Here is a 144,179-nt window from a genome sequence, read left to right as displayed (position 1 = left end):
GATTACAGCTTGGAGTCTTTTGGGTATGACGCTACTAGCTACTGTATTTGGGGAGTTTCTCCAATTCTTCTCTGCAGATCCTCTCAAGCTCTGTCACGTTGGATGGGGAGCATCACTGCACAGCTATGTTCAGGTCTCTCCAGAGATGATCGATCGGGTTCAAGTCCGGGCTCTGGCTGGGCCACTCAAGGACATTCAGAGACTTGTCCTGAAGCCAAGCCTGCGTTGTCTTGGCTGTGTGCTTAGGGTCATTGTCCTGCTGGTAGGTGAACCTTCACCCCAGTCTAAGGTTCTGAGCTCTCTGTAGCAGGTTTTCGTGCAAGGATCCCTCTGTACTTTACTCTATTCATCGTTCCCTCGATCCTGACTAGTCTTCCAGTCCCTGCTGCAACCACCATGCTTCAACGTAGGGAGGTTGCCAGGTTTCCTCCAGACGTGAGGCTTGGCATTCAGGCCAAATAGTTTAATCTCTTGTTTCTCATGGAGAGTCCTTTAGGGGTCCTTTGGTCACTCTAACAAAAATACCTGATAGGTGGAATGCTGCAGAGATGGTTGTCCTTCTGGAAGATTCTCCCATCTCCTCAGAGGAACTCTGGTGCTCTGACAGAGTGAGCATCAGGGTTCTTTGTCACCTCTCTGACCAAGGCCCTTCTACCCCGATTGCTCAGTTTGGCCGGGCGGCCAGCTCTTGGTGGTTCCAAACTTCTTCCATTTAAGAATGATAGAGGCCACTGTGTTTTTGGGGGCCATCAATGCTGCAGAAATGTTTTGTACCCTTCCCCAGATCTTTGCCTTGACACAATCCTGTCTCGGCGCTCTACGGACAATTCCTTTGACCTCATGGCTTGGTTTTTGCTCTGACATGCACTGTGGACTGTGGGACCTTATATAGACAGGTAGCCAGGTAGCTGGCCAGTCCCTGGTAGTTCATGAACATCTTGCTGGGGTTGGTGGGGTTAGGCACAGTGTACTGGGCAGCCATGTCAGCGCACACAACACAGAACCTGTCAACACAACAACACACACTCATTTGCACAGAACATTTCAACACATTCAAACTCATATTAGCTCTCACAACTTAAAACCAGAGGTCAAACACATATGCACGATCATTGTGATCCATCACTTACAGTGTAAAATGTTGTCTATATTTCCTGTCCACCAATTAACATTTGATTGGTTTGTGCCATAATTCTGTGGTCTATTAGACCACATTCTTCCTTACAACTAGACAATTATTTTAGCATCTGTGTATGCTTTATATGCTAGTTCTTCCAAGTTGATGCAGATCTACTCTCCCGAAGAGAGTGACACGTCCCTTGGAGGAGGCGGTCATGGTGCCGTCATCATCGACGGTGTACTCAGCAGAGATGTTGTCCTGGATGGAACAGGCCCACAGGGTCCTTCTTCTGCAGAGCGTATCACTTCCCAGAATACTTTAACAGAGAAAACCAGAGATAGAGAAGATTGAGAAAAACTCCGTAGACGATGAGGATTGAAATCCAGAGGAGATTCAAAACTTTATTTGGCAGACCATTGTAGTCGTCTCTTATGCATTTGCATTACACATGATCATAGCCATGTTTATCCAATCATGTTTAAAACTGACATTGTTCACTTGTTTTTATCTGTCTAGGGATGTGACCCCTAATGTGTGGACTGTAGCAAAGCTCACCCTCTTGGGGTGGAAGTCCGCCTTGACTGTGAAGCTGTCTACCACGCAGGAGGCAGACCAGGCGTGTTCCTCGCAGGCCATCAGGACAATGAGGAGAGCCAGCTTTGAGGATTTCAAGCTGCACAGAAGACAGAGGGAGAGAGACAATGAGGATGAACTGACCACACCAGATAAGATGCACATCAGATCAGGCGAGAGAACCTCAAATGATCTGCTTCTAAGTTAGTAAACATTCAGTGCGTTCCTAGAGACACTGTAGTAGTGTATCCTCGTTGTATTAAAATGAGGACACATTACTACAGTTCCTAAAGTGCAATGGTCTTTCCGTTACATATTCATAGGGTTGTGAGGTAGAAATGAATGCCATATTTCACATGAAGGTAAGACCCAGATGGAGACACGTAATTAACAATGGTTTAATAATCCAAAAGGGGCAGGCAATAGACAGGTCAAGGCAGGCAGGGGTCAGTAAACCAGAGGTGGGGAAACAGTACCGGACGGCAGGTAGGCTCAGGGTCAGGGTAGGCAGAGGTCAATAATACAGAGGTTGGGCAAAGGTACAGGTCGGCAGGCAGGCTCAGGGTCAGGCAGAGTGGTCAGGCAGGCGGGGGACAAAATCAGGAGGGCGAGAAAAATAGAGACTGGGAAAAGCAGGAGCTGAGAACAAAAATGCTGGTTGACTTGACAAACAAGACGAACTGGCAACAGACAAACAGAGAACACAGGTATAAATACACAGGAAATAATGGGTAGATGGGCGACAGCTGGAGGGGGGTGGAGACAATCACAAAGACAGGTGAAACAGATCAGCGTGTGACACATGCACATGTTTTTAAGAACAAAAACAGGTGACAGGTTTGAATCCTGAGCAGAAGGCCTCAGACATACAAAAGCAAAACTCATTCTTAGCTTGCTAGTATCTTCCAAAAACAATTCATACTGTATTTAAGAACAATATTTACATTTTCAGTGAGATAATCAAGTCCTATAATAGCATGAAATATATTAATGGGTCCTCTCCATCAAGACGCTGGACCTTACCTGTTTTAGTGAGGATGAGCAGTGTGTAGAATTCAGTGTTTTGTGGTTGTCCGTTAAGGTTTTGGAATCTCTTGTGTTTGGGGCCCTTTATGCACAGTGAACACAGACAAGGGTACTGATTATTTTTCACTTCTTGTAAGTAAATAAGGTGCTTAAATCACGGGTTAATCCGGTTGGTGATGTTCTGACTATAATCTGGCTTCGCTTCTGAATCCGCCCATGCCTCCCATAAAAACAATTAGGGCTTTATGTAACTGTGAAGACAAACACACACTTACGATGGGAAAATACATTGTCCAAACACTAAGAATCATTAGGATTAGAGAAATCATACCCCAGCACATGCTGGAACACAACAACTAATGAGCATTAGTTATTGTGTTCCAGCACGTAAATCCTTACTGCTGATGATAGAATACTACCAACAGCACTGCTTTGTAGGCTAAAATAGTGTTTTGGAAATGAAATGTAGGGTTATGTGAAGCGCCACTTGAGAGGCATCCCTAACCATCAATATTGTAGTGTCATCTACCAGCCGGATCGCTCTCTGTCAAAACTATTGCTTTCAAATGTTTTGACCCTTGGTGCTCTATGTGTTGTTCTAATCAGTCCTGATAATTGACTTGCTAAAGGCCTGAAGCTGTATTGTGTGAGCTAGTGTTATGCTAGGCTTTGTTTGGCTCTGATGTACATGACTGGCATGGTGAAACAGCTTTAAGGTTATTTACTGTATGTGTTGTGCTCCATGGAGTCCGTGTACAAACTCAGCGGGAACAAACGTGATGCAGTAAACACTAGTGTTTCTGTTGTGTCACACACACACACACACACACACACACACATAAGCAGTGCCATGTGAGTCACCATGATCTTAGTTATTTAAGAACCTGTTTTTACATAACATGTTTATTTTTACCACCAGCATTTACTGTCTGAATGGAGTTCCTGCTGAGGCTATTCTTATCCCCCTGTTACCTGTAAAAGACAATGTGCACTCTAAGGTGAAATCCCACTACTGGGTGCTTCTTGCCAGCTGTCTGGAACTTTCTGTAGTTCTCTAGAGACACCTGGCTCTGAGGAGTGGCTACGTGTGGCTGTAGACACAGGGGATGATGGCAAGAGGCTGAACATGAGGCTTGGGCCTGAATGATTGGCTATTGGGCCCAGCAGAGAAGTACCACCACTACTCAGCCCCTCTTCATTCACTCTCCATGCATTTAATTAAAGGCACTTCTGGGTAGTTAGAGCATTGTGTACTGTACTCCTGGCACTACTCTGAGGCATTACACACAATATTATGGTCTGTTTCCTGAATAGTTCTTTAGGCATTAGTAGTTGTTGAGAGCTCTTTAGTTGTTCTGTAGTTCTTTAGTTGTTCTGTAGTTCTTTAGTTATTCTGTGGTTCTTTAGTTATTCTGTGGTTCTTTAGTTATTCTGTGGTTCTTTAGTTATTCTGTGGTTCATTAGTTATTCTGTAGTTCTTTAGTTATTCTGTAGTTAGTTATTTTGTTGTTCTGTAGTTCTTTAGTTGTTCTTGTCACGACTCCTACCGAAGATGGCTCCCCTTCCTGTTCGGGTGGCGCTCGGCGGTCGTCGTCACCGGCCTACTAGCTGCCACTGATCCCTTTTTTCCACTTTTCTGTTTATTGGTTTCATCTGTGTTTAGTTTAGGCTGATTGGTTGGGCTTTATTTACCAGCCGGCAAGCCTGCTGGTTGTGCGGGATTATTTCAAAGTACATATGTCACGGTTGTCCGTGTGTTTGGGTTTTTGCTGGACTGTTTAAGTCCCCCATGTTTGGGGCATTTGTTTTGGTTGGTGTCTGTTCACCGTTGTGGTGCATTAAAAGTGAGCGCTACCCTAAACTCTCTGCTTCCTGCTCCTGACTTCTTCCCCACTACACCCCGGGCCTTACAGTTCTGTAGTTCTTTAGTTGTTCTGTAGTTCTTTTAAAAGCCACATACTGTGCTGGCAAACGACAAGCTGATGGCTGTACTATATTTATACTTGGAAACACGTACTTGATCTAAGGCTGGAAGATTTTTGGCACGTCTGTTGACAGCATACGATATTGTAGTGCGTCAGACCGTCCACAGCCCTTTCTGTACTGATGTTCAATGTCTGCATTTTGGTTAGCATTTTACAGTGTGTATAGGTGTGTTGTTGCTCTTTATTCATTTGTACCTTAGGTGAAGAGGCTGAGAGGGAGCATACATTTGCCGACTATTTCTGACATATCAAATGAATTGAACTGACATTTAAAAAATTCCAGGGGCAGTAAAAGATAACAGAAGGTGTATGACAAACAAGTAATGGTTCTACTATTTACTGGTTAAACTAATTATTTTGAATACAATTTTGAAGGCATGAATATCAATGGCATGGTCAGCTTCAGCAGCAGTGATTAACAGTAGAAGTTCAATTAGCTTGGCCCTTCGTATAAGCCGGCTGCCATCTTGTGTTGTGGGGTTGCACTGTATTTCTAGGGTGAAATATGGGCCACGCACAATGGACATAATGCACCACAAGGGGTCAACAGTTCATTGGCAACAAACAGGTCACGTAAAGGCTTGCAATGGCTGGATTAATATGTTAGTATCATTAAATGTGTACATTGGTTAAATCCCTCATCTCCATTTGAGGTTTGCGATGAAAGAACTGTTTAATTCATTCGATATTGATTATAAAGTAATAGTAGTTATATCCAACGTAATATTGAATAACAAACATTAGAGACTATACTGTTTTACACACACTCATAAGCAAATGCTTGTAAGCACGCACCCTCGTAAAGGAAGTCAGACGCAGGTTCATAGGAATGAAATGTATGCCTTTGCATGTGCACATACGTTGCACAGTACATATCACATGCACACAGACAGACACACCTCCCTCGCCAGCCTTGTCTCTCTCACAGGTAGCAGATCTGATAGTATGAATCTATTCATGTGGAGATTATCCAGCTGACCTTTTGTATAAGATGGTTAAGGAACCTTAATATAGCCGGTGTGGAAAGATTAATGGCATTTTATCATCGGGCTTGTCTTATTGTCTCATAGACCCCCATACGTGTCTGTCTCTCACTTAATCATGTAATATGTAATATTGTAATTGGATGATAAAAACAGATACTGCAGTAAGTAAGGCTACTTGTGTTAATTTTTTTAATTAAATCTAAAAGCTTAAATGAATATAACTAACAAATATTTTTCTGCTTCTGAAGGCTACAACCGGCAGAGGCCTGTGAAAGATCCCATAGCAGTAGTACTGACTGAGGACAACAGAATTGGGGTGCTGAGATAATCAACTAGTGGCCTGGTTAAATAGGGCTTAGCAACGAGGAGTGCTTTTTTTTAAAATAAGAAAGTTAAGAGCTTGTGTGTGTGGTGCCTGCCTGGGGCAAGAGCAGGCTACAGTTGGAGACAAACCAAACGGGGGGACATCTTAAGGCTAACTGCTTTCAGACATGTGCCTCCTTCGAGGGAGTCCGGATCTCTTTTCCTTCAGGCTCGTTTTCTAAACCTGGCGAGGGGCGAAAGAAGAGGAGGTAATCGGCCAATGAAAGGACTGGGTTGGCCTCCTTCATAGAGATCACCTGATCAGTTTTGCATGAGCAGATCCTGGCTCACCTTCAACACTATTAAGAGAAAAGCTTGCTGATGACAATGGGATTGGACTCAGCCCTCCCTCCCCTGCCATTGCAAGTGTCTCCTCTGTTCACACCAGGACCTAACTAACGTGCCTGCCCTCTTTTTAAGGGAGTTTGGGGATTACATAGTGTGAACTTGCCCTCTTTTTTATTTGCTAGTAATCAATAGATAATTGGTTTTGTCGTCTTTTCAGAGACCGTGGTTTGAAGACTGGGACTGGGGGAGAACCAGTACATCCCTAACCCAAGATGAGTGCGACGAAGGAAGATGTTGAGAAGTTCCTGGATGGGAACCCGGCTTTCGCCCAGGGCTACTTCAACAAGAAGCTCACACCAGGGGCCCTCTCTGTGATGGCAGGCATCTCAGAGTCCAAGGTGGACTTTGGGATGTTACAGGAGCTGGGTCAGATAGAGGAAGGTCAGATCCTGTTCGACCTGATCAAAGAAATGCAGGAGAACGTGAACATGGAGAAAGTGGTGTTTAAGATTCTGAAGAGGATCGTCGCCCTGATCCAAGCTGACCGCTGCAGCCTGTTCATGTACCGGGAGAGGAACGGCATCGCGGAGCTGGCCACTCGTCTCTTCAACATCACTACAGAGTCAGAGCTGGACGACTGTGTGGTGCACCCTGACCATGAGATCGTCTTCCCCCTGGACCTTGGTGTGGTGGGACATGTGGCCCAGACCAAGAAACACATCAATTTGAAAGATGTCAATGAGGTAAGAGTCAGATGGGGAAAAGAAGCATAAATGTTGTGGTAGTGATGAGAACAGACAGACAGTGTCCCAGAGGCTAGGAGCCAGTGAGATTGTGTTAATAGTCTTTTACAAGGGCCTTGTCATACGCTCCTACATGATATCATCTTCTAGCTGTACCAAAAGAAATAGATGTATCACGTTTATGTTCAGCCAGAGAGAAAAGTGAATAGTTATTTAATCCGTGCCTATCCGAACATACACATATTGTTAAAATTGTGTTTTTTGCTAAAACGCAGTGACACACAAAGTGGTATCGCAACTATACAGTACTGTGGGGATCTTCTAAATGTATATCTGGAGACAATATAAATCCTCTTGACAGATGTAATCCAGTTATTGTATATCCCTTGACCCCCTGTTGTAACTGGGATTAGGGCACCTGTTCTGGGGCATTTACACTAGGGTCAGCAGGAAGCTAACACGGTTCAAATTCATTTATATTTCACATTGCCCAGATTTACATTCACCCTTGATAATCGTGTGTACTTCTTACCTGAGCAGTTATAATTCTTTAATAAATTGTGTTTTGTCTTAGAATATGCCAGAGGAAAACATGTATTAATCTGTGCCAACTGAAAAAAGGCTCAAAACCAAGGCCATGTACTGGCTTATAGACAGACCCGTCTTAACACATCCATCTGGGATCTCTGAAGTCGGTGATTTGTTTTATTTTCTGCCATACAGAGCAGTCACTTCAGCTCATTCGTTGATGACCTGACAGAGTACAAGACCAGGAACATTTTAGCCTCGCCCATCATGAACGGAGAGGATGTGGTGGCTGTGATCATGGCCCTGAACAAGACCACTGGACCACACTTCACCACTGAGGATGAGGATGTGAGTACTGAGGACGAAGGCTCTCTGAGAATAGGACCTACACATGTCCAAGTGGTTAAATAAAGGTGAAAAAAAAACAAACAAGAGGAGGTTATTGCATGAATAAGTTGGGGATGAGTAATCAACAGGTTTTCCCCCTTCCCAAAGTGAATTGACTTTTACATGCAAACACTGACTGATGTTGTAGAACACAATCGTGTCCATCAAACAAGCACAGGGAACACATACAAACTGTGCCATTGCTGCCTAAATGAAGAGGAAGGTCACATTCACTCACACCTGATGTTTTCAAATACTCCCTCTTGTCTTTCCTCTACCACCTTGATTACACATCAATGCATGTATTTCTCTTTAACAATAATTCACATTTTTGATCTCCCAGCTTTTTTTGAAGTATCTCAGAATAGCCACTTTGAACCTGAAGATTTACCAGCTGAACTACCTGTACAACTGTGAGACTCGGAAAGGACAGGTGAGTCTGCTGTCTGTACTGATATTCAGAGGAATTACTAGTTGTAGATGACAATATGGTGAACACACAAAAAAGGCCTTTTGATTTTATTTTTAGCTTTCACACATTTAATGATATATCAACCAACTGGTTATTAGCTGATCCTTCGTGGTTGTTGTTTTTCTGTCGGGTATAGGTCCTGTTGTGGTCTGCCAACAAGGTGTTTGAGGAGCTGACAGACATTGAGAGACAGTTCCACAAAGCCCTGTATACAGTGCGGGCCTACCTGAACTGTGACAGGTACTCTGTGGGCCTATTGGACATGACCAAGGAGAAGGTGGGTGACACTGTCTGCATGTAGCCGGGCCACTCCTGAATTGCGGTATTGTCTTAAGCCTTCGAAGGTTTTTATTGATCTATAATTTATATTCAACATTTTTGTTTAATTTCTTGCATTCAAAAAAGTAGGTATCCCCAAATCCTCAAAACATGTCACCACAACTCCACTCATCACTTCTGGAACAAGACAATTTGCTTGCCCTAAGTACTTTAAACCATGCACAAACATGAAGTTTTGCAATATAAAGGACTTGCATTATGTTTCATCACTGATAAACAGTTTACGTGTGATATGTATCTATGTGTGATTTTAAAGCGTTTTTCATGGTTGCAAAGGTGAGGGACGTACAGTAAAAGCCACCGCAATTCAAGAATGATCCAGCCATTTAGTCATCATAAAGAATAGTTATTATGGGTCTCCTCTAGTAATACTGTAGCCCACAAAACATAGCTCCAGCAGTATTTGTTCATATTTTGCCCCTACAGCACTACAGTGCCTTCAGAAAGTACTCAGACCCCTTGACATTTTGCCCATTTTGTTGTGTTACAGCCTAAATTTAAAATGAATAAAACTGAGATTATTGTTCACTGGCCTACACACAATACTCAATCATGTCAAAGTGGAGTTATGTTTTTAGAATGTTTACAAATTAATTAAAAATTAAAAGCAGAAATGTATTGTGTTAATTAATAAGTATTCAACCCCTTTGTTTTGGCAAACCTAAATAAGTTCAGGAGTAAAAGTGTCATTAATAAGTTGCATGGGCTCACTCTGTGTGTAATAATAGTGTTTAACATGATTTTTGAATGACTACCTCGTCTCTGTAACTCGTAACATACGATTGATTATCTCAAAGGTCCTTCAGTCAAGCAGTGAATTTCAAACACAGATTCAACCAGGGAGGTTTTCCAATGCCTCGCAACTAAGGTCACCTATTGGTAGATGGGTAAAAATGAAATAAAAACAGACATTGAATATCCCTTTGAGAATAGTGAAGTTCAATGTCGGTCAGTGGCATTTAATATGAGCGAGGTCAATGTTTTTTTTATGAGCATGGCCTTATTTCTATTGCAGCATATTGGACGACTGTATTCCATTCACCCAGCTCAATGTAACATTGATAGGTTTAGGCTATTACATGACACTAGAATTGTCCCTATACCTATCATAAGGTTGCTACAACCCAGCCTATGAATGAAAGTTTACAACGTAGGTGCACAGGTCGAGAGAAAAAATAAAGTAATCAAGGTGACAGACAAGTGACACATTCAACACTGCCATGCACACTCTTGCCTGCGTCTAGCTGATCGAGGGTGTAATCATTAGTCCAACAGTTGCAAACAATAGTTTCTATTAGACAAATTCAGGTATGTTTATCCCTGTTTCATTCCGTTTAAGAAACGTTTTTCAACAGAATCAGCGGAATTAATATATCCCTGATCACACGCGAACACAGTTCACTTTCATAGCAGCCACATACAAACAGCATGATCATTTTGCGTGTAGAATTCCTTCTCACATCTATGTGCTCTCCTCTCACCTTTTCCTTTTGCTTGTGGACTTCAGTGAACAACACATCAGTCGTCTGTGAACAGGCGGGAAAATAATATAATATCATAACCGCTAAACGCTACACACAGCCTTGTTATCACCATATTAGCTAACGTCATAGTTAGCTAACATAGCTACTAGAATTAACGTGTTCATTAACCTGCTACAATCATGCAGTACAGTGTACAGTCAGCAAGCAGTTTAGCAGTTACACCGGCAGGCCCGGTGGAAATAAATGAATAAAACGCTTACCTTGACTTGGAAGAGTTCCAGTGTTGGATAGATATAGCCAACTAGCTAACATAGCATCCCGCTCTGTTTGAGCCGGGTGTTTGAGTAGGATAAACTAGCTACAGCATTTGCTAGCTAAGAGAAAGAAAAATACAACGAAATATAGCTCTCTCTCTGTCTCTCGCTTGCTTCTCCTTCATTTTTAAGAAATGTATTTGATCAAAACTGTTCAAATATTATCTTTCTCTTTATTTGTTTCAACTACTCACCTCACCACATGCACTGCAGTGCTAGATATCTGTAGCTTACGCTTTCAGCTAGGGGTGTGCTAGTAGTTGGACAAAACGAGTATCATAACGGATATGTATATCTGTATACATTATGATCGGGAAAAAGTAATTTTCATATGCCAGCACGCATCTTTCTCATGTCAGTCGGTCATGTGTGAGGTTCTACGTGGTCTAAATAACTCAACTGGCTGTCTGTAAAGAGAAGGGCAGGCTGTACGTTGATCCTGTGGTTCTGATTGGATAGAGGGAAACTATATTTCTCCATCCACTCGCTTCATAATTTCACCCGATCAGTTTTCCTCTTTTTGAGCTGATCATTTAGATTGCTGCTGCCTGGCTGCTACTATGATAAATCACATGGCGAGGACGTTTGCTATCAAGCTGTCAATGTGGATAATATCTCACGGATTCTGACTGAGTGACAAACTTGGCTGCCAGCAGCAAATTGAGGCCAGACAGACAGACACACACACACACACACCCCTCCACGCGCTGCTCTGAATCTGTAGCTTCTTTGCAGGAATTTGGCCAACATTTATTTAGGCATATTTAAACACTTCTGTTTTTTCAGATCGCAAGTATCATCCGATCCGACAATCAACTGTCAAGTTACGGATACGATTACGAATACAAGTATGGCCATGTCGGCACACCTGCTTTCAGTACTATAATCAATCTCTGATCCATTGATTGGGTGGACAACATGTCAGTTCATGTTGCAAGAGCTCTGATAGGTTGAAGGATGTCTTCCGGAAGTTGTCATAAATACTGTGTAAGTCTATGGAAGGGAGTGAGGACCATGAGCCTCCTAGGTTTTGTATTGAAGTCAGTGTACCCAGAGGAGGACGGAAACTAGCTGTCCTCCAGCTCCACCATGGTACTACCCTACAGAGTGCTGTTAAGGCTACTGTCGACCTTCATTGCAAAGCAATGTGTTTTAATCAATTATTTGGTGACGTGAATATATTTAGTACAGTTTTATCTAAAAAATTTTAACTTTTTTAATGTTTCACTATTTACCTTTTTATTAAAATCAATTAGTAGGATGGAGAAAACTAAGGACGGATCAACAACATTGTTGTTACTCCACAATACTAACCTAATCCGCAGAGTGAAAAGAACAACATTTGAATAAAATAAAAATATTCCAAAACATGCATCATGTTGGCAACAAGGCATCCTATTACGGGTATGCTTGTAGTCTTTAAGGACTGGGGAGTTTTTCAGGATAAAAAATAAACTGAATAGAGCTAAGCACAGGCAAAATCCTAGAGGAAAACCTGGTACAGTCTGATTTCCACGAGACATTGGGAGATCAATTCACCTTTCAGCAGGATAATAATCTAAAACACAAGGCCAAATCTAAACTGGAGTTGCTTACCAAGAAGACAGTGAATGTTCCTGAGTGGTTTTGACTTAAATTGTCTTGAAAATCTATTGCAAGACTTGAACATGTTTGTCTAGCAAATATTTCACAATCCTGATGTGTAAAGCTCTTAGAGATTTACCCAGAAAGACTCATAGCTGTAAACACTGCCAAAGGTATTCTAACATGTATTGACTCAGGGGTGTGATATTTCTGTATTTCATTTTCAATAAATTTGCAAAAATGTCTAAAAACAGGTATTCACTTTGTCATTGTGGGGTATTGTGTGTAATCATTTATTTAATCCATTTTGATTTCAGGCTGTAAAACAACAAAATGTGGAATAAATCAAGGGGTACTAATATTTTCTGAAAGCTCTGCAGTGGCGGATTTAGGCATAGGTGACATGGGCAGCCGCCCTAGGCGGCATCTTGCCGGGGGTGCTACGGGGGCACCCGCACAAAATGTTTTGGAATGGTGACATTTGCATGATCGGTTTTCTATCACTCATTTGCACATCACGTCAATGATATGATGTCACCGTGTGGGACTGTGGGTCAATTAACCTTGTCGGAGTGGGCGCCCTGATTCTAGTTTGTGAGCTTGGAAGGCTACTGCCTGGGAAGGTCTCCCACTCAGAAGTACGAGATGGGGAGGGGGGCTGGGGAGCCATACAAGCTAGAACCGCCACTGAGGCTCTGTAATATTATTAATATGCTGTGTCTGACAATCCATCTGTGTTATTGCTTTGTTCCTATAGGAGTTCTTTGACATCTGGCCAGTGTTGATGGGAGACCAGCCCCCTTACTCTGGACCTCTTACCCCTGATGGCAGAGTAAGTGTTCATAACTATCTACTTATTATCCTATGAACTGGTCTTTACCTTTTTGCCTTTGTTTTTACAATTTTGTATTCCTGGTGTGTGATTTTTTTGTTTTCTTGTTATCTGTGATTCTAGGAAGTCATATTCTACAAAGTCATTGATTATATTTTGCATGGAAAAGAGGACATCAAAGTTATCGCGTATGTTTATTGAACTTTTCTCTGATCATTAATGTATAGTTGAAGTAGTTTCAACCCTGTATTATCAGACCTGGGTTCAAATACATGTGCATTTGAGTAGTTGGCATTATACATATTTTTTTCTGTGTATTTGAGTATTTTTAAATACACAGCCCAAAACAAGTACTTTTATTTGAGTATTTGAATGGTTATTTGTAAAGACCAAAAAGTCTACCAAATTGTATTTTAGAGGATTTTCAAATACTTATTTCAAAAACAATTTTCAAATAGCTTTGTTAAACGCAAGCGAGTGCATTTTAGTCGGTGCATGCACATTTTTCTAAATCCTTTCCAAATGTATTTCCAAACACATAAAAAATGTTAAACTACTTGTCTTTTCAAATAAAATATTTCTGAAAACTTACTTTGAATGTATGTTAAAGTGATTGAGATATCTGAAATAGTATTTTAACCTAGGTCTGTGTATGATACTGTATAGCAGAATAATCAGTGTGTGTTGTCTGACTGTGTTGTCAACAGGACTCCCACTCTAGAACACTGGGTTTTGTGTACTGGACTTCCCACATATGTGGCTGAAACTGGTCTTGTAAGTTTTTTTAACTGGCATTCAGATACCAAGTGTTTGAAACGTTATCAGAATTTGGAATTGACTTGAAAATAACACAATGTTCAAATTGCCATGATTTGCATGTGTGTTGATGCTGTACTCTTTATTTTGAATATCTAGATATGTAACATCATAAATCCCGCAACAGAGGAGATGTTCAAGTTTCAGGTACATTTGCTTCCTCATAAAATCAAGTATCCTTGCATGTGGTTTTAGCAAACATTTTAGCAACTTGCATAATTCCTGTTGACCATTTACCTTGTGTTTTCCCATAATACAGTCAGAACCCTTGGATGATAGTGGTTGGACCATAAAGAATGTGCTGTCCATGCCAATCGTCAACATGACGGAAGATATCGTGGGAGTGGCTACATTCTACAACAGGAAAGATGGGAAGCCATTCGATCAGCAGGATGAGGAGCTAATGGAGGTACTTTACTGTACTACAGCACGCAACTGTCTTCTCAACAACTCCTCTCTTCACAGAGAAGTCGTCAAGTCAAATGGCTCTATAAAGCCTTGATCTCTGCATTTTTTTGTGTAGACCATTAATTTATACAATGCACTGTGGCAGTCAAATGCCTCCCACTCTCTTCACCACATTGACCCGAGTGAAACTACTCTGAATGATAGTGTGATTGTCTGTCTAACCATGCTGGCTTCTGAGTGAACCTACTCTGAATGATAGTGTGATTGTCTGTCTACCCATGCTGGCTTCTGAGTGAACCTACTCTGAATGATAGTGTGATTGTCTGTCTACCCATGCTGGCTTCTGAGTGAACCTACTCTGAATGATAGTGTGATTGTCTGTCTACCCATGCTGGCTTCTGAGAGAACCTACTCTGAATGACATTGTTTCTGCTGGTCTCCCCAGGCTATGACTAACTTCCTGGGCTGGTCCCACCTCAACACAGACACCTATGACAGGATGAAAATGATAGAGAACCGGAAAGACATAGCTCAGGACATGGTGCTCTACCACGTCAAGTGCCGTGATGACGAAATACAGAATATCCTGGTGAAGCCTTGCTCACAGATATACACAGATCTAACCTCCTTTACAAGAGAAGTGTTGTTTTAATATTTCACACTCATTGTTGTTTTATGTATCTTAGAAAACCAGACAGTATTTCAACAGAGAGCCCTGTGACTGTGAAGAGGAAGAGTTCCTGCAGATTCTGGTATTGCTACCTTATTTTTGTAGAATAACAATTTGGTCCTAATCTGGAGGTTGTAGAATTATCTCTGATTTAGTCACTAGAGTATAAGTTTAAGTACTGGAACAGTAGGCCTGCATTTGAAAGCTCTAGCTAGATTTATATGGTTGTATAGGTATAGGATCTTCATTTGATCACCCTGTAGTAGGAAATGTAAAACGTATAGTGTATTTGAGGTTTAAAAAGGCTTGATTTTCCCAACAAAAATGCCCATTAATTATTATCAACATAATAATTAAAATGTCCTGTTGTTTCCTGCTGTAGCAACCTAGCTAAAATTAAGATCCTTCATCTGCATGTTTAGTTTTTGTTAATAATGCTGTAATAATCATGCATTATCACACAGAAAAAAGAACTGCCTGGCCCCAAGAAGTTTGAGATCTATGAGTTCGGGTTCTCTGACTTTGACTGCACAGACCTGGAGCTGGTGATGTGTGGGATCCAGATGTTCTATGAGGTCGGAGTGGTCAAGAAGTTCCAGGTTCCACAGGAGGTATGGTGCAATCATGATCTGTACTGCGACATCTTTCAGTGCCGGGAAAGTGTCAATTCTGAATGATCTCCGTGCAGTTTGTCATTAGTTACTTTATTACTCTCCCATACTATCTGTATATGCTCTAACAGGCATCTTTATTTATTTCAACAGGTTCTGGTACGGTTCATGTACTCTATCAGCAAAGGCTACAGGAAAATGCCCTATCACAACTGGCGCCACGGTTTCAATGTCGGACAGACCATGTTCACACTGTTGACGGTAGGAATGCTTACACCTCAGTAATGTACCCTAACACGTTTTCTTACTTGCCAAAAAGCTTAACTGAAGGCATGATTGAAAGATCTCTAATTCTGAGAGTCAAACGGCTGTATTTTGTTGTGTCAGACAGGGAACATGAAGAGATACTACACAGATCTGGAGGTGATGGCAATGATCACATCTGCTTTCCTCCATGATATCGACCACAGGGGCACCAACAACCTCTACCAGGTGAAGTGAGTACTCCTGGGAATCGCTGCTCTCTTTTCACTCTGCTCTCCGAAAGTTGGTACTGATGTTGGATCTTCATTTGACCAGTATTGTCACAGCAAAAATAATGATTTGACTGTTCAGTCCACTATGTTGCTTGATCGGTGGTTAGGCTATTAGCTGACCAAACGTATGTTACATGAAAAATGCAATACTGTTAGTGTGCGTTAGTGTGGGTGTGTTAGTGTGGGTTTTCAGTGAATTGATGTAAATCACAGGACAATTGCAGGAAAGTGCAGGAAAATTCTCAGCAACAAAAGAGTGATCAAAATTAGGATCCTACATCTGTACAACCAGTCCTTAAATTATCTATGGGTCTCTTCTTTTACTCACTCTCTCATCATGACTGAGGCCTTGCATGTAGAGAAGCACCTTGATTAGCTTTGTGTGATGAATGGCTTATGATGAGCTCTTTACAGTGTCTGGTCTGATCTCCCCTCACGAACAGATCTAGTAACCCACTTGCCAAGCTTCACGGCTCATCCGTCCTGGAGAGGCATCATCTAGAATTTAGCAAGTTCCTCCTGGCAGACGAGGTACGTAAGGGTTTTGTATCTCAGCCATAAACATTCACTACTACAGTAGAACATTTTAGGTCAATTATTTATTTATTTGTACTTTATGCTTCCATGTTGATCACATGCTCTAGTCTAACTCCTCCATCCTCCCCCCAGTCCTTGAATATATACCAGAACCTCAACAGAAGACAGAACGAGCATGCCATCCACCTCATGGACATTGCCATCATTGCAACAGACTTGCAACTCTATTTCAAGTAAGACTTGCAACTCCAATTCAATTAAGTTTGCTACAGCACAGAAATAATCCTGCAGCAACAGAAAATATGAATTATTATGTGTATTAAAATTTATGGATGTTTTTTGAAGGGGTTTATACATTTTTTGTCAGGGAAAATCTAGTCGGACATTTTAAAGTGGAAATTGCAAACTTTAGAAGACTTTCTAAAGCTTGAATTCACTGCAAGTTTGCATTTCGTGCTGTGCAGGAAAATTCGCCTCAAAAAAAGCATGATCATATTAAGATCCTACATCTGTATTTACTTAACTGCAATACATATTGTATTCCCCATACAGATCTTAGGAAGAATGTATTGTTGTTAATGTGGACTCTTTTTCTGCATATTAAAGCACGGGTTTAGATACGACGATCAAGCCTACTTAGTCCTGTAAAGTTGAGGGAACAAGATTTCACAATGCAGCGCTTATAACTTTAACTGAATGTGTAACTCTCTGTTTGGACATTTTCCAATGTCACCAGGAAGCGAACAATGTTCCAGAAGATTGTCGACCTATCAAAGACCTACGAAGATGAGAAGAAATGGGTGGACTGGATGTCCCTGGAGACGACCAGGAAAGAGATTGTCCTGTGAGTGCAGTTCATGGTAGGGGGAGGATAGTAGTGATAGGGGGATATGTAGGATAATAACATGCACATTGGATCTTATTTTAGCATTTCTATTTTACGCTGAACCTTCAATGATTCCCCTCAAAGGGCCATGATGATGACAGCATGTGACTTGTCAGCCCTCACTAAGCCATGGGAGGTACAAAGCAAGGTGAGAACCTCCCTTGATTATATATGCAACATTTTAGTAGATGCTTTTGTGTTTCTGTAAGTGAATAAAGCTGTCCAATATAGTGAAATACAATGGACTACCTGGCTTCGTTCCAGGTGGCGCTGTCTGAAGCAGCTGAGTTCTGGGTGCAGGGTGATTTGGAAAGAGAAGTTCTTGAAAAACAACCCATTGTGAGTATATCAACGTGTGTGTGTCTGTTCTCCGTATATCCACATACATTTTTACACATCCAAGATGCCTGATGAAGAACTACGTTTTTTTTGTGCGTGTGTGTGTTGTTCCTCCCTCCTTTCCAACCAGACAATGATGGACAGAAACTGCGCTGGTGAACTGCCCAAGCTGCAGTGTGGTTTCATTGACTTTGTCTGCACATTTGTCTACAAGGTAACGTCACCGCATGTACTACCACTCCTTCAGACTAGCTACATCCCTCAGCTTCACAGTTACTGCTAAGCACCAAGTAAACCATGAATCAATAGATCTTAGTGTTTGGTCAAATAGTTGGCATACCTTCTATTGGATGTGTAGAATGACCAAATGCACAAATCGTTGCCTTTCAGACAAGCCTTATTTGGTGAGATGGCTTGACTGTCAGAAATAGAGCTCTCAAGTTTTTGTTTCGTTGTTTAGGAATTGTCCCGCTTCCATCCGGCCATCCAGCCGATGTATGATGGCATGCTGAACAACAGGAAGGAGTGGAAGGCCAAGCAGGAAGAGTACGAGGCACAACAGGCCATCCTGAAAGCCCAGTCAGGTCAGAGTGGACGATATACTATTGCTCTCTAGTTTAGAGGGCATTTTGTCTGTGCATTAAAATTAATACAGATTATCCTTAAACATGTATTGTTTTTTTGTATTCTTGCTATGTAAAGGGTCCAAGACGTGCTCAGTGTGCTGAAGCTCAGGACCTGTTTTGGAGGTAGGTCACTCCAGGATACATCACAGCCACACAGTCTTACTGCCGGCCGTGGGCAGGACCAGCCTCACCTCAGAACAGCTGTGGAAGGACAGCCTCCCCTCACAGCATCAGAACTTTAGAGAAGAGCCAGAGGGACTCCTTATCAGTCACGCAGCAAGGCCGTTGGACCTTCTGGTTCCAGACCCATGTTGGCACATTATGGCCACAACAGTCAATTTCCTGCCTTCAACTGAAGAGCAGTTATCATTAGTTGCATTGGCATATTCACATTTTGGAAGTTACCCCTTTCACTATGCTTCACGACATTCTGAGGAATCCTTCATGGTCTTAGTGGAGTTCATTTTTGTTTGTACTAACTTTTTTAACGTATGTACAGTAGGTTCCTGGAAGGTTTTTATTGACCAATTAAAGGAACAAGAAGTCAACAACTTCTGAAATGTTTCCATATGTATGTATAATGTCATTAATATGACACTAAAGCCCTGTTTAAACCAGGTGCCAACATACGTTCTTTGTCCTGATCTAGTCCACATTCTGATTGTGGCTCCATTTTCAGACATATGTTATTAAAAGTGTGTCTCATCCATCCACTGTGTCTGCATTGTGACCAGATTTCCTGGTCCCTGCCTGTATGCAATTATTTCCCAGATATTCTTTCCAAATAATATTTATTTATTTGAAGACACATGGCAGAAGTCAATGGTGCCACATGTAAATGATTTTAAGAGGCCAAAAGAATGATTATTTAAATGGATTCGCTGTGCAGATCAGTCTACACTTCGTAGATATCCAGACACAATGTGTGTCTGACTACCTCTGGAGGTGGTCAGGAAGAGCTGACCTATGACTGCATTTGTCTAAAATTGTGGGAACAATCAGACTGTGGACAAGATCAGGACAAAGGACACATGTTAGCACCTGTTAGCTCATTATGATTGCTTTTCGTTTTAAACAGGTTACTGTTTCTTAACTAACATTTTCGTACAGAATACTGTATGAAATGCACAGGGATACTTTTTGTTTTACATTAATATTTTACGCTGTTATTTGTATAGATTTTTAAAACAAGTAGGCTTGTTTTTAGAGTTATCACATTAAAGGTAGACTCAACGAAATGACGTTGCCACGAGCAGCACCGCAGATAGAGATGAGCGAGAAGCAAGATCCCGGTCTTACACAGTCACATACAGTATCTGTGCCTGGGTTTGCTTCATGCTGTTAAGTTGAGCCTCGCGCTTCAACACTTAGTTGTTGCGGACATTGACCCACTATGGTCTTTACTTTCTACATCTACGTCAGAACGCTGAGCCTACCTTTAAATAACACTTTACCAAATGTTGGTGGATTCATCAAGGATCCAACTTTACTTTTATGTATGTTATAATAACAGTGTAATAACTCGTGACTTACATTGTTCTTTACTCCTTCCAGTCAGTCGTCATTTACACAACTTTCCAGTTTTTCCAGATTTCTATGAAATATGACCTATAATTAAATACAAAATGAGTGAAATAGTTTTCCTCCCAAGAAATGGTAGTTAAAAATAAGCTTTTCTGCATTTGAATGGTGTGGGCGTACCCCAACAACAGAATGTTGTGGCATATACCGGTCATAAAAATATGAATGACAAGTAAACAGCTGATTGGCCAGCTCAGCCAATGACCCAACGTGACATGTTAAATGAGGAAATAGCTAGCATTTTTGAGCTGGGGCTCAAGTATTTTTTTCTTTTATTGATGCTTTTGGCCACGAGTACGAGAATAGGACGAGTCAACAACATTATTAGTATGAGTTAACAGAAGGAGCTTTTTGTGAGATTTTCACTGGACAATTACTTTAATGGTAATCAAAAGTAGATGATGCAATACTAGGGTATAGGGCTAGCATCCACATATGCCATAAGAAGTACGTTTTATGGTTCTACTTCATTACAGGGTAATGTGACCCCTTGCTGTGGGATGCTAAGTGATGGTTTTGCGGTATATTACTATTGTCCCATGCTGTGTTGGGTGAAATAATGGTCTGTAGCACTTTTAGTACAGCAATGTAAGAGGTGCTGTTATAGAACGACTGCAGTCAAGCAGTTGAAAACAAGTATATTTTCTGTGTGTGTACATTGTCATTTATTGTTCTGAGATAGGAGAGAAAGGAGTTGACATTTTCAGGAAGGTCTGTCCCTGGCTATCCACAATTAACTAGAAATGCTTCATTTTGAGAAACCCATCGTTCTCTCTATGTAACTGTTCACTGTTTATTGTTGAAGAATGAGACATACTTTTAGGGTAAAAACAAGATACGGTATGTCTCAGTATATGCATATCTAACAATATTGGATGGATTTTTATATGGTCCAGTCCACTGCGAGTAGTGGTCAAAGTCCAATCCCTCAGTAGAGTGATTGAAGCCAGTGGCCTTGATTCTGTTACTCTTGAGCCTACTCACTGGATCCATAGAATCTCCTAGTGTTCATTATGAACAGAGGGTAATCCTGCTCTTACAGCAGCCCCACTGTCAATGGGGTACCTATGCTTTTATAGATGGAATCAATTGTAAATAGTCTTCTCCTGTAAATATATTTCAATAATAGTATATTTTTTTTCAGATGATTAATACTTCATTTCCTCTATGAGCGTCAGTGCAACATTACTGTTATGTTCGATCTGTGCCGACATTATAGCATGAAGGGAATATTAAGGACCCTTTTATTAGAAGCAGTAATTATGCACTTCCTCTTTTCAATTCCACATCATTAAACATTGCAACAAACATTTTATTCCACAATTTGCTGTTAAAAATACTTTAGCGTAGATATGACAAGTTCTAAATCTCAATGTATGTGTTTTGTCTACAATGACCAAAATAAAGTACATTTATTTTTAAGGATGCATTTTGTCTAAGGATATCTTGTTAGTTTTATACAACAGGAAACAATTTAAATATCCATTGTATCCTATTGTTTTTATATTTATATATATTTATATGGACAGAGGTTGGGCCAAAGTATCTAAAGCCTTATTCATGCTCCAGGCCTTAATTCTCAAATCAGTTTTGGAATACTGACTTTCCAAACAGGAAGTTACAAGTGACCAAATCCGATGTGTGTGTTTAGACAGCAGTCATTTGCTGACATGGCTAAGCTAGTTATCATAGTAACGACAGGTGTGCTCAGTGGTATAGGCTGATTGGTGGTGGTGCTCGTTCTTCCTATCACTCAAAAGTTGTAGCAAGTTAAGGTGACAACAATGCCCGCCATGGACGTTTCCCAGTTGCTTTGAATGTTTCCTAATCATAGTGTGAGAACTCTTTTCAAGGATCAAAGGATAAGATTATCCAAACTTTTTTTGGTTGTTAGCCACAGCAGTCAACTAGCTAGCTAGGTAGCTGTTTATCTTTCCAGCTCATTCACTAATTTGTTGAAAACAAATCAAATTTTATTGGTCACATACACATGGTTAGCAGATGCTAATGCAAGTGTAGCAAAATGCTTGTGCTTCTAGTTCCGACAGCGCAGTAATATCTAACAAGTCATCTAACAATTCCCCAACAACTACCTAATACACACAAATCTAAAGGGGCGAATGAGAATATGTACAAATAAAAGTACATGGATGAGCGGCATAAAATATGCATGTGATATTTTATTTTACCTTTATTTAACTAGTCAAGTCAGTTAAGAACACATTTTCAATGACGGCCTAGGAACAGTGGGTTAACTGCCTGTTCAGGGGCAGAACAACAGATTTGTACCTTGTCAGCTCGGGGATCTGAACTTACAACCTTTCGGTGACTAGTCCAACACTCTAACCACTAGGCTACCCTGCCGCCCCATATGATCAATGTAAGATATGAAAACACTATTAAAGTGGAATTATTTAAAGTGGCATTGTTTAAAGTGTCCAGTGATGGGGTCTCAATGTAGGCAGCAGCCTCTGAGTTAGTGATGGCTGTTTAACAGCCTGATGGCCTTGAGATACAGTTGAAGTCGGAAGTTTACATGCACTTAGGTTGGAGTCATTAAAACTCGTTTTTCAACCACTCCACAAATGTCTTCTTAACAAACTATAGTTTTGGCAAGTCGGTTAGGACATCTACTTTATGCATGCAATTTTTCCAACAATTGTTTTCAGACAGATTATTTCACTTAATCACAATTCCAGTGGGTCAGAAGTTTACATACACTAAGGTGACTGTGGCTTTAGAAGATTCTGATAAATTATGTAAATTAGCCTGAGTCAATTGGAGGTGAACCTGTGGATGTTTTTCAAGGCCTACTTTCAAACTCAATGCCTCTTTGCTTAACATCATGGGAAAATCCAAAGAAAATCAGCCAAGACCTCAGAAAAGAAATTGTGGACCTTCACAAGTCTGGTTCATCTTTGGGATCAATTTCCAAATGCCTGGTACCACGTTCATCTGTACAAACAATAGTATGCAAGTATAAACACCATGGGACCATGCAGCCGTCATACCGCTCAGGAAGGAGACACGTTCTGTCCCCTAGAGATGAACGTACTTTGGTGCGAAAAGAGCAAAGAGCAAATCAATCCCATAACAACAAAGGACCTTGTGAAGATGCTGGAGGAAACAGGTACAAAAGTATCTATATCCACAGTAAAATGAGTCCTATATCAACATAACCTTAAAGGCCGCTCAGCAAGGAAGAAGTCACTGCTCCAAAACTGCCATAAAAAAAGCCAGACTACGGTTTGCAACGGTTTGCAACTGCACATTGGAGAAATGTCCTCTGGTCTGATGAAACAAAAACGATTTAACGGTTTGGCCATAATGACCATCGTTATGTTTGGAGGAAAAAGGAGGATGCTTGCAAGCTGAAGAACACCATTCCAACCGTGAAGCATGGGGGCAGCAGTATCATTTGTGGGGGTGCTTTGCTGCAGGAGGGACTAGTGCACTTCACAAAATAGATGGCATCACGAGGGAGAAAAATTATGTGGATAACATCTCAAGACATCAGTTAAAGTTAAAGCTTGGTCGCAAATTGGTCTTCCAAATGGACAATGACACAAGCATACTTCCAAAGTTGTGGCAAAATGGCTTAAGGACAACAAAGTTAAGGTATTGGAGTGGCCATCACAAAGCCCTGACCTCAAGCCTATAGAAAATGTGTGGGCAGAACTGAAAAAGCATGTGCGAGCAAGGAGGCCTAGAAACATGAGTCAGTTACACCAGCTCTGTCAGGAGGAATGGGACTAAATTTACCCAACTTATTGTGGAAGGTTACCTGAATTGTTTGACCCAGGTTAAACAATGTAAAGGCAATGCTACCAAGTACTAATTGAGTGTATGTAAACTTCTGACCCACTGGGAATGTGATGAAAGAAATTCAAGCTGAAATAAATCATTCTCTAGTATTATTCTGATATTTCACTTCTTAAAATAAAGTGGTGATCATAACTGACCTAAGACAGGGAATAATTTTTTCTAGGATTAAATGTCAGGAATTGTGAAAAACTGAGTTTAAATGTGTTTGGCTAAGGTGCATGTAAACTTCCGACTCCAAATGTAGAAGCTGTTTTTCAGTCTCTCGGTGCCAGATTTGATGCACCTGTACTAACCTCACCCTCTGAATGAAAGCGGTGTGAACAGGCAGTGGCTCGGGTGATTGTTGTCCTTGATGATCTTTTTGGCCTCCCTGTGACATCGGGTGCTGTAGGTGTCATGGAGGGCAGGTAGTTTGCCCCCGGTGATGCGTTGTGCAGACTGCACCACCCTCTGGAGAGCCTTGCGGTTGAGGATGGTGTAGTTGTCATACCGGGCTGTGATACATCCCGACGGGAAGTTTGTACACAATTAACAAGCTAGGTAGCTACCATGTCATGTTCTCATCAAACTGTCAACAAAGTAGCTAGCAAGCAACAAGATATGCCAAATATGTCTAAAAAACATTTAAGGGCAAATAAATCAGATTTGACCATTCAGACAAGTCGCATGGCCAGGAATCCACATCTGATTTAAACCCCCGAAGGTCGTTTGAAATAGAACAGATTCAACTCAGATATGCAAAATCATTGGGTGAGTCACTTCAAACTGCCAATGTGAACAAGGTTTAAATCACCCCTGGTCAATCTGAACCCTTTTTCTATTTTGGGAATGTTTTTTTTCTTGATATTAGCTCCACAGTATAATTTGCAGCTGAAATTCCCATTGTCTCCAGGCAGTATCCAGCTCATGACTCATCTGGAAATAAAGCCTCTTAACCAGCACTAACTCTCAGCAGTTTCCACCAATCACCTGACCCATATACATTATTATGGCACAGTTGCAGTACCGAGTTGTACAGAGGAACACATTTTAAGCCATGTTATTTATGGCTGTTGCAGAATTATATAAATGTATATATATATACACACACACCCTTTGTGAGTGTCACGATATAGCTCACTAATACCATTGAGAAAACCTAATTAACATTAAACAGTGTTGGTGTTATTTGCCTACATAACATAAGTAAAATTCTGCCATTGTTCTGCTTGTCATTCAGGATTACAAGTAGAAAACCTCCCAGCCAAATGCTTTCAGATTATCAACAAAAAACTGCATGTTGAATATTCATGAATGTAATGTAAAATTGACCAGGTCTATTGTGTGTTAAACCTGGGTCGAAGGGTGTGTGGCAGTAATGTTCACTCAGCACTTTCTTAGATTGTCCTATGACCTGAATCCTGGGATTTATGCTATACTGGGCCTGGATTACAGCCTAGCCCCTACTCTGGTCATCTCACAGTGAAGGGCAGGGTGACAGAGATTTTCATATTGTCCTGCTCTCATACCAGGATATACAGTATTACTGGCATAGCACACAAGGGGGCATTAAAAAGACAAACAAGCTAAATGACAGACACCGTTATCTGAATGCTAACGAGCAAAAACGAACATAAACAAATTCAATGGTTGGTAAATCCAGTTCATAAAGTCATACAGGATTAGCTAGTAGCTACCGAATATCCTTTTCGGTGAGTGTGGACATTTACAAGCGAAAGTTGAACGAGAGAAATTATGCAAATGACCAAACTTGTGATGCATGCCTTTGAAGAAAGAGCAGCATGTGTAGGCCTGTACGGAGCAGATGGGGGAGAAAAAATAAAACACTAGTAGGAAGCACAGGGGGGAATAAATGGCAGCTGCACAGCTCTGACTTCTGTCAGATCGCCATTATTAGATAACTGATGGCAAACATTTAGTAGTGAATTGTATACAAGTGTAACTTCATCTGATGTGCGTTGCACAACAATCGCCACTAGATATAAAACGCTATGGACTCACCAGCTCGCTTTCTCTGGTTGTGCTATTTACTGTAAAACAATGGTGAAATGAAGAACCCAATCTGCTTCATCTCCTAAGGTATTGCACAAGTTGACTGAAGGTAATATACTATATATACAAAATTTGTGGATTTGGCCATTTCAGCCACACCCGTTGCTGACAGGTATATAAAATAAAGCACACAGCCATGCAATCTCCATAGACAAACATTGGCAGTAGAATTGCCTCAGTGCCACTGTCATAGGATTCCACCTTTCCAACAGGTCAGATCATCAAATTTCAGCCCTGGCCCGGTCAACAGTAAGTGCTGTTATTGTGAAGTGGAAATGTCTGGGAGCAACAACGGATCAGCCGCGACGTGGTAGGCCAGACAAGTTCACAGAACGTCTGTCCTCGGTTGCAACACTCACTACCTAGTTCCAAACTGCCTCTGGAAGCAACGTCAGGACAATAACTGTTCGTCGGGAGATTCATGAAATAAGTTTCTATGGCTGAGCTACCGCACACAAGCTTAAGATCACCATGCGCAATGCCAAGCGTTGGCTGGAGTGGTATAAAGCTCGTCGCCCTTGGCCTTCGGAGCAGTGGAAACGCGTTCTCTGAAATGATGAATCACTCGTCATCATCTGGCAGTCCAACGGACAAATCTGGGTTTGTCAGATGCCAAGACAATGATACTTGCCCCAATGCATAGTTTCAAAAAGTTTGGTGCAGGAGGAATAATGGTCTGGGGTTGTTTTTCATGGTTCAGGCTAGGCTCCTTACTTCCAGTAAAGGGAAATATTAACACTACAGCATGCAATGACATTCTAGACAAATCTATACTTCCAACTTTGTGGCAACAGTTTGGGAAAGGCCATTTCCGGTTTCAGCATGCCCCGTGCACAAAGCGAGGTCAACACAGAAATGGTTTGTCGACATCGGTGTGGAAGAACTTAACTGGCCTGCACAGAGCCCTGACTTTGGGATGAATTGGAATGCCGACTACGAGCCAGGCCTAATCGCCCAACATCAGTGCCTGACCTCTCTAATGTTTGTGGCTGAATGGAAGCTAGTTCCCACAGCAATGTTCCAACATCTAGTGGAAAGCCTTCCCAGAAGAGTGGAGGCTGCTATAGGAGCAAAGGGGTGGACCAAATCCATGTTAATGTCCATGATTTTGGATTGAGATGTTTGATCACTTTTGGTCATGTAGTGTAACTTAAAAAGTAGCTACAAATATTAAAATGTATTGAAAAACATCAAATAAATAGTTGATGGTATTGACAAAGGATCCCATTGCTTTTTCCAAATACCCATATAAGGTATACCACCCAAGCCTAACATGTACATCTGGTTCCCAGGTGTATCTTTTATAGTTATTTCACTCAACTTACACAGAAGAAAACAAGGGTGGGTATACACAAATACACTGCTCAAAAAAATAAAGGGAACACTAAAGTAACACATCCTAGATCTGAATGAATGAAATATTATTATGAAATTTTCTTTACATTGTTGAATGTGCTGACAACAAAATCACACAAAAATTATCAATGGAAATCAAATTTATCAACCCATGGAGGTCTGGATTTGGAGTCACACTCAAAATGAAAGTGGAAAACCACACTACAGGCTGATCCAACTTTAATGTAATGTCCTTAAAACAAGTCAAAATGAGGCTCAGTAGTGTGTGTGGCCTCCCTACAACGCCTGGGCATGCTCCTGATGAGGTAGCGGATGGTCTCCTGAGGGATCTCCTCCCAGACCTGGACTAAAGCATCCGCCAACTCCTGGACAGTCTGTGGTGCAATGTGGCGTTGGTGGATGGAGCGAGACATGATGTCCCAGATGTGCTCCATTGGATTCAGGTCTGGGGAACGGGCGGGCCAGTCCATAGCATCAATGCCTTCCTCTTGCAGGAACTGCTGACACACTCCAGCCACATGAGGTCTAGTATTGTCTTGCATTAGGAGGAACCCAGGGCCAACAGCACCAGCATATGGTCTCACAAGGGGTCTGAGGATCTCATCTCGGTACCTAATGGCAGTCAGGCTACCTCTGGCGAGCACATGGAGGGCTATGCCCCCCCCAAGAAATGCCACCCCACACCATGACTGACCCACCGTCAAACAGGTCATGCTGGAGGATGTTGCAGGCAGCAGAACGTTCTCCACGGCATCTCCAGTCTGTCACATGTGCTCAGTGTGAACCTGCTTTCATCTGTGAAGAGCACAGGGCACCAGTGGCGAATTTGCCAATCTTGGTGTTCTCTGGCAAATGAAAAACGTACTGCACGGTGTTGGGCTGTAAGCACGACCCCCACCTGTGGACGTCAGGCCCTCATAGTCTGTTTCTGACCGTTTGAGCAGACACATGCACATTTGTGGCCTGCTGGAAGTCATTTTGCAGGGCTCTGGCAGTGCTCCTCCTTGCATAAAGGCAGAGGTAGCGGTCCTGCTGCTGGGTTGTTGCCCTCCTACGGCCTCCTCCACGTCTCCTGATGTACTGGCCTGTCTCCTGGTAGCACCTCCATGCTCTGGACACTACGCTGACAGACACAATAAACCTTCTTGCCACAGCTCACATTGATGTGCCATCCTGGATGAGCTGCACTACCTGAGCCACTTGTGCGGGTTGTAGACTCTGTCTCATGCTACCACTAGAGTGAAAGCACCGCCAGCATTCAAAAGTGACCAAAACATCAGCCAGGAAGCATTGGAACTGAGAAGTGGTCTGGTTACCACCTGCAGAACCACTCCTTTATTGGGGGTGTCTTGCTAATTGCCTATAATTTCCACCTGTTGTCTAATCCATTTGCACAACAGCATGTGAAATGTATTGTCAATCAGTGCTGCTTCCTAAGTGGACAGTTTGATTTCACAGAAGTGTGATTGACTTGGAGTTACATTGTGTTGTTTAAGTGTTCCCTTTATTTTTTTGAGCAGTGTATTTTCAGATTTGAGACTAACACCTCTAACTATACAAAACATTTCAGCTAGGTTTCATATAGAATATTTGGGAAACATCTGGCGCATATATATATAAATAAAAATGAATCTGGATGTCAAAACACATCACTATCTTAACAGATATATCCAAGAATAATTATTTAATACATTAAATTACTTATGTTTTTTATTTCATTATTCTTCAAACAGAATCCATAGGCAGTTCATTTCAGGATGGTGTCTTCAGAGGCTGTAAAAAAACAGAAAAACATGTTTCACAACATTTCCTCAGTTACATCTTCACTGCAGACCTAACATTCTGATGCGTTTTTAAAAAATGTACCTTCTGCAAGTGCTTTGGCAATTTTCTCTTGCTCCTCTCGGATCTTCTTCTCTGCCTCCTCAACAAGCCTCTCTTTCTCTGCTCTTGGCTTCAGATAGTCTAAGGGAAATACAGCAATGACACTGACACTGCAATAATGATCATTCAAAATACCCTCATGTGACATTACAACAATCGTATATCTTGGTAGTAAGCTACTTACCATATCTTTGTTTGCCATAAAACATGCCAATGAGCAAGAATGACCACCTGGCCGTCTGAAATAAAGAAAATTGATTAGCTAGTTAGTTAACTTACACAGTTCAAACGTATGCGATTGCCTTGACCACTATCTATTTATGCTGGTTGACTTTCAATCGTCTTTTGGCAGAAGATTTAATTCGTGTCTTGCACGCTAACGTTAGACTACATGTGAGATGACCTGGAACGGCCCCAGTTAGCCATGCTAGCTAATAAGTTAGCACGTTAGCGAGCGTACTCGGCAAGTAGCCAATACTGTGACCTTGCCTCAGAATTATTATAGACTAGTGAGTTGAACTATTAAACCTGGGTCAAAGTAACATATTGTCATCTATTTTGGCTGGATTATTTAGTTATACTATCTTTATGGCAGGTATATCGTAATTTAGCTGGCTAGCTAACCCTCATTGGATTGAACCAGTCAATGTCATACGATTAACATATGTTAGAAGCTAGCTAGCTAAACTTACTAACAAGCTACACGTCTGATTTTAACATGACATAAAATAACCTGCTATATTCACCATATGCATTCAAATGAGTTAGTACAACAAGTTATTAAAATGAATATAGGTTTACCTTGATGACAGGAGAGACTGCAACTGGAGGAACCATTTTGCTAGTGAGAAATTGAGGAAGTCTTATTTTTCTTCTATAATATAATGGACATCGCAAACAAAAGTTAGAGGTGCATGCCGCCACCTACTGTACTGGAGTGTGTAGTCTATCACAGTTCACAGACTAAATGAATAAATACATAAACATTCAAATAAACTAAACCCTCCTATCTAATCATGTACTACTAAGAAAATAAAAAAGAGTCATAGTAACTTGTAACAAACCCTTCCCCATCCCCCTTCGAGAGCATCCTGACCGGTTGCATCACCGCCTGGTATGACAACTGCTCGGGAATCTGACTGTAAGACGCTTCAGAGGGTAGTGCGTACCGCCAAGCTTCAGAGGGTAGTGCGTACGGCCAAGCTTCCTTACGTCCAGGACCTATATACTGTACCAGTATATAGGTCATGTCGGCACATGTGACAAATACAATTTGATTTGATTTGATTTGAAATCCCTTCCAACTCCACATCCTCATCCAACCTCAATAACCCTACACTTCAATCTTTCCCTCCCTTCCACATACCAATACTTACAACAATACCGGTACTTACAACAATACATCAACACATGCTTGACTGTTTCATCAACCATATACTCCGTACACAAACCATTCCCATGCTTGCCAAACAGATCTAATGACGAGTTCAATGTACAATGCCCTAGACGCAACTGAGCAAACAGCACCATCTCTTCCTTCCTAATCTGATCATTGAATCTTGGTCCACCAACCTTTCTTTGTAGGGAAAATAAATGCTGGCCTTTGGGCTCGCTGTCCCACCTCTTCTGCCACACATCTATCATAATGGCTCTAATCTTACATTTGGTCTCACCTCTACCCAATTATATCTTGTTTTAAAGCATTTTTTTCTTCCTGGTCTACTATTTCACTCCCACCCACTCTCAAGTGAGCTGGGACCCAGGGACCCAAATCATTTTCGATTTGCCAGATAAGCTATTCAACACAGACAAGGAAACTGATCATAATATAATTCTGACAGGTTGAGCATCCTCCACCCACTAGAGGGCAGCTACTATCGCCAACAGTTCAACTGAGTTTACTGACAGTTCATCTGACATATCTTCACGTCAAGTTCAGGAATGTACACGCCTGCTCCTCTCCAGTAAGACCCCTATCTGTGTTTGAGGATGTCAAAAAAAGACAATCTATTATAATGACAAGATAGTCTAGTGACCACTCTACAATGGAAATATATGTCATCAAAGAAGGAAGGCAGGCGGGAGGAGGCGAGATCAGGTGGGGGAATTCTAGCCAATGAGAGGGTAGATACCCGTAAACAATAGGCACAACTCGGATATAAAGTTGTTTTCTTTCAAAGTAGGCTGAAATGCATTTATTTTATTTAACTAGGCAAGTCAGTTAAGAACAAATTCTTATTTACAATGACGGCCTACCAAATGGCAAAAGGCCTCCTGCAGGGACGGGGGCCTGGGATTAAAAAAATAAAAATATACAATATAAATATAGGACAAAACACACATCACAACAAGAGAGACAACGCTACAGAAAGAGACACCTAAGACAACATAACAAGGCAGCAAAACATGACAACACAGCAATGGTAGCAACACAACATGACAACATGGTAGCAGCACAAAAACATGGTACAAACATTATTGTCAACAGCACAAAGGTCAAGAAGGTAGAGACAGCAATACATCACGCAAAGTAGCCACAACTGTCAGTAAGAGTGTCCATGATTGAGTCTTTTAATGAAGAGATTGAGATAAAACTGTCCAGTTTGAGTGTTTGTTGCAGCTGTAGTGAACTGAAAAGAGGAGCGATCCAGGGATGTGTATGCTTTAGGTACCTTTAAAAGAATGTGACTGGCAGAACAGGTGTTGTATGTGGAGGATGAGGGCTGAAGTAGATATCACAGATAGGGGGGAGTAAGGCCTAAGAGGGTTTTATAAATAAGAATCAAACAGTGGGTCTTGCGACGGGTATACAGAGATGGCCAGTTTACAGAGGAGTATAGAGTGCAGTGATGTGTCCTATAAGGAGGATTGGTGGCCATTTGATGGCTGAATGGTAAAGAACATCTAGCCGCTCGAGATCAACCTTACCTGCCGATCAATGAATGTCCCCGTTATCTAGCATGGGTAGGATGGTCATCTAAAATCAGGGTTAGTTTGGCAGTTGGGGTGAAAGAGGAGCGATTACGATAGAGGAAACCTAGTCAGGATTTAACTTTAGCCTGCAGCTTTGAAATGTGCTGAGAGAAGGACAGTGCACCATCTAACCATACTCCCAACTACTTGTACGAGGTGACTACCTCAAGCTCTAAACCCTTAGAGGTAGTAATAACACCTGTGGAAAGAGGGGCATTCTTCTTACCAGACTTTTGTTTTGGAGGTGTTCAGAACAAGGTTAAGGGTAGAGAAAGCTTGTAGGACACTAAAAAAACGTTGTTTAACACAAAATCCAGGGAGGGGCCAGCTGAGTATAAGACTTTATCATCTGCATATAAATGGATGAGAGAGCTTCCTACTGCCTGAGCTATGTTGTTGATGTAAATTGAGAAGAGCGTGGGGCCTAGGATTGAGCCTTGTGGGCTACTCCCTGGCAGTGGCTGAGACAGCAGATTTTCTGACTTTATACACTGCACTCTTTGGTAGAGGTAGTTAGCAAACCAGGCCAAAGACCCCTCAGAGACACCAATACTCCTTAGCCGGCCCACAAGAATGGAATGGTCTACCGTATCAAAAGCTTTGGCCAAGTCAATAAAAATAGCAACACAATATTGCTTAGAATCAAGGGCAATGGTGACATCATTGAGGACCTTTAAGGTTGCAGTGACACATCCATAACCTGAGCGGAAACCAGATTGCATACCAGAGAGAATACTATAGATACTATATCAAGAAAGACAGTCAGTTGATTATTGCCAAGTTTTTCCAAAACTTTTGATGAACAGGTTCAAAATAGAAATAGGCCTTTAACAGTTAGGATCAGCTTGATCTCCCCCTTTAAATAAAGGATGAGCTGTGGCTGCCTTCCAAGCAATGGGAACCTCCACAGAAAGGAGAGAATGGTTAAAAAGGTTGGAGATAGGTTTTGCGATGATAGGGGCAGCAACCTTAAAGAAGAAAGGGTCTAAACCATCTGACCCAGATTTTTGGGGGGGTCAAGTTTAAGGAGCTCCTTTAGCACCTCGGACTCAGTGACTGCCTGCAGGGAGAAACTTTGTAGCAGGGCAGGGGAAAAAGAGGGAGAAGCATAGGGGATAGTCACATTAGAAGGGGTGGGAGATGAGGAAATGTTGGACGGGCAAGGAGGCATGGCTGTCAAATAGTAATCCTGACTCAATGAAGTGGTGATTAAAGAGCTCGGCCATGTAAAACAGTGATCACCAATGTCATTACAGAAAACACCAGACTGATGCCTATCAGGATTATTTGTGAGGATAACATCGAGGAGAGTAGCCTTTTCTGGGTGCTTGGAGTCATACCTTGTGGGATTGGTGATAATCTGAGAAGGATTTAGGGAGTCCCATTGCTTTAGGACTTGGTCAGGTGGTTTAAGATTGTCCCAGTTTAGGTCACCTACCACTACAAATTCAGACTTAGTGTAAGGGGCCAGGAGAGAGCTTAGGGCAGGTAGGGTACAGGCTGGTGCTGATGGAGGACAATAGCACCCAGCGACAGTCAACAAAGAGCTATTTGAAAGTTTAATGCTTAAAACTAGCAAATCAAATTGTTTGGGGACAGACTTGGTGGAGACAACCGAGCACTGAAGGTGATCCTTGGTAAAGATTGCCACTCCCCCACCTTTGGAAGATCGGTCTTGCCGAAAAAGGTTATAACCAGAAAGGTTAACATCTGTATTCAAAACACTCTTCCTTAACCACGTCTTAGTACTGACCAACACATCTGGATTGGAGCTGTGAACCCACACTTTCAATTGATACATTCTAATGTTATTAAGATGCAGAAAACCCAGGCTATTACGAGAGCAGAAAACAGTGAGGCAGATATCAGAGCACAAGTCAGAATTGGGGCTAGCAACAGTAGGTGGGCCAGGGTGTACATGCACATTTCCAGATATCATCAACAGTAATACAATCAAGGCATGGCAGAGGACAAGGAGAGCTCTGCAGTGCTGATTTAAGACATCAATGTGCATCAGATGGCAACAAGATCATATTGTACAGCAATTTCATCAGGTAACATGAATTCAAAGCCGGCGAGAGGTGGTTAGAATAGGATGGGAGGCCAAAAGTCTGTGTAACCAATAGAGAGTCAGAGTTCCGAGTATGGGAACTAACATAGTCTGTCCCACGGTTGGGTAAAGAAAGTTTGTAGCCAACAAAGTATGCAGGAGTCATGAGGGAAATAGCAAAATGCACAAGATTAAAAAAATATACATATAACGACTTTGGGCTAGCCATTGTACGTTCAGAGTCACTAGCCCCAACAGTGCGTGTGTGCTGGAGGTGAGCGAAAGCTCGGGAGAGAGGGGTGAGTGTGGTGGAGGTACCTGTACCAGACAGGGGGAGACAGGCCAGGGCAGACGGTGAACAGATCCACAGGTGGAATCCAAGCAGCAGTGCAGCAGGCAATGGGAGTAGGTGTGTGCCATGTGCATCCACTTATATCAGTGCACAGAACTAGGAATTTGAATATTTAATAGCATTTCTGACAACCTAATCATTACGAAACTTCTATTTGATCAAATAAGCCTCACGTAGCAAATTAACAATAACCATTTTTGTTGACCAAACTCAACACTCATAAGATGTTTCTTATTAAGTGTCTCCTGACCCATCCTGTCTCAGCCTCCAGTATTTATGCTGCAGTAGTTTATGTGTCGGGGGGCTAGGGTCAGTTTGTTATATCTGGAGTACTTCTCCTGTCCTATTCGGTGTCCTGTGTGAATCTAAGTGTGCGTTCTCTAATTCTCTCCTTCTCTCTTTCTTTCTCTCTCTCGGAGGACCTGAGCCCTAGGACCATGCCCCAGGACTACCTGACATGATGACTCCTTGCTGTCCCCAGTTCACCTGGCCGTGCTGCTGCTCCAGTTTCAACTGTTCTGCCTTATTATTATTCGACCATGCTGGTCATTTATGAACATTTGAACATCTTGGCCATGTTCTGTTATAATATCCACCCGGCACAGCCAGAAGAGGACTGGCCATCCCACATAGCTCTCTCTAATTCTCTCTCGGAGGACCTGAGCCCTAGGACCATGCCCCTGGAATACCTGACATGATGACTCCTTGCTGTCCCCAGTCCACCTGACTGTGCTGCTGCTCCAGTTTCAACTGTTCTGCCTTATTATTATTCGACCATGCTGATCATTTCTGAACATTTGAACATCTTGGCCATGTTCTGTTATAATCTCCACCTGGCACAGCCAGAAGAGGACTGGCCACCCCACATAGCCTGGTTCCTCTCTAGGTTTCTTCCTAGGTTTTGGCCTTTCTAGGGAGTTTTTCCTAGCCACCGTGCTTCTACACCTGCATTGCTTGCTGTTTGGGGTTTTAGGCTGGGTTTCTGTACAGCACTTTCAGATATCAGCTGATGCACGAAGGGCTATATAAATACATTTGATTTTGATTTGATTTGATTAACTTGTTCAGTGATTTTTGATAGCAGATCAAATTGAATGCAAATACATCTTCTTTTTTTTATTTTTTTTTTACCACATATAGCTCAGTGGGTTCCCACATGGGGTTTATTTAGTCACCATTCTTTTTTATCTAAAGAAAACATTAGATAGGCTACATAGTCTGTGTGTGTTCTAGGCAAATAGAGTCCCAGTGAAATACTGCCATTCTAGCAATTATCATTATTCAGAGAAAGCAGTCATGAATCTCATGCAGAAAAATGCACCAACGAATGGCAAATCATTTATTTTATTGTATTTGTTATTGTGTGAATCAAATGCATTTCTATGACATGGGCTTTTTAAGAAACCAAGGCCTTTATTCCCTCACACTCTCAGTCAGAAAGGTCAGACCTATCGCATAAAACCTAAGGTTGTCATGGACTTTCAGTACAATATGACATAGGTAACACACCTGTCAGGTGATAACCAGCCAACTATGACAACTGATCTGAAATGCTGATCTGAAATTAATTTACGATGAGTATTTAAGTTTACGTTTATCATCCTCATCACCTTTGTTGTCAACCAGTGTGTAATGTGTCTTGTTAAATATAGAATACAAGTATTCAATGTGATTAAGCCATGCTATGTAACCCATAGGTTCAATATAAAAATGCAACATTGTATGTAATTTAGGCCTATACATTGCAGTCACAGTTATTCATAAAGGGAAAACAGAGAAAGTACTGAATTTGTGGACGGTAATTGTTCTTGAATGAAAATGTCATATCACCCCCAAAATAACCACAATAAATAAGATAAAGATTATTGATGTGAAACAAGAAACAAACCAAAAAACAAGATATTGGCACACATTGTTCAGTCGTTGTCATAGATGCAATCTGCAAAGAAATGTGAATTATTAGGCTAACTAGAAATGATAGAAATAATACATAAATACAAATCCTCTGACATTAAAAAAAAACATACCAGCACCATATTGCAAGAATAAAATGGATCTAGTTGATCACTTGATCTTTGTATAAATGCCATTGTTTCATGTCAAAAGTCTGAAACGTACCATCACCAATGTCATCATAGATATCAGAATCTCTGTAAAAGCAAAACAGATCATTTATATCAAATTCAGGGCATTTCATATCTAAGCATTTTCTCTGCAGTTTTGGTGAACTGGTCAATAACATACTTTAGATGGTGTGTATTTCTGGATGTTTTTGTATGATCTGTTTTTGTGTTGTACTTACTCTACTGCAATATGGCTAGTCAAGACGTAGCCAACTAAAGGAGAGAGAGAGATGACCATCATTAAAGTTGCAAAAATGGTGTTATTGCAGAATGCCTATGTGTGGATTCATTGTTACTCACACTTGCCCTCCTCGTTCCTGCAGATGAGCTTGTTGTCTACAGGCTCAACAATGACATCCACAGTCTCCCCAGGTCTCAACGGTAGATCTTTACTGCTCCACTTCTTATTGGCCAAGGTGGAAACGATGGTCACCTGATACAATACCTGGATCTCCCGATCATGCTATTGGTGGGAGAGAACAGGATTGAGGGTCAAACAAACACATAAAATGTCAAATCTATGTCAATGGTAATAGCATACTACTTACCTTGAACTTCTTTCTGAAATCCTTCTCTTCCTTCTCAAATTTCTTTAGCTTTTTAGGATCTTTGTCCTCAGCCTTATCCTTGGTTTTACTTTGTGGGAGACTGAAAAGAGAGAGATGGAACGTGACATTATCAACATTTTTTCCCAGTCGGGGATTAGGACATTCTTATGTCATTACAGCAACTTTGTTTAACCATGGGTCCATTTTTCTCTCTCTCTCTCATTACCTGCTGATAGATGGAGTCGGAGGGAAGTTAGTGACATCCACATCATCATAGATTTCCTCGTCAATGACCTCAGCCAATTGTTCTATAACAGCAAGAGATACAAAGAAAGAATAGTAAAAACACATTGAAAATGTACGTTTTTGTAATGCCACTGACACAGAGCACACAGTCACCCAAGATATTAAACATAATACTTTACCAGTATTTCCTTCCTGATCAAACTGGGAAGGTGGAGGTACTCTGAAAATGAAAAAAAAAATTAATTCAAATCTTAGTCTATGTTATGCCTTGTCTCTGGTGTAATTTGATTTGATTGCTTGTGCTGTAGGTCAATTTTGATCAAATGGACATGAATCAACCCAGATAATTGAACAACCACACAGAAAGTCAACAAATGCCAACAATTACAATTGTTTAACTCATACCTGTACATAGATCATTGTGGGTACATTTACGTTTATAGACAGAATGAAACGGTTGTTAAAGGCCAAGTGCAGTCAAAACTGTGATTACTGTGTTTTATATATATTTCCACACCACGAGGTTGGAATAATACTGTGAAATTGTGAAAATTATGATAACGCCACTTTAGCTGTTTGAAAAGGCTGCCTGAAATGTCAGCCTGTTTTGGTGGGATGGAGTTTGGTCTAGTTAATAGACCAATAAGAAAAAGTTCCAAACCTCTCTACCAATAACAGCTAGTTTTCAGTTTTCCCCTCCCTACTCAGACCACTTCCTGACAGTTCTAGCAAAATTCTTGCTTGAGAGATTGCTTCTTAGAAAAGAGTTTGTTTCTTTTTTTAAAAACCATTTTAATTGAACACGATCACAGTTGTTACCCAGAAATGATATGATACTGAGATCAAAACGGCTGCATTGGACCTTTAATTAACTGAAGGACATACAAAAACAGTATTTTTATTGATGTTTTAAGAATGATTTCAGACTGATTCAATTATTCAGTAATGAGTTAATGAATCCCTTCTGTCCCTCCTGTTTAGTTCGTTGAGATTTTGGGTTATAGGGTTAGGAGTTAATGACAGTGAATTTTCCTGATCCATCTTACTAAATGAGAGAATTACTCAATTTTGCTGCCTGGGCCTTTTCTCCACTCCTCGAAGCCCTTTAACACCCAAGAGAGGCCGCGAGGTTTAGGAGGCAATCTGGTGTCCGAGAGGCTAGGGTTGCACATACACACACACACACACACTTATTTACATACACACACACAGACACATGCATAGAAAGTATACACTCACAGATGAACGCACGCCAATGAATCTACATCATCAGAGTGCAGCAGGTATTCTCACCTGACGTTGAAGCTTGACTCGTCCAGATCATCATATACGTCCCCATCCTCCTCAGGTGGTGGAGGAAGAACCACTAGGAATGACAAAAGGAAGATTGAAGCTACTGTCGATGTAACTCAGATCATGTGACCACATTGCCATATTGTGTTATTCACTTTCAATATTAAGTTGTGGTCATTTGAAACTTACTTCCTGGACCCTTGATCCCACTGGAATGAGGAAAACATGATTTCAATGGAGCACATAATCACACAGTCCAAACTACAGTGAAAGGGATTGATGCAGTGCATTTTTCATAATAAGGTATTCATGTCTTTCCAATGGTTATCTGTCTCAAAGGTTTTGATAGTGTCAGTGGCCATTTTACCTGCTGTGGTTATTATGAAAGTCCACGTCATCATATACCTCCGGTTCGTGTTCCATCTGACTGGGTGTAGACCCACCCTGACGCTTCAGAGTGTCAAAGTCAATCGCAACGGACTCCGTCTTCACATAGCCATCTGAAAATATACAAAGCACATGTCTAAGTCTCACAAATGGGGAACATTTAAATGGATGTGAGGGAGAAAAGTAAGACACATAGAAAGGAGATGGAGTAGAGGAGGAAGAGCAGACAGGAGGAGGAGGAGACAGCTGTCACTTACAGGAGCCATCCTGTGACCTTCCCAGCCAGCGGCCCTCTGGGTTGTCCAAAACACGCATGATGTCAATAGACTCTCCCTGCTTCAGCCCCAGGTCCGTCTTGCTCCCTTTACAGTCCACTCTGGCCTTGGCCCTGTGGACGACCTCCAGTGGACCAGTCAGCTGCCACATTAAGGAGAAATAAAAACATGATAGAGGATGCAACGTAATACACATTAACTTCCCAAATATTCTACAGGATGGACTCCATGATAACTACAATATAGCAAGACTTAGGGGAACCACTGAACAACAGGCTTGTGCAGTGCAAACACTCACTTTGAATTTCTTTCTGGCATCCTGTTCTTTCTTCTCCCGTTCTTTCTGTTCTTTCTTTTCCACCTGTCGTTTTTTCTCCTCCCTCTCTCGCTTTTTCTCTTGTTCCTTTGACGATTCCCTGGTAAAAATAAGTGTCAGTGGTGTTAATGCTCACTAGAGGGCAGTGTTCATTTAAAACCTGGTACAATAAAAGTTGAATAGAAACTGGAGGGAATCCATAGAGATACTGTGGATAGAGGACTCAACTTGGATATAACCCATTTTATATCCATATAACCCATGGACATTGAAGACCAATGTATGTACGCCATTGAGGGTAATGTATGCACTCACTACTGTATTATTCGCCGCTCTGGATAAGAGCATCTGAATTTGCTATATAACCCATTTTATATCCATATAACCCCTGGACATTGTCATTGAAGACAATGTATGAACGCCATATGCACTCACTACTGTATTATTAGTCGCATTGGATAAGAGCATCTGAAATTGCTAAAATGTACATTTTAAAATATTCACCACCATCTATCTAATGGCCAAAATAAATGACACACAATATTTGGCTTAGAACTCCAGCCCTGCAGGGGGTGGTAAAACCACCAATATTAGCGTTACACTGTTTAAATTTGTATTTGTATTTTTTTACTACTTTAAAATGGAGATAGCCTCAATTGCGCTGCCCAAGCTGTCACAGGTGCCATAATGGCACAGATACAAAGATGAGACCTTTTAACATCTCTATGAGGGAATATTTCTCACCATCTTTCATCAAGATCTTCATACATTTCATCACTTTCACTGTCCTATTGGAGGAAAAATATTTAGTTTGAATACTGTACGAATACATGGCAATAGTTTGTAAACAATAAAATAAAATAAAAAAATCAGAAATGTTGACAAAGTGACAAATATTTAAAGTCACCTCATTCCTTTGACTGGGAGGGTTGTTCATTAACCCCACATCATCATAGTTCTCATCTGGGTCAGGTTGGATTCTGGAGGCAGAGACAGTCAGTCAGTCAACTGGCCAAAATGACCCACCACATCCATGATAATAAAGTCAGTACACAAGTATTCAATTTGATGTTTCTATGCTGTGAAGAAAGTGCATTGTGCCTCTACAGGCCAATGTGTATTTTACTTGTGTATGTACCTCAGTGCCAATCACCCTAGTCTAATATTGTTCGGTTTTCACACGACATTCCCCTGATTATCAGAGTCTGATACTCACATGGCTCCTGGTGGTCGCGGTGGCAGGCTAGGGGCCATGGGGTTAGAGGGCAGGGGTGGGGCCACATGGTTACTGGGGTGAGAGGCAGGAGGTGGGGGAACACTTCCCTTTCTAAACCCAGCAGGACCTTCAGGGTAAAATCACAAACCTTTAGATGGTCCTTTCAGACATTAGTGAAGAAAAACATTTCCTTTTGAAATCAATTGCAGATTCTTAATATAGCAATTGAATAAGACCTCAGTCCTCCGTGTTCTATGGACGTTATTCTGTAGTTGAAAGGGAATGCACAGTAGCGGAGTTTGAGATAAAAAATATTAACAATCCTTGTCCCTACATCGTGTCCAGCAGAAAACAAGGGATATCTGGTTACTGAATATGTTGAATTTCATCCTGCATGTAGACAACAATCCTTACAAAAAACACACGAATAGTGTCTGTAACTCAAAACGACACTGTCCCCAGAGGGAGTATGGAATTCACATTGGACCCCTCTTCTGTCTGCGGACTTACAGTAATGCAAACCGCGGTGAAGTCTATCTTTAGTCAAAACCATGTTCACATGTGGATCCAAAAAAAGGAAACCTTTCACTTGAATGTGTCCCTGTTGAAAGAGGAACTCCGCAATTAGGGAGCAAACATCAGCTGTAAAAAAGGAGGAAGGTAAAACAGTACCTAGAGCGGGAACTTGAATAGAGGAAGCCAATGTTCGCGTCTTTGGTTTCACATTTCAACGTGGAATTGTACTTCTGTGTGTAACGACTTTTATAAAGCTTTTGGAAGGTCATCCCATCTAATCGGTCTGTTTGTTGTGATGACAACCTGTGACACGGCTGTCTCCGATCAGTGGAGCATACAAAACCACAGAAACCACTAGACTGGGTGAAAGGCCCGTCAATCTGCAGAACTGGAGCACGCTTAGAAAACCACAGCAGGTGCATCTTAGCAGCTGATAGACTTATCCGGATGTGGCTTATTAGTGGTAAGTGAAAGACAAAACACTTACCATCGGTACTAGCCTCTGTGCCCTTCTTGAACTTTTCCAAGTTGACCCTAGGAGGCCGGTTGGGTTTGGCTGGGGCAGTGCCCAGTGCCAGGATATTAGGCAGTGGGTTCCTTTTGGGGAAAGAAGAGCTACTGGTAAGGGCAGAAGGGTTCAACCCCACGACTGGAATGGTGTGGCCCAGTGGCTTCTTAGTAAAGCTGGGTTTCTTACTGGCTATAGGTTTGGGGGGACAAGAGTCACTGGAGGTGAGGGGGAGTTTGGTTATTTCTTTTACTCCTTCCTCAGATAGTGTCTCTCCTCGATTGAATGCATTCTGGGCAGTCCTGAAGTTTGTGGGCTTGAGGGTAGTGCTTGGTGTGAACGGTTTGATTGTAGAATCCACAGCGCCAGCCACACTATCCTCTGTCTGAAGCCGCATCTTTGCAATGGAGCTGATGGGTTTTATGGAAGGGGGTAATTTGTTCGGCGTACCCCCACTGTCGTCAGGTTTGGAGCTTCTGTCTTTGCCCCAGGTGGGTTTGGCCACACACAGGGGTGGTTTGGGGAAGGCAGGCTTGGTGCCAGACAGGGTCGAGCTCAGAGAGGGCTTCTGGAGAGGGGGTTTTGGCAGAGGAATTTTGACCTCAGCGTCATGGGATACTTCTGGGCCAGGAGGTTTGGGTTTAAATGGGTACTGTTTGGCAGAGGGTTGGCTGTCCTCTTGGGCACTTTCAAACATACTAGCGATCGCTTTGGTTTTGGGCAACTCCCTAACTTCTGGAGCACTCTTGGTGGAGACAGTGTTCTTGAGGAAGTTGGGTTTGGGCGCGGTGGATGCTGCACTGCCTGATAGGCTGGTCTCCAGGACAGGTTTCTTAGGCTGGATGGGGGGTCCAGAGGACAGGGTGGGGTGCACTGCAGCTTTGGGACGTCCTGTAGAGGTGCCCTCTGTGGAGTTTCCCCCCGTGTTGAAGCGAGCCGTGATGGCCTTCACATCAGACTTGTTGTTCTGCTGGCAGCAAACAAACAAAAGACTAGTGAGGAGGAAGTGTCCTTTATGGATACACAGTTTCCCCTAATAAATACTAATTTGAGGAAGACCGAAACAAATAAATGTAATTTACATCAATAGTCATTCATTAAACACTGTTGGTTATGTCTCTATTATACAGGGAGCTAGGGAAAGGAGAAAGAGAGAGAGATAGAGAGAAAAGAGAAAACAGGGAGAAAAAAAGAGGTTGTAACAGATGCTTTATAACTGACATTTAGAAATGACTCCAACCTCCACATGTACAACTTCTCCTTCTTATTGGGTCAGGGTCATCGAAGAGAAAAGTTGTTCTATGATTTTACAGCTTAGATTGACATTTCATCAAAGGACGGCCTCTGAAAAGGATGCTTAACCCTGAGTAAACTATACGATGTTTTCCCCACGCTGGTATTAAACCACCTCAATCTCACCTCAATCTAAAATCAAGCCAACAACGATTTACCTACCTCTCCGTGTCTTGCTGTGCTGAGAGCACTAAGCTCCTCAGGGTCAAGGTATGTGTAACAGATCACAGAGGAAATGCAACAAAGTCATGGCGCTAAACAGGAAGTGGGTACATAGGTGTTTTGTGCTCTCATTGTTTGATTAACCTACACTCTTTGTTTTTCATAGACAATATAGTCATTCTAACGATAATGGTTCTGCTACTACTAGTTGGGGGGAAAAAAGGTATCTTGAATGCCTGGCTGTAAAAAGAGCCGTGTAAATATAATGAAGACCTAATATGACCTAATGAATCAGATTACCCCTCTATGATGAAAGGGTTCTGTATTATGACATTCTGTCTTTCCTTAGCCAAGATGCAAATTACCCTCTGGGGCACAAAAAAAGCTGTTCATCTGTGCACTGTGTGAGCAGGTACCGCAGGTTCTGCTCTCTGGTGAAAGGTTAGAATACTGTATGTATCTGTTATTTGCCACACTGGTGATAGTTGGAGTACAAATCTATGCCTCATGTTGTTGATAATAGAGGACATGTGGTGGATGGCTCTCCTCTTGTAGCACCACACCTCACTGTAATGAGGGTTGTTCGAAATCGAGACATAGCAGTCCTATCATGAGGAAGTGCAAAGGACAGGCGTTCCGATTGCACAACGCTGATGGCCGCCAGACTGGGGAGAAACAAACTGTGCTGTTGTTGGACTTCAGGGGACAAACAATGGACACAGCTAGGGGGCAGAAGTGTCAATTGAAAGTGGCATTAACTCATCAATTAAATTAAACATAATACTTGTTAATACTTGTTTCACAGTGTATTGGACTTGTCACTCTTTATGAATACACATATAGCCTAATAAAGTGTGTCGCGTCACATAAAGAGCAATGTAGGGAGATTATAGTAGTTCACACTGGTTCTGCTTAAGGGAGTCAATGTCACTTGACTTTGTTTTATCATTAGTCTCATTGGTGAGCATCCAGATTACTAGGGGGTAAATGTATAGCCCATTCTCGTGGCTGTTTCTCAACTGTCGTTTCTCCTTAGAAACCACACAGCCCACAACTTCAGCTGGATTCCACTAAACTAGTTTATGTCCCTAATAAATGTAGACATTTCTGAGCTAATGATTATAATGCATCGACATTATAAAGACACTGTCTGCCTGTCATTTATGTGTTGAAGGCTGTGAGACGTACAACCCATTTAACGATATTCAAAGCAGGGACTCCGCCACTCAGACACAGAGAACCGTGACAATGTTATGTCATGTTTACGACTTCACAGATACAGTGGATTTCACTTGTCTATATGGCTACTGTATGTGACGTGGGCTGTCACTAAAACACTGAAAAAGAGACTTTCAGTGCCCTACTGTCTCTAGTCACTTCACCAGAGATGTGCTGCATGCCTAGCAAGACTAAATTACAGCCAACAACCGAGGGTCGAAGGGAACACGTTGACTCTTTTTTTTTTAATCATTGAATGACTTTTCCAACAAATAACGAATCTCCTGACACACTACGGTCAATGTCCTTTAGATGTTAAGCTTGGAGAGAAATGAGAGACAACGAAAAAAAATGCCTTGAGTAAAAGCAAAGAGGAACCACGGGTTTTTTCAATGTGGTGAAAGAAGTTAAAAAGTCTGTATTACACAATCTAGATTGTCACCAACCCGTTATAAAACGGTACTTCTCTAATACGGTTAAGGTTAAGCGCTACTTTAATCCTCTTTAATCATCCAAATCAAAACTACATTTACAAACCCTTCTAAAAGAGACAGTGTAGGTTAATAGTAATCAAGTACAGAATCCCCATCTCATAGCACTTTCATAAAACTTCCCAAGAAAAATGTGCAAAGAAAACAGGGCCTTGTACAACAAATGAGACAATGAATATAGGATCTTGCACATATACAGCGAAATGGGCTAACACCTGCTACTACACGACGGTGTACAACAAAGAATTCAAACAAACACTTTCCCTAAGTTAGCCATACACCCAATAAAGATACAGCACCATTAACTTCTCAGGGTCACAACTCATGAGGATATGATTGTAAGGCAGGTACTCACCATAGTGGCAACAGTCAGCGCCCAGGGAATCTACCCAGTCTGTACGTGGGCTGGCGGCCCTTAGGTAGGAGAGAGTTTCTCTGTGTGTACTGAATGTTTTTTTGTGAGCAATGGCATGAGAGAGAGAGAGAGTGAGTGTGTGTGTGTGTGTGTGTGTGTGTGTGTGTTTGAGCATTTGTGACCTCAGTGTCTGTGTGCTATTGGCTACTTCCCCTCTCTGCTAAATGACTCCTGTGTAGTCATCAGCATGGCAGTCTTATCTCTCTCTGTCCATCTGCTGTATTTGCGTATTTCAAGCAGGTACATTGCTCTTTCCATCTCCAATGAACCACCAGCGTCACAATTCCACAGTAGTTCCCCAGAACTGTCGTGAAATACAACCTTTTTCCTCACACTGGACACACGTCGTTAACTAGTATACAAAACCCTGTAATAAAATGTACTGAATTACATAAGGGGGGGTCAGAGACACAAAGTCCACTGGCTAATGTAGTCAAACTTGAGGGTTAGCCAATAAGTAAATGAGGGATTGATGTTGTTGTTGATTGTAGAGAGGGAATAAAAATGGAATGTTTCTGGATGAATACGGTCTGATATTTTAGATATGAGCTGTCTCAGATCGTTTGTGAAAAATATTGACCTGAAATGAACAAAAATAGAGTTACATCTTTCTCGTCCAAAGTAAAATAATGGCAGGAGGGAGGAAGGTCTGTACCTTTTTTGTTGTTTACTATGCGCTGCGTGGCATTTTCAAGCACATCAAATTTGGTGTCAAATGAAAGCTAAGAATCTAAATTATTGCAAAACGAAGGCATATATAATTTTTTTTTTTACCATTTCCAACGTACAAAATAGGAATAAGCATAGGCTTTGATTTCTGGTCAAATAGATGGAAAAGAGGTCTTAGAAAACATCTAGCAGAAAAAGTCTTAAAAGGCAATCAAACCACCATAATGCTGAAATGATTTGGCCTTGTCATTCAGTTATCAAAAACCCACACATCTTTAAAATGTTTTCACATTTCTCTCCTTCATGAGGAGGGAGGATAATGGACATGTGCAGAAGTAACAAGTATAGGTAGACCTACCAATTAATTATAGTGTTTTTACGGATCATTTGGTTTGTGATTTATTAAGTGAGTAAAATGCGTAATTCTGCTCCCAAATCGGTAACAGAAGGACTGCAACTGAATTGGTTACAATCTTAGTTCATAGAAGTCACAAAGCACAGTTGGGTCACCTGCTCTCCTCCCTTCCACTGACATGTTTTCTTTCTGGCACATGGTGGTCAAAGCAAGAGTGTGAAAACAGTTGTGTACAACCCCCCTCTCCCTGACACCTACAAATGAGCAACGTTCCCTCTAATTTATTTTGGCACGGAGCAAATTTCAGGTCTGCTGAGTGCAAACTTGAACATTCTGAAAATGATGTGCAACTTCTGGCGCACGTTAAATATGGGCACTGAGGCTGTACCCTCTTTAAGTTACAGTTATGACATTAGCCAAGTAGGCTACTGTGGCTATTTGATCATAATGTAGGCTACCAGACTGGCCTACCATCAAAAACAAATGGAGAAAATGCATCCCATAACATGTTAACATGGAAATAGCTGTTATATCATTTAGCCTACAGTAGCAGCCAATGTGGGGTGTTCAATGTAGGCCTACATTCCATGAGACTTTTGAAAATACCATGTAGGGATTGACAATAACATGTTTATGTTATGTTATATATCATCCTTCAGACAAGGAGGTGACTGAAAATGTTGTGTTGTTTGATGGAAGAATCCATTTTACAAAACAAAATGCATCATTACTCCCATATCCTTATCACAGAGAATCAAACAAATGATGCTACCCTGTGCCTATTGGCCACTTAGCTTATTCAAGCCAGTCTCAAAATACAACACTTCCCCTTTAAGACAGAAAAAAGCTGTCTTTCTTTTCAAAGATGGCTAGAAATACACATTTTGTGCTCTTGTAGGAAGCAACCACTCCCCCATTGCTGACTAGAAATATGCTATAACTGGGCTAATAACTCACTAACTAGCAAAGAATACGAACAAATGTACACAGCTGGCTACATGCAACTCTTTCCTCTCATACACTGAGCACCGACAGACACCGGAGGTCCATAGATGTTCAAATGTAGTTGAAATTTGGTCAGTCCAATTTGGTCAGTTTCACATGTTTGGACAGCACAGTAGTCAGCAAAGCAGAGTTAAGTACAGTACAGTCTTGCACAGTACGGTATTGCGCACTAGAGTAGAGTACAGTATAATTTACTGTACTGTATTGAACTATACTGTGCCATACTAAACTCTACTGTGCTCTACTGTACTGTATTGTGCTGTGAGGTCCAAACTTGTGAAACATAGACGTCTATGATTGGTACAGATTTAGTCGGGTCTGAATCAATATCATTCCGAATTATGCATTCGCAGTATAGTACAGACCAGAGACCCATGATGTCATTCTGTTACCATCATTCTGTTAACGGGTGTTAATCCACTTCACTTACTGTAGTTCAATAACCAAAATATATGGGGGTTTTTCAAGGTGTCATGTCATTGCTTACAGCCCCATTCATTCTGCAGACATCTTTAAATTCTCATTTGGAGTAATTATTTAAGAGCTTTTGGAAAATGTGGCCACATAATTTTTTTTTAGGGAGATTCTACTTTCATTCTGTCACCAAACTTTACACCTGCACTGTTCTTCAATTAAATGTGTTTTGTAACATTTTCTGTGGAAATTGCTCAATGTAGTCCACGTGCATAGAGTTGTATGGTTGTTAAACTTTGAAATCTATGGTTTTTGTTTGGAATACTTTTAAAGTGAAAAGTCAGAGACTCAGCATTATTCATCTGTGTCCAGTTCAAAGCTGCTAAACATATTTTTTCTCCCCACTAATCCCAGTCCAGACCCAGCATAGCTCAAAGACAACAGACAAAAATCCAGGTCAAACACAACCATATTCATTAGACCCATCTTATTCCTATTCTATTTTCGGTAAAACATGAAACACAGATAACTATTACCCTACAGCTAATCACCTTACATTCTCTTGTCAAACAAATTCCTATTCTACTACCTGGATTTTAACGTTAGTCTACAAGTCTAACTGTAAGAGTGCGAGTTATTTTTCATAACAATGTGTGATTGGTGTAGCCAAAAAGCGGCGCTTTCGAAGCACACCTTCAGGCATTGTTTTTTTTATGACTTTCTCTTTTTACAGCTGTCCAGGTCTGTAGAGTTAAAATAAACCAGATGTCAACTTCACAATTATAGAAAATAACTTAATTTCAAGAAAGTATTTGTAGATATTGTTTTGGTAATGTTAGCCATTTCAAAGTACAAAATGCTGATAAATTGATCTAGTTTGCAAAGACATTTCTAATAAAATTCCTTTAATGGTTATGATTCCATCTGTTATTATGTCAAGTGTTTTACCCACAACCATTAAACACTCATTTGAGCTTGCTGCCATGGTGTTTAAGGTATTTGTGCTGTTCTCTCTTTCACACCTCTGACCTCTAACCTGTGGTAAAAGTAGCACTCGTCTGCTTCCTCATCATGACCTTGGTAACTATCGCCAGTAACCTCAGGACAGTGAATACCCAAAGTCCTCTGCAGCTTCTCCTCTTGCTGCCGCAGCTCCATGGAGTCCAATAGGTCCTAGATGTTGGCCAGAGACCACATGGGCGAGGTGAACCAGTCATTCATATCCCCGTCCTTCCCCACCCCACTGAAGTACTCCCAGTTGATCTTCAGCTGATCCCGGAGACCGTTGACCACATCTCATGACAAAACGCTCGTTCTCAGTTTGGTTCTTCCCTGAGAAGGATAAAGGAAAGGTGTTTGTCATGCCATTTCCCAATTATTTCCATCAACATTTGACTGTTAATAAGTGGGATCGAATCAGTGTGGGAAATAACAGAAGGAAATAGAAAGATTGTTTTTCTGTGGCATATCTCTTGGGTAAGGTCTGTGTACAGGAATGGTTGGATCATTCAAAGGGATTTGGATTCTATTTCCTGTCCAAAAACATACAATGCATGACATGTTGACATTGCCTGTTGACATGTCAGTACACAGTATTATCTTATAAAAACAAACTCACCATTGAGTGGAAACAGTTCCACAGAGCCTGAGGCTGTTGGTCCTGTTCCGAACAGCAAAATGACGGACGCCTGTTGGAAAGACCAACAATGGAAATCAAGTATTTAGTCATCATCCTTCCATTACTTCTGAGTGAGGACTATTGTGATAATGGCATAATGTTTCTGAGGTTAACAACACTCAATCATTCTTAGACTAGTCTGGTCTGTTTGGAGATGTTTAACAGGGAGCCTGACCCATAGGACAGGCCTTTCCTCTCAGCCCCTGGATCTACTGTTGGAAGGAATAGTCATCCTCAGATGAAGTAGAGATGATCAGCAGTCTCCTTTTAGACATGAACCTGGTTGGGGTAAACGGCTCTATTATTATCTGTGCCCTGCTTTGTAACTATTACAAGTCACATGATAATGCTTTCTAGGGGTATTATGTAAGGTTCCCATGTTGACTTAATCACATGACTCAGCAGTGGCCGTCCCTGTTGTTGGGATTTGGAGCAGGCGACAGGAGTTTCTCTCCCTCTCCATTTCAGACCGTCATGATGGAAAGGTGTCAACGTAATCCATCAACGCAGATGAGGGTGGAGGTACATGACATACTTCCTAGAATACATAACCCGCCAGGACACAAATATCACTTAATGAATGTGTCAATTGATCACTACTGAACTACTAAACTTGGTAATCTCTGTAACCAAATGATTCGTGTCAGCGCAAAGGTGAGAGAGATGACCCTTGCATTGAGCTTTGGGTCGTAGTCAGTCATAGTCATGGAGAAATCCTTGGAGGACATCCCTTACTCCATTATCAGTTGAGAGATGAGATCTGGGTCAGTGAACTTCTCTGGTAGGGAGGTGAATTGAGGCTCAGAATCTGGAACAAATATAGAAATCCAGAGTTTTACGGTAGGGAAGCTCAAAGAGGAAAACCAGATGTTTAGTTTTTATAACGACACTATAATCCTGAAGAGAAATTTATTTAGGATCAATCTGAGAGAGATGGATTCTGTAGACACAGGCACACACATAGCAGTGCCAAGTTGGTAGTGGTGCAGGGTGAGGGTGGTATCGGACCCTGAGCTCAGGATGGTTGCCATAGTAACTTTCCTGAGGGCGAGGTCACAGAAATGAAGCTCGTTCTCCTCCCTCTGCTGGACATACTGAGGTGTACTGTCACTGGGCGTGGCTATCACCTGTATCACAAATTAATGAGCACATCTATCACAAACAAACAGATTTATTGATAGACTTAAAAGTTACTCATAAAAGCATTTACCATAAGTCTTCTGTTCCCCTTCAACTGCTCTACAAAGGCCATCAGTACTTCCTGGTTGTTCTCATTCACATCTCTGTGGGATTTATTCCCTTTGCCTTCTCTGTTCTTCTTCTGCCCATCCTTCTTCCCTTTGCCTTCTCTGTTCTTCTTCTGCCCATCATTCTTCCCTTTGCCTTCTCTGTTCTTCTTCTGCCCATCATTCTTCCCTTTGCCTTCTCTGTTCTTCTTCTGCCCATCATTCTTCCCTTTGCCTTCTCTGTTCTTTTTCTGCCCATCATTCTTCCCTTTGCCTTCTCTGTTCTTCTTCTGCCCATCATTCTTCCCTTTGCCTTCTCTGTTCTTCTTCTGCCCATCATTCTTCCCTTTGCCTTCTCTGTTCTTCTTCTGCCCATCATTCTTCCCTTTGCTTTTTCTTTTGGATTTGTTTTTCTCCATGGATTCTCCTCCCCCACCAACGTTCTCTGGTTTTGGCCTATTATCACTAAAGTTGGTTATAGTCTTTTTTCCTCTTGCCTCCACAGTCGAGGTGTATGTTTTTCTTTCTGTAGCAACATTTCCATAATTTTTGGGTTGTCCTCTACCACAGCTTTGGAGTTTGCCTTCCCTGTGATTAATATTTGTGTTCCTTTTGAATCAAGGGGTGTCTTTCGAATGACAAACCTGGAGCGACCACTGAGGATGTCCTGAATTTTGCTCTTCAGTGCAGCCTTCTTGTCCACGGGCTTCCTTACGTTTGCCTGCATACGGGGACTGGGTACCTTCTTAATCACATGAATCTTTTTCTTCTCTCCTCTTCTTGATGATTTTACATTTCAGACGGGAGCTCTTCCTAGTGAGTTTTTCGAGCTTGCGTATGGGGAACTGATCAATGACCTTCAGGACGGCTTCCACATGGATGGGGTAAGGGAACCGCTCACTCACCCTCAGGTTCTTCTTCCTGACTAGCACGGAGAAGCCTGGGGTCCCCCAGCTCCAGGTAATGCATCAGCTTTGTGACCATGCCTAGGCCCATGCTCTCCACAGTGGCCTCTCCCTGGAAGGTGGTCTTCTGGATCCTGCCTTCCATCATTGCGTTCTGGATGATGGTGACGATAACGGTGTCCCTCTCGGCCAGGCGGCAGTTTAGCCTCTCCTGCTCCATGTCATGGATCTGTTTCTCCATCACGTGGAGTTAGTGGTCGCTGTGGATGGGGCTGTGATCACCCACAAATGCTTCTTACCTGCAAAATCAACCAGAAAATGTTTCTCGCTCGAGGCTTGCTGCAGGACTTTCCGTGTTTCCCTCTCCGCCACCCCCATGATCTTCCTCCGGAGCCAGGACACCAGCAGGTTCTTCATACTGGGGTTTGGTCTGATGTCTGCCCTTCCCTGGCCGTGCGGCAGACACCCCTGGGCTGTGACTTCACAGAGAAGCCAGGACAAGCGGAACAGAGAGCAGTCTAGACATCCTCAGTGGGGTGGTGGTAAGTGGGGGATAATGTCTCTCACCAGAAGAGTGGGTTGACTGGGGATAAGGAGGACTCCCGGTTCACATTATTCTCCGACCGTGTTACAGGAATCTCCAGGGATCTTTCAACTTCAAAGCCGTTCACACTCAAGCAGCATGCTTGGTGGTATCTCCACTTCAGACTGAGACTATCTGTGTTAGAGGCCGAGCTATAGAATAACAGAGAGGAGGAGAGAAGAAGAGGATGAGAGAAGAGGTTTTAGCGAGCGGGAGGGGTACTGAAACCTGAGATTTTACAGATTCTAACATCAAACAGTGCAGGAACAAAACAAACATCGATCTGTATTGTACATCTAAAATAAACACAGGATATATTTCCTGACAATTAGAATGCATGTAAACATCATGCACTGCACAGGAACACACATTTTCCTCAATTGTCGTAAACAAAAAAAAGGGTTCCAAAAGGGTTCACCAGCTGTCCCCATAGGAGAACCCTTTTCGGTTCCATGTAGAACCCTCTGTGTAAATGGTTCTACATGGAACCCATAAGGGTTCTACCTGGAACCAAAAAGGGTTCTTCAAAGAGTTCTCCTATGGGGACAGCCAAAGAACCCTTTCAGGTTCTAGATAGCTTCTTTTTTTCTAAGAGTGCATAAGAGGACCTAGGCTGGGGGGGAGAGAAGGCTTTAAATAGACACAGACGGGAGACAATTATTGCTAAGGTTTAGAGAATAGTTTCATTTTATAGTTTTGATTCCAACATCTGTCAGATATTCAAGCGTTGACTTTATATTGTAGATGACAAATAGCAACAAGTAGCTTTCTTGATTCATGTTTTTCTTTTTAATGCATTGTTTTGACTAATTCACGATCTCAGTCATGAGTTGGAGAGGTTGACACTCACACCACACACCAAAGCAAGTGTTGTCCAGACTATGATAAAATAATTTCTTGCTCAATCTTGTGAGGGGTGCTACAGTATCTCTTTCACTTGACTGGTGTGAAATTGATGGGTCTTTCAGATGTCGAGTGTCTTTTTTAAGTTCAATTTTTTTTCAATTGAAAGGAAGAAAGACATAGTAAGACTGTTCAGTGAAAGTAATGACCTTACACTTTAAATGAGGGTGAACAGCACAACAGTAATGTCAACATGCCTCCAACTGTATGTCATATCAGCGTTGGTCTGTCTGTATACTCCTTCTGGACACTTGGTGCAGAAGGGAACAGGTCTGCAGTTTGTCTTTGCAGATATCTTACTCAGCACACTGCACATGCAAATGAAGACTCCACGATAAGATGGAGGACAGAAATCACTCAAAAAGAGGAAGTGGTCAGAACTTTTGAAATGAGTGTAAGCACGCATCCTCTGCCAATAGCAGGGATATAGGCGACAGATATGTCATTCACCTACATTAAGATGAGTTCAAGAACACTACGTTTGCATGGAAACATTTGTGCTCCTGGTACTGACTGAGAAAAGAAAAAGATGTTTCACATGGTTTTCTTCTGATGTGAAGCAATGATAAGAGCCAAGACAATGAGTCCTACAGTAACGGTGGCATGATTTGTGTGTTTGAGCTACAGACTGCTGTTTAATAATCTTGACAGCTAGTCTGTGTAGATGCAGAGAGCGAGTGCCACCCTGGCGGTTGATGTATGCCACAACAGATGTATTGTCTGTCCTGACTGGGATGTGACCATTCCGGAGGAAGGGCAGAAAACGTCTTAGTAAAAGGAACACTGTCAGCAGTTCGAGGTACAGTAGTTTATATGAGCGAGGCAGAGTTGTGGGGAGCACACTCCGTTTCCTGCTCTTACCTTGTAGACTGCGCCCCACCCTTTGAGGGATGCGTCTCTTGACACGAACCAGAAGAAGAGTGCCAGAAACAAAGATTGAGGGGCTCTTCTAGTGACGAAGACCCGAGAGACATTCAGAGGTTGCCGTTATCTTTCGAGCGAGGGGACGTCGTGTACACAGACGATGGGGCTGATAAACAATGCTGGAAGTCTCTTGTTCTCAGAAGAACTAGTGGTACAACTGAGATGGTGGACGCCATCAACCCCAACACTTGGAGACACGTTCGGAGCCTGAACCACAGTGCCTCTCCCTGTGGAACAGGTGTCCGTGTAGCAGTCCGTCTGTGTAGCCCGATAAGAGAGAGAATCCAGCCGGATGCCTAGGTTTTCTATTCTCTGCTCGTTATCTGGTTGATCTTGAGCCCTAACTTGGTGAGGTGGGTTACAAGGGAAGCTGTGTCTCGCACTGCTTGCTCCTGTGATGGGGAGCAAAGCAGGAAATAGTCAATTTAGGCGGAGACTCTCAGTCCCCTGATTCTCAGGGATGCTAGAACCGCCTCCACATAGTTTCAGAACATCAGAGGAGCTAGTGCTAGCCCGAAGGGGACAGCGAGGTAATCGTAAACTGTGCCCTGAAAGGCAAACCTGAGAAACCACCATGTGTGCTGCAGAATACTTATATTGAAAATAGGCATCCTGTAGGTCAACTGAAGAGAACCAGTCACCTTGAGGAATAGAGAGATCACGTTGAGCGTAAGCATATGGAACTTAATCTTCCTCACATGGCTGTTGAGGACCCATAGGTCCAGAATTGGGCGCACGCCCCCTTTCAACCTCCCTCTCCTTCATGGGAACCACGAAGTAGAAGGGGTAGAATCTTCCACTGGTATTACTCTGATTGCGACCTTGCTCAATAGATGGGAGATTTCCAGCTCTAGCATGCGAGCTAAGTCGCCATTGAAGCTAGAATCCCGTTGAAAACAGTTGGCTTCATGTGCGGCAGTTATCTTCTCTTATAGCGAGTCGCCCACATATGTTAGATGACTCTGGCTCGCCAGTGGTCCTAGAATTCCCTCTGGCAGCATTGTACCGAGTTTCCCTTTGTTGTATTTTTGCTCAATGTTAATTTCGTCAACAAAAATGTTAGTCAAACACCTTTTTTTCAGTGGCACTTGACAAGACAATAACTAACTAAACAGACCAAGAAAAAACTACAACTAAAGAAAACTTTTCATTTCGATTGACGAAAACAAGACGAGACAAAATTATCTCTGTGACTAGTCTGACTAGTAAATGGACTGAACAAGAGTTATTTTGAGAGATCGAGAGCTTTCAATGTTATTTATATGGTCCAATCAAAAGCATGCATAACATTAGCAGTATTGTAAGGCTTTCTCATTGCAATGTTGCAATAGTGTTATTGGTGGGAAATAAATTAACCATGCCCAGGTCATTCACGAGTCACCTCTCCGCCCGGCAAACCGTTCTCCAATCTGGCGGCAACAAATTATTGATGCAAATAAGGCACAAGCCATGGCTACTCTCCTGGTTGTACAAGCTTCTGGTAGAAAAAGGGATGATGTTTGGAGCCACTTTTCCTATTGTATCGATACAAACAAGACCGAACACAAGTTCATGGGGAAAATTACTACCAACCTCAAGAGACATCTAAAAGTGCATCATCCCAATACACACTGAGTGTACAAAACATTAAAGATACCTGCTCTTTCCATGACATAGACTGACCAGGTGAATCCAGGGGAAAGCTACGATCCCTTACTGATGTCACTTGTTAAACCACTTCAATCGGAGTATATCAACGGGAAGAGACAGGTTAAGAAGGATTTTAAGCCTCGAGGCAATTGAGACATGGATTGTGTATGTGTGCCATTCGGAGGGTGAAAAGATTTAAGTGCCTTTGAACAGGCGCACCTGTTTGTGTCATGAACTGCTACATTTTTCCAGCTCAACAGTTTCCTGTGTGTATCAAGAATGGTCCACCACCCAAAGGACATCCAGCTAACTTGACAACTGTGGGAAGAATTGGAGTCAACATATACCAGCATCCCTGTGGAATGCTTTCGACACCTTGTAGAGCCCATGCCCCAACGAATTGAGGCTGTGCGGAGGGCAACTCAATATTAGGAAGGTGTCCTTAATGTTTTGTACAGTGTATATTAAAATGATTAAATTAAAGGATTACATTTATTTCTATCATCAATTGCACACCACCACCAACCAAAACTTGACTGACGTTTTTAACCCAAACCCACATTGGGCGTCCGGGGAGCTGTTGTGGGGGGTTAACTGCCTTTCTCAATCGCGGAAAGATGGATTTTTCATGTTGTCAGCTCAGGGATTCAAACTGGCAACCTTTTTGATTGCTGGCCTAACACCTAACTGCTAGCGCCATCTGCTGCTCTCATGCTAGGCCACTTGCTGTCCTTATGCTTAGGAAATAACAGATTGATAATAGCTAGTTAGTTTGCCACAACCTATGAGACCACTACTTATGACAGAACTTTGATTACAATATAGCTACAGTCAAGGGTTGGGATTCCCTATCTGCCGCAGAGTATTGTGTTCTTCTCTCAATTTGGCTGTTGGGAAGAGAATCATGCGGTAGGACAAGGTTATGTATGTTTGGAAGTCAGTGATTTATGTTTAAAGGTTAATGAAGCAATACAAATGTGATGTGACTAAAATAAGACTAAAATGAAAGGGCATTTAGTTGACTAAAATGGGCCACTGTTTATGTAAAATGTAAACAAAATAACTAGACTAAATCATTATTCAAATGTGAACTTGATTATATTTGAGTCAAAATGACATGGACCAACATTTACACTGCCTTGGCAAGACACTTGGATTTGACAGAGACTTTTTTATGGGTAGTGTCAAAACACTGGGGTTTGTAGACAGTGCTTGGTGGCGACAGAACATGTGTCTTCCTGCCCTTGCTACTTGAAAAAGAGCAGAAGGGAGAGCTGTTGCACTTAGGGGTAGAGTTAGACCCCTCCGTCTTCCCTGTGAGCGGATGCATAGACATTTGCCGCTGCACGAGTTGTAGGGTCTTAAGGTCTTAACTCATTTATTGATGCTAGCTACCTTTAGCGCCAATTGACGATAGGGTCTTCTGGCTGGGGGACTTTTGTTAAGAACCCTGATGAGGTACGGTTTTGTAAAACTAAGGAATGCATCTTTCATATCAGCAAGATTTTTTTTTAGAAAAACAAAACAGTTAAATTACTACACACCTTTATATGGTTAGGGTTCCCACATGGCCATATGTCCATGTTACAGTGTTTGTTTACGGAACACAAAGGCGTACCTGTGCAAATTAGCTATCTGCGTCGCCGAACACCTGTGTATAATCGTAAACAAATGTATCATCGGGCAATGATGCTCTGCTGAGGGCGGAAGAGGCCCCTGAGCTGCTGGCTTAAGCCATGCCCTCGCCATGGCTTTCCCACCCCGCTCACTCATTGCTATATCTTGAAACAGTGGGTGGAAGTCCTCGGGGTACACATCCATCACCTTGGCCCAGGTGAGTTGTGGTTTTGGGGTAGCCTCCTAGCCCGAAGGCTGTGAGGAACATGAGCCTCGGGGAGGGATGCTCTGCACATTCTCCTTCTGAGGGTGGTCGGGGGAAATTCCCTACAGTGCACACATGGTTAGCAAGCGCTGGCTTAGCATGCTCAAGAAGCCACAAGCAGGCAGTACACACAGAGTGCATCCTTTCCTGCTATCGTAGTCCCGCATGTACACAGGTATGTCGGTGCTGGGGCAGGAGCCCTGCTCGATTCTCCCTGTGCAGGATCAGCAGACTCCATGGCTTCAATAACTGTATTCCTCTGGCAAAGCATAAATTAGCTAGCGTTCACCTCGTGGGCTAATAGCCTAGCTAGTTATCAAAATGCTAGCCTGAGAAAGTGTGTGTTTTCTTGGTCTCTCAGCGAATGAAGTGTTTCGACCGTCGAGCTGTGATGTAAGGGCAGTCAGTCTAGTCAACACGGCATGGGGGAACGTGGGTTGATCTAAACGAGAGAGGGGAGCTAGAAATTGTACCTTTCCCGGTAGAAAAGCCAGTTTGGTGATATAGTTGGCCTTGCGGCAAGCTAGCCAAGTTAGCTAAGCCTTGCGGCGATAGCTAGTCAAGTCTCAGTAGTGACAATTGTGTGACAATAGCTACCACATGAGACTTAGGGGTGGTAAAAAAATCAAAATAGCTATTTCTACACGACGCAAAAATGTTCCTTTCAGTCAGTTGTTCAACACAAAGGACGAGAGCTGAGATCCTACGTTTGGCAGTGTTAAGATTGAGGTTCACCTGAGAAGATTTAAATAAGAAGACAAGATTCAAGTTGTGCTGATGAGAGCTTCAGGAGCTGAGGAAAGCTTCAGTGATCTTCCGCAAGGAAGAGAGGTGAGAATGACCAGAGGGAGGGGCTCGATTCATTCGCTACTCAACCTGTCTGTCTCTGACAGACATTATGTGATTGGTTCTTCATAGTAGTGATCTGCCTTGAGAGAATCCCATTGTGATACAGTACCAGTCAAAAGTTTGGACACACCTAATCGTTCAAGGGTTTTTCTTTATTTTTTACTATTTTCTACATTGTAGAATAATAGTAAAGACATCAAAACTATGAAATAACACACAATGAATCATGTAGTGACCAAAAAAGTGTTAAACAAATTCCAAAATATTTTACATTTTTGATTCTTTAAAGTAGCCACATTTGCCTTGATGACAGCTTTGAATGCTGAGAACTTGTTTGCTGCTTTTCCTCCATTCTGCAGTCCAACTCATCCCAAACCATCATAATTGGGTTGAGGTCAAGTGATTGTGGAGGCTAGGCCATCATATGCAGCACTCCATCACTCTCCTTCTTGGTCAAATAGCCCTTAGGCAGCCTGGAGGTGTGTTTTAGGTCATTGTCCTGTGAAAAACAAATGATAGTCCCACTAAGCGCAAACCAGATGGGATGGTGTATCGCTGCAGAATGCTGTGGTAGCCATGTTGGTTAAGTGTGCCTTGAATTCTAAATAAATCACTGACAGATTTCCACCGGTCTAATGTCCGTTGCTTGTGTTTCTTGGCCCAAGCAAGTCTCTTCTTCTTATTGGTGTCCCTTAGTAGTGGTTTCTTTGCAGCAATTCGACCAAGGAGGCCTGATTCACGCAGTCTCCTCAGAACAGTTGATGCGGAGATGTGTCTCTGTGAAGCATTTATTTGGGCTGCATTCTGAGGTGCAGTTCACTCTAATGAACTTATCCTCTGCAGCAGAGGAAACTCTGGGTCTTCCTTTCCTGTGGCGATCCTCATGAGAGCCAGTTCCATCACAACGCTTGATGGTTTTTGCGACTGCACTTGAAGAAACTTTCAAAGTTCTTGAAATGTTTCAGATTGACTGACCTTCATGTCTTAAAGTAATGGACTGTCATTTCTCTTTGCTTATTTAAGCTGTTCTTGCCATAATATGGACTTGGTCTTTTACCAAATGGGGCTATTTTCTGTATACCACCCCTACCTTGTCACAACACAACTGATAGGCTCAAACACATTAAGAAGGAAAGAAATTCTGAACTTTTAACAAGACACACCTATTAATTGGAATGAATTCCAGGTGACTACCTCATAACGTAGCTCAAATAAGCAAAGAGAAACGACAGTCCATCATTACTTTAAGACATGAAGGTCAGTCAATCTGAAACATTTTGAGAACTCTGAAAGTTTCTTCAAGTGCAGTCGCAAAAACCATTGAGAGAGTGCCAAGAGTGTGCAAAGCTGTCATCGAGGCAAAGGGTTGTTATTTGAAAAATCTCATATTTTTATTGGTTTAAAACTTTTTTGGTTACTACATGATTCCATATGTGTTATTTCATTGTTTTGATGTCTTCCCTATTATTCTACAATGTAGAAAATAGTAAAAATGAAGAAAAACCCTGGAATGAGTAAGTGTGTTTTACATGCTCCTAACCAACTGTGCTATTTTGTTTGTTTTTTGCGTTGTTTGTAACTTATATTTTAAAACTTATTTTATACATAATGTTGCTGCAATTACTCACCTCAAACTGTAAGAAGAGTTTTCCTTTAACGAGTATGATGAGAAGGATAAACTACTTTCCTGGGAAGAGGCCCAAATCCCCACTATTTGCGTGAAGAAAAGACGGAGAAAAAGGGGGCGGAGATCGTAGGCGAGCAAGTAAACTCCCACAGCTATCCGTTCTAATTGCTAACATGCAATCATTGGAAAAATAAAATTGATGACCTAATATTAAGATGATCCTACCAACGGGACATTCATAAAAACTGTAATATCTTATATTTCACAGAGTCATGGCTGAACAACGACACAGATAATATAGAGCTGGCAGGATTTTCCGTGCAGCAGCAGAACAGAGAAGCTACGTCTTTTAAGAAGTGGGGTGGGGGTGTGTGTGTATTTGTCAATAACAGCTGGCACTAAGACCGCACTCAACCAACTGTAAGGCCATAAGCAAACAAGGAAATGCTCACCCAGAAGCGGCGCTCCTAGTGGCCAGGGACTTTAACGCAGGCAAACTTAAATAAGTTTAACCAAAATTTTACCAGCATGTCAAGTGTGCAACCAGAGGGGAAAAAAACTATCGACCACCTTTACTCTATACACAGAGGTGCATACAAAGCTCCAGTGACTCGCGGGTCAAGTACCAGTGACTCTCTCAATACGGAAGTAGTCAGATGGCGTGGATGCTACGTTACAGGACTGTTTTGCTAACACAGACTGGAATATGTTCCGGGATTCATCCAATGGCATTGAGGAGTATGCTACCTCAGTCATCGGCTTCATCAATAAGTGCATCGACGACGTCGTACCCACAGGGACTGTATGTACATATCCCAACCAGAAGCCATCGATTAAAGCAACATCCGCATCAAGCTAAAGGCTAGAGCTGCTGCTTTCAAGGAGCGGGACACTAATCCGGTAGCTTATAAGAAATCCCGCTATGCCCTCAGACGAACCATCAAACAAGCAAAGCGTCAATACAGGATTAAGATTGAATCCTACTATACCGGCTCTGACGCTCGTCGGATGTGGAGTGCTTGAAAATAATTATGGACTACAAAGGAAGACCCAGACGCGAGCTTCCCAGTGACGCGAGCCTACCAGATGAGCTAAATGCCTTTTATGCTCGCTTCTGAAGCATGCACAAGAGCACCAGCTGTTTGGAATGGCTGTCTGATAATGCTCTCGGTAGCCGATGTGAGAAAGACCTTTAAACAGGTCAACATTCACAAAGCCGCGGGACCAGACAGATTACCAGGACGTGTACTCAAAGCATGCGCGGACCAACAGGCAAGTGACTTATGACATTTTCAACTTCTCCCTGACCAAGTCTGTAACACCTACATATTTCAAGCAGACCACCATAGTCCCTGTTCCCAAGGAAGCGAAGGTAACCTGCCTAAATGATTACCGCCTCGTAGCACTCACGTCGGTAGCCATGAACTGCTTTGAAAGGCTGGTCATGGCTCACATCAACAGCATTCTACCGGATACCCTAGACCCACTCCAATTTGCATACTGCCCCAACAGATCCACAGATGACGCAATCTCTATTGCACACCACACTGCCCTTTCCCACCTGGACAAAAGGAACACCTACAGGTATGTGAGAATGCTGTTAATTGACTACAGCTCAGCGTTCAACACTATAATGCTCACAAAGCTCATCCCTAAGCTAAGGATCCTGGGACTAAACACCTCCCTCTGCAACTGGATCCTGGACTACCTGACGGGCCACACCCAGGTGGTAAGGGTAGGCAACAACACATCTGCCACTCTAATCCTCAACACTGGGGCCCCTCAGGGGTGTGTACTTAGTCCCCTCCTGTACTTCCTGTTCACCCACGACTGCGTGGCCAGGCACGACTCAAACACCATCATCAAGTTTGCTGATGACACAACAGTGGTAGGCCTGATCACCGACAACGATGAGACAGCCTATAGGGAGAAGGTCAGAGAACTGGCAGTTTGGTGCCAGACAAAGGAGTTTGAGCAAAACAAAGGAGTTGATCGTGGACTACAGGAAAAGGCGGGCCGAACAGGCCCCCATTAACATCGACAGGGATGTAGTGGAGCGGGTCGAGAGTTTAAAGTTTCTTGGTGTCCACATCACCAACAAACTAACATGGTCCAAACACACCAAGTCAATCGCGAAGAGGGCACAACAAAACCTTTTTCCCCTCAGGAGACTGAAAAGATTTGGCATGTGTCCCCAGATCCTCAAAAAGTTCTACAGCTGCACCATCGAGAGCATCCTGACCAGTTGCGTCACTGCCTGGTATGGCAACTGCTCGGCATCTGACCGTAAGGCGCTACAGAGGGTAGTGCGTACGGCCCAGTACATCACTGGAGCCAAGCCTCCTGCCATCCAGGACCTATATAATAGGCGGCATCAGAGGAAAGCCTATACAATTGTAAGAGACCCCAGTCACCCTTGTCATAGACTGTTTTCTCTGCTACCACACGGCAAGCGGTACCAGAGCGCCAAGTCTAGGACCAAAAGGATCTTAACAGCTTCTACCTTCAAGCCTTAAGATTAATTGTTCAGCAATCAAATGGCCACTGGACTATTTACATTGACACCCCTCCCATTTGTTTTGTACATTGCTGCTACTTGCTGTTTATCATCTATGCATAGTCACATTACCCCTTGCTACATGTACAAATTACCTCAGCCGACCAAACTGTTCTTGAACTGCACTGTTGGTTAAGGGCTTGTAAGTAAGCATTTCACAGTAAGGTTTACACTTGTTGTATTTGGCGCACGTGACAAATACATTTTGATTTGATTTGTTTTACTGTACATAGAAGCGAGTATCTGAAAGAGAACGTCTGTAAAGTCTGAACAGTTAGAAGTTTGTTAGAAGGTAAGGGTAAGGAAATACCAGGACAAAGTGTCTATAATACTGTAATAAGTTCACATAGTAGCTGTCACAAACTCCAAATTCCAAATTCCACACAGTTGTCACTGACCAGCTGGATATTTATTTCCCACTGTGCAAATAATTTCTGTGCATTCTTACAAATTCCATTTCTAAACAGGTTTTTGCTTGGCAGACATTTTTTTTACTGACATTTGTCAATAAAAGTCATGAATGCAACTGTTTATGTAAAACTGTTTTGTGTTGCACTAGTAACCCTGGTTGTCATGAAAGGAAAATGGTAAAACACTTCAATGTGAGGATAAATATTAGGGCATAACAAGCAGATAAATGAAAGAAGTATACAAAAATGCTATTGGTTATTTAAAGGCAAAATCCTTTTAAAGCTGAGCGAGCTAACACCCGCGGTAACCACACATTCCTAACATAGAGACCGTTAAGAAAAAACAGGAACCAACTCTGCACTACATGTAAGGAGAGATAAAACCAAAGACATAAATAAATGGTATCATCTCCTTGCTTTGTCATGCTGAGTTTGACTGTAAGCTACAGTATTTCAACTTCAAGGTCTCAATTAGTATCAGGTAATGTGCTGTTATCTATTCACATACTTCTATTTCTCCAGTCATTACCTTACCAAGTTTGGTTGGGGGATTTGATCTAATGGCACCAGACCCATGTCTAACCTACAACTAGCATGAATGCAAGAAAACAATGTGTATGGAGAGAAACTGCAGGGTTTTACTATTTGGCTTATTCACTACATTTGCATTTTATGTTTCCCAGTCAAATCTCAAATCTTGCAACGGCAGCTTCCACATCAGCAGCTGACTGGACTGGCCCAGTTTAAAGGCCTTCGAGTACGTAAAACTGTCCGACACTACCACCTGCTGGAGATATAATATCTTACACCAAATACCACAGACATCCATATTTGGGCCTCATAAACCACATTTCAATCCACAGTTTTCATATGAGCAGTGGTGACCAGTCAATCAGGGCATGGTCCAAACACACCAAGACAGTCGTGAAGAGGGCACGACAAAACGTATTCGGCAGATTTGGCATGGGTCCTCGGATCCTCAAAAGGTTTTACAGCTGCACCGTCGAGAGCATCCTGACAGGTTGCATCACTGCCTGGTAAGGCAACTGTTCGGCCTCCGACCACAAATATTGATATAATAACCATCATATCAAAGTAAACATGCAGTTTATTAGGCTTCAGATGAAATAAATTATAACTGGGTGGGTTTAGAACTGGCATGAAAGGTATTTCACTGTACTTGTGCATGTGACACTGAAACTTGAAATGAAAATTAAATAAGTTATGATGAACTTCACAGGGTGGTAAAAGTGCAATTGATGAGCTTGATGCTCCTTTCCAATAAATATCGAGGGTCTTATTCTGGTGACATGATCATAGATGCTTGGCTGCTGTTTGACAAATAAAAATAATCTCACTCTTTTGTCCAAAATAATCTCATGTAAGGCCATCTGCGCAATGTGCACACCATCTGCATTTGTCAGAAAACCTTCAGTTCACTTGTATTTCTTTATTCAGTACATGGGAATTTGGCTGCAACGTATTTTGATGCATACCCGCGGGAAGTAGGTGTGCTGAGGGTGCTGCAGCACCCCTGAAAAATCTGGGGGAAAAATGTGCATGTTTTTATATGGATTTTTACATTTTTGCATGAAAATCTGTTGCCAATTGGATAGATACCTAGCTAATGTTGCACATCACTATCAACAACTCAGGTCAAGAAAGATAGAAAGGAAGGCAGACAGGCAGAGTAGAGACATTAATGCGATTGAAAGAAACAGAATTTTCATCAGGATATTTTCTACTGTTTTTATTTGTTGGCTTTAGGCCTCTGTATTTTACCTAGTTGATGATTGAAGGCCTACTTCTGCATTGGCCATCTCTGAGTTCAATGTCACTTATTTGTGGATAATGGATAATCCTGGAAATGGTGGATAATCCTGGAAATAATGCGGAAGTTTTCCCGAGACACTGTTGCACGGAAAAGTTCTCTGCCAATTTCTGCATCCCACAGGGATTCCGTGGAATCCCCATTGGATCTGAAAACGCCAGCAAGGATAAGAACCTCAAAGTACGTATTTAAATGAGTGGTCCTTCCATCTCTCTCCAAAAACACACCTTCCCTCCAAATTAGAGCAGTTCAGAATGATTTTATGGATGGTGTCTGGAATGAACAGTACAAAAGAAGACTATGTCCCGCACATGAGTAACAACCATCCACTTTGGCCCTGGTTGCATCCTTATCACATTCACCCGGCATGGCTGCCACTCATTCCTTAAACAATAAGACCATTAAATTGCACATTATTTTTTACATCCATATTTCTCCTCCTGCAGGCTGCTGATGAGCTGGTGCCTGACGGGCTGGTCCTGGGGCTGGCTGAGGGTCAATCTGATCATCTTCTTCCAACTCCCTATCAGACTCTGAATTGACAGAGACAGTCTTCCACACTAGCTTCTCTCGCCGCAAAAAATATTTCTAAGGCCCTCTGAGCATTTTTTTCCATACTGATTGATTGTGGTAAGGAGCCACACATGCAAACCTATTTATTTGTGTCCCTCCCACAATTTGCACCTGGCTGTGGTAGAGTGTGGGAAAATACAGATGATTATTATTATTTTTTTTTTGTTACATTATATTGAAATAATGTAGCGAAATAATGTATTGTAATAACATTGTGCAGGTTCCCGCAAGACATTGTGTAGTTTGACACAATACAAAGGGTAAAGAGTGCGAGAAAAGCGGAAGACAGGCAGGGAGTCAGACAAGTTCTTGGTGTTATGTTGAAACAGCAGGCCCAAGGAGGAGGAAGAGAGTGGCACACAGCAAACCTTTTAGTTAAATTTTTACTAGTTTTCATCTACACACACACACTTTCCCACACTTTTATTACCAGTGGACCCGAACACCACATATGTAATATAAATGTGTAGGGGGGTGCACAGTGTGCACTCAATGAAAACATGTTCTTCACAGAAAATAAGCCAAGACCAATGAGTCTCAGGTTGAAAAAAAGTATTAATTGTATCATTTTTCTTTTAGTAAACATTGAAAATGGGTCCCCCAGACCCAAACACCACACACGGGTTAAAGTCTACTGTACTGTGTCATACTGTACAGTATTCTACTAAATAAAACTCTACTGTCTGGTTATGTACCATACTGTACTCTACTATGCTCAACTGGACTGAACTGTGCCGTACTGTACTGTTCAAACTTGTGAAACATAGCCTAGATGTCTATGATTTGTTCATGAGATTTGGTCTGGTCCTGACCGACCAAATGTGTAATTGTTTAGGGGCAGAGCTCGTAATAATAATAATAATACCCAGTATGCTTTGCAAGTGTTTGTTTTCACATTTACATTTTGGTAATTAAGCAGATGCTCTTATCCAGAGCAACTTAGTCACTCTGGGCAAAAAGGGTCAATATCAACTAAGGTAGTTTCTCCTACCAGCTGTGCTTGCTTTTTTGTGTATAATGTGCAGCACAGCTGGTTGGAGAAACCATTCGAGTTGCACAAAATGGAATATAACGTTGCAGATAAAGTTAGGAATTACTCAATTTCATTTTCACAACATCTAAAGACCAACATCACTACACTGAAAGCGTTGCTGTTTCTAAAATGACCTATTTGTTCATGTTTTCCATAGCTCCCATACTGCAGAACGAGCAACGAGGAAGTCTATTGCAGGTGGTCTAAGTGTCTCAAAACCAAGTGAAATCCCTTCCATAACATGCCATTTGCATCAAAAGTAAAGATTTGGTTCAAAAATAGTGAACCAATCCTTTAATGAGATTTGAAAGTGTGATGTAGCTAATTCTCCAGATGGTGGCAGCAGCTGCATTGAGAATTTGAAGCAGATTTTCTTGAGGACTGTAGATATCTTCCATGTAATTCAAAGGGTGGGATAATAGGACAAAGCACTGTTTCTTCATTTTTTTTCTCTCCAGATTCAAAGATTTAAATCTCACCAGCCCAACCATTGTGTAACAAATAGTTTACTACCTGGATATCTTAAAACAATCATCGATATAGCCTAAGCTCTTGCAGTGATGCTGTAGAATGTATCAGGGGCTTTCATTAAGCACCCTCACACCCTACTGCCAGTGCCCCCATGACGTCCCCTGTGCCCCTTCCCAGAGCGGCAGCCAAAGAGCAGTTCAAGTCGCTGGGAGCTCAGACTCTGGAGGTGGACATTAAGGAGGCCGGTGACGGCCAAGGCGGCTACTCTAAGGAGATGTTCAAGGAGTTAATTGAGGCTGAAATGAAGCTGTTTGCCAAGCAATGTCTGGAAGTAGACATCCTCCTCAGCACGGCACTCATCCCTGATATGCATAGTGACCACCAAGCACACACCTCACTACCGCTATCCCCTCCCATAGAGACAAATCTGTATCTCTTTGTCCTCTTCGACCTGTTTTACATCTTTCTCTGCACTTCTGTCCTCCTAGTCTGATCTGTTTGTGTTCTGGCCTACTCCATTGTCATCGTCAAGCCATAAGGAGTTGGCAGGAGAGCAGAAAGACTGGCACCCAGTTTGTTGTCATCCCCGATTTCACCTCTTCTTTGTTCTTCCTCAATCACGTACGAAGTGCATGTACTGCTATCACCAGCTTTTATCTGTCCAATCCTCTCAGGTTCTAAGCTGCTTTAAGGCTTCATCAGCTCAGTTACCTAGTAGTAGTTAAGGTAGTGGTTAGGCCCTATCCATCTGGTTAACTCTGCCCCTCAAGGCTGAGTTGGTATTATTCCCTTCCTTAGTGTTTAACATGATTTTTGAATTACTTCCTCATCTCTGTATCCCACACATACAGATAATTGTAAGGTCCCTCAGTCAAACAGTGAATATCAAACAGGGATTCAACCACAAAGTCCAGAAAAGTCAATGCCTTGCAAAGAAGAGCAGCTATTGGTAGATGGGTACAAAAATGTAAAAAGCAGACATCCGTTTGAGCATGGTGAAGTTATTAATTACATTTGGATGGTGTATCAGTACAAGCAGCTACTACAAAGATACAGGCGTCCTTCCTAACTCAGTTGCCGGAGAGGAAGGAAACCGTACACAGATTTCACTTTGAACCAATGGTTACTTTAAAACAGTTAGAGTGTAATGGCTGTGATGGGACAAAACTAAGGATGGATCAACAAATCTAAAAGCGAGTGATGTTTGAAACAGTATTAGCGCACACCCAGCTAACTAGCTCACCATTTCACATTGGTTACACCAGCCATTAGGCTGAGAGGCTTGAAGTCATAAACAGCGCTGTGCTTGGGAAGAGCTGCTGGCAAAACGCACGAAAGTGCTGTTTGAATGAATGATTACGGGCCTGCTGCTGCTCAGTCAAACCAGACTTAATTATAACATAATAACACACAGAAATACGAGCCTTTGGTCATTAATATGATCGAATCCAGAAACTATCATTTCGAAAACAAAACGTTTATTATTTCAGTGAAATACAGAACCGTTCGGTATTTTATCGAACGGGTGGCATCCCTAAGTCTAAATATTCTTGTTACATTGCACAACCTTCAATGTATGTCATAATTACGTAAAATTCTGGCAAATTAGTTCGCAATGAGCCAGGCAGCCCAAACTGTTGCATATACCCTGACTCTGCGTGCAATGAACGCTAGAGAAATGACACAATTTCACCTGGTTAATATTGCCTGCTAAACTGGATCAGTAGTTATAACTAGTGATTATGATTGATTGTTTTTTACAAGATAAGTGTAATGCTAGCTAACAATTTACCTTGGCTTCTACTACATTTGCGTAACAGGCAGGCTACTCGTGGAGTGCAACGGTTAGAACGTTGGACTAGTTAACTGTGCGGTTGCAAGATTGGAACCCCTGAGCTGACAAGGTGAAAATCTGTTGTTCTGCCCCTGAACAAGGCAGTTAACCTACAGTTCCTAGGCAGTCAATACGAATGTGTTCTTAACTGACTTGCCTAGTTAAATAAAAGGTATAAAAAGTAAAAGTAAAAAATAAAAAAAATAATCGGAAATCGACGCCCAAAAATACAGATTTCCGATTGTTATGAAAACTTGAAATCGGCCCTAATTAATCGGCCATTCCGATTAATCAGTCGACCTCTAAAAGCAATTCAGTTTTATGAGTGTGCTTGTAAATCGACCGGGGAGTTTCAGGATAAAAAAAAACCTAATGAAATGGAAATCCTAGAGAAAAACCTGGTTTCCACCAGACACGGGGAGATGAATTCACCTTTCAGCAGGACAATAACCTAAAACACAAGGCTAAATCTACATCTGAGTTGCTTACCAAGAAAACAGTGAATGTTCCTGAGTGGCCTAAGTTAGTTTTGACTTAAATCTGTTTGACAATCTATGGCAAAACCTGAAAATGATTGTCTAGCAATTATCAACAACCAATTTGACAGAGCTTGAAGAATTTTGACAAGAATACTGGACAAATGTTGCACAATCCAGGTGTGGAAAGCTCTTAGTGACTTACCCAGAAAGACTCACAGTCGTAATCGCTGCCAAAGGTGAATCTAGCATGTTTTGAATTTTTATTCTGCTTTGACATTAGAGTATTTTGTTTAGATTGTTGACTAATCAAAAGAGAACCATTGTACTCTCCCAGAAGCTTGCTGATGCCTAAAACCCACAAATTCCGACAAACAAAAATTATTTGTGGTGGGCTATCTCATGAATTGATGTCATGTATTTAGGTGAGCGGACACCTGGGGCAGTTGATTTGTGAGTTGCCTTTCGTGCCCGCTCCCATACCCTACAATTCTGTATTTCTTTGTAACTCATTTGTGTACAGGTAGAGCAGAAAAGCCACATAACTGGCAGAGGAGTGGCAAACCTGATTAGAAGCACCTGCTGCTCATCAGTTGTTCTGTGCAAGTGCTGTTTTGAATTAAACAAAATTGTACCTGGAAGACTGTAAAGCCGAAACGTCTGTGTACGCAATCGCTAATGCAGTGAAAATAATAAAAAAGATGTAATAATAAAGTAAGCCTTATGCGACATATTTTAGAGTGCCAAGCCATTACAACTTTGCGTGTAGATCATTGACAAAAAAATAAGACATTTTTAATTCCACTTTGTAACATAACAAAATGTGGAATAAGTCGAGGGGTGTGAATACTTTCTGAAGGCACTCTCTCTTGTCATGCGTTGTTTACATTGGTAGACGGCCTTGATAAGATTTGCAGCTGTAGTTGTGAATGACATGTTCCTTTCCACTGACATGGTGTCAAAGTCATTGACGTTGTGTAATGGTCCCATGTCCAGGACATGTATAGGGGACAGGATAACTAGCACTACAGGTTCTGTTAGGTGGGAAGCAGTGATGCAGTACTCGAGACCACATATTGAGTGTCTCTGTGTCGGATACATTTTTACTCGTTCTTGACTCGGTCTCGGACAGTGAGGACTCGTAATGTCTTCTCGAGACCAGCCAAGACCAGCGGAGTAAAAAACACATAATTATCTGTTTCTATTCATTCAGTGCAAAAAAAAAATAATACACTCCTTTCTTGAAATATGCATCTTATGGCCTATTGAAACCTGGGATTCCTACTTTTCTCGTAACTTTACTTTAATTTACTTTTGTTGAAAAATATCCTCAAACTTTGTCTGAATTTCCTTGACTCGCTCGTAGGGAAGAGTGGGGGAAATGTTGAGAAAGTTGCAGGTTCACCATTAGTAAGGAGAGACGGGGGGAGGGGGGGAGGAATTGTAACAGTATTTATATCTATTATAGACAGATTTGCGCAGTGCTGAGCCTATTGGGCCTTCTGTGTGTGACAGGCTCGTGATGCTGAAAGGACAGCAACCGTAATACCAGTGCACTCTCAACTGGTTGTCGCATGGAGCAGCTCACAGAAGAATGGCAGCGATAGGAAAGACGTTTCAATGTATATCTACCAGTAAATGCTAACTGAGGCAACAATGGGTATGCAAACCAGGTATTGAAAAGGTTTTGTATGTAGTCTTATTTGCGAAGCGCTTAATGTAGTGTTTGCATGAGCATTTCTAAAGGCTTTGCTCAAAAAACCTTCCAAGTTAAATCAATTGATTGGCAGATGCTTTTATATCAAGCGTCTAATGGCCTAGCCAATGGCTGACTTAGCTAGCTAGCTAGATTTATCTCCCCAGAGTCCACCAAAGAAAAATCCTGATTGGTTATTTTTGGGATATTTTTTTTCTTCAACTGAAGATTTAAAATCGGAACATCGTTGAAAATAATAATATTGTTATTTTATAAATCCTTAGCCTTTCTCTGAAGGCATAGTAAGCCCACATTGTTCCCCACTGTGTTTGGGTTAGTAATCATTTGTAGTGTCTCTATTTTCTCTCAACATCCATTATTTACTATTCTGAATGTCTAAAGAATCCATATGTTCTGAAATAGGAACACAGAAATACTGGACTTTTTTTTATTATTATGGTGGTGATTTGACAATTACATTCATGGTCTTGTCATGGTCTTGAATTGGACTCTCATTTTTCTGGTCTTGGCCTTGTCTCGGACCCCTCGTCTCCCTCCCGGTCTTGAATCGGTCTCGCTTTAGGTGGTCTCGAACACAACACAGGTGGAGTGGCTGACTCCTTTGGTCTGGTCTACACAAGCCTACCCTGGCCTGATCAGTACTGCTGTGTCATATTCTGACCAGTTCAGCTTGACCTTGGAAGACTTTCTCTGTGTCTTCATGACATCCGTTTACTTTGAAGCTAGTTTAAACTTCAGAAAGAACCCAAAAACATTGCCTAGCATAAACCGAGATCAACAAATTGCAATTTGTTTATTTGCCAGGGTTTGATTAATTGTCTTTAAATCTAGACTTTAAGACATTGTTGTACAAAATGCTGACTAAAAGTAGACAAACTGCTGTGCTGATTGAGCACCCTGCTGGCACTGCAGACAAGAAGCTTATTCAACATGGTGTTGACCTCTCTGACCATGGTGCTGTGTCCTTAGGTCGCAAGGCTCCTATCCTGATCACCAAGAACATGGTGGAGAGCATGAAGGATGGCTCTGTGGTGATGGACCGTGCCTGGAGAACTGGCAGTACACAAGGTCAGTCAAGACAATCTATTATTATTCTCATCTTCAGTTTCATCATTTGTTTCTCTTTTGACACCGTGGTGAACCTGCTTATGTCCGTATCATTTGGATTGCCTAGACCTGGTACCGCAAGGTTACCTACTAAAATAGTGTAAATCCTTTTCTCAAAGGTTGATGAGAGAAGAATCCACTATTTGTCTTTCAGTAAAATAGCTGCTTCTGTTATTTTTAGGGTGTGACCCACATAGGCTTCGCTGACCTGCCCAGCCGCCTGCCTACCCAGTCCAGCACCCTGTACCCTGTACTCCAGCACCCTGTACTCCATCAGCCCTTCCACTGAGAACATCCACTATGAGGTCAAGGAGCAGTTTAACTATGGCACTATGGACCACATCATCAGAGGATCCGTTGTCATGCAGGTGATGTGAAGCAGCTGGGTTTGGTTACATCTGTTATTAGCGGCAGGAGCGGCAGGGTAGCCTAGTGGTTAAAGAGTTAGACTAGTAACCGAAAGTTTGCGAATTCGAATCCCTGAGCTGACAAGGTACAAATCTGTCATTCTGCTCCTGAACAAGGCAGTTAACCCACTGTTCCTAGGCCGTCATTGAAAATAAGAGTTGGTTCTTAACTGATTTACCTAGTTAAATAAAGGTAAAAATAAAAAAAACTTGCACAACGAGGGAAGACTGGTTAATCAGGGAATCTATGATGAATTTACTTGCTCTACCTCTGCAGTTGGCAAATGAAATGGGTCTCAATGTTTGGTTATGGAAATTGTTTTGGAAGATATTGGTAAAATGTGAATTTTGAACCCATAGGCTCCCTTTAGTTTTTTGGGGGATTGTTGGTAGTTCTAACAACATTGTCCTCTCTATCTGCTGTAGAATGGAAATAACCTCTTCCCAGCTCCTCTGCCCGATAATATCACAGTGGCAGCCCCTCCCAAACCCAAGAGCATGCAGGAGCTGGCCAAGGAGAAGGCTGCTGCCGTGTCCCCCGTCAAGGCCACCCTGACCACCGCTGGCATGTACGCCGGAGATGAGACACACCAGCACTGACTGCACTGACTGCCTAGACACTTCATTCATTTATACTTACATTGCCTTCCAGGGTCATGTTCAGGAGGTAACAAATGGAGGAAAATGTAGTAAAATGATTTGAAGCTACCTGGACTTAATGATCATTTTCATGTTCTGTTCCACAATTTTTGCTACGGTGTGCCCTAACGAACACCACCCGGATCTAAGTCAGTTGTTTACTTAACTATAACTTAAGGGGAATAAAATGGCTGACACAGCAGAAAGCAGAGGATCCAGAGCAACACTGCTGGCTGTCAGAATAATGGCCTCCTAAACTGAGCCATGTCATGAGTCTCTGTGAGCTTGTATGGTGGTCTCCCTCTCTCTCTTTCTCTCGCTCACCCTGACCTGGGTTAACAGGACTATCGTGGGGGGTTAAAGCAGCCTGTTAGTGTTTTATTACCTTTCACATTCATTACATTGTTCTATTCTCTACTAACACTAGCAAGTCATCCGCATAGCTGACTAATGTGGGAAAGGTGAGCTGTAACCCCATTCTGAGAGCAGCATCAGCCGTGATTAGCCATAAACGCTACCCTGAACTGAAATCTGTGCAGATTATTTCTATTGGTTACAGGCGGCGGCTCAGAGGTTAGTCTGTGTGAGAGAGAGAGCGAGCGAGAGAGAGAAAGAGAGAGAGAAGGCAGGCAGGCAGGCAGGCAGTAACTCTCTGCTCTGTTCTGTTCTGGAATCAGATCAAAGAGACCCAGAGAACACAGCCTTCTTCCCCAACATTCAGATAAATGAGCCACAAACTGGGTTCACACGTAAATAAACACCCTGAGATAAACAAACAGGCACGTTTATCTTTATGTCCTTTCATGAGTTAGTTCGCTCCGTATCTCTGTCTCTCCTCTATGAAGCCAAGGATGGAAGGTGCTGCTGGAACATCTTGATTTTCTGACCACCGGATCAACCATGCGAGAGGCCAGAAAGGCAAAATGGCTGAGAGCTCCTTTGAAATGAGGATTGGTCACCTAATTAGAGCTCACCCTAACCTGCCCCCCCCCCCCCCCCCCCCCCATCCCATAAACCACCACCAGCAGCCTCTTAGTGCCAGGAAACTAGGTATAATAAAATGCGAGATGACGAGCCCTCCCTCCCCCTGCTGTGTCTGTCTGAAGTGGTGCTGTAGCTGTTTCCCACAGACCCCTGCTCTGGTAGTGGAGACTGTAGATGGCAGGCCTGTAAACCCCGTTCACACATTCCCCCAAGCAGCTCGTTCTGGGTTGGCTGTGGTCGGCGCGTCGCCACCACTACAGTTTGGTTGCTGCAATTGCTGCCTAGCTGAAATGCTAATGGCATCATATCTGTCTCTTGTCCTCACTTAAGAAAATTAGCAGACAATAGAAAGAGTCTAGTTTGCCTCACAGGCCTCAATAAATTCATGTCAACACCTCATGGGGTTTAGAGACCTGCTATTCAGTATGGACATTGGATATGCGGTGTGGTGTAGTGCTATTAAGTTATTAATTAACTCTCTCCCTCCTTTCCCCCTCTCAGGTCTTGGCACCCTTTTAGGCCTGGGCCTGGCTTCCCCCAATGCAGCATTCACTCAGATGGTGACCACCTTCGGCCCTGGCTACCATTGTGGTGTGGTGGGTGAGCCCAGCAGTTCACTCCCCACTCATGTCCGTCACTCTGGTGCGTGTTTATGAAGACTAATCTTAATGAACTGGATACAGAAGACTAAACAGAGACACGTCATTATTTTGTAATGTAGTACTTTCAGGAATGTATATATATATATATATATATATATATATATGAGGTAAAACTATTGAAGAAAATGCATCCAGGCCTAAGATGCATCACTTAGGATTTGGTTTCAAATGAGAATTTATCACATTTTAAAACCCAGATGTTACTCATTTGATTTACTAATCTCTAAAAGGCATTGCTGTAACTGTGCAGTGGAGATTCCTTCACAGAACTGGCAGCTGATTCTCCCTCCACCTCCACACCTGCAGGTGCTCTCCTCTCAGTGATGAGTAGGACCTAGAGGGAACAGGAAATGATTCATGCTCCTTGTAGTCTGGGTGATTTTAAAGTACTACTCTAGAGTGTGGATCCTCTTCAAGCAACTGGAAGCATAGGTCTCAGGTTCCACTCTGCGTATGCAGAAGAACATAGGCTAATGAATTATAGAAGAGGAATCTGTAATTGAATATTTATTCTGTAAATGAAAGAGAGACTGATTATTCGGCTGATACAATTGTAAATCAATGTTTGGATAGTGGCAAGAGGAAATTTGATGATTACTCAGTCCTAGTTGCAAAATGCATTAATTTGCCACCAATACAAATGAATAGTTCCTGATCATTGTTGCCCTTTCCCACCTTCCACATCGACTTCATTAACAGGAAGTGTTACAGACGGGGTGTGTGTGTGTGTGTGTGTTCGCAGCATGTTGATTACTCTTGACACGGGCGGAAGTGACACGCTGGCTGTGATATCTACTGCTTTCGAGGGCGATGTGCCTCATTAAGCTTTTCCTTGTTCCTCCGGGCGGCGGTAGGGCACTGCAGTCAGGGCATGGGTCTGGGTCCAGGAACCAGGAAAGGTTTGAATGTCTTAATGAGTCCATGGTGGTCCAAAATTAAATCCTTCATGTCGCCCCAGACGCTCACTTCAGAAGAGGCATGGTGGTGGCATCCAATGGAGCAATTATCTCCCTAGACCTACTGCACAGTTCCTGTGAACCACTTTATTAGTCCACACTATACATACCGTGGCAAGAAAAAGTATGTGAACCCTTTGGAAATACCTGGATTTCTTCATAAATTGGTCATAAAATTTGATCTGATCTTCATCTAGGTCACAAAAATAGACAAACACAGTCTGCTTAAACTAATAACACACAAACAATTATACATTTTCATGTCTTTCTTGAACACACCGTGTAAACATTCACAGTGCAGGGTGGAAAAAGTATGTGAACCCTTAGATTTAATAACTGCTTGACCCTCCATTGGCAGCAATAACCTCAACAAAATGTTTTCTATAGGTGAGGATAAAATCAAATGTATTTATATAGCCCTTCTAAAACCCAGTCTAAAACCGCAAACAGCAAGCAATGCAGGTGTAGAAGCACGGTGGCTAGGAAAAACTCCCTAGAAAGGCCAGAACCTAGGTAGAAACCTAGAGAGGAACCAGGCTATGAGGGGTGGCCAGTCCCTCTTCTGGCTGTGCCGGGTGGAGAATATAACAGAACATGGCCAAGATGGTAAAATGTTCATAGATGTCCAACAGGGTCAAATAATAATAATCACAGTGGTTGTCGAGGGTACAACAGGTCAGCACCTCAGGAAAAAATGTCAGTTGGCTCTTCATAGCCGATCATTCAGAGAATCTCTACCGCTCCTGCTGTCTCTAGAGAGTTGAAAACAGCAGGTCTGGGACAGGTAGCACGTCCGGTGAACAAGTCAGGGTTTCATAGCCACAGGCAGAACATTTGAAACTGGAGCAGCAGCACGGCCAGGTGGACTGGGGACAGCAAGTCATCAGGCCAGATAGTCCTGAGGCATGGTCCTAGGGCTCAGGTCCTCCGAGAGAGAGGAGAGAAAGAAAGAGAATTAGAGAGAGCATACTTAAATTCACACAGGACACCGGATAAGACAGGAGAAGTTCTCCAGATATAACAAACTGACCCTAACCCCCCGACACATAAACTACTGCAGCATAAATGCTGGAGGCTGAGACAGGAGGAGTCGGGAGACACTGTGGCCCCATCCGACGATAATCCCAGACAGGGCCAAACAGGCATGATATAACCCCACCCACTTTGCCAAAGCACAGCTCCCACACCACTAGAGGGATATCTTTAACCACCAACTTACCATCCTGAGACAAGGCCGAGTATAGCCCACAAAGATCTCCGCCACGGCACAACCCAAGGGGGGGCGCCAACCCAGACAGGAAGATCACGTCAGTGACTCAACCCACTCAAGTGACGCACCCCTCCTAGGGATGGCATGGAAGAGCACCAGTAAGCCAGTGACTCAGCCCCTGTAATAGAGTTAGAGGCAGAGAATCCAGGTGGAGATAAGGGAACCGGCCAGGCAGAGACAGCAAGGGTGGTTCGTTGCTCCAGTGCCTTTCCGTTCACCTTCACACTCCTGGGCCAGACTACACACAATCATAGGACCTACTGAAGAGTCTGCGTCTCTCACATGGGTAGGCAGACCATTCCATAAAAATGGAGCTCTATAGGGGAAAGCCCTGCCTCCAGCTGTTTGCTTAGAAATTATTGGGGCAATAAGGAGGCCTGCATCTCGTGACCAAATCATAAAGATAGGTAGGAGCAAGTCCGTGTAAATCTTTGTAGGTTAGCAGGTAAAACCTTGTAAGATCAGCCCTTGCCTTAACAGGAAGCCAGTGTAGAGAGGCTAGCACTGGAGTAATATGATCAGATTTTTTTGGTTCAAGTCAAGATTCGTGTTTAGCAGTACCTGAAGTTTATTTAGAGCATTGCAGTAGTATAACCTAGAAGTAACAAAAGTATGGATACATTTTTCTGCATCATTTTGGACAGAAAGTTTCAGATTTTTGCAATGTTACGTAGATGGAAAAAAGCTGTCCTTGAAACAGTCTTGATATGTTCGTCAAAAGAGAGCTCAGGGTCCAGATTAACGCCTAGGTCCTTCAAGGTTTTATTTGAGACGACTGTACAACCATCAAGATTAATTGTCAGATTTAATAAAAGATCTCTTTGTTTTAAATATAAAAATATTACATTTTCATGAAATCACAAGTGCAATATAGCAAAACACAGCTTAGCTTGTTGTTAATCCACATGGCGCGTCAGATTTCAATACAGCTTTTCGGCGAAAGCATAACAAGCGTTTATGTAAGAACATCTCTCTCAGTAGACAAAATATTACAAACACAGCAGCCAAGTAGATTGGTCACGAAAGTCAGAAAAGCAATAGATTAAATCGTTTACCTTTGATGATCTTCAGATGTTTGCACTCAAGGGATATCAACCAGATTCCTTTTCCTATGGCTTCCTCAAGGTGTCAACAGTCAACAGTATGAAATAATCTTTATGGAACAAAAGGAACATTTATTGATGATATTCAGATGTTTGCACTCACGAGACTCCCAGTTACACAATAAATGTTCCTTTTGTTCCATAAAGATTATTTCACATCCAAAATACCTCCATTTGTTTGGCGCGTTATGTTCAGAAATCCACAGGCTCGAGCGGTCACGACATCGCAGACGAAAATTCCAAATAGTATCAGTAATGTCCACAGAAACATGTCAAACGTTTTTTATAATCAATCCTCAGGTTGTTTTAAAAATATATAATCGTTAATATATCAACTGGGACTGACGCTTTTTCAATAGGAGAGGGAGAGACAATGGCTGCCCCACTCTGTTGCGAAAGCAAAACTCTGCGAACACCCAGCTATCCACTGACGTGATGTTTATTGTCACAGTTTTGGAAACTTTAGAGTGTTTTCTATCCTAATCTGATAATTATATGCATATTCTAGTTTCTGGGCCTGAGAAATAGGCAGTTTCAAATGTTTTCGAATGACATCACCAATAGGTGAAATATATAGTGAAAACAATAGTGGTCCTAAAACGGAACCTTGAGGAACATTGGAATTTACAGTTGATTTGTCAGAGGACAAACCATCCACAGAGACAAACTGATATCTTTCCGACAGATAAGATCTAAACCAGGCTAGAGCTTGTCCATGTAGACAATTTGGGTTTCCAATCTCTGTATGTGGTGATCGGTGGTATCAAAAGCAGCACTATGGTCTAGAAGCACGAAGACAGATGCAGAGCCTCGGTCTGACGCCATTAAAAGGTAATTTACCACCTTCACAAGTGCAGTCTCAGTGCTATGATGGGGTCTAATACCAGACTGAAGCATTTCGTATACATTGTTTGTCTTCAGGAAGGCAGTGAGTTGCTGCACAACAGCTTTTTCAAAAAATAATTGAGAGGAATGGGAGATTTGAAATAGGCCGATGTTTTTTTATACTTTCTGGGTCAAGGTTTGGCTTTTTCAAGAGAGACTTTATTACTTACACTTTTAGTGAGTTTGGTACACATCCGGTGGATAGAGAGCCGTTTATTATGTTCAACATAGGAGGGCCAAACACAGGAAGCAGTTCTTTCAGTAGTTTAGTTGGAATAGGGTCCAGTATACGGCTTGAAGGTTTAGAGGCCATGATTATTTTCATCATTGTGTCAAGAGATATAGTACTAAAACACTTGAGTGTCTCCCTTGATCCTAGGTCCTGGCAGAGTTGTGCAGACTCAGGACAACTGAGCTTTGGAGGAATACGCAGATTTAAAGAGGAGTCCGTAATTTGCTTTCTAATGATCATGATCTTTTCCTCAAAGAAGTTCATGAAGATATCACTGCTGAAGTGAAAGCCATCCTCTTAGGAAATGCTTCTTTTTAGTTACCTTTGCGACAGTATCAAAAATACATTTTGAATTGTTCTTATTTTCCTCAAATAAGTTGGAAAAATAGGATGATCGAGCAGAAGTGAGGGCTCTTCGATACTGCACGGTACTGTCTTTCCAAGCTAGTCGGAAGACTTCCAGTTTGCTATGGCGCCATTTCCGTTCCAATTTTCTGGAAGCTTGCTTCAGAGCTCGGGTATTTTCTGTGTACCAGGGAGCTAGTTTCTTATGACAAATGTTTTTTGTTTTTAGGGGTACGAGCATCTAGGGTATTGTGCAAGGTTAAATTGAGTTCCTCGGTTAGGTGGTTAACTGATTTGTGTACTCTGACATCCTTGGGTAGGCGGCAGGAGTCTGGAAGGGCATCTAGGAATATTTGGGTTGTCCGAGAATTTATAGCACGACTTTTGATGATCCTTGGTTGGGGTCTGAGCAGATTATTTGTTGCGATTGCAAACGTAACAAATATAGACCAGGATTATGAGGAAAAACATTAAGATCCATAACATTTATTCCACGGGACAAAACTAGGTCCAGAGTATGACTGTGGCAGTGAGTAGGTCCAGAGACATGTTGGACAAAACCCACTGAGTCGATGATGGCTCTGAAAGCCTTTTGGAGTGGGTCTGTGGACTTTTCCATGTGAATATTAAAGTCACCAAAAATTAGAATATTATCTGCCATGACTACAAGGTCCGATAGGAATTCAGGGAACTCAGTGAGGAACGCTGTATATGGCCCAGGAGACCTGTAAACAGTAGCTATAAAAAGTGTAGGCTGCATAGATTTCATGACTAGAACCTCAAAAGACGAAAACATCTGGGGGATTTTTGTAAATTGAAATTGCTATCAAAAATTTTAGCAACACCTCCGCCTTTGCGGGATGCGCGGGGGATATGGTCACTAGTGTAACCAGGAGGTGAGGCCTCATTTAACACAGTAAATGAATCTGGTTTAAGCCATGTTTCAGTCAGGCCAATCACATCAAGATTATGATCAGTGATTAGTTCATTGACTATAACTGCCTTGGAAGTGAGGGATCTAACATTAAGTAGCCCTATTTTGAGATGTGAAGTATCACAAACTCTTTCAATAATGGCAGGAATGGAGGAGGTCTTTATTCCAGTGAGATTGCTAAGGCGAACACCGCCATGTTTAGTTTTGCCCATCCTAGGTTGAGGTACAGACACAGTCTCAATGGGGATAGCTGAGCTGACTACACTGACTGTGCTAGTGGCAGACTCCACTAAGCTGACAGGCTGGCTAATAGCCTGCTGCCTGGCCTGCACCCTATCTCATTGTGGAGCTAGGTGAGTTAGAGCCCTGTCTATGTTCGTAGATAAGATGAGAGCACGCCTCCAGCTAGGATGGAGTCCGTCACTCCTCAACAGGCCAGGCTTGGTCCTGTTTGTGGGTGAGTCCCAGAAAGAGGGCCAATTATCTACAAATTCTATCTTTTGGGAGTGGCAGAAAACAGTTTTCAACCAGAGGGCTCAAGTTGTGAGACTCTGCTGTAGAGCTCATCACTCCCCCTAACTGGGAGGGAGCCAGAGACAATTGCTCGATGCCGACACATCTTTCTAGCTGATTTACACGCTGAAGCTATGTTGCACTTGGTGACCTCTGACTGTTTCATCCTAACATCGTTGGTGCCGACGTGGTTAACAATATCCATATACTCTCTACACTCGCCAGTTGTAGCTTTAGCCAGCACCATCTTCAGATTAGCTTTAACGTCGGTAGCCCTGCCCCCTGGTAAACAGTGTATGATCGCTGGATGATTTGTTTTAAGTCTAAAACTGCGGGTAATGGAGTGGCCAATGACTAGGTTTTTCAATTTGTCAGAGCTAATTGTGGGAGGCTTCGGCATCTCAGACCCCGTAACGGGAGGAGTAGGGACCAAAGAAGGCTTGACCTCTGACTCCGACTCGCTGCTTAATGGGGAGAACCGGTTGAAAGTTTCTGTCGGCTGAATGAGCGACACCGGTGTAGCATTCCTACAGCATTTCCCTCCAGAAGCCATGAGAAAGTTGTCTGGCTGCGAGGTATGTGCGAGGGGATTCATACTACTATCTGTACTTACTGGTGGCACAGACGCTGTTTCATCCTTTCCTACACTGAAATTACCCTTGCCTAACGATTGTGTCTGAAGCTGGGCTTGCAGCACAGCTATCCTGGCCGTAAGGTGATCATTCTCCTGTATATTATGAGTACAGCGACTTCAATTAGAAGGCATCATGTTATTAATGTTACTACTTAGCTTCGGCTGGTGGAGGTCCTGACGAACCACGTCCAGATAAAGTGTCCGGAGTGAAAAAGTTGAATGAAAAAAAGTAGAGCGAGGGAAAAACTAAAAATATAAACGGTAATTAATAAGTACAAATCGTAAAGTTGTCAGGTAGCAAAGTAAGGTTAGCAACAAAACGCACAGCAGCACGTAAGCAAGTCAGCAAGTTGTGACCAGAAATGACGAAAGTTAGGGTAGTCTGACACAATTACTCACCTGCACAACGGTCTGGAGTAATTCTGGACCATTCCTCTTTACTAAACTGTTTCAGTTCCACAATATTCTTGGGATGTCTGGTGTAAACCGCTCTCTTGAGGTCATGCCACAGCATCTCAATTGGGTTGAGGTCAGGACTGACTGGGCCACTCCAGAAGGCTTATTTTCTTCTGTTGAAGCCATTCTGCTGTGGATTTACTTCTGTATTTTGGGTTGTTGTCCTTTTTGCATCACCTAACGTCTGTTGAGCTTCAATTGGCGGACAGATAGCCTAACATTCTTCTGAAAAGCGTCTTGATATACGTGGGAATTCATTTTTCCATCGATGATAGCAAGCTGCAGAGGCCCTGAGGCAGCCCCAAACCATTATGCTCCCTCCACCATAGTGTATAGTTAAGATGAGGTTTTGTTGTTGGTGTGCGTTGCATTTTTTTCTCTACACATAGTGTTGTGTGTTCCTTCCAAACAACACAACTTTAGTTTAATCTGTCCACAGAATATTTTGCCAGTAGCTCTGTAGAACATCCAGGTGCTCTTTTGCAAACTTCAGATGTGCAGCAATGTTTTTTTTGGACAGCAGTGGCTTCTTCCATGGTGTCCTCCCATGAACACCATTCTTGTTTAGTGTTTTATGTATTGTAGACTCGTCAACATAGATGTTAGCATCTTCCAGAGATGTCTGTAAGTCTTTAGCTGACACTCTAGGATTCTTCTCAACCTCATTGAGCATTCTGCGCTGTGCTCTTGCAGTCATCTTTGCAGGACGGCCACTCCTAGGGAGAGTAGCAACAGTGCTGAAATTTCTCCATTTATAGGCAATTTGTCTTACCATGGATTGATGAACATCTAGGCGTTTAGAGATACTTTTGTAACCCTTTCCAGCTTTATGCAAGTCAACAATTCTTAATTTTAGGTCTTCTGAGATATTTTTTGTTCGAGGCATGGTTCACATCAGGCAATGCTTCTTGTGAATAGCACACTCAAATTTTGTGAATGTTTTTTATGGAGTAGGGCAGCTCTAACCAAAATCTCCAATCTCATCTCATTGATTCGACTCCAGGTTAGTTGACTACTGATTTCAATTAGCCTTTGTAGAAGTCATTAGCCTAGGCCCTAGGGGTTCACGTACGTTTTCCCAACCTGTTTAAATTATGTATTGAATATCGACAAGAAAAATACAATAACTTGTGTGTTATTAGTTTAAGCACACTGTGGTTGTCTATTGATGTGACTTAGATGAAGATCAGATCAAATTTGATGTCAAATTTATGCAAAATCCAGGTAATTCCAAAGGGTTCACATACTTTTTCTTGTCGCTGTACCTTGGTCCCCGCACCACCCTAGTCATTCTCAGTCTCTCTGCTCACACATTGTCTCTTAGGTGTGTTCCCCACATATTTGGCATTACCTAAACCATTCATTTTATCTTGGTCATGCAAAGAAGTGGAAACATTGAAGCCATTGGAGTTAAGGTTATTGCTGTGCCAAATGTAATAAAGCTGAAAGAGCTGTTCGAGCCCAAGACGTTAGTGAAGTATATTGGAATTTCAGATTCTTAAGAGGGAGAGAGAGAAGTCTTTGTCAATCTCTGTCTGGAGCTCAAGGTTACTTTTGATGAGGAACCCTTGGTTTTGCCCAATGGCTGGCATCATCCTCATGACAGCTCTTTAATCTACCTGAAACTGTTGAGTCACAATTAGCTGAAGTCTTTCCCTTCTGAAGTCCGCCTTGCGTGGGATGTGACGAACAGACGCTTCTGGGATAACTGTCATCCCATGGGACTTCACCTTTATTGTGTGTGTGATCAATATAGACATGACTGGCCGACTATCTAAGAGCTGTCTTGATAAGTCAGGTGGTATTGGTGTCTGCTTGGTCTATTTGGCATGTCTGTGATCTCTATGGCCTGAGTATGACGCCTTTGTTTTCCAAAAGTAACTCGCCCTCTTTTCAAGGGAGGGAAACTTCAGGCGGGGATCTGATGGCATTAAGGGCTCAAAGTTCACCTGGTGTGTAGATTATTGTGAGCAGCATGTCTCGCTTTTTTATGAATTTTTCTTTTTAAGTACTTTTTTTCCCGCAATTTCGTGGCATCCAATTGGAAGTCAAAGTCTTGTCCCATCTCTGCAACTCCCGTACGGACTCGGGAAAGGCGAAGGTCAAGAGACGTGCATCCTCCAAAACACAACCCAGCCGCACTGCTTTTTGACACGATGCCCGCTTAACCCGGAAGCTAGCCGCACCAATGTGTTGGAGGAAACACCGTACACCTGGCAACCATGTCAGCGTGCATGCGCCCGGCCCGCCACAGGAGTCGCTAGAGCCCGATGGGACAAGGACATCCCGGCCGGCCAAACGCTCCCCTAACCCGGACGACACTGGGCCAAATGTGCCGCGCCTCATGGGCCTCCCGGTTGCGACAGAGCCTGGACTCAAACCAGGATCTCTAGTGGCACTAGCTAGCACTGCGATGCAGTGCCGTAGACCACTGCGCCACTTGGGGGGGGACACCATGTCTCTCTTTTTGACAGAGTGTGCGAGGTGATGTTTCTAGCCTAATTGTCTGCTGTATTATTTCCTGTGACACTGAGGTAGCGTGCAGTCACCTTTTAATTCAAACCTTGGCCTGTCTCTGTGACTAATTGTTACTGTGGAGTTCCAGAACGGGACAGCCAGAAAAAGCTCACTCATTCAGTCAGACACATAAACACATGACTGGGAGCAGGTTGACTCTGTCTGACCAGCCTGTTGTTGTGTTGTTCACTGCTGTACAGCAGGCTGCATTTGTAAGTCATTATAGGGCTGATGGCTATCAGGACTCCCTCTGCGCTCTGACATTTTCCTCATTAAGCTGTGCTGCTGCGCTCGAATGCAATGTGTAAGAAACATGCCTTTCTGTACAGCACATCAAATGTTATAAAGCTTTGTTTGTCTGACAGGGCAGAGAAGCAATAATGTTTCAGTGTTTTGTCATTGTCATTTGACATTTGACATCAGTTCAACACATGTGGGACTAATTGAAAAACATGTCTGTAATGTGATCTAAGCTGTGCTTACTGTGTGTGTGTGTTTATTCCAGGTCTGACTGCTGTGGGCGGTCTGTCTCTCATGAGGGGGGGTCAACATCGCTGGCGAGTGACTCTGGACTAAACCAGACAGTAACTGTGAAAACAGATAGTGAATGGAGCAGACAAGCTCCCCTTACCTCAAAATTGTACCCCCTTTGGAGACCTTATGTAAGATCTTAGAATACGTAAGATACGTGGATATCAGACCCCTTTAGGGCCATTTATTTCACTTGACTATCTATTAAGAAACTGCTTATTGCTCCACTGTGCCCTCTTCCTCAGCTTTGACCGTTAGTTGGCCCATGGACCCTGTTCGTGCCCTTCCCTAACTCCCTTTAGGTGGAAAAGAAGGAACTTCGCACATGAACTGGAAATGACTGAGTGGTCTTCAAAGGGGCCATGGCCATGCAATAAACCAGGCTTAGTCTAGCTCTGCTGAGAAGAAATGAGGGAGCGTTGTTAATGGTAGTGTCGGGAAAGTCTTTGGTGCATCGTTCTAGACAGCCGCTGAGTCACTCATTCAAAGGCAACTCGCTGCAGCGGTCCAGAGGTCCCAGTCTGTGCGAGGGCGCTCCAACAGGCCAGAACACTGAGCAGGGTCAAAGATCATGGCAGGGATTCGTTTGCTGTAATAACCAGTCATTATGACTCTCTCAGATCTCTTTGTGCATATGTTCCAGTGTGCTTAAAGTGCACCTCTTTATATATATCTATATTCATTTTCTTTAAAGAGCAGGTGTTTAATTTAGTTTTAAAGTCCCTATTGGTTTCCCTTCCACGTGCAACATTTCTTAGTGGTCTACCGCACCATCCATAAACCTTCAGTAACATAAAAACGGACATTCCACCATTTGTTTCCTAGCCCTTCTGCTACAATTTTTATATTGTGAAGTGACTACACCAAAAAATTGCCCTCCAATTTAGTTTCAATAAACTAACCCTGAAATTTATAGAGTACCTGCTCCTCATACAACGGGTTGAGGAATAGTTTTTTCTTCCTCTGGCTCTTGCCTTTTGTATTGCCATGTGTTTTTATAGCGGCAGCACGGAAAAATCCTGTGCATGCTTTTCTTCAATACCTGCCCTTTGCATTCTTGAATCTGAATGTATTGACTCTGAGCCTCAAGTCTGAAATATATTTTTTTTAATTATTGGTGTGTTTAAGTGATTGAGGTCTGGGCTGGGCTAAAATTAGCACGTACAGCTGAAGTGACAGATGTTAGCCACTGAATAACCTGTCTGAGTGTGGGGGTGTAGTGGCGATGTAGAGAACCCAGAGGTTGCTTTTGGAATGTAATGTGATCCGCCCCAGCAGAATGAAGTGTTCCGTCTGGTCGTTATATCAGGGGAGCGACTCCACCAAGAAAACCCCCAGCTACTACATTCACTAAGTTGGCTTTTAGGAACCTTTTGTGCGCACAATTTTAATGGGTTACTCAAATGTCAAATAAGGGTGCTATAAATATTTGAAATATGAAATAATCGTCTTCACCCTGTTATGCCTGAAGCGTTCCAAACAGAGTGTATATGCAGACCGTTGTCTGCCAGGTTGAGTTTGACTGGTTTTGTTCTCTTTCTCTCTCAGGTGGTTTCCTGGTCACCAAGAAGATGCTGGACATGTTCAAGCGTCCCACTGACCCTCCAGAATACAACTACCTGTACCTACTGCCCACCGGGTTGTTTGTGGGGGGCTATGGAGTCGCCATGCAGGCTGGCTACAAAATTTAACAGGTGAGCATCACCTAACCCTTACACTATGTACCACCAATCAGGTGGGCTCAGGCGTTGTGTTAATTTGGTTGTGTTAAGTAGGAAGAAAACGTGACTGAAATGGGCATGTATTACCTGAACTTTTTAATTTAGAACAGGTTTAAATTTTTGCCACAAAAATTCTTGCTACGCTGTGCCCTACTGAACATGGCTCAGGTCTAAGGCACTACAGTGTCTCTCTCTCTCTCTCTCTCTCTCTCTCTCTATCTCTCCCTGTAGATTACGTACCTGGGCTCTGGTATGTGCTGTGTGGGAATCCTGGCTGGTCTGTCCAACCAGTCCACTGCATGCCTGGGTAATGCCCTGGGCATGATTGGTGTGGCAGGGGGCATCGCTGTCACCCTGGGCTTCCTGAAGCCCACCCCTGAGCTCCTGGCACAGATGAGTGCCGCCATGGCTGTGGGTGGCATCGCTGGTAAGTGTGTGCATGCTTGAGTTACAAAACATTAGGCATAGACTGACCATGACATAGACTGACCATGACATAGACTGACCAGGTGAATCCAGGTGAAAGCTATGATCCCTTATTGATCTCACTTGTTAAATCCACTTCAATCAGTGTAGATGAAGGGGAGGAGACAGGTTAAATAAGGCTTTTCAAGCCTTGAGACAATTGAGACATGGATTGTGTATGTGTGCCATTCAGAGGGCGAATGGGCAAGTGCCTTTGAACTGTGTATGGTAGTAGGTGCCAGGCACACCTGTTTGAGTGTGTCGAGAACTGCAATGCTGCTGGGTTTTTCATGCTCCACAGTTTCCCGTGTGTATCAAGAATGGTCCACCACCCAAAGGACATCCAACTTGACATAACTGTGGAAAGCATTAGAAACAACATGGGCCAGCATCCCTGTGGAATGCTTTCGACACCATGCGACGAATTGAGGCTGCCTCAACTAATTGAAGCTGATCTGAAGGCGAAAAGGGGTGCCAACTCAATATTAGGAAGGTGTTCCTAATGTTTTGTACTCTCTGTGTGTGTGTGTGTGTGTGTGTGTGTGTGTGTGTGTGTGTGTGTGTGTGTGTGTGTGTGTGTGTGTGTGTGTGTTGGATTTGCATGCCTGAATGAACAACATATGTTATTTACTGTAGTCGACATGTATTGTCTCCTTCAATCATATGAGTAACTGCTTCCTGCTCATACTGCAGCTGTGCTGAGGTAATGGTCACCATCATGTCTTAAACATGTTCCAGTCAGGTCAATCCACATGGTAATTCTTCCTGGAATCAAGTTGGAACCTAGACTAAGCCATCCGTTCAGACCTTAGTCTGTTTGCTTTTCCAAATGCTCCTATTAACCCGGTCCATGTCTGCGGGGCTTTAAGAAGAACACACACACCAGAACACACACACACGGAGGTGCACTCACAAACAAGGAATTTCCCCCAAACATCAGCCATACCTGTGCCTCAGGATTGCCCGTTCCCCAGCAATCCTTAGGGTGTGCGTCTTTGCGCACGTCTCTGTGTGTGTTGACCGGTCCTCATCCCCTCTGCCCCCCAGAGTTGGGTATCGCTAGGAAGATCCAGATCACAGCCTGGTCTGGCTACAGTGCTGACCTACGTGGCAGAGTACATGATCGAGTACCCTCACTTTGCTACCGACCCGGCTGCCAACCTCACCAAGATCATCGCCTACCTGGACACCTTCATCGGAGGGTTCACCTTCAGCGGGGTCACCTTCAGCGGATCCCTGGTGGCTTATGAGAAACCACAAGGTGAGGACGGACGATTGTGATTGGGAATAGTGATGCATTGTATTTGAGTCCTATGTAATTCTATGGGATTGGGGAGGTGGACGTGGGATGTTGTTTTTGTTGGGAGCTGCAAGTGAAAAGGGGTAGGAAATCCTAGGCCAAGCACGCCATGAGTTTTTACGGTTCCACTTTGACCTACATTTCCTGTCAGCAAATGAGGCAGTTAAAGCAATACGTATATTCCTTATACATATTCATCATCACGGCCCATTGACTAGATTAATTTGTCCATAGATGTTATTATTTATACACCATATACAAACATATGTGGACACCCCTTCAAATTAGTGGATTCGGCTATTTAAACCACGCCCGTTGCTGACAGGTGTATAAAATAGAGCACACAGCCATGCAATTGCAACAGACAAACATTGGCAGTAGATTGAAGAGCTCAGTGACTTTCAACGTGGCACTGTCATACCTTCCCAACAAGTCAGTTCGTCAAATTTCTGCCCCGCTAGAGCTGCCCCAGGCACTGTTAAGTGCTGTTATTGTGAAGTGGAAATGTCAAGGAGCAACAACTGCTCTGCCGCAAAGTGGTAGGCCACACAAACTCACAGAACGGGGCCGCTGCGCATAAAAATCGTCTGTCCTCGGTTGCAACACTCACTACCGAGTTTCAAACTGCCTCTGGAAGCAACCTCAGCACAATAACTGTTCGTCGGGTGCTTCATGAAATGCGTTTCCATGGCTGAGCAGCCGCACAAAAGCCTAAGATCACCATGCATAATGCCAAGTGTGCTGTAAAGCTTGCCGCCATTGGACTCTGGAGCAGTGGAAATGCATTCTCTGGAGTGATGAATCACGCTTAACTATCTTGCAGTCCAATGGACAAATCTGGGTTTGGCGGATGCCAAGAGAATGCTACCTGTCTGAATAGATAGTGGCAACTGTAAAGTTTGGTGGAGGAGTAATAATGGTCTGGGGCTGTTTATCATGGTTCTGTCTAGGCTGTACTTCCAACCTTGTGGCAACAGTTTGGGGAAGGCCCTTTACTGTTTCAGCATGAGAAAGCCCTTGTGCTCAAAGTGAGGTCTATACAGAAATGGTTTGTGGCCTGCACAGAGCCCTGACCACAACCCCATTGAACACCTTTGGGATGAATTGGAATGCTGACTGCAAGCCAGGCCTAATCGCCCAACATCAGTTCCCAACCTTACTAATGCTCTTGTGGCTGAATGGAAGCAAGTCCCCGCAGCAATGTTCCAGCATCTAGTGGAAAGCCTTCCCAGAAAAGCGGAGGCTTCGATAGCAGCAAAGCAGGGACCAACTCCATATTAATGGCCATGATTTTGGAATGAGATGTTCAATGAGCAGGTGTCTACATACTTTTGGTCACGTAGTGTATATATATTACATGCATACATTTTACTGCGTTTTCAGGAATATTCTGATCATGGGCACCACATCTCAATTTAAACAGCTATGGTTTGATCCAATAACCCTCTGGTCAGTAGTAGACCAGTAGACCAGTAGTGGTCTGGGTCCTTCAGGTTGATGCCTGAGCGTCTGTACCCGAGTCTGCACCCCTCCTCTCAGTCCCCTGTCCCAGCCGTGCCACCCAGGCCCCCCTGCTCCAAGCTAGGCCAGGCGGAACCTTTCCCAGTTTGGCACTAATTAGCCCCTCCGCCCCCAGTCATTTTCCACTTGTTCCCCAAAGCTGGAACGCATTATCCCAGGGAGCGTTCCCACTCCACAGTCCCACTGGAACCTGGAAAACCTGCTCCGATAAAAGATTAAAACGTCCATTTTCCGCAAAATGCACATTTCACGCTAGATACGTTTTTCTTGTTATTTTCTTTTGTATTTTGTTTTTCAGTCGTGGGTTTGTTTTTGGAAGGCTTTCAAATGAGGAAAAGAGTGAATGAAACATCACAATGCGTCCCATGTCACAGGCGGTGGAATCCAGATGCTGGCTCTGTTCATTTGATTATCAACGTGTATTCAGTTTCAATTTAGCATGAAACAGCCTCATGAACACATTTCAGTCTCTGAAATTCTCTGTTATCTTTCTACCTGCCTGCCAAGGATTGAATTAGTTCAAGGATAAACTCCCTTTTTAATCCTTACAATGTGTGTGATAGTAACATCCTTGGATAATAATTTAAATGCTCACTTTCAGATTGTTCTTCAAAAGTGGATGAGGACTGAATACTTGTAACTGAAGGCCATAATAAATTAGATGGGCACCGCATAGTAATGTCCTGATATGCATTTAGCTCTATATGCCTACAGTCTTTCTGAACGCTGGGCTGATGGTCTCCAGTGGAGGCCTGATGATCCCCTACATGCTGGACCCCAGCTACACAACAGGCTCTGTGTCCTCTCTCTCGGCCGTCATGGTACGGCCTCTACGCTAATCAAATAAATAGATTTACTGGGACGGACATCCCCATTCAAATCAATGTTTTAAGTTAAGATGGTGAAGTGACATTTGTGTTTTTTGAGAGTCTTTTCCTGTTCTAATAATTCTATATCTATGGCCCTAATATCCACCAACCTGGACTGACCTGTAATCGTTGAACTGATTCTTAGAAATACGATGGAAGTCGTATCTCCTTTTGAAATCCTGTGCTCTAGCCCATTTTAGATAAGTTCAGCTATCCTTCAATAAAAAGCACTCTGCTCACAATCCTGCTCCACTGTTGGCCCTTAAGGAGAGTTTTCGTTGGAAGCATTAACCATAGGATCAATCCATAATATGATGATAGATGGAAGGTAAACTAAGATGATGAGGTTTTGAAGCAGCGCTGAGAGAAGGTGGTTCTGGTTAAAACTGTTGTGAATGTTGGCTGCTCAGGCCTCCGTGTGGTTTTTGACGTTGGATAAATCAACGGATATTCATTTTTTACGTATATAATATCACACCACTCTGACTGATAAGGTGTAGCTAAACAATCACCTGTGCCTGAGCGTGAATGTCTTTAAAAGGAGATCTGATATTGTTCAAGTCCTGCCCTCACTGTTTGTTTGATGGAGTGTATCGTTGCATAATGTGAGGTAGCTGGCTCTGGTTAGAGCCTTTGCCTGAGTTAGGGATCTTGGAGAGTAACACTAGGATGATATCATAGAGAACACTTGAAATGAATACTCCTTGTTTTAACAAACACCTAATGCACTGACTGAGGCCCACCACGACCTGATAGGGGTTAAATACACTACATTTCTACTGCCTGATCAGATTTCTTTATTTACCATTCAATAATACAGGTTGTCTGCTTATGCCCACGTGTTTCAGGACGGTGCAGACGTGTGAGTTTATATAGGCCAGGTCGACTACACATATGACACATGCTCTATGCATACCTTCTTTTGTATGGACAATGTATTGAATTTAGCAACACATTAATGAATTGTCGTGTTTTATTATGCCCACTGCCATATCAACCTTCAGTCTAAAGGTAGTCTTGCTCTTCTAGGGCCTGACAACAGCCATGGGTGATCATCACGGTGCTCAGCAGCTACTCCGGCTGGGCCCTGTGTGCTGAGGGTTTCCTGCTCAGCAACAACCTGCTCAACATCGTAGGGGCCCTCATCGGCTCCTCAGGGGCCATTCTTTCCTGCGTCGTGTGTGGTAAGGAAGTCCGTTGGTCTGTATTTTCGAAGTGTCACACATCCCATAGAACAGGGGTATTCAACTCATACCCTACGATGTCTGAAGCCTGCTGGTTTTCTGTTCTACCTGATAATTAATTGCACATACCTGGTGTCCCAGGTCCTTGATGTAGAGGGGAACAATGAAAAAACGCAGTGGAACTGGCATCGAGGTCCAGAGTTGAGTTTGAGGGCTATAGAATGATTAAAGTATGGAGCCTATAGTTCTTCCGTCTGTCTGTATTTAGGAAGTGTCATACATCAGACAGTATGGGATAAATACCGCGTCAGCTCATAACCTACATATAAACCTTGAAGATGCTAAAATGTGCAAGAGGCAGTTTCTGTGCTTCCAACGTTTTCCACTAGGAGGAACTCTAACTGTACTTAAATGCCTTCTTGGCGGCATTGACTGCCTGAAAGAAACTGGGTTCACTGAAAAATGCAGTTGACTCAAAAAGGCTGAGCAGTTTTTAATCCTATCCATCTCTGTACTCCCCCTCCTCTCTCTCCTCTCCCCCTGGCTAGGGGCTAGGCCATGAACCGTTCCCGTGCCAAAGTACATCGTCCACTGGGTCAGGCAAGCCCATGGAGATCATAGGAACGTGGACCAGACTGTCAAAATGATCGAAGACGCCCACAACATCATCATCACTCCAGGTAAAGTAAAAACCCAACAACACACACACACACACACACACACACACACACACACACACAGTGATACTTACACACACCGGAGCACTGACAGGGTAGGTTCATGTAAACCACCCACGTACACAGGGTTCAACTGACAAATGTTTTTAAGACCTAGAGAGTAAGTGCGTTGTGGCCAAAGGTCTTGTGCAGAAAGTAGAAAACATGGTCCTTTGCGATCCACATTTTTCAGAAATTCCCAAACTTTTTTTCTATGTTTAGCTAACCTCTATTGACCTTGTTACATCACCAGTTAATTTGCTCAACTTCATTGGGGCACCTTTCAAGTAGGGCCCGTCAGGCATGCAGGCCCACTCTATCCCGAGGTGGTCCAAGAGCCTGGGTCGTGTTTTGGAGTAGGGTTTATTGAAACTTTGACAGACCTCTGTATAATCTCACTCTCTGTCTTTCCGCTCTCCCACCCTGTCTGAAAACCCGTCCCCTGACGACAGCTCTCTGCACATGGCTTCTCCAACATAGTGGCGAAGTGAACTGTTGAGTGAGATGTCAGCTTTATCTCTCCTGCCTGGCAGTGCAGCCTCAACCTGCGCTGGTCCATACAGTATGCTGCTCTTTTTTATGGGCTTTAATATGCGGTACCCATGGGGCTCTGGTCAAAAGTAGTGCACTATAAATAGAAATGGGGACCCTGGTCAAAAGTAGTGCACTGTAAAGGGTGCCATTTGGGACACAACCCCAACCTAGTGGCTGGCTCAGCTCTGCTCTTCTAAACTGCCTGGTTGTCTGTGGCTCGGCTTGACCTCCTGGGCCAGTAAGTGTAATCGCCTCCAGCAAAGCTTATGGCTCTGTCTGTCCTCTGTCTGCGTCGGCATCCACTTTGTTCTCTACAACAGAGAACTGGACCATTATGGGCAGACAGGACGACCAGATGGAGGGGTGATGAGATGTGGGAGGATGAATAAAGAGAAGGGGAGAAAGGATGATGAACGTGGCACTCCAGAGTAAACAGGCGTGGGGGGCAAGCACAACAGAGATGGCTCCTTCATTTAAAACACACCGGCGCAGGCAGTCCAGCCTCCAGCCATCCAGCAGGGCTCAACCCTACGGTGTCCTGACCCAGCCATGGACCTAGACAGTAGACGGTTAGACCCTATCTAACATGGATGTACACCATTGGGCCCATGTAGACAGTGGGGGAGATGTTACTATATCTATTGTGGAGGATGTTCTGAACTTCTAAAGTACACAGTTGTCTAACTGACTACTGCAAACCCAGACTTGTTTTTGTATCCAAACATTTTTAAGCATCTTCTCCAAATGTAACCAAATTAGCCAGTGTTTGTGTGCCAGGTAGTCCTGCCAGACTGAAAGGTGATCCTCAGCTTCCAAGGCCTGGTATTATGGTGCACTGTTCCACAGTTGCTCTCTGTGTTGTCAGTGGGTCCCAGATTCTCCTGCTGACTGCAGTGCACTACACTGCACCAGGCCCAAGCTGGAACCGGAGCTGTCTTGTTTTCCTTTTCACGTTTCCTATAATTGGACCAGTCACAGTCACTTTGCTTGATTGACATCAGTGGAAACATTTAAGACTTTTTTTTTGATAAACACTGGCCTTGTCTGGATGGGGTTGTTTTCGTTAGGAGAAAAGCTGGTGTTTGAGAGTCTGCATGAAAAAGTTGAAAATCATTAAGGAGCTAGTGTGGACCGTAGTTATGCTCAGTGCAACATGCTGTGTTGAAAGCAGAGTATTTGACGGCTGTTGTGACAGGCCTATCAAACGTTGTAAACAGCAATTGAGGCTTTAGATTGTCCATTTGCTGTGAATTATTGTTTCTCTTTCTTGGATGGTGGTCATTTCAGGAAGAGGCTTCTCAACTCTGCACGGGGCAGATGAAAGATAAGCGTTGATGGTCCTTGTTGTGTTTGACTGGCCTAGATTGGCTTTGGAATGGTGAAGACCAGTGAATAAAGGCTTACTTGGTCTTTTGAGTTAGAAATGTCCTGTCTACCACATGTACTGGAGCAATTAATGTGTACTTGGACATTAATTGTAAGTACGATCATCCTTAAAGTGGAAATCTGCAGTTGGAAAAAGAACAAAACCCACACCACGCCACTTGTTTTTGGTAAACGGCTGAGGGATGGAGCCGGAGAAATGGAACCACTCTCAAATGTATAGGCAGAGCTATGGATGCAAGGACTGACCATCATGAGATCATAATTATTTATAAGATATATTCTTCAAGACTCAATATATCATTTATTTATACATCTAAAAATGGATGTAGCAACTAAGGATTCTTGCTTTAAGAGTAACATAATTGATTGATTGCTCCAGAATCCTGCACATGCTCCCACTTTACTGCTTCAGATAAAAGGATTGAAATCATTTCACGACTGATTCTTTTTTTTCAGACTTGATGTCCTTTATTTATTTTACGGTGTTTGTTTATTGTGTTTTAAAATAACAGGCTCAATTATTTCACCTCCGGGTCTTGTTGAAATGAGAGGAAAGAGCTCCCACTTGTATTTAGGATTATTATCAAAACCATATTCTGCTATTTGAGACAGTACATGCAGATAAACTAGGTTAGTACACTTGTTTACGCCTGAGCCCTCAGACATCCTCTGTTCCTATGGGAATTCACTGGTCCTTTAAAATGATACTCTACAGAAAACCTCTGGACTTCCCAGTTGCTGGGATAAGTTGGTTTGAATATTTTTCTTGTTAGAATTTAAATACCTGGTGTGTCAAAACAAAAAACGGAGAAATAACATTTAAGCAAATATTTTTGGTTATTGGTTATTTCCTAAATGTTAAATGTGTTTTTATAAGGATTATTTTATTTTTTGAGGCACGTTTGATAAACGTTTATGTAAATGTTTTGGCATCAGAATATCAATATCCAGGTAAGAATCTCTGGGATTGTCTGATTTTTTTTGCTATTTATACAAGCATTTTTGATCACTGTTCACAGGTGGTAGTCAGTTTTGGACTTCTATCAAGAAGTGCCAGTCAAAGTCCAGGCAGACTGTGTTCTGAAGTTTTATTGTGTTCCTTCCTTTTTTCAGACATTTTATACAGACAGCAGTTGACAGGTTTTCATAGCAAGTAAAAGTAGAGACTCAGGGCTAGAAAATGATATATCATACACCACAATTGAGGAACAATGGGAAAGTCATTCTGCTTTGAAAGTTGATGAACTTGTAACCTCACTTTTGAAAAAATGGCCTTTGAATGTTTTGGTACACCTACTGGAGAGCTCTTCTTTGTCTACACCCATTCAGCATCATTCACTCCCTCTTAAGCTTTAGCCTCACCCATCTCTTTAAGGGTTGATCTGAGTGTTCTGTCCTAACAACATTCAAGCACCCAAGCTAACTGGCTAACTTTGGCTAGCTTGCTAGCTACTTCCAGACACAAATGAGAGAACAGCTCACTTTGACCATTTTACTCACCCTAGCAGAGCTGGTTAGGATATTTTATGTTATCCAGAGCATTGGTGACTGCAACTGTACTGATGGCAACAATTTAATTACACTTTTTTTGCTAACGTTTACTGACAGCGGGCATATTCAACGGGTGTTGAGCGTTCATAAATTTCTCAGTTATTCTGAGCTCTGGCACACTCAGACGGGAGTGCTCTGAAATCGGAGTAGATAGCCAGAGCAAATTTACCAGCTACGTCTATCAACAGCTGTCACAGTGACATCATGAACATTCTATTGAAATGGATACTTGCATAGAAGAGTATTTTGTTAAGACATGTAGCTAGCTAGCTAAAAAATTAACCATAATCCCAACTCGTGACGTTACTACCCTGAATGAATCGGCAGGTAGCTAACCTACCAGGTTCAATGTTAGCTAGCTAACATTAGGCTTTAACTTGCAAAGCAAATGGCTCTGAGATACGAATAATATTACTACACAGATCATACACTTAACGTTAGCTAGCGAGCCAGCTAATGTTAGCTAGCTAGGTTAATGGTTCAAATCCCCGAGCCGAGTAGGTGAAAATCTGTCAGTGCTCTGGAGCAAGGCACTTACCACCCTAATTGCTCCTGTAAGTCGCTCTGGATAAGAGAGACTGCTAAATTACAAAAATTGTATGTAAAATGTGGCACTCCTTTCTTCCATCATGGAGTGCTTTGAGAGGCTAGTTTAAGGATCATGTCACCTCCACCTTAGCCGACACCCTAGACCGACTACAATTTGCATAGCGCCCCAACAGATCCGCAGAGGACGCAATCACCATTGCACTGCACACTGCCCTATCCCACCTGGACAAGAGGAATACCTATGTAAAAATGCTGCTAATTGACTACAGCTCAGCCTTCAACACTATACTGCCCTCCAAGCTAGTCACTAAGCTCTGGGCCCTGGGTCTGACTTCCTGACGGGCCAACCCCAGGTGGTGGAAACAGTCAACAACATCTGCGCAACGCTAATCCTCAACACGGAGGCTCCTCAAGGGTACATGCTCAACCCCTTCCTGTACTCCCTGTTCACTCATGCTACACACGTCTCCAACTCAGTCATCACATTTGCTGACAACATAACAGTGGTAGGCCTGATTACCATCAGGGAGTGGTGCCAGGAAAATAACTTAAATGTCAATTAAATGAAGAAACTGATCTTGGACTACAGGAAACAGCAGAGAGAGGCTGAAAAAATTTGTCTTGGACCCTAAGACCCTTACGGACGTCTACAGAGGACCCATCGAGATAATTTTATCAGGCTGTATCGTCGCCTGGTACGGCAACTGCACAAACCACAAACGCATGGCTCTCCAGAGGGTTGTGCGGTCAGCCCAACGCATCATCTGGGCCACACTGCCTGCACACCAGCACATCTACAGCACTCGGAATCACAGGAAGGCCAAGAATATCATCAAGGACCTCAGCCACCCAAGCCACGGCCTGTTCACCCCACTACCATCTAGAAGGTGGAGACAGTACAGGTACAATACTGTTTTACATACTGTCTTACCCACTTTATACAGGACCTTCAGAAAGTATTCACACTCCTTGACTTTTTCCATATTTTGTTGTATTACAAAGTGAGATTAATTGATTTCATTGTACGATTTACAGGAAAAAATGTACGTGTAAATGTTATTTTTATTAAAACACTATCTTGATTAGATAAGTATTCAACCCCCTGAGTCAATATACACTGAGTGTACAAAACATTAGGAACACCTACTCTTTCCACGACAAACACTGACCAGGTGAATCCAGGTGAAAGCAATGACCCTTATTGATGTCACTTGTTAAATCTACTTCAATCGGTGAAGGGGAGGAGACAGGTTAAACTCCAAGTACAGTTAAGACACATGGAAAGGAATTTTCTATAGGCATTAATCATGCAAACACATTTATTTCTTGTGGCACAGCGTCTGTAAGATTGAAACTTATGCTCTTCTGTTCCCTATCCATGGAATTAGTCCACTTTTCCACCAGGATGGCGCTAGCTTGCCATGTTTTACTTTTTACTCATACCCCAAACCCCATTTCAAAAGAAACAAGCACTCATTAAGATCAGGTGTGGCCTATTAGTGGGCACCCAACCCACCTGAACACACTTAACAAGATGAAGGATCGAGAGTTTTGTTGACGCTGAGAACGGAATGTAAATGTTTTTAAAAAGTGACCGTCTTTAAAAAGCAATGAATCCCTTTGAAAACTATGTGGCATCGATATGAGTTAGTAACAGTTATTCTAGTGTCCAAATTGACTACAAAGTGTAAATAGGATCATTTTCCTAATAAAGTCAATCTCGTCTAAAACTGAGCAAGGAACATACGTGCGTCACAATGGGTAAATTGAGTTTGGGTTTTGATTTGACGATGTACATTTGCCCACTAACATGGGGTGAACAGCTTTAGTGATGGCTCTCTATCCAATAGCATAGACCGTGAGATAGACCTGCCCAGCCACCCGGCTTTGTTTACATAAGACAATACGTTGCGCTTTTTAAAAACTTTTTTTAAACTTGAGAAATAGTGCACCAAACACCTTTGTTAGATTTAAAATTGCGCAACTAAAGCATCCTCTGCAAAAACATCCAAAATAATTACAGATTTCAGATTTAGCTTAGATTCATTCTGATGATTTTTAGGAAATGAAGTGAAGCTTTCGCATCTACAGTGTCTCGTGGGGGACAAACATCATTAACCAAATGCGGAATCGGCCAGGAAACACACCTCCAAGACCGAAATGTTCTTGGAACAATGTTCTTAATGTTCCGAAATGTTCTTTATTAATGAACATTACTTTAAATAGATCCATGAGGAAACCTGTAGGAAACGTTATGCTGAAGTACGGAAATTCCCACCTAAGAAACCTATGGTTCTCAGAACGTTATGTGCTAGCTGGGAATGGACCTACTGTATACAGTATGTTTTTCTGGCCTGCAAATTGATTTGGACGAACAAATCTGTGCTATTTTGAAATCGCGATGTGGCCCTCGAGCCAAATTGCCCACCCCTGCCCTAACCCCTTCATTACCCCTGCCTTGCCAAGGCACCACTGGGGTGATGAAGAGAGGAAAGAGGAGGGAAGGGAATAGGCACACCGGAGAGAGGAAAGAGGAGGGAAGGGAAAAGGCACACCGGAGAGAGGAAAGAGGATGGAAGGGAATAGGCACACTGGAGAGAGGAAAGAGGAGGGAAGGGAAAAGGCACACCGGAGAGAGGAAAGAGGAGGGAAGGGAAAAGGCACACCGGAGAGAGGAAAGAGGAGGGAAGGGAAAAGGCACACCGGAGAGAGGAAAGAGGATGGAAGGGAATAGGCACACCGGAGAGAGGAAAGAGGAGGGAAGGGAAAAGGCACACCGGAGAGAGGGAAGGGAAAAGGCACACCGGAAGCTTGTGTAATTTTCCTTCATTCGTTTGATCTGGGGTTCCAGCAGCTGCTGGTACTTAGAGCATTTGTAGTTGATTAGAGGAGGAAGTGGGTGGCCAGAGAGTCCTGTCCCCCCTCCCCTTCCCTCTCGGCGGGATAATTGGGTGGGGGTGTTAGGCTGCTATGAGGGCGGGGCATGGGGCTGCCACTGTTTGGAGCCTCAGAGGTGGATATTGTTCCTAATGTATTTGTAATGTAATGTAATTCACACAGTGTGGTGTTGCTCTGGTTAGCCTCTCTTGTAAAGGCCACACCCCTTCCCTCTCTCACCCCCCCCCCCCCCCCCATTTCAACACTGCAACATGTACACTGCATTGCATTACATGAGGTACCTAACGGGTTAACTCCACACACTGCTACACACGAGGGTATTCAAAGTTCCTAAGGCAACTGTGGGTAACAGCCGTGTGTGTAAATTGGGGACTGATTCATAATGGCAGGAGATCACAGAGGGTCTGGGTAGAGCAGGAGAGGGGGAACGAGACACCTCGGGCAGTATGAGTAGAGTGCAGCTGCTCTGATCTCTGCTTTTACTCTCTGGTCATAAACCTGCTGCTCCAGTGTGTATCCGTAGGGCCCTCTCGTCCTCCATCCTTAACCCATTTCCCCTGCTTCTCAGGCCCTTTATGACCTCTGACATTAACCTAAACCGCCCCCGGCACTAACATCATGGCCCCTCCATCTTGTACTTCTGACTCAACTTTTGTCAACAGCCAAAATATTATGATACTTTTAAACCACAAGGGTTTTTTCAGCCTTCTCATCCTTGTGATTTGCCATATAGATGGAGGTGAATAAAATGTTAATCCTTCTCTCTTACCAGTTTGGTATCCACCCAGAACGCCTGGGCAGCTCAACGTGCTATTGGCCGAGGTGGGCATTCCCTATGACATCGTGCTGGAGATGGAGGAGATCAACGAGGACTTTGCTGGTATGTTTGGTTTCACCTTCACGTGTTCACCTCTTGTGTTTCGGTCTATAGACAATATGCACCACATTTTCTCTGTGGTGTGCTGTGATCTCTTTTTATATGTCTCAGAGACATATAAGACGTGACATGTGCTGTGATCTCTTTTTCTATGTCTCAGAAACGGACCTGGTTCTGGTGATTGGTGCTAACGACACAGTGAACTCTGCAGCCCAGGAGGACCCCAACTCCATCATCGAATCCATGAAGAGTAAAAGGGTATACACTTCAAGGGGGAAGAAAAGGTAGGGAATGGGACTGCAGCCCCTGTCAAATGTTGACTGTCACAGAAGGGCTTGTTGGAAGTTGAGCTGATTTACTCCGGCTCTCCAAATGGTGAAGGGTAATACTGGAGCGGGTATCTAACATGGGCTCAGAAGGAAGCTATTCGTCTTTAGTTCTGTTCAAGTCCTAGACTTCCAGATTCACCGAGTCCACGGGCCACATCCTTAGAGGGGGACGGGGCCTCTTTCTACGTACAAACACTTGCGTTTGAACACATGCATGCACCCTGTACTCTTTGTTACTGAGGCAACAAAGCCCTTACCCAGGTGTACTAGCTCCAGCAGGCACAGATCTCACACGGCTTCCATTAGCGGTGACTCGCTCCCTCTGGAATGATGACATTTTGGAGCATCCGAGTGGAACTTTTCCTAAATGTGGGATTCATATGCCTCACCACCCCACTTTAAAACGCCTTCATTTCTACAGGTTCCCTTGGGAAATCAGAGTTTGTGAGCTTTAATACTACCAGCACCCCAGCCCTCTACTATACTGGGCTGTATTAACATGACGTGTGTGTTTATATCCCTCGGACCTGCTGGACTGTTGAAAATGTTATTTTCATTGTTCTTAAAGTGACTCAGACACTTGAATTAATAACCTTCCACTTGTGGCTCATGTTTATATGACGCTGTGTGGGGCCGGTCAGGCTGTGGTGCGGATGGGTGTGCTGGGCCGGGCTGTGTGTGTAGTCTAACTGTAGATATAAACAAACCAGGAGGGGCTCCTTAGTGCCACCGTAGCCAAGCTTGTCAGAGCAGACAGAGGGCATTCCTCTGGTACAGTACCCTGGCCTCGCCTGGTGGACGGTTAGGTGGCTGGTGATTCAATGGTCCAGGCCTAGCACGACCGTGCCATAGCCACATCCTCTGGTGCTGATTGCCAGACTAAGATTACCTCTGTTTGCACCCTACCCCTGTCCCAAATAAAACCATCTGTCCCATGTATTATGGATGAGGAGGTTGGGGAGTCTGGACTGGGATGCCCTGCCTAGAGAGGCTGGCTAGGGTAGGCCTGGGTGTCCCAGACCCTTACTCTAACCCTGGCCTGCAGCACAACCATAGTGGGAGTGATTTACACTCTTCTCTCACAGGAGGGTGTTTGAGTCAGTGCATGCTTGTATGTGTGTGTTTTGTGTTAAGAGTAGTGTTTGTGGGTGGGGCCGCACCATGGGAACACTAGCCACTACTGACCCTTTCCTGCCTCTCTGAGTAGATTCGGACGGTCCTCCTGTTGATTTTTGGGTCTCAGTATGACAGAGGTTCTCTTCCAAGTATCTTTCAGCGTGTCAGATAGCAGGGAATAAAAGTCTAGTGGTGAGAGCACCGCTCTGGCTTTACTTATTCAATTATTGTGCTGCGTTCTGTGCCTCCAAAAACACATGCTCACAATCACGGGATGCTCCAATCCATTTCCCAGGTCTCTCTCTCTCTCTCTCTCTCTCTCTGTCTCTCTCTCTCTCTCTCTCTGCCTCTCTCTCTCTCTCTCTCTCTCTCTCTCTCTCTCTCTCTCTCTCTCTCTCTCTACAGACACTAATGATGCTTAATTTTGTAAATGGCCAACACTTAAATGCCCATTAGTTGTGGGACAAACTTACTCTTCTCCTCCAAATGGAGCCCTTCCCCCTACATCTTCCACTTACATGCAGGTGCATGCAACATTTAAACCCCTGTTGAGGTATGTTCATGGATCCGTGTTAAATGTTTACCAAATTAGACAAAAAGAGGTGCTATCACAGTTGGGGTTGTCTTATTTACTATAGCATGTTTAGTTTCAGAAAAAAACACTGATTGCTTTTGATTATTTGTAAACATACAGTGCCTTCAGAAAGTATTCACACCCCTTGACATTTTCCACATTTTGTTGTGTTACAGCCTGAATTTAAAATTGAGATTCTTTTGTCATTGGCCTACACACAATACCCCATAATGTCAAAGTGGACTTATGTTTTTTTTTATTGTTTTAATTACTACAAAGATACAGTGGTCCTTCCTAACTTCGTTGCCGGAGAGGAAGGAAATCGCTCAGGGATTTCACCACAAGGCCAATGGTGACTTTAAAACAGTTAGAGTTTAATGGCTGTGATACAATAGGAGAATTCTGAGGATGGATCAATAACATTGTAGTTACTTTACAATACTAACCTAATTGACAGAGTAAAAAGAAGGAAGCCCGTACAGAATACAAATATTCCAAAACATGCATCCTGTTTGCAACAAGGTACTAAATGTCACACCCTGACCATAGTTTGCTTTGTATGTTTCTATGTTTTGGTTGGTCAGGGTGTGAGCTGGGTGGGCATTCTATGTTACATGTCTAGTTTGTCTATTTCTATGTTTTGGCCTAGTATGGTTCTCAATCAGAGGCAGGTGTCATTAGTTGTCTCTGATTGAGAATCATACTTAGGTAGCCTGGGTTGCACTGTTTGTTTGTGGGTAATTGTCTATGTCAGTGGCTTGTGTCAGCACAGGTCTATTTTGTAGCTTCACGGTTGTCATTTGTTTATTGTTTATTAAAGATTTACCATGGACACTTACCACGCCGCATTTTGGTCCGACTCTCCTTCCCATACAGAAAACCGTGACACTAAAGCAATTAAATGTTTGTCCTGAATACAAAGTGTTCTGTTTAGGACAAATCCAATACAACATATTACTGAGAACCACTTTCCATAATTTCAAGCATAGTGGTGGCTGCATCATATTATGGGTATGCTTGTAATTGGAAAAAAAAGAAACGGAATGGAGCTAAGCACAGGCAACATCCTAGAGAAAAACCTGGTTGTCTACTTTCCACCAGACACTGGGAGATGAATTCACCTTTCAGCAGGACAATAACCTAAAACACAAGGACGGATCTACACTGGGCACCCTAGTGGCGCAGCGGTCTAAGGCACTGCATCTCAGTGCTAGAGGCGTCACTACAGACCCTAGTTCCAGGCTGTATCACAACCGGCCGTGATTGGGAGTCCCATAGGGCGGCACACAATCGGCCCAGCGTCGTCCGGGTTAGGGTTTGGCCGGGGTAGTCCGTCATTGTAAATAAGAACTTGTTCTTAACTGACTTGCCTAGTTAAAGGTTAAATAAAAATAAAATACACTGGAGTTGCTTACCAAGAAGACAATGCTTGTTCCTGAGTGGCCGAGTTACAGTTTTGACTTAAGTCTGCTTGAAAATCTATAGCAAGACCTGAAAATGGTTGTGCAGCAAGGACCAACAACCAGTTTGACAGAGCATGACGAATTTTGAAAATAATAATGGCAAATGTTGCACAATCCAGGTGTGGAAAGCTCATAGAGACTTACCCAGACAGACTCACAGCTGTAATCGCTGCCAAATGTGCTTGTACAAAGTATTGTCTCAGGGGTGTGAATACTTAAGTAAATTAGGTATTTAATCAATGCATTTTGCAACAATTTCTAAAACATGCTTTCACTTTGTCATTATGGTGTATTGTGTGTAGATGGGTGAGAAAAATATATATTTAATACATTTTGAATTCAGGCTGTAACACAACAAAATGTGGAATAAGTCAAGGTTTATGAATATTTTCTGAAAGCACTGTAGGATAAAACAATGTATCAGGCATTCTTTCTCGGTTGTGTAAACGGCTGCAGTCTATGCTGAGCCCCTGTGTCCATGTCTTTTTAGGTGGTTGTAATGAAGCGTTCTCTGGGAGTGGGCTATGCTGCATTGGACAACCCCATCTTCTACAAGTCCAACACAGCCATGTTGCTTGGAGATGCCAAGACGACCTGCGATGCTCTGCAGGCTAAAGTCTGTGAGGCCAGCTAGTGAGCCGTGGCTGGTCCAGTAGGGCTCGGGCCTGTCTGACTGAGCAGCAGGTGGGATGGAGAGGTGGTACAGGGCACCACAACACATACACCCAGAGGGAGGGTGTTGGGCACAAACAAGCTAATAGTTAGACATAGCATTAGTGTATTGATGTTGTCGTTTTCCTCTCCTGGCGACAAGTTTTCCTCCTCACTTTTTTTTCTGAACAGTTGTTTGCTCTGATGATGAGTAGGTGTTCTCTTCTTTCTTCGATGTTTGTGACAACATTGTTGAGCCATGAGTATTTTCTTCTCAGCCTCTTTTTCTAAGCAGGGGGAAAAAAACGCAAAACAGTGTCACGCTTTTTATACCGTAGTTAGATTTTTGTACTTGACCAAGTGTCAAAATCGTTTGCGTTTAGCTCCTTCTGGCTTAGCAGCAACTGTTGCGTGATTAAGTACAATGTAAAGCCATATTCAGTAATGGCAACTCTTAACTGTATGCTTTTTTTGTGCAACATGTGTGCTTACAGTGTAATGACTAGCTTTGTCATGTAGCACTAATGTTACATGTGATTATAACCTTTCATAAGAAGGATTTAGTGAATGTGGCTCCAGTTGGCCCTCTGCCACACAGCTAAGCTCTTCCTCTTAGCACTAGAGGGACGTTGAAAGAACAGAGCAGATATGAAGTAAAGCTAAATGAGTTTAATAAGACATGGACACCATAATATAACTGTTAGAATTGATCATCAATTATGAGATGATGGGCTTGATTTAGCATTGATACGTTTATGAGTTGCCGATTTTGTCAAATGGTTGGAGTGCAAGTCCTGCCATGTCTGTGCCAAGCTCTTTCCTTATGCCTTCATCCAGATGGAATCCCTGTCTAATGCTTCCTTACTGGGACCAGGTACAATGCAACTTTATAGAGAAACTGACCATGACAACATCCCTACCTCATAGCTTCCTAACCCAATCACACTGTAAAGACACTGTAAAGTCCATGGAGAACAAGAGCACCTCCTCCCAGCTGCCCACTGCACTGAGGCTAGGTAACACGGTCACCACCATCCATGATTATCGAAAACTTTAAGAAGCATTTCTCAATGGCTGGCCATGCCTTCCTCCTGGCTACTCCAACCTCGGCCAACATTCTTTCTCGGCTGTGTAAACGGCTGCAGTCTATGCTGAGCCCCTGTGTCCATGTCTTTTTAGGTGGTTGTAATGAAGCGTTCTCTGGGAGTGGGCTATGCTGCATTGGACAACCCCATCTTCTACAAGTCCAACACAGCCATGTTGCTTGGAGATGCCAAGACGACCTGCGATGCTCTGCAGGCTAAAGTCTGTGAGGCCAGCTAGTGAGCCGTGGCTGGTCCAGTAGGGCTCGGGCCTGTCTGACTGAGCAGCAGGTGGGATGGAGAGGTGGTGCAGGGCACCACAACACATACACCCAGAGGGAGGGTGTTGGGCACAAACAAGCTAATAGTTAGACATAGCATTAGTGTATTGATGTTGTCGTTTTCCTCTCCTGGCGACAAGTTTTCCTCCTCACTTTTTTTTCTGAACAGTTGTTTGCTCTGATGATGAGTAGGTGTTCTCTTCTTTCTTCGATGTTTGTGACAACATTGTTGAGCCATGAGTATTTTCTTCTCAGCCTCTTTTTCTAAGCAGGGGGAAAAAAACGCAAAACAGTGTCACGCTTTTTATACCGTAGTTAGATTTTTGTACTTGACCAAGTGTCAAAATCGTTTGCGTTTAGCTCCTTCTGGCTTAGCAGCAACTGTTGCGTGATTAAGTACAATGTAAAGCCATATTCAGTAATGGCAACTCTTAACTGTATGCTTTTTTTGTGCAACATGTGTGCTTACAGTGTAATGACTAGCTTTGTCATGTAGCACTAATGTTACATGTGATTATAACCTTTCATAAGAAGGATTTAGTGAATGTGGCTCCAGTTGGCCCTCTGCCACACAGCTAAGCTCTTCCTCTTAGCACTAGAGGGACGTTGAAAGAACAGAGCAGATATGAAGTAAAGCTAAATGAGTTTAATAAGACATGGACACCATAATATAACTGTTAGAATTGATCATCAATTATGAGATGATGGGCTTGATTTAGCATTGATACGTTTATGAGTTGCCGATTTTGTCAAATGGTTGGAGTGCAAGTCCTGCCATGTCTGTGCCAAGCTCTTTCCTTATGCCTTCATCCAGATGGAATCCCTGTCTAATGCTTCCTTACTGGGACCAGGTACAATGCAACTTTATAGAGAAACTGACCATGACAACATCCCTACCTCATAGCTTCCTAACCCAATCACACTGTAAAGACACTGTAAAGTCCATGGAGAACAAGAGCACCTCCTCCCAGCTGCCCACTGCACTGAGGCTAGGTAACACGGTCACCACCATCCATGATTATCGAAAACTTTAAGAAGCATTTCTCAATGGCTGGCCATGCCTTCCTCCTGGCTACTCCAACCTCGGCCAACAGCCCCCCCCCCCCCCCCCCCCCCCCCCCGCAGCTACTCGCCCAAGCCTCCTCAGCTTCTCCTTTACCCAAATCCAGATAGCAGATGTTCTAAAAGAGCTGCAAAACCTGGACCCGTACAAATCAGCTGGGCTTGACAATCTGGACTCTCTATTTCTGAAACCATCCGCCGCCATTGTCGCAACCCCTATTACCAGCCTGTTCAACCTCTCTTTCATATCGTCTGAGATCCCCAAGGATTGGAAAGCTGCCGCAGTCATCCCCCTCTTCAAAGGGGGAGACACCCTGGACCCAAACTGTTACAGACCTATATCCATCCTGCCCTGCCTATCTAAGGTCTTCGAAAGCCAAGTCAACAAACAGATCACTGACCATCTCGAATCCCACCGTACCATCTCCGCTGTGCAATCTGGTTTCCGAGCCGGACACGGGTGCACCTCTGCCACGCTCAAGGTACTAAACGATATCATAACCGACATCGATAAAAGACAGTACTGTGCAGCCGTCTTCATCGACCTGGCCAAGGCTTTCGACTCTGTCAATCACCATATTCTTATCGGCAGACTCAGTAGCCTCGGGTCTTTCTAATGACTGCCTTGCCTGGCTCACCAACTACTTTGCAGACAGTGTGTCAAATCGGAGGGCATGTTGTCCGGTCCTCTGTCAGTCTCTATGGGGGTGCCACAGGGTTCAATTCTTGGGCTGACTCTTTTCTCGGTATATATCAATGATGTTGCTCTTGCTGCGGGCGATTCCCTGATCCAACTCTACGCAGACGACACCATTCTGTAAACTTCTGGCCCATCCTTGGACACTGAGCTATCTAACCTCCAAACGAGCTTCAATGCCATACAACACTCCTTCCGTGGCCTCCAACTGCTCTTAAACACTAGTAAAACCAAAAGTATGCTTTTGAACCTTTCGCTGCCTGCACCCGCACGCCCGACTAGCATCACCACCCTGGATGGTTCCGACCTAGAATATGTGGACATCTATAAGTACCTAGGTGTCTGGCTAGACTGTAAACTCTCCTTCCAGACTCATATCAAACATCTCCAATCTAAAATCAAATCTAGAGTCGGCTTTCTATTCCGCAACAAAGCCTCCTTCACTCACGCCGCCAAACGTACCCTAGTAAAACTGACTATCCTACCGATCCTCGACATCGGCAATGTCATCTACAAAATAGCTTCCAATACTCTACTCCGCAAACTGGATGCAGTTTATCACAGTGCCATCCGTTTTGTTACTAAAGCACCTTATACCACCCACCACTGTGACCTGTATGCCTCATGCCTTTTGCACACAATGTATATAGACTCTCTTTATTTTCAACTGTGTTATTGACTTGTTAATTGTTTACTCCATGTGTAACTGTGTTGTTGTCTGTTCACACTGCTATGCTTTATCTTGGTCAGGTCGCAGTTGTAAATGAGAACTTGTTCTCAACTAGCCTACCTGGTTAAATAAAGGTGAAATAAAAAAATAAAAAATAAAAACATTTGCATTCCATTCTCTTCTTTGTAAACAATTATCTTCTTCCATCAATGGATGCAGTAAAGAGAACAATCGAACTCGACCAAACAATGGCAACGCCACTCACACGTCTCCCCCCATCAAAATTAGCATACATTTAGGCTATTGTTTATATGTGTATTGCATGCTATTTTGGGGTAACAATAAACAGTATGTTCATGTCATCGTCACCAATCAACTGCATTACACTGAAAACAGCTTCAAGTACCATCACTGATTTCCTTACGCTAGCTATGCTACCAGTTTATATGGACAGGAGTTAGCATTTAGCAAACATTTTTTAACACAAAATCTGAACGGATTTGTAAGATCATATTTTTTGAATGTGCGTCAGTGACGCCATACTTGTTCTTTCCCCTACCGTCTGCGTTCCATTGAACTCTTTACCACATGTATTCTGTCTTTCCAGACTTGTATTTATCTTGTTATATTTTGCTTTGCGCTGACTAGAAAGGTTAGCGTATGAAGGGCTGTTATTCACTTACACATGGTGGCACAATAGACAGCCAAATCATATAGTTGGTGTTAGATTGCCATTTGCCATATTTCTGTCCAGTTTTCAGTCATAAAGTAAAGAACAAAATATATATATATATATATATATATATATATATATATATATATTATTTAGACAAGACCCTATTTGTAAATTGTTAAGGCTAAGCAGGCTTTTCTGCACAAAAAAACTTTCAGAAAATGTATAGTGTCATGGTTGGGAGATACAGTGAGTGCTTTCCTCTCTGGTTTATCATGGAAGCTCATCCCTCAATAAACCTTGATTTAAAATGTGTTTTTGCTCGTTCTTCTCTCAAACACACTACAACAGTTTGAGGCTTGCATCATCTGAGCACCTTTATGGAACTTGGAAGGTCAGGTCTCCGCACTTTCACTAAGTTGTTATAGCTTTATATACCCATTTCATAGCTAGTCTCAAACATATGCAATTAGTTCTTAAAGCTGTAATAGACACTGAGGAATTTGTGTGTGTGTGTGTGTGTGTGTGTGTGTGTGTGTTGTGATGTGATGTGTGAGACAAATACATGGGTGGAGTTGCTGGCATGGAAGTGACGATTTCAAATGAATAGGATTGCATGTGTTTGCCATGAGGGTCACTTCAACGTATAACAAGTAGCACTCAGACACCCTGCTATCTCTGCTGATCCTCCTGACAGACATGTGAGGGCGTTCAGGGGGAAACCGCCTCTTGTTTGGGGAGAAGTGATGCTACTGGAATAAGGGTTAGGTGGTGGGCGTACTGTACCTCCTCTACTTTAAGTCTGTCTTTTGTTTGGCCAGCAGCATTTTTCCAGGGCCTGAGGATAAGAGGATAGCCAACATGTTCTATGGTGACAATCCACCCTTATCCTCACCATCCACTTGGGATTGCCTTTCATTTCTGTCTTGTTGAAAGCCAATTGATTTGTTTTCCTTGGCCTAGCATGCGATTTCTCAAGAGGGTATTGCTGCGTTACAGTATGTTTGCACTGTATGATAAGCAAATTATGTTTTTTTTTTTTTTTTTTTTAAATCTGCAACATCTGGATCCGTCTATTGCTATTTGGGACCTTCAATTTCAAGTCCAGTTCAATGATACCCCTTTCTTGCCAACATGCGCACACACAATATAAAGTTACACCAGTTATCGCATGAATTCTCTCCTCCCCAAAGCCAAGGAATCCTTCATCACCGCAAAAGTAGCTCACTGGTTCCTTCTGCAGTAACTCTGGCCAGCAGTCTACGTAAATGAGTTCTCTGATGTGCGTATGATTCCACTGGAAGATAACAGTCCCCAAGCCTTGTATAGTACCTTGTAAAAGAATGGGACAGCAGCAGATGGAACTATGTGGAGTGAAGGCGTACATGGTTCCTTCATCACAAATGTGACTGGATTGCACTGTGGTTTGTCTCCGTGGACACCGAGGACGCGGCTTCTCTCTTTTGGGCCTTGTTCTTCAACCAACCATCATACTGGGGGAGCATCGTCATCTTTACAACAGCTCTTTTCATGTCATAAAATGATCATACAGGCTGCCTTTTGTCCAAAGGATACATGGAATAGGTATTTGTGTACATCTGGCCCCCTACTGCTTCAAATCAAGCTTTACTTCAGTATTTGCTATAATAAAATCAGCCCTTTATTCTAAAGGATAAATGAAATAGGTCTACTTGTATACATTTGGCCTCAAATACTTCTTCTACCAAAGCATGTTTTACTTCAGTATTTCATCCGTGTATTTGTCGTGCTATACCTCCTGTCCTGGACCTACTTTTAATGGGACATTACTGAGCCAACGTAAGCATTTAAAGCTCTACTGCCAGAAGGATTCCTTTGATCATTTTTCTTATTTTACTTCTCCACTCAATGCCCATCCATAATGTGCTTGGACAGTATCTCATCTGAAAACAGCTTGTTTAAAGAATTGATGTATTGGGGATTCTCTTTAAAAGCCCTAGCCAAAACTGTTCCACTGTGAAGATGAAGATAAACGAAGACACGCTAGACCCCTGCTTTTACTGTTCAATTTCCTTAAGCTTGAAGTTGAATAACATAAACATGTTTGAGTGTCCTTTTTAAGATACTTTTATTGACCAGCTGCTCTGAATGTAAATGTTGGGCTGGGGGAATTTTGGGGTGGTTAATATACGAGATCGAGGGGGTTTGTCTCTGAAGCATTGCAGGAGTCTTAAGAGCTGTAGTGACTGCATAAAGTATATGCCTCAAGAAAGAGACTGCCTTTAGTCATGTTAGAATCAATGGCAGAGGCAACACCGATCTAAGTGAGAATGCAATTTAAGAGTTTGAAGCATGTCCCCAGCAAACCAAAATTGGTTATGTGAAAGTTCCCAGAACATTTGTTAGGTTGTCGCAAATGTTCTCATAACACAAAAACTGTCCAGTCGTCCTGATGATTATACAATGTTTGAATAAAACATTTGTCTGATGTTGCATACATTCCCAGAATGTTGCTCTCACATTTTGTTGTGACAGTGTGTTCTGAAAACATTACTGGCACATTGTCTTATTACATTACCTGGAAACCTAATGAGAATGTTTGGGGAATGTTCTGGGGTGGTTGTTACAAATGTTATGCATTGTAGTTAATGTAAGGAGAACATTCCAAGGATATTTCATTTAAAGCTTCAATATGTAACTTTTTGGGCGACTTTATATTGAAAGCAAGTCTAAGAAGCGGTAGATAGGTTCTATGTGCGCCATTTCTATGCATCCCGCTTTTAAGTTTTCAACAGTTTCAAACAACTGAAAATACAATGTTTTTGGAAAATATATTTCACAGCAGTTTAGATGGTACAGTGATTCTCTAACCTGTAATTGCTTGTTTTGTCACAGAAACTGAAATTAGGCTAACTATTCTAATTTTAGCAACCAGGAGATAGTGGAGCGATTTCTGCATAGTGCATCTTTAAAACATTTTTGGAACGTTTTTGGAATGTTATCGTCCTAATGTTATATGAAAACCTTAGCTTATGTTCTGGGAACGTTCCCGGTTTGCTGGGTCTTCTTCAAGACTAAGTTGACTTTCTTCTACTGTTCACCTCAGTATCGTGGGTATAAGAAGACATTTAAACAGACACACTCCTTCTGGACCAGAAACTATGTGTAGGACCTGTGTCCAGCAAAATCACCAAACTCCTCAGTTTGGAACGCGAGACATAGATCACACCATAAATTACCTGTCTACTTTTCCTGTGAGATAAGATGCTCCATTTTTACGAGCATCAAAGGAATGTGGCAGAACGTCGTCTCCAACTGAGAGAGATGGGTAAACGGTGGTGTGATGTGTGATGTGGCTAAGGTCTGCGCTGTTGTGTCTGGAGGAAGTCTATTACAACCTCAATAAAACCTCCAGGACACAAAGGTTGAGTAGGCACACACACACACACGTCGGCGCCCTCATGCACACACACACCACACACAGAGGAGGTCCTTACCATGCCCTAGGTTCTCAGTATAGGTGGTATAGCTTTAGTAGTTTATTTAATACTGAAGAACAAATGGCAGCACTTTACGAGTACATTTAAACTAATTAAGAAAACAGGGCTGGATCATCTATTGTCATTTATAATTGAGGGTTAATTAAGGGGTTGATACAATGAATGGTGGTCTGGCTTTTCATGTTATTCAGCTTTCAAAACCACTCTGGGCTATTGCATTCTTTGAGGTTAAACCCAGGCAGCCACACAGGTGCGAAACCCTAAAGCGCTTACCAGAGTCTAAAACGTGTATGCGTGCGCACAGCCGGGTTTTGGAATATTGGACCTTCGGCTTTCATACTCATCTAATTCTCAGCCGGCTTAAGCAAAACTCCGACCGGTAACACTGGGACGTGTTGGTTGGGATTTTGGGATGGTGCACCGTCGGGCTGTGCGTCCCCCACTGATGGTGGTCCCAGAGCCGTGTAGCTATGTCACGATGGGATGCTGGACTATTGCGTCTCAGCAACTGTGGACTTTACGCAATGGTGGAATTACGTTTATGGTTCATGCATCAGATATCCATCTGAATCTGATTCACAGTCTGAACATGGGGGACTTGCTTTCTAGAAAGTGAGAAGGTTGGTGTCCTCAACTAAGGGCGGATGTCCTCAACTAAAGGCTGATGTCCTCAACCAAGTGGACCACCAATAGTGCTGACGGTCTCCCTACATCAAGGCCCCAGAGCTTTTCCATCAACTCATCATATTTAACCAACATGTCAAATATTATAAACCCTTCCACGTCTCAGTGGGAACAGCCAGAGAGGTCATTTATGGACACACAGCTTGCTTGCTCACTGCATAATGACGCTGACTCAAAGTAAAAAAAAAGAATGGTGGAGAAACATCAGGCTTGATGAATTGTAAGTTCAACAGCGCTCAGCTCTCTGTGAAGTGTTACTTATGATGAGATGTTAACAACAGGCTAGCTAGGGTGCCGTCCAGATCTTTCCCCTCTGGTCTGGCCTGCCTGTGTGTGTCTCTGCTGGGTGTGGTGGAACTGATGACATGATGTTTCTCCTCAGGCATAGGGATCTAGACCTCGGGGACCTGTACTAGACAGTAAAAGCAGAGTTCAAGCCTGGCGTTGCACGGCCACGGAGGTCAAAGGTTTAGGGAAAGGGGGATACCTAGTCAGTTGTACAACTGAATGCTTTCCTCATTTAACCCAACACCTCTGAATTGGAGAGGTGCATGGGGCTCACTTAATTGACATCCACGTCTTCGGCTCCCGGGGAAGAGTGGGTTAAGAACTGGTGCAGAGTGATAGATTTTTACCTTGTCAGCTCGGAGATTCCATCCAGCAACGTTTTGGGTACTGTCCCAACGCTCTAACCACTAGGCTAACTGCTGCCCGTGTTTAGTGGTGAGCCCGGCAGATCCTGGTTAAAATCTGTCTCTCAGTGTGGCATTAGATATGACATCATCGACCCTTCCTGCATTTCATATTCCTTGTGGTCAGGGCTCAGACCTAACTTGTTGACTAGCATTGCTGCACCAAGGTCAAGGGTTTAGCATGGATCCCAGTGCCAAGCCCCCAGCAGTCTGAGTGCGTTCCAGGACGAGTAAAATGCCTCATCTCAAGACATGTTTGGAGAATTAATGATGCTGCATGGTCTGACGTCGCTCTACTCCTCCACAATGGGAACGATAACATTCTTAGCTGCCTGTGGTATTATTGCATTGCTGGACCATAGCAAGAAGGCTGGTTGTTCTGAATGTGCATCGTTTGCATTTATTTTTTGCATACTCTATTTAGAGACACTGTTATCCGTATTGGGGTCATTCTTAGTTATCTATTCAGTAGATAAGACTACAGTATAATCAGATGAATTGCCTACAGAGACAGTCACACTGCTGAAAATGTTTTAAAGAACTTTTTCCACATTTAGTTATGTTAGACTTATTCCAAAAATGTTTTTTCCTCATCAATCTACACACAATAGCCCATAATGACAAAGCGAAAACAGGTTTTTACACATTCTGGCAAAAAAAGAAACCTCATTTACATAAGTATTCAGACCCTTTTCTATGAGACTCAACATTGAGCTCAGGTGCATCCTGTTTCCATTGATCATCCTTGAGATTTCTCTACAACTTGATTGGAGTCCACCTGTGGTAAATTCAGTTGATTGGACATGATTTGGAAACACCTGTCTATATAAGGTCCCACAATTGACAATGCATGTCAGAGCAAAAACCAAGCCATGAAGTAAAAGGAATTGTCCGTAGTGCTCCGAGACAGGATTGTGTCGAGGCACAGATCTGGGGAAGGGTACCAAAAAATGTCTGCAGCATTGAAGGTCCCTAAGAATACAGTGGCCTACATCATTCTTAAATGGAAAAAGTTTGGAACCACCAAGACTCTTCCTAGAGCTGGTCTCACGGCCAAACTTGAGCAATTGGGGAAGAAGGGCCTTGGTCAGCGAGGGGACCAAGAACCGGATGGTAACTCTGACAGAGCTCCAGAGGTCCTCTGTGGAGATAGGAGAACCTTCCAGAAGTACAACCATCTATGCAGCACTTCACCAATCAGGCCTTTATGGTAGAGTGGCCAGGCGGAAGCCACTCCCCAGTAAAAGGTACATGACAGTCCACTTAGAGTTTGCCAAAAGGCACCTAAAGGACTCTGACCATGAGATGAGTAACAAGATTTTCTGCTCTGATGAAACCAAGATTGAACTCTTTGGCCTGAATACCAAGCGTCTGGAGGAAACCTGGCACCATCCCCATGGTGAAGCGTGGTGGTGGCAGCATCATGCGGTGGGGATTTTATTCAGCGGCAGGGACTGGGAGACTAGTCAGAATCGAGGGAAAGATGAACGGAGTAAAATAGAGAGAGATCCTCCAGAGCGCTCAGGACCTCAGACTGAGGCGAATGTTGACCTTCCAACAGGACAATAACCGTAAGCACACAACCAAGACAATGCGGGAGTGGCTTTGGGACAAGTCTCTGAATATTCTTGAATGGCCCAGCCAGAACCCGGACTTTAACCCAATTGAACATCTCTGAGAAGACCTGAAAATAGCTGTGCAGCAACGCTCCCCATCCAACCTGACAGAGGAGCTGCAGAGAAGAATGGGAGAAACTCACCAAATAAAGGTGCGCCAAGCTTGTAGTGTGATACCCAAGAACACTCGAGGCTGTAATCGCTGCCAACGGTGCTTCAACAACATTCAGAGTAAAGGGTCTGAATACGTATGCAAATGTGATATTTCCGTTTTTTTAATGGGAAATATGAAAACTATGACAAGCATTTGTACCCTTGCTCTATGTCTTCACAACTGTTTACATTGCAGTTAAGATAATCTACTGACATTGCCAATTTTTATCAAATAATGCTGGGATAATTTGTGAAACATTTTTTGCTCCGTATTTTTTTAAACATCAATGTTTATATTAAGAGTTTTTGAATACCAACTTTATTACTAGTCTAATCTCTGATGAGACTGTCATAAAATAATGATAGAAAATACCCTCAACCATTACCGTAAATTCTGAAATAATATTATTAAGTCATCCACTACTTTGATTCTTTGACCTTTTGAATGAGAGAATGTTTCTCTAGGTCAATACATAACACTGCAAATTCCATTTTAGTGACATTTATTAGACTCCATTAAACAGTGAGGAGTTGTGTTGGTATAAAACAGCTGTGAGCTGTTTCAGTCTTACCAGAATGTTGCTTTACTCAGTGCCCCTCCCCCAGCCCTTATCTCCCCCATCACATTGCAGCCACTTTGGGTTGTCACAAGAGGTGCCTCTTATCTGGGGAGTTCTGAAGAGTTCCGTGAGAATCTCCTAAGAAATACCTTAAAGGAACCTTTGGAATGGAGTTGAAATCCTATAGGAATGATCTGACAGTGGTATCCTGTAGCTAGGGAGGCCTGGCCCTGGAGAGTCCTTTTTTGCTGGCTACTCAGGTGTGTGTGTGTGTGTGTGTGTGTGTGTGTGTGTGTGTGTGTGTGTGTGTGTGTGTGTGTGTGTGTGTGTGTGTGTGTGTGTGTGTGTGTGTGTGTGTGTGTGTGTGTGTGTGTGTGTGTGTGTGTGTGTGTGTCTGTGTGTGTGTCTGTGTGTGTGTTTGTGTGTGTGTGTGTGCGCGTGCATGTGTGTGTGCATGTGTGCATGTGTGTTTGAGAAAAAGAGAGTGACACAGATAGAGACTATTCATTCAGAATTCTGAGGGTGAGAGTTAAGAACACACACTCTGATCAGACTCTACAGCCGTACCTGTCCAGAATGCCGTAAGGCCTTTTAGAAAGCTCTACCTGAGAGCCTGTTTAGCTGTGGAGGGGGCCTGGACCTTGGCATGGTGTTACCAGTGTGTTCTCTCTGTCTTCGTCTGGGTAGGTAGCACAGAAGTGACGAGCGAACAAAGGAGGGAGAGAGCACAGCTTCAATGGGAGTCGGGTATCAAGAGGATAACCACCGCAGTGTCAAAGGGGCCCGCCACTGCCATACACAAAAGAATGACTGACACCATGAAAGAGGGATGGAGTTTCAGAGCCTGGGCATAAAAAGGAAAACATTCTCTCCCTCTCTCTCTATCTCTCACTCACTTTCTTTTTCTTTTGTGTTTGAAAGCTACAAAAAAAAACAAATCAGCCCCTCATGTGGGCAACAATGTGTCACCGCTGAAGGTATTTTAACTTCTGAAGAGTCACAGGAGCAGCATACTTTTGCTTGAACTTTCTTTGAACACTTTTCCCCCCTTCTAGAATGGCTCCCTCAGTGATTAGATGGTCTTGCGAAGCAGCTTCTGATCATAGAAGTGGGGTTTTGATGAAGCACGCGGGAGATTAGCTAAAATGATTTAAAAACAACACCTGTCCTGCTCTTATCGTGGTGGGGTTCCCTTTGTTGTTTTTGTGGGCGGCGGAGGAAGCCTCAAGGCAGGCTTGGAATCACGCCGGTCTTGTGTTGCCCTCATCCCACACGTCTTTGTGCACGATGAGGTTATCTGGCGGGGCGTTTCAAAGGTGGGGGACAGACAATACCTTTCCGTGCCACGGGGAGAGGGTGTAGGGTTCTACAGTCATCCCTGAGCGTGCGACGATTGGGTCAGGAACATGGTACAAAGAGACAGATTCTACACCTGCAAACAGGATTAAGACTCCTAGTCAGACCGAGACATACAGACTGTTTGTATATTATGTGAGTTTCCCTGGTACCAGAGGAAAAAAATACAGGCCACGGACCACAAACAAAACACCAATACCAATCAACTTTTTACACTGCAGAACAGCACAATCTGTTGCGTTTGACTTCCATAGCTGCCTTATCGCCTGTATCTCTCATAAATAAAAGTCAAACATAACCTTTATCTGAGTATCTTAACAAGGTTGTGTTGAATACAGCATCTGACTATTGAGGTAACAGGAAAAGGGGCAATGGTCTGATGTAACCGATGCGATGGAGGCCAATGATACAGCCCAATCTTATCTAATTTCCCACTTGAGATGTCATCATTATTGACCTTCCCCACTTTCACGGTTAAAGAGAAGGGATTTGAGCATTGGGTTAATCTCTGGAATTTTAAGGATGGATGTTATTTTCTGTTGGCCTACTGTCCCATAGTGTTAAATTCTGTATGGATAGAATTTAACACTATGGGGCAGTTATTCTCCTCCTTGCACTGGATTCAAAAGGCTTTTTCATTCCCGGGCCTTAGGATAGGCATAGCCCTCAAATAAAATAAAAAATACATTTCAACTGTAAACATTGACTTGAATGGGGCAATTATTCTTTGATTATATAACTGGACATATGCAGAAGGATTCTACAATCTGAACTCATACTTGACTTGTATACCCTTCATCACAGAAGGGGAGTGTATAGACATCCTATCAAATATTTCATAGCATCACAGGCTATTAAGTCATAACAAGTTTGATAAAGGTCTTCTCTCAAGTACGTACGGTACATGGCTCTGCATTTGTATCCATGTACGCTGCAACGACAGCAAAATGCAATTACATAGAAATGGTCGCTGTCCTATCTTCATGCTTATGGACAAACAAGCCCATCGCTGTTGAAATGTTCTTTGACTAATTTGATTTGGCGTAATGTTGAACTATGTAGCTACTTATCTGATTATCCACATGGAAGATAGTCTAAAAGGCTTGTCCGTCCAGTGATGTATACCTCTCTAGGAAGAGAGCGAGCGGGAGAACGAGAGAGCGGGGGGGGGGGAAAAGACAGCAAAGAGAAAAGGAAATCCTCATTAGTGTGATTGTCCAATGACTCACCCTCTGCTGGAACTGCAGTGCAAACTTAATTTAGTGGTTTGAGAAAACGTAGTATATGCTCAGCCCACACACCAGAGCAGGCAATGCCAAGAGCCCAATTACAGGTCGCGACCTGAGTCGGTCCTGTTCCTGTCATTCCCAGCCAGGCCTAGATGCTTTTTTTTTGAGGTGGAGTTACTGGAGTATGGGAAATGTGTTTATTTGCAATGGAGAGCTTTACAGGGGATTTCAGACAGAGCAATGTTTTGTCTTGGTTGTTGTTGTAGAGGTCACAATTTCCAAAATATAGTTGAGTAGGAGGATGAAAACTTGCAGAGAAATAGAAACTTGCAGAGAGAATACCAATCAGCCTTAAATCGGCACAGTCAATCAACCAATTTATAATTCACTATGTGGGGGAGAAAATGTCATGGCGTATCATGATTTTGATGTGAAAGACTAAATGGTAGATATATTCAAGTATGAATATGCTAGTATATTCTATTATAAAAATGGCACACAGACTCACAAAGTTAGCCATAACACCAACAAGAAACAAGAGCAAAAAGAGCCGGCTTGCTTAGAAACTAGCTGTGATGGAACAGTCATATGATGGAACAGTCACAGAAAATTGGATCAACAAAGCAATCTTCAAAAACAAACCAACTCTGGGGTCTTTCTGGAGCCAATGTAATGCAAAAGATTTACAATATATTAGTTATCAACAGTTTAAGTGTGGTATGTTTAAGCAATAAGGCACGAGGAGGTGTAGTATCCAGGCACTCTGCATTGCGTCGTGGATAAGAACAGCCTGTGGTATATTGGCCATATACCACAAACCCCCAAAGTGCTTTATTGCTATTATGAACTGGCTAACAACGTAATTAGAGCTGTAAAAATAAACGTTTTGTCATACCCGTGGTATACGGTCTGATATTCCACGGCCTTCAGCCAATCAGCATTCAGGGCTCTAACCAGCCAGTTTATAGTACCCCTCTTGAGAAGTTACAAAGAGAGCATACCGCAATGACCATAGTATTACCACAATATTTATAATATCTGGAGATTTTATGAATGAAAACTGTCCTGACATAGAAATCGAAGTGCAGAGCAATCTGTCATCTGTACAATTATCATTGGAATATTTGTTCATTTCTTTTGAGAATGATGCAAATTACAAAGCATTTGTAGGAGGCTGTTCAGTGGGTATGGCGTCAGTTTTGGTTGAGTTGTCAGCTAAGGTGAATTCGACGCAAAATCAAACAAATGGCACCATGTTATTGCATGTAGGTTAAAAGTTGGGTGAAAAAAATAAGAAATTCCCTTACGTTGATGACTTCTTGCAAATCCAATCAGTTTCCAACCTGTTTTTGCCCAGTGAGTAGTAGCCATTTTCAGGTAAGTATGAACCAAATAAAAATTGACTAGCTTCTTTTAATCTCTTTATAATTTCTTCAAATACCTACCTTGATATAAAGTATTGCTCAGACTCTTTTAGCAATATGGATGTAAAATGATTCAATGACTTTGATTTAGACCCCAGCTCTAGGATTATGATAGGTCTAATCTAGAGGTATTGGACAGGTCACTGAGCCAGAATGTAACGAGGACCCGATGAAGTGAATCTCATTATTAAATGCTTATTTTAGCAAATGAAAAGAGTAATGTAACTGTACATTTAAATAATACATTAGAAATCATACTCTCCCTCTATTGCTACTTTTATTTACACAATATTGCATCAATCTGAGCAGAGAATGTGATCCCTCCCCTTTATGGACAAGACTAATTATTACATTCTAATGCAAAATGACCATTTTCCTCTCACGTTGATTGAGATTGTTTGTAACCCTCCTGTGACTGGCTTGTAGAGTGTTGTCCATATACGGCTACCGTATCCCCTGACTCTGACCTCAACTCTGTCTGTTTTGAAATGTAATCCCTTTACACCCCTCCTAGAGCTCTGTGAACAGATCATGGGCAGTCAATGAAAGGTACATTGATCTAAGAGTAACTCTTGTTTGAGGTTGTTGTAATTATGCTGCAGGGCTAAAAGTAACCGACTTTGTTACATCTTTCTAGGCCTCCATGGTTGTGGTTCCAACTGCTGTCACATGAAGCGATAGGTAACACTCGTGTTTGTTCCCCCATACTTTAAAGAGCTCTCTCAGGGGGGAAAGGCAGACAAAATCATGCGTTAGGACATATCTACTGTGCCTTCAGAGAGTATTCACAACCCTTGACTTTTACACATTTTGTTGTGTTACTATGTAAGATTGAAATGTATTTAATTGTCATCTCTTGACAACGATCTACACAAAATAAATACAAAAAAGTATAATATTTTGTAAAAACAAAATTATGAAAAATAAAACATTAATATATCTTCAGTAAATACAGTTGAAGTCAAAAGTTGACATACACTTAGGTTGTAGTCATTAAAACTTGTTTTTCAACCACTCCACAAATTTCTTGTTAACAAACTATAGTTTTGGCAAGTTGGTTAGGACATCTACTTTGTGTTTACATTGTTTACAGACAGATTATTTTATAATTCACTGTATCACAATTCCAGTGGGTCAGAAGTTTACATACCCTAAATTGACTGTGCCTTTAAATAGCCTGGAAAATTCCTGAAAATTATGTCATGCTTTAGAAGCTTCTGATAGGCTAATTGACATTGTTTGAGTCAATTGGAGGTGTACCTGTGGATGTATTTCAAGGCCTACCTTCAAACTCAGTGCCTCTTTGCTTGACATCATGGGAAAATCAAAAGAAATCAGCCAAGACCTCAGAAAAAAATTGTACACCTCCACAAGTCTGGTTCATCCTTGGGATCAATTTCCAAACGCCTGAAGGTACCACGTTCATCTGTACAAACAATAGTACGCAAGTATAAACACCATGGGACCAGGCAGCTGTCATACCGCTTAGGAAGGAGATGCGTTCTGTCTCCTAGAGATGAACGCACTTTGGTGCTAAAAGTGCAAATCAATCCCAGAACAACAGCAAAGGACCTTGTGAAGATGCTGGAGGAAACAGGTACAAAAGTATCTATATCCACAGTAAAACGAGTCCTATATCGACGTAACCTGAAAGGCCGCTCAGCAAGGAAGAAGCCACTGCTCTAAAACCGCCATAAAAAAGCCAGACAATGGTTTGCAACTGCACGTGGGGACAAAGATCATACTTTTTGGAGAAATGTCCTCTTGTCTGATGAAACAAAAATAGAACTGTTTGGCCATAATGACCAATGTTATGTTTGGAGAAAGAAGGTGGGAGGCTTGCAAGCCGAAGAACACCATACGAACCGTGAAGCACGGGGGTGGCAGCATCCTGCAGGAGGGACTGGTGCACTTCACAAAACAGATGGCATCATGAGGGAGGAAAATTATGTGGATATATTGAAGCAACATCTCAAGACATCAGTCAGGAAGTTAAAGCTTGGTCGCAAATGGATCTTCCAAATGGACAATGACCCCAAGCACACTTCCAAAGTTGTGGCAAAATGGCTTAAGGACAACAAAGTCAAGGTATTGGAGTGGCCATCACAAAGCCCTGACCTCAATCCTATAGAAAATGTGTGGGCAGAAGTGAAAAAGTGTGTGCAAGCAAGGAGGCCTACACAATCCTGACTCTGTTACACCAGCTCCGTCAGGAGGAATGGGCCACAATTCACCCAACTTATTGTGGGAAGCTTGTGGAAGGCTACCCGAAAAGTTTGACCCAAGTTAAACAATTTAAAGGCAATGCTACCAAATACTAATTGAGTGTATGTAAAGTTCTGACCAACTGGGAATGTGATGAAAGAAATAATAGCTGAAATAAATAATTCTCTCTACTGTCATTCTGACATTTCACATTCTTAAAATAAAGTGGTGATCCTAACTGACCAAAGACAGGGAATTTATACTAGTATTAAATGTCAGGAATTGTGAAAAACTGAGTTTAAATGTATTTGGCTAAGGTGTATGTAAACCTCCGACTTCAACTGTAAGTATTCAACCCCCTGAGTCAATACATGTTAGAATCACCTTTGGCAGCAATTTCAGCTGTCAGTCTTTCTGGGTAAGTCTCTAAGAGCTCTGCATACCTGTTTTGTACAACATTTGCCCATTATTCTTTTCAAAATTATTCTGATCATTGCTAGACAACCATTTTCAGGTCTTGCCATAGATTTTCAAGCAGATTTTCAAGCAGATTTAAGTCAAAACTATAACTCGGCCACTAAGGAACATTCACTGTCTTCTTGGTAAGCAACTCCAGTGTAGATTTGTCCTTGCATTTTAGGTTATTGTCCTGCTGAAGGTGAACTCATCTCCCAGTATCTGATTGAAAGCAGACTGAACCAGCTTTTCCTCCAGGATTTTGCCTGTGTTTAGCTCCATTCCATAAATGTTTTTATCCAGAAAATCTCCCCAGTCCTTAACGATTACAAGCATACCCATAACATAATGCAGCCACCACTATGCTTGAAAATATGGTGAATGATATGCAGTGAAGTTGTTTTATTGGATTTGCACCAAACATAACACTTTGTATTCAGGACCATAAGTGAATTACTTTGCCAAATGTATTGCAGTATTACTGTAGTGCCTTGTTGCAACAGAATGCATGTTTTGGAATATTTGTATTCTGTACAAACTTCCTTCTTTTCACTCAGAGTTTTTTTTACCCATCTACCAATACTGCCTACCAAGCAGAAAGGCAGAAACTTAAAGAAAGACAGTTACATTAAATACTGTTATGCCTGCTCCTGCTCTCCCTCCCTGGCGCTCGAGGGCACCAAGCTGCCCATCATTACGCACACTTGTCACCATCGTTACGCACACCTGCGCTTCTTTGGACTCTCCTGGACTCCATTACTTTGTTGATTGCCCCTCCTATATCTGTCTGTTTCGCGGTTTGATCCGCATTGTTGTAGTTTAGACGCTGTCCTTGCTTGTTTCTTGTCAGTTATGAATTAAGTGTTCACTCCCTGTACTTGCTTCTCGTCTCCCTCGTCTTCTTACAGAATGCTGACACCAATATTGGAAGCATCGGGGAGTTTCTTTTCGTTTTTTTCTTTGATTGTTGACGTCGGGTCCAGGTGCCGCTGTCGACGGAACCGGGGATGCCTCAGCTGGCTCGTCAGGTTTCCAGGCCTTAGCTGGCTCGAGAGGTTTTCTTGCCTCGGTTGGCTCATCAGGCTCCCACTCCTCAGCCAGATCGTCAGGCTCCCACGCAACATCAGGATCATCAGACTTTCACGCCTCAGCCGGCAAGTCAGGCTCCCACGCCTCACCCGGCTCGTCAGGCTCCCACGCCTAAGCCGACTTGTTGGTCCCACACCACCATGGCCGAGGCGAGTGCCCTCCTGGACATCAGCGTTATGATGTACGCTATCCTTGAGAAGTCCGAGTGGAACGAAAAACGAAGAACTCGCAGCTCGAAAATGAGGGAGCACTGGGAGAGCAAACCTAGGCAGGTTCCAGAATCTCCAGCGTAGCTCTCCGGAGGAGGTAAGCGGTGTTCTCGGGACACTGGGGTAGGCTCAGCTGGGATGCCGGGTAGCGCCCCTAGAGGGGGGGTACTGTCACGCCTGCTCCTGCTCCCCGTCCCTGGCGCTCGAGGGTGCCAGGCTGCCCGTCATTGCGCACACCTGTCACCATCGTTACGCGCACCTGCGCTTCTTTGGACTCACCTGGACTTCATTACTATATCTGTCTGTTCCTCAGTTTGATCCCCATGTGTGCATTAATATCGTTATGTTTTTCCCGTCCAGACGCTGTCCTGTCTTGTTTCATGTCTGTTTATTAATTAAATGTTCACTCCCTGTACTTGCTTCTTGACTCCAAGCGCCTGTCCGTACAAATACATACTTAATCATGTGGAAAAGTATCCTGCCTCAATTGTATTGTGTTTTGGAGAAAAAGTTACAGTGAAATCAAGGTAAATGTCAGTAACTGAACTTACTGCATTTTACCTTGGTATCATATTGTTTTATTCTGATAGTGGTACAATCGGACCTGTATGGCACAGCATGATGGTTGAACTTGCTCTGATACGCTGACACCAGACACTGGTAAGAACTAGCCAAGTAGATCTGAGAACAACATTAATTAGCTAGCTAGCAAGCTAACTAGCTAGCAAGCATAGACTAACAATACTACCGGCTCCCATAAGAGGAGATCTGCTACTTGCTAATTGATACTGACTTCAATCTATTAGCACTATAATTAATTATATTCTGACATTTAATCTGATGGTTTATTTGAATCAGTGTGCCAAACACACAATTTCTAGCCAACAACAGCCACCTAGCTCTACCAAAATGTAAAAACCTACCTAGCTAGCATTATTATGAAGCAATAGATTTGTGCTACCTGCTCCCTTAAGAGGATTAGAGGCGATCAGCAATTTATACTAGCTTCAATCTATTATTCTTATAATTAATATAATCCCTATCATTTTATTCGGACATTCCATGAGTTATTTGAATCCGTAACGTTACACCACCAACACGATCTCTAGCCAGCTGACAGTCAGCTGTGTCATTTGATGCCAAGGTGTGTCATTTGATGCCTGGAAATCGAAGGCAATTCTGGAATGCCTTGGCTGTGAACAGCATTGCTGAGGATGAGGAGTGATATGAAAGAGCACTGAATAAGTTTTACTTAAAAAATGTTATGGAAATGATACTTACATATGAAATGTAACTAATCAGCATTTTATCAATTGTAGCTAAATGTCATTTGTGTCCTCTTATGAATATGAATGTCACACCCTGATCTGTTTCACCTGTCTTCGTGCTTGTCTCCACCCCACTCAGTTGTTTCCCATCTTCCTCATTATCCCCAGGGTATTTATACCTGTGTTCTGTGTCTGTTGCCAGTTCATTTTGTTTCGTGAAGCCTACCTGCATTTGTCCCCTTGCTCCTGTCTGTTCTTGTTTCTGTTTTCGTCTTTCCCGGCTTTGACCTTTCTGCCTGCCCTGACCCTGAGCCTGCCTGCCGTTCTCTACCTTGCCACATCTCTCTAGATTATTGACCCCTGCCTGCCCTGACCCCGAGACTGCCTGCCATTCTGGACCTGTTGCACCCTGTCTTGATTACTGACCTCTGCCTGCCTTTGACCTGTCGTTTGCCTGCCCCTGTACTAGAAATAAACTTTTGTTACATCGACACTGTCTGCATCTGAGTCATACCTGAAACCTGATAGTATGAACTGGCCATGACTGACCCAGCAGACTCAGACCAGCTCCACAATGCTGTCTCCCTGCAAGGAGCCACCATTGGAAGACACAAGTTACTTCAAAGTCTTCCGCAGATTCCCCACTGGGCAACAGGTCACACCCGTAATTGCCCAGCCTACCCCAGTGTCCCGAGAACGCCACTTACCTCCTCCAGAGAGCTACGCTGGAGATTCTGGAACCTGCCAAGGTTTTCTCTCGCGGATACGGGAAGGGGACAAGTGTAAGACTGCCTTCAACACGGCTAGCGGTCACTACGAGTATCTGGATATGCCCTTTGGCCTTACCAATGCCCCTGCTGCTTTCAAGGCTCTGGTTAATGACCTTCTCCGCAACATGTTGAACCGGTTCATCTTCGTTTACCTTGAAGACATCCTGGTCTTCTCCTGCTCCACCCAAGAACATATGCTCCATGTCCGACAGGTTCTCCAACGCCTCCTGGAGAACCAGCTTTTTGTAAAAGCAGAGAAGTGCGAATTCCATCACTCCAGCATCCCCTTTCTGGGTCATTTCATCACTGCAGGGAGTGTACATGTGGATCCCGGGAAGGTGAGAGCGGTGGTGGATTGGCACCAGCCTACGTCCAGAGTACAGCTGCGACGTTTCCTGCGTTTCACCAACTTCTATTTCCGCTTAATCCGGGGCTAAAGCACCCTGGCTTCCCTCCGTCTACACTCACCTCTCCCAAGGTTCCGTTCACGTGGTCCCCAGCTGCGGACCGGGCGTTTTGGGATCTCAAACACCGTTTCACCATGGCTCCACTCTTGGTTCATCCTGACCCATCCTGATATTTTGTGGTGGAGGCCGATGTTTTGGATGTCGGAGTGGGGGCTGTCCTGTCCCAGTGGTCTGCCCTGAACCTCAAGTTACATCCCTGCGCCTTCTTCTCCCACCGCCTCAATGCCATGGAGAGGAACTATGATGTGGGGAATCGTGAGCTTCTCACTGTGAAGATGGTGTTGGAGGAGTGGAGGCACTGGCTGAAGGGGGTGGAACATCCGTTCATTGTGTGGACCGTCCACAAGAAACTGGAATACCTCCGCACCGCCAAGTGTCTCAATTCCAGGCAAACTAGATGGGCCCTTCTGTTAATCTGGTTCAACTTTTCCCACTCTTACTGGCCGGGATCCATGAATGTCAAGCCAGATGCGCTGTCACGTCGCTATAGACCCATGGTTACTACCCCGGAACCTGTGACCATCCTTCCCACCTCATGCCTGGCGACGGCACTCAGCTGGGGAATCGGGAAGCCGGTTCGTGAGGTGGGGGGGCAGAAAACTGGATGTTCATTCCTGACGAAGTCCGCTCCTCGATCCTGGAGTGGGCCCACTCCTCCAGGCTTGCCTGCCAGCCGGGCTCCCGTTGGGCCCTGGCTATTGTGCGACACCGCTTTTGGTGGCCCTACATGGTTCCTGACATCTCTGCATTCGTTGCCGCTTGCACGGTCTGTGCACAGAACAAAACGCCTCGGCAAGCTCCGGCTGGTCTCCTCCAACCTCTGCCTGTCCCTCACCGGCCCTGGTCTCACATCTCGCTGGACCCTTACAAACTTTTACAGATGCACAATTGAGAGCATTCTGTCAGGCTGTATCACCGCCTGGTACGGCAACTGCACTGCCCCCAACCGCAGGGCAATCTGCCCAACGCATCACCGGGTCACACTGCCTGCCCTCCAGGACACCTACAGCACCCGATGTCACAGGAAGGCCAAAAAGATCATCAAGGACACCAACCACCCGAGCCATGGCCTGTTCACCCGCTATCATCCAGAAGGCGAGGTCAGTACAGGTGCATCAAAGCTGGGACCAAGAGACTGAAAACAGCTTCTCGATGCTATCAGACTGTTAAATAGACATCACTAGCTGGCTACCACTTGGTTACTCAATCCTGCACCTTAAAGGATGCTGCTCTATATGAATAGATATGGAATCGCTAGTCACTTTAATAATGGAACACTAGTCACTTTAATAATGTTTAATAATGTACATACTGCTTTACTCATTTCATGTGTATATGCTGTATTCTATTCCACTGTATTTTAGTCAATGCCACTCCAACATTGCTCATCCTAATATTTATATATTTCTTAATTCCATTATTTTACTTTTAGATTTGTGTGTATTGTTGTGACTTTTTTAATATTACTGCACTGTTGGAGGAACACAAGCATTTTGCTACACCCGCAATAACATCTGCTAGATACATGTACGTGACCAATTTGATTTGATTTGATTTCAAGCCTGTCTCAAAATACAACTCCTTCCCCTTTAAGACAAAAAAAAAGCTCTTTACCTGACTCGCTTTACAAAGATGGCTAGAAATGCACACGTTTTGTGCTTTGTAGGGAACAATCAAATCAAATGTATTTGTCACATACACATGGTTAGCAGATGTTAATGCGAGTGTAGCGAAATGCTTGTGCTTCTAGTTCCGACAATGCAGTAATAACCAACGAGAAATCTAACCTAACAATTCCAAAACTAAAACCTTATACACACAAGTGTAAAGGGATAAAGAATATGTACATAAAGATATATGAATGAGTGATGGTACAGAACGGCATAGGCAAGATGCAGTAGATGGTATCGAGTACAGTATATACATATGAGATGAGTAATGTAGGGTATGTAAACAAAGTGGCATAGTTTAAAGTGGCTAGTGAAACATGTATTACATAAAAATGCAGTAGATGATATAGAGTACAGTATATACATATACATATGAGATGGGTAATGTAGGGTATGTAAACATTATATTAAGTGGCATTGTTTAAAGTGGCTAGTGATTTTAAAGTGGCTAGTAAATTTCCATCAATTTCCATTATTAAAGTGGCTGGAGTTGAGTCAGTGTGTTGGCAGCAGCCACTCAATGTTAGTGGTGGCTGTTTAACAGTCTGATGGCCTTGAGATAGAAGCTGTTTTTCAGTCTCTCGGTCCCTGCTTTGATGCAGGGACCGAGTTGCTATCGGAACGACATCTTCAATGCACTTTCTAATGAACTCGCTCACCGAATCAGCGTATTCGTCAATGTTGTTGTTGGACGCAGTGCGGAACATATCCCAGTCCACGTGATGGAAGCAGTCTTGGAGCGTGGATTCAGATTGGTCGGACCAGCGTTGAACAGACCTGAGCGTGGGAGCTTCTTGTTTTAGCTTCTGTCTGTAGGCAGGGAGCAACAAAATGGAGTCGTGGTCAGCTTTTCCGAAAGGAGGGCGGGGGAGGGCCTTATATGCGTCGCGGAAGTTAGAATAGCAATGATCCAAGGTTTTACCAGCCCTGGTTACGCAATCGATATGCTGAAACAATTTATTGAGTCTTGTTTTCAGATTAGCCTTGTTAAAATCCCCAGCTACAATGAATGCAGCCTCAGGATATGTGGTTTCCAGTTTACATAGAGTCAAATAAAGTTAGTTCAGAGCCATCAATGTGTCTGCTTGGGTGGGAATATATACGGCTGTGATTATAATCAAAGAGAATTCCCTTGGTAGATAATGCGGTCGACATTTGATTGTAAGAAATTCTAAATCAGGTGAACAGAAGGACTTGAGTTCCTGTATGTTGTTGTGACCACACCACGTCTCGTTAACCATAAGGCATACTCCCCCGCCCCTCTTCTTACCAGAAAGATGTTTGTTTCTGTCGGCGCGATGCGTGAAGAAACCAGCTGGCTGCACCGATTCCGTTAGCGTCTCTTGAGCGAGCCATGTTTCAAGAGACTGTTGTCAAGAGACTGGACATTGGCGAGAAGTATGCTAGGGAGTGGTGCGCGATGTGCCCGTCTCCGGAGCCTGAGCAGAAGACCACTTTGTTTCCCACTTTTACGACGTCTTTGTTTTGGGTCACAGGCTGGGATCCATTCCGTTGTCCTGGGTAAAAGGCAGAACACAGGATCCGCTTCGGGAAAGTCATATTCCTGGTCGTACTGATGGTGAGTTGACGTTGCTCTTATATTCAGTAGTTCTTCCCGACTGTATGTAATGAAACCTAAGATTACCTGGGGTACCAATGTAAAAAACCAAAAAACTGCATAGTTTCCTAGGAACGCGAAGCGAGGCAGCCATCTCTGTCGGCGCCGGAATCACTCCCCCATTGCTGACTACAAATGATCTATAACTGGGTTAATAACTCACTAACTAGAAAAGGATATGAACATATGTGCACATGTCACTACATGTAGCTCTTACTTTGATCTCAAAATAATCTATTCACGCCCGTTCATGCTGTAAACATAGTCCAGTTTAAAGTGAAAGGCACGGATCCATATTTGGCAATGGTCTATTTGTATATAGGCCTACTGCATCTCTGATTGGTTATGGCACACCAGTCTGTGTAGAGTACGGGCCGAGTCGTGCCTGTCAATGCAATAGAAGTCTACTCTGATGCATTCTGCCTACAACAAAATATCTTGCATAGTTAGTTTTACAGACTAAGTCTTACATAGTTCATTTTGTTTCGGTATGCTGCTTTGAAAGTGGCTAATATTGCATTGATTCGATCACAATTCCCACAGTAAAGGGAAATGTTGATAGGTGTTAACTAACGGGGAAAACTCTAGAAAGCTGAGTGTATTTTTCACCCCAAGTTCAATCTCTTGCTTCTCTGTGCAGGCTATTATTTATTCTATGCAGCAGTCCCAGGGGAGCTGCACCCCTGCCCGCATTTTAGAGGGAACATTGTGCGATTGGGCATATATATATATATATATATATATATATATATATATATATATATATATATATATATATATATATATATATATATACAGTATATATATATATATATAGTCATTTATTTTCAAGGAAGAGTTGCTAGCTGGAAGTCTAGCTAGCTGGCTTTAGCCTAGCTAAAAACATAGCAAGCTAGCTAACCTTTTTAGTTTCCCACATCTCCATGTGAAATAATCAGATTTAAATAAATAAAATATGCCCTGGCAGGTATTCTTATACTTGCCTATGTAACCTAAAACATTATCCCTTTGATATGCTGCTTGTGTATTCATTCCCATATCAGCTAAAAGAGTTCATCATGTTTTGGTCATAGAGAAAAAAGCACATGGCTAACTAGTTGGCTAGCGCAGGTAATGCCATTTCACAATATCCAATAATCACTAGTTATTACTTTTAAACAAAATACATTTTTTGGGTGGATTCTTGCTGTTTGGTTTACTGTTTGAACAGTCGCTGAGATTATATTTGGTTATCAATGCAAAATAGGCTACTTTGATGATCTATAGGCTATAACTGTATAGCCTATAGATCAGATCAAGGAACAATGCGACAACACTGCCCCCATGGCTGCAGAACAAATGATAAGGCATGTCTCAATTTTCATGTAGTACAAAACCATAACAAATGCTAGAGCGTATTACAAGGAGCCGCCCCTTTTGTGATGAAAAACGACAACCCTGCGCTACGCTCCTTACCTTCCGTCTCCGTAGTATGTGAATTTACCTTAAGGTACTTAATTGTCACCCAGAAATGATTTGATATTGAGATAAAAATGGCTACATTGGTCCTTCAAGGATATGACTCAGCAATGGAAATGTAATATTGGAAAAGAGATGCAGCGCACGTCAGAAGTGACCTAGCAAACATTGTGTTGCCCCATTTCCTGCATCTATTAGGCAATGTGTGTTTCCCTGAAATACCCAGCAGAGCCAGAACTTCAAAATAAATAAAAAAGTGAGGTTGTTACTATCCTAAAGATCGGCCAAAAGAGGCAAATGAGAAAGAATCATCAAATAAACACAACATTCCATAAATGGTTTGTGTCAGGGTTTAGGATTGACTCAGTGGACACATTGCGGTGTGTGTGTGTGTGTGTGTGTAAAGCAGAAAGTGCTGCTCTGTTTACATTTGTGGTTTCCCTGGGTTTGCTACTGATGCAGATCTTCGACTAATAAAGGATACCTTTGTGATGCGTTAGGGCCATGGCTGCACTGTTCCATAGATTACAGGGTCACCAACCCCACAGTAACTGTCCATCAGTGGGACAGTCTGTGTGACAGCTAGCTCCAACTCACTGCTCATCTCATTCATGCATTTGTCTCTTCTCCCAACTTCAGTGCAGCTGTGAGTGGTTCTAATATATGGTATGAATTATGTTATATCTATATAGGGTAATAATCACAGATGTATGATATGAGTCGTTTTATAAATTAGCATGACTCATTCTCTCCTGAAGAGGTCTGTCTTATAAAACATGTTGTTTGGGGCGTGACTACCGTTTCCCAGTACTAGACTAGCAGCCTGTGGAAAAACTGGGCCCTACATGTTAACATTCTTAGATTCATCCTGCTCTCACTGGTCGTCTGAGCACAGGGCCTATTATAAATATTTGAGGGGAACTGTTGACATGAAGATAACACTGACAAATTGAGTTAACGTTTTGGCCATAGATTAGTACTCATGTGTGGGGGAGTGAGGGCCTGAACCGTACTACTAGTCTCAGCAGCAGGAACATGTTCAGTCTTGTCCCATCCAGAGGTGTTTGGCATGGGGGGATATCAAATCCCCCTATATTCCCAGTTTTAACTTGAATTGTGTTAATTATGCTACCGTGATTGATGTGATATTTGAGCTCTTGTGCAGTATTTGTACAACTTCAAGTGCCTTAAAGTATGTATGCCTCACACTGACATCACATTTCAGCAAGTATTTTGAGAATTTTAATTGTCATCAGTGTCGTTTGGAGTGTCATTAGTTGTGGTTTGAATTCCAATATGAATCACCATAAATAGTGGGAACTGAGTTCCATGCATGCGTCATAAACAGCATCCTATTTCAACAGAAGAATATTTGAATAATTATGCAGCTGAGTTTCTTATTTTTCATACAGTAAACATTGTTTGATTTGATATCAGGAATTCAAACAGGCTACAGTCACTTAGCACTTGAATAATATTGTTTTTGACTTATTCCAGTAACCTGATCACCCGTTTTGTAACGGCTCTCGTTGGTAGAAGGAAGAGTGGACCAAAGTGCAGCGTGGAAAGGGTTCATGATACTTTATTCAAAAACACTCAAACAAAAATAACAAAAGCGCACAGTTCTGTCAGGTACAGACACTAAACAGAAAACAAGATCCCACAAAACCCAAAAGGAAAATGACAACCTATATGTGATCCCCAATCAGAGACAACGATAGACAGTTGCCTCTGATTGGGAACCACACATGGCCAAAAACAAAGAAATAGAAAACATAGACTTTCCCATCCGAATCACACCCTGACCTAACCAAACATAGAGAATGAAAAGGATCTCTAAGGTCAGGGCGTGACACGTTTTGATTGAATTGGGCAGTGGGCACTCTATACATACATATTAAGTCCAACATTTTATAGTCCATGTGACCTTTATCTACCTATTAGGATATATTGATTGTATTCACCATGTTGCGTGGGTGAATTTTTGTTTGGACTCCCATCAGCTACATGCCCATCACAGTCTAGGCAGGGTAAACATATCAATTGGGGAAAGCCAAAGATGCAAGATTACAGCGTTCTCTCTGAACCTCCATGAGCTGCTGAACTTCATCTGTCATCCAGAGTAGAACTGGCCAAAGATACACTGCATTGATTCCGCCATGTCATCCCCCATGGTGGAAATGGTTCCGCAGGGGAAACCTACTGTGAGCTCATCGTTAAGGTCATTTGGCAGTGCACTGGTCAGTGGGTGTTAGAAATGATTTCATACAATAAGGAATAGTAGGCCAGTTAATGCTAATGTATCCATCTTTCAGGTTTCGTCATGTCTTAGTTAGGTTATTGGCTGTCGTTCACCCGTCAAACACATATGCTTTGGCACAGTAGCAAAGTTACAACTTCCTGTAAGGTTGACATTTAACACTTGATTGCCTTTGTATGGCCAACATAGCACATTTTATTCAGCCAGTTAGCTCACACTGGCAAAATACCTTCAGTGAAATCAAATGAATTTATGAGCAGTTAAGAAGAAATGACCATAACGGTACAGCCAAAACACAAATGCCAAAGAAGGAATCCCAATAAGCCATGAAGAATGGAAAAAGAAAGAATAAATGGGCAAGAAAAACCTTCACAGGAGTGTGAGAGGGCTGTTTTAATGAAGCACTCAGGCCTTCTTTCCCGTAAAACATCTGACGCAGCAAACTGGCTCTGGTCTGGTGCTACAAATGATTTTGTTTGAAGTGTGAAGAAAGACCCAGGAAGTCCCTTGATTGGTCAAGCGTCCTATCACTCAGGATGTTGTAACCAATTGTAAATGTAACAGATTTGTTATATTAACCCAGTCATTTGGCATGTGTTTGGACGTTGCAAAGCTATCTATAATGTGTACCGCCTACATGTTTAGCATGCTTACTTTAAACGTAAGCTTACTTTGGCATGTGGCATAGGTATTGATATACCTTTCTGATCTCAGGAACAATCATTGATTGTATCTTATCAAAATCTGATTCAAATCCAGGAAAGTAAAGATCTCTAATTTGGAAAGACTCAGCAGAGAATGTTAGTGTTGTAGATTGTTATTTCATTGAATGCAGCGAGGTTGAGTTGTTGCCCAACTTGTTGTCAGTAAATTATCCATGTTTAGGGTTCCAGGAATCAAAGTCAAATGAAAGGAAAAAGTGCTTTAGCTCTAGAGGACTTTACAAAGCCCCAGAGGGCAAGTGCCCTTCCAGCTGTCTCTCTCTCTCTCTCTCTCTTTTGACTCAGGATTGACTTAGTGGACACATCGCTGTGTGTGTGTGTGTGTGTGTGTGTGTGTGTGTGTGTGTGTGTGTGTGTGTGTGTGTGTGTGTGTGTGTGTGTGTGTGTGTGATGTAGCTAGAGCTTGGTCAAGGTATAAGTGAGTCATAAAGCCACAGCTGCAGACCAGATGATCAGGGCCACCTGCTTCCTTCATCATTTACACGTCTTGCAAATGTACAAACAATAGCAAATTAAAGGAGCCCAGCAGCCTTGCCTCTCTCCCCCTGCATCTCTGTGGCACCGGAGTGGTGTGTTTGTGTGTTGGTAGGTGTGTGTGTGTGTGTGTGTGTGTGTGTGTGAGTGTGTGTGTGTGTGTGTGTGTGTGTGTGTGTGTGTGTGTGTGTGTGTGTGTGTGTGTGTGCATGCGTGTGTGTGTGTGTACGCATGCGTGAGTGTGCCTGTGTGTGTCAGGTAGGGGGCATTTGAGCGAAGGTGAGATATACTGTACAATGACTAAAGTTAAATACATTTTCCAGTAGAATTATACAGCATAAAGAAAATAAGCAATATTTTATTCAATAATATTTTGTTGGCTCTTTGAAAGACTCCATATTAGACATTCCTTGTGGTCTGATTGGTCTCAATGTTCTCCCTTTCCTGTCACTGTGGGGGGTGCAGGACCACACCAGGTGGAAGTCGGTGACCCTTTTAAATGAACAAAGCAAATCTTGGAATAAATAATAGCAAGGTTTTGGCTAATTTCTCCCGAACTTAATGGGGACAGAAATCTAAACAAGATTGGGATATGATCTGAGAGTGTGCCGTTCAGTTCCTTTTTGGACCAGGTAATTACCCAATGTGCCACGCTACTTCCAAGCAGTTCATTCCCATTCCGCCTCTCTACATTCCTGGTAAATTGTGCCTCCCACATGAGCCAGTAATCAGCTCCTTCGCCTGCTCCTGGGGTTTGTAATAATATTCTAATAACCAGTCACTTGCTACTTGAGAGTGTGCTCTAACTCCTACAACTCATACAAGTCACAATAATTAAGCATCCTAACGATAGAGACGCAGGACCACCAGTACCTCCCTCTGTCTGCTGTATAGAGTAGAGTGGGATGAAGAGACCAATTTGTTGCTTCAAGTCTAGCATTACCACACTGTCTGTTTTGATGCGGGGAGCCACATCTTATTTCTGCTCTACCTCCAGTGACCGCAGGCAGCCATGTCTTTTTGCTGGGCAGCGCTCAGCTCCTGTTCCACAATGTTCTGTCAGTTCTGTTCCTGAGGGCCTGGAATGAAACAAAACAAACATACTAGAGATTCCATTGTGTGTGGTTTTCCTTGGCTCGCTTTGTTTCAGTTGTGACTCGAACTTGATGTAATACCCCTTCCCTCCCATCAATAAATACCCATATGAAATAACATGGTTTACGGTGGCTTGAGGTGTAAGAAGTATTACCATTGGCTATTTTCTGGGATTAGGAAAGGGCCAAGGATATTCCTAGACACATTCTAATTTTACTACTCGGTATTAAATGTATTAAGTTATGTCTTGCCTAAAAAAATCAACAGTTGGTGTTATCGTGTGGTTGTTGAGCTGGAAAAGTAGCGATATGTTTAAAATATCTTTCAATACTTTCGGTGCCTGGTCTTTTGTAAAAGCCCTTTGTTTGAAGGGTACTTTCCAGGTCACATATTATACAGCTAGCCTGTTTTTGCTGCTCATTCTTTGGAAGTCGATTGTGTTTTTTTTCCCTCTGTGCGAACATTATTTCATCTCTCTCTGAGGAGATGCGTTTTTCCTCTGCTGGTCATGCCACCCATTTGTGGTGAAAAGGGTAGATCCAGCCATGTGGGAGGCCATTTTTCTCATTCCATCAGAAAAATCCAATCCAACACAAACAGGAGATGTGAGTTTGTCAAATGTTAAGCTGAACACGTGTCGACATGATGATTGTATGTCTTACTTTCCACCAAGGCTATATCTGTAACATTTGGTATCAGTGTTCATTCATGATGCCAAGTCAATACAGTTATCATAAAGATGACTTAGAGTTTGACATAAAAATGTATAGCAGCTTTTGGCAACTCATGGTTCATCACGGGTGTGATGTCTTGCATAAACTTGCTATGAAGCATGACACATTGAAGCCTCACACTTTGCCAAACAGAGTAGATACTTGTGATGCAGGTTGCCGTTCATCCGGTAATTTTCCATTTTCCACTCACAAAATAATGCATTAGTATAAATCAGCTTTTATGAGGATGAAAGTATGTAATATTGTTAATGTTTTGTATTTTTTTCCTACTGCATCTCGCTGTTGGCTGGGCTCTTTGCTGGTGCCATCAAACCCCTGCAACTTATCCAGAATGCTGAAGCCTGCCTGGTTTTCAATCTTCCCAAGTTCTCCCATGTCACCCCGCTCCTCCGCTCACTCCACTGGCTTCCAGTCGAAGCGTGCATCCACTGCAAGACCATGGTGCTTACCTACGGAGCAGCAAGAGGAACTGCCCCTCCCTATTTTCAAGCTATACTCAAACCCTACACCCCTACCTGTGCACTCCTTTCTGCCACCTCAGGTCTCTTGGCCCTCCCAACCCTACGGGAGGGCAGCTCCTGCCCAGCCCTGTCCAAGCTCTTCTCTGTCCTGGCACCACAATGGTGGAACCAGCTTCCTCCTGAAGCTAGAGCAGAAGAGTCCCTGCCCATCTTCCCGAAAACATCTGAAACCCTACCTCTTCAAACAGTATCTTAAATAATCCTCACCTCGACCATCCCCCCTACTGATAGCCACTTTATTAATGAAAAATGTACTTTCTATGCCTGTTATATGTGGTTGTCCCACCTAGCTATCTTAAGATGAATGAACTAACTGTAAATCAATAAGAGCATCTGCTAAATGACTAAAGTGTCAAATGTATATTTTGGTGTATTTCCTACAATAACACTATTTTTACTTGAATAGAGTGCATCTCCCTTGAAGGCTCTTAATGGCAGTCAATGTGGTCGTCAGTCTAGTAACTTAAAAGGATTACCCCCCCCCCCCCAAGAAACCAATGGAAACTACTCCGCCAGAAGTTTCTGTTGATATATTGTGTCCTACATTCATTAGGAATCAATACATTTACTAATTTTCTCCCCATCTTGGGCCATAGTCTTTGTGAGCTGGCTGAATGAAGAGACTGGGGTGGGTGAGGAACTGTAGCTTTGAGGTTGGGTTGCTCTCCCTGTATAAACCTATTCTCTACTCAGGTCACAGTTACTTGTCTAAAAGGTCGTTTTACAGAGATAAAGGTCAACTTGATGTATTTTTGTTTATTCCAGAGACAAGCGATCAATTATTGATAAATCTTTATAACTCTTTTCAACGATCTGTTGTTTACGGCTTGACAGAACGTGAAGTGTGTGAGTTATTTCACCCCAGCCCCATTGCTTTTTGGGCCAGGAACAAAAAGCTTTGTTTGTACTCCGTACTCTTAGCCCCTGATTGTTGGGTGGCCAAGTATGAAAGCAGTCAAACTGCGGGTGTGTGGTTGACGTCACCTCTTTGAGACTGATTGAAAGGTGATTACTACATTATTTGTTTGTGTGTTTTACAGTCTGGGTTTTGCGCAACATAAACTAGCAGGTGCTTTACACATTTGGGTGTTGTTGCCAACTATGCCAGGCTTTCCATAACCTGCGGGTTCAGGGCTGAAATGCAGCAACCAGATAACAACAACGTAGCGAAGATGCAAGACCACAACAAATTAAGACAATGTGTACTGTGTAGTTACATATAGGTCTATATACACTAATATGTTATCCATGACTAAATTCAGTAAAATGAAGCTGAAACAAACAATTCATTATTTCAACGTCAACAACAATGTGGTTTACCCTGCTGGATGCCCCTTTATATTAGGTGGCACCAAAATCGTGTACTTGAAGTGATTAAATATATAGTCTGTAAAAACATTGTAATAACATAGCTACAGTACAAATGTGATCCATTTGCTTTTGAGTACTTACATATTGATCCTTTAAATGATGTGTCTAAATTCTGTATACATTGTATACGTCTGTATATGTAGCAGTCCTGTGAGTTGGGTCATCAAGAGAACCGATATTACACATTAACCCTAATTTACTACACCCTTGATTATCCACATACACCACTTGTTTTACTCCACCTGACACTAAAATACTAAGTGGGGTGTAAACAAGGGGGGAATCAGTCCTCGTGTAAATCCTCTCTCCCTGTGATGAGTCATTGAGACATGGACTTGGCCCTCTTGTCAAGCCTGGTCTGGGACATGTGGAAATAGTAGAAATGTCCATTTCAATGACAACATACTGTAGAAAGGGATGTGCTTCTTGGACAGACAATGGAATAAGTGACTTTATCTGATGAGACGTTATCTCCCAGGTTGGACAACCAAACCCTTTGTTAGCCTTTTGGGTTGTTTAATGGTTGATTGACAGTATGAGTGGATTTTGAGACGTAAAGTCCTGCCATCCTAGTGTAATGGGTAGTAAGATAATAAAACGGTGCCAAGGTATACTGTACCACCAATGGGCTCAAATAACCTGTTCCAACAGGAGATACCCGTACCAACTTCCTCTCCTCTCTGTCTGTGTCCCCCTGGCCCAGTTCTAATCAGAACCAGCTGTGCTAGGCTGCTCCTCGTCCTCTCCTCGCGTGATAGACCGAGACACCAATTAATGGGGAGGAGGAGGAGGACATGTTGACCTACAAAACACAGAGCACAACAAATTTGTGTAACTGCTAACAGGTTCTCCCCAGTTTACGTTGTACTGTACCATGTCCCGTCTTCCCAGACAGGAAAGACATGTGTCCATGACTACTTCTTCCCCCTCTTCTTCCCTCTCGTGTAATGACTTGGTCACTAAGCAAGTGATTCCCACGTGGGTAATTAAACCATACCTGTTTTTAAAAGGTGTTCTTGTTTTCCACTAGTCTGTCAGCTACAAAACTACCCGGTCAGCCTCTGACAGAGTAATTGCTGCCTACCTGTAAGATTCCTGATTCCTCCTGTTTAAATAGGTATTTTAACACACAACTTTACCACCAAACACCTTTACAAGATCAAAATTCAACCACACAAAATGACATAAAGGCACGCATAAATTGGTAGTTGTTGAGCAATATTTGCATGCAGATATGTAAGACTGCTAATGTGAAAAGCGTAGCCTGAACTTTTAAAGGGATGATGGATTCAGCATCATCCATTGACAGTGGTTTCTCTCTCTCTTTTCATGAGCAAAAAAATTAATTTAATCTGGGCTTGGACCCAGATAATGGTTGGAAATAATGGAGATTACTGAACCACCCAATTTGATGTGTTTCTGAAACAAAGGAATGTGCCGAATGCTTGCATTAATTCCTCAGCAGCAGAGTCTGCCCTGAGCTAGACTAGTGTGGTAGATGTGTTGAGTTCCTGTTGGCATTCACCACCAGCCTGGAAACCTGAGAAATGTGCAATGAAATGAATGAACAGAAACTCACTTTGTCCATCACTTAAAAGGGCAACAATTTAACCAGTCATTCTATTAGTGAGAATGTTATTGGAATATGCCCTTGAGGGAAAATTCAAATCATATTTATGGGATGCTGTTTTAACTAAAAAAAAGATACATAATGTTGCAGAGATAGCAAGTGCCGTATGTGAATGTGAAATAGACTGAAGACCAAAGGACTATTTGACAGTTGAACTACTACAGTTGCTTCTTGCTTGCCCTGTTACAGTATCTCTCCGTGAATATAGTTTGAATGAACATGACATGCATTGGGACAGCATTGCCAAAAACCTTTGATTAAGTATTTCTTATTTTTCATAGATGTATTGTATTGCTCTTTAGTGTAATGTACTGTATTACTTGATATTACTGAATACAACTTTGGGCTTAGGTCATGACTAGTGTTTGGCTCACTTATACATACAATTTATCATTAACCATGACAGTAGCCAAGCCCTGCATCTACATATATACAGTATACACTCTGATAGTCTGCCAGGCATTTTCTTTAGTTTCTACTTATTAATGAATCATGTTTTGCCATATGGTGCCATAAAGTATCACAAGAGAAACATTGACCTTAACTGCTGGATCTCAAATGAGACTTTTGGCCCTCTTAGTGCTCTGGAGGATTGTAACTTCAAAACCACAATTACTCAAAACAAGAAATGTGAAATTGAATGTAAAAGCTCATATTGGCCTTTTGAGAAAACAACTGTTAATTTCCTGTTAAATGAACTGATAATGGCCTATAAGTCTCATTATTTCTTTATATAAAAAAAGACAAGCTGTTCTGGTTACTGCTCTACCATCTTGTTAAATATATTTGACAACTGCGGGGTAATTCAATCAACTCCTGGAGTCAGAATGTTTAGACAGTAATGAATGAGGCTTAGGTCTACTCATTTGCTTGCTTAATCAGTAATCCGTTGCCTACGCAAACCCATACGACACACTTACGCGTACACATACCAGGTTACTGCCAGGGCACAGGGGAGAAGAGATAAACTCGATTAAGGGTATGCCAAGCTTCATACGCCTAGGATGACTGTGCCAGGATACATAATATGAACTTCTGATAGGATTTGCTCTGGGTTACATTGGGTAGTTCTTCACATAGAATTATAAACTTTCTACCTGGGAATTAACAACTTTTACTTGAGATTTAAAAAGCTGATTATTGGGTATATTAAAGGCCTTGGCCTTAACCTCTGTTCCTCTCAGTTTAGACTCTTATCAGACTCTTTTCCCTTCAGCGGTCTTTGGTTTTGATGTTAGACCCTACACCGCCATTGACTCTTTTTTTCTACTCATAATTGAGGACGTCCATTAAAGCCAGGCTGGCAAAGGTAAGATAAACTTAATTGGTATTGTGTACATCTGGCTGAGTGTGCTTTTCTTGTAAAAGTGAGGGGGGGTGGGAGGCTTCAGGCAGATTAGAGGCGCAGAGATGGACCTGGAGCTCTGAGACTGCTCTGAGACGCAGCTGGAGACATCTTATCAAACCACAAATGAGTGGAGGTGAGAAAATACATCCACAGAGAAAATTCACAGAGAAAAGACCTATCCACAGACACAAACTTGTAGACCTGCAGATCCATAAAAACATTAACTAAAAGAACAGACCATCCAAATCATCCAAATTCTCAAGGAACCTCAATTTTATTTTACCTGCCTTTTTAAATTAATCAATTATACTTAGGTATCAGGTACGTCATCCCCACAGTGAAGTATGGTGGAGGCAGCGTCATGCCTTGGGAATGTTTTTCATCGACAGGGACTGGGAAGCTAGTCAGAATTGAAGGAATGGTGGATGGCGCTAAATACAGGGAAATTCTTGAGGGAAACCTGTTTCAGTCTTCCAGAGATTTGAGACTGGGACAGAGGTTCACCTTCCAGCAGGACAATGACCCTAAGCATACTGCTAAAGCAGCACTCAAGTGGATTAACGGGAAACATATAAATGTCTTGGGATGGCCTAGTCAAAGCCCAGACCTCAATCCAATTGAGAATCTGTGTTATGACTTAAAGATTGCTGTACACCAGCGGAACCCATTCAACTTGAAGGTGCTGGAGCAGTTTTGTCTTGAAGAATGGGCAGAAATCCCAGTGGCTAGATGTGCCAAGCTTATAGAGACATAACCCAAGAGACTTGCAGCTGTAATTGCTGCAAAAGGTGGCTCTACAAAGTAATGACTTTTTTGGGGGGGGGTGAATAGTTATGCAAGCTCAAGTTTTCAATTTTCTTTGTCTTCTTTCTTGTTCTTCAAAGTGGTAGGCATGTTGTGTAAATCAAATGATACAAAGCCCCCCCAAAATCCATTTTAATTTCAGGTTGTAAGGCAACAAAATAGGAAAAATGCCAAGGGGGGTGAATACTTTCGCAAGCCACTGTATGTGTAGCCCATGTATCTGATGCTGTCTGGTCAAAAAGAGTACTACCGTACCCCGTTCAAAAGCACTTAAATATTTTGTCTTGGCAATTCACCTTCTGAATGGCACACATACACAGTCCCTATCTCAGTTGCCTCGAGGATTAAAAATCCTTCTTTAACCTGTCTCCTCCCCTTCAGGGATCATAGTTTTCACCTGAATTCAGTTTAAGTCATGGAAAGAGCATGATGTTTTGTACACTCAGTGTATTTACTCCTGTCTGTACAGAAATAAATAAAATCATACCTCACCAGAGAGCATGACTTAGCCACAGAGGATCATTAGCTGCGAAAAAAAAAATAGATGTGGGTCGTTTCTATTTGGGAAGCCCGCAATTTTTGCAGCAATTCTGGAAATCTGTCCTTTGGTCTGTGGAGTCCAATTTTGAGATTTTTGGTTCAAACGCCGTGTTTTTGTGAGACGCATAGTAGGTGAATGGATGATCTCCGCATGTGTGGTTCCCATCGTGAAGCGAGGAGGAGGTGTGATGGTGTGGGGATGCTTTGCTGGTGACACTGTCAGCAATTTTTTTGGAATTCAAGGCACACTTAACCAGCATGGTTACCACAGCATTCTGAAGCTATAATGCCATCCAATCTGGTTTGCGCTTAGTGGGATTATCATTTGTTTTTCAACTGGACAATGACCCAAAACACACCTCCAGGCTGTGTGAGGTCTATTTGACCAAGAAGTAGAGGGATGGAGTGCTGCCTCAGATGACCTGGCCTCCACAATCACCCAACCTCAACCCAATTGATATTGTTTGGGATGAATTGGACTGCAGAGTGAAGGAAAAGCAGCCAACAAGTGCTAAGCACATTTGGGAACACCTTCACGACTGTTGGAAAAGGATTCCAGGTGAAGCTAGTTGAGAGAATGCCAAGAGTGTGCAAAGCTGTCATCAAGGCAGAGAGTGGCTATTTGTTTAACACTTTTTTGGTTACTACATGATTCCATACAGTATGTGTTATTTCATAGTTTGATGTCTTCACTATTATTCTACAATGTAACGTTAACGTTGAGGGAGCTGGAAACTCTGAAGGCCAGTAATAGGCTAGTTGATACAATGTTGCAAGTTCACTAGCGACAGCTTTGGGCCTGACCCATTTGATAGATTTGAACAATGTTGCACTTCATTAGCAATAGTT

The 144,179-nt window shown here is 42.8% G+C and overlaps 2 protein-coding genes, 1 non-coding gene and 1 pseudogene across 5 annotated transcripts; 2 read left to right on the top strand and 2 right to left on the bottom strand.

Moving 5' to 3' along the window:
• Positions 1 to 6,187: 6,187 nt before the first annotated feature.
• On the top strand, positions 6,188 to 21,582 carry LOC110523803 (rod cGMP-specific 3',5'-cyclic phosphodiesterase subunit beta-like). Its single transcript, XM_021602833.2, has 22 exons — positions 6,188 to 7,084; positions 7,808 to 7,960; positions 8,343 to 8,432; positions 8,608 to 8,748; positions 12,950 to 13,024; positions 13,148 to 13,212; positions 13,732 to 13,798; positions 13,940 to 13,987; positions 14,100 to 14,249; positions 14,694 to 14,837; positions 14,935 to 15,000; positions 15,383 to 15,529; positions 15,683 to 15,790; positions 15,917 to 16,026; positions 16,509 to 16,596; positions 16,735 to 16,835; positions 17,339 to 17,446; positions 17,573 to 17,636; positions 17,753 to 17,827; positions 17,958 to 18,041; positions 18,288 to 18,411; positions 18,530 to 21,582. Exons 1-22 carry the CDS (start codon positions 6,614 to 6,616, stop codon positions 18,553 to 18,555), a joined length of 2,505 nt encoding a protein of 834 aa, XP_021458508.1. The 5' UTR covers positions 6,188 to 6,613; the 3' UTR covers positions 18,556 to 21,582.
• Positions 21,583 to 28,761: 7,179 nt separating this feature from the next.
• Positions 28,762 to 30,087, bottom strand: atp5me. Its single transcript, XR_005051733.1, has 4 exons — positions 29,953 to 30,087; positions 29,336 to 29,390; positions 29,134 to 29,232; positions 28,762 to 29,040 (listed from the first exon to the last, which is right to left on the bottom strand). It is a non-coding gene; the product is annotated as an ATP synthase membrane subunit e (transcript).
• Positions 30,088 to 35,851: 5,764 nt separating this feature from the next.
• On the bottom strand, positions 35,852 to 45,872 carry fybb (FYN binding protein b). Of its 3 annotated transcripts, none has more exons than XM_021602828.2 (18): positions 45,474 to 45,872; positions 41,934 to 42,924; positions 40,931 to 41,057; positions 40,622 to 40,694; positions 40,459 to 40,502; positions 39,697 to 39,814; positions 39,381 to 39,540; positions 39,104 to 39,236; positions 38,926 to 38,945; positions 38,737 to 38,809; positions 38,506 to 38,601; positions 37,623 to 37,663; positions 37,424 to 37,505; positions 37,198 to 37,297; positions 36,950 to 37,112; positions 36,829 to 36,862; positions 36,645 to 36,676; positions 35,852 to 36,465 (listed from the first exon to the last, which is right to left on the bottom strand). In XM_021602828.2, the coding sequence occupies exons 1-18, from the start codon at positions 45,474 to 45,476 to the stop codon at positions 36,443 to 36,445; spliced, it is 2,313 nt and encodes a 770-aa protein (XP_021458503.2). In that variant the 5' UTR covers positions 45,477 to 45,872; the 3' UTR covers positions 35,852 to 36,442. The 3 variants fall into 3 exon arrangements, with proteins under 3 accessions (XP_021458503.2, XP_021458504.2, XP_021458505.2); XM_021602829.2 differs by having other exon boundaries at positions 41,934 to 42,921; positions 45,474 to 45,870; XM_021602830.2 differs by lacking the exon at positions 38,506 to 38,601 and having other exon boundaries at positions 45,474 to 45,871.
• A 21,336-nt stretch (positions 45,873 to 67,208) lies between these two features.
• Positions 67,209 to 104,957, top strand: LOC110522937 (annotated as a pseudogene).
• Positions 104,958 to 144,179: the final 39,222 nt, after the last annotated feature.

The sequence above is a fragment of the Oncorhynchus mykiss genome, chromosome 5 (genome assembly GCF_013265735.2).
Source record: "Oncorhynchus mykiss isolate Arlee chromosome 5, USDA_OmykA_1.1, whole genome shotgun sequence".
Lineage (NCBI taxonomy): Eukaryota > Metazoa > Chordata > Actinopteri > Salmoniformes > Salmonidae > Oncorhynchus > Oncorhynchus mykiss.
This window is presented reverse-complemented; position numbering and strand designations above follow the sequence as displayed.

What these genes read in the sequence shown, in the direction of transcription:
- LOC110523803 (XM_021602833.2), top strand. Translation starts at nt 6,614, where the DNA reads ATGAGTGCGACGAAGGAAGATGTTGAGAAGTTCCTGGATGGGAACCCG. An exon ending in CTCTTACCCCTGATGGCAGA is followed by an intron (nt 13,025 to 13,147) that starts GTAAGTGTTCAT and finishes CTGTGATTCTAG; the next exon opens with GAAGTCATATTCTACAAAGT. An exon ending in AGTTCCTCCTGGCAGACGAG is followed by an intron (nt 16,597 to 16,734) that starts GTACGTAAGGGT and finishes TCCTCCCCCCAG; the next exon opens with TCCTTGAATATATACCAGAA.
- fybb (XM_021602828.2), bottom strand. An exon ending in TGGGATCAAGGGTCCAGGAA is followed by an intron (nt 38,810 to 38,925) that starts GTAAGTTTCAAA and finishes TGTCATTCCTAG; the next exon opens with TGGTTCTTCCTCCACCACCT. An exon ending in CTATGATGACATTGGTGATG is followed by an intron (nt 36,466 to 36,644) that starts GTACGTTTCAGA and finishes ATTTCTTTGCAG; the next exon opens with ATTGCATCTATGACAACGAC.